The 144,179-nt window shown below is 39.1% G+C and overlaps 5 protein-coding genes, 1 long non-coding RNA gene and 1 pseudogene across 6 annotated transcripts in view; 4 read left to right on the top strand and 3 right to left on the bottom strand.

Annotated features, from left to right (window-relative positions):
- Positions 1-3,268, top strand: part of LOC140922246 (VWFA and cache domain-containing protein 1-like) — a 14,571-nt gene extending 11,303 nt beyond the window's left edge. The window contains exons 4-8 of the mRNA XM_073372237.1: positions 1-42; positions 732-867; positions 1,629-1,902; positions 2,024-2,220; positions 3,033-3,268. The exon at positions 1-42 is cut by the window's left edge and continues 236 nt beyond it. Of these exons, the coding sequence (XP_073228338.1) occupies positions 1-42; positions 732-867; positions 1,629-1,902; positions 2,024-2,220; positions 3,033-3,157 (774 nt within the window). The 3' untranslated portion in view covers positions 3,158-3,268. The remainder of the gene's footprint in view (positions 43-731; positions 868-1,628; positions 1,903-2,023; positions 2,221-3,032) is intronic.
- A 1,702-nt stretch (positions 3,269-4,970) lies between these two features.
- LOC140923485 (VWFA and cache domain-containing protein 1-like) lies at positions 4,971-15,742 on the top strand. The gene is made up of 6 exons (XM_073373571.1): positions 4,971-5,301; positions 5,967-6,155; positions 6,353-6,693; positions 6,841-6,994; positions 12,350-12,576; positions 15,327-15,742. The coding sequence occupies exons 1-6, from the start codon at positions 5,090-5,092 to the stop codon at positions 15,740-15,742; spliced, it is 1,539 nt and encodes a 512-aa protein (XP_073229672.1). The 5' UTR covers positions 4,971-5,089.
- A 14,724-nt stretch (positions 15,743-30,466) lies between these two features.
- On the top strand, positions 30,467-31,265 carry LOC140923484 (uncharacterized). The gene has a single exon (XM_073373570.1). It carries the CDS (start codon positions 30,531-30,533, stop codon positions 31,263-31,265), a length of 735 nt encoding a protein of 244 aa, XP_073229671.1. The 5' UTR covers positions 30,467-30,530.
- A 3,838-nt stretch (positions 31,266-35,103) lies between these two features.
- On the bottom strand, positions 35,104-36,728 carry LOC140922619 (uncharacterized). The gene is made up of 3 exons (XR_012164093.1): positions 36,594-36,728; positions 35,872-36,214; positions 35,104-35,245 (listed from the first exon to the last, which is right to left on the bottom strand). It is a non-coding gene; the product is annotated as an uncharacterized lncRNA (long non-coding RNA).
- Positions 36,729-39,240: 2,512 nt separating this feature from the next.
- On the top strand, positions 39,241-46,472 carry LOC140923483 (VWFA and cache domain-containing protein 1-like). The gene is made up of 6 exons (XM_073373569.1): positions 39,241-39,476; positions 40,145-40,333; positions 40,528-40,868; positions 41,018-41,171; positions 42,498-42,724; positions 46,057-46,472. The coding sequence occupies exons 1-6, from the start codon at positions 39,265-39,267 to the stop codon at positions 46,470-46,472; spliced, it is 1,539 nt and encodes a 512-aa protein (XP_073229670.1). The 5' UTR covers positions 39,241-39,264.
- A 2,188-nt stretch (positions 46,473-48,660) lies between these two features.
- Positions 48,661-71,642, bottom strand: LOC140923482 (VWFA and cache domain-containing protein 1-like). Its single transcript, XM_073373568.1, has 15 exons — positions 71,416-71,642; positions 69,329-69,916; positions 66,654-66,798; positions 64,753-65,060; positions 63,503-63,638; positions 62,167-62,440; positions 60,201-60,397; positions 58,830-58,910; positions 57,068-57,386; positions 56,186-56,389; positions 54,002-54,345; positions 52,108-52,255; positions 51,469-51,722; positions 50,409-50,569; positions 48,661-49,458 (listed from the first exon to the last, which is right to left on the bottom strand). The coding sequence occupies exons 1-15, from the start codon at positions 71,542-71,544 to the stop codon at positions 48,661-48,663; spliced, it is 4,086 nt and encodes a 1,361-aa protein (XP_073229669.1). The 5' UTR covers positions 71,545-71,642.
- Positions 71,643-77,824: 6,182 nt separating this feature from the next.
- LOC140923481 (VWFA and cache domain-containing protein 1-like) lies at positions 77,825-125,195 on the bottom strand (annotated as a pseudogene).
- Between the last annotated feature and the right edge of the window lie 18,984 nt (positions 125,196-144,179).

Genomic DNA, 144,179 nt, shown 5'->3' with positions numbered 1-144,179 from the left:
GAACAGGAAGGCCTTGGTGTCACAAAGCCATCTGATGTCACTGTAAGATAAACCTAATCATTTCAGTCCGCTTTTAGTTTTTAGTTATCGATTCTTAATCTTGGCAACAGTTCCCGACTAGTCATTTCAGGTACTTAAAGTATAGAAGTTTTTTACAGGAGCAACTTAAATAAATGGTAGATTTCTGAACGCTAAATAAAACCATGGATGTTGAGATATATAAACTTTATTACTGCATTCACAGCCCAGGGGGATGGGGTGCACTCAAGGGAAGTTTGGGTAAAGGGGTCCTGCCAAGGCCTTTAAAACCTGAAATGTTCATTTCACTACACTCCATTAAGTTTCGTATACAGGATAAAGCGATTTTTTAAAGTGCGATCACAGAGATAAGTCTTTTTGGAAAAAAAGTTGCCTTCGAGCAAACTCTCTCTCAGTGTTTTATATTGGATCTGATTGTCCCCCAGGGAAAGCCCAGAAATCGCTAATACCGTTTGCTGACAGACACCGTAGAAACAGCGATTCAGTTGTTAAGTTTTCAATTACTTATCCCTTGAAGAAGAATAGGAGAGATGCTGAAGTAATATTTGCTTAATATTTGCTTTCTTTGTAGTCTGGTATCCATATAATGGCAAAAAAGTATGAGCCTCTAGCTAGGTTGCAATCAACTTTTGAGATACATGTAATGGTATATACCTTTTCCACTGCAACAACTGATGTTATTTTTCTTTAAGGCTGGAAAATTTACATATGTGTCAAACACAAACACCTTGCGGAATGACATGGCAACCTATTACGACTTTTTCTCGTCAAAAACAATTCGCAATGAACCAATCATATCCATTCCTTACGTTGACGCTTTTGGCACAGGTAAGAAACGCTATGATGTAGTTTACAGGTTTACAACTTCGAACTTCTTACATACCACAGGACACTCTTAAGCTAGCTCGCGTAACTGACAATTGTTGGACAATTAAAGCTGTAAATTGGGCTAAAACGTCATAGTAGAGCTCTTGCGCCCTCAAAGTGCGGGAAACAAAGCACCATGAATGACAAAATTTAGTTATCTGTGCATCAAAGACAGGGGCGGATCCAGGTTTTTTTTTAGGAGGGGGTGCACTCGTGTCTTGCTCTACTTCAACACCAATAAACCACATAGTTTTTTTTTGCATAATGCCAGTTGTATTAGAAAACCGCAGGTCATCTCAAGGGGGAGGGGGGGGGGTACGCACATGATCCCCCTAGATCCGCCCCTGAAAGAAATATTTGGTTGTGACAAATTCGTCCGTCCATACGTCCGCCATTCATATTAGCGCATGTAAGTGTATGTGAAATGTCACACTTACTACCTTACTAACTCATTTAGTTGACGTGTTTTTTAAAGTTTTCCGCAGACCAGTTATTGGATTTCAAATGATCACAGGCTCAGGTCGATTTTTTCAGAAGGAATTCAGTTTCGTCTTTTTAGGGCGAAAGTTCAGAAAAAAATTTCCTCAACGATCCCACCAGAGTCTCGCTTCGCCTTCCCTGAATCTACAATATATATTTAGATGTCAACATATATGCACACTCGCTATTATTCTCATATTCCCTACTTTTATGGTGTCTCATTGGTTTTCCTATTCCTATAGGTCTGTTAACTTCGATAACACTGCCATGTTATCATCAAGGAAAATTCATCGGTGTTGTTGGGACAGATCTCAGCATGGCAGATCTTCTGTCTGAAGTTACATATTTTCAAAGAGGCCAGCGAAGTTATGCCTGGATGGCGGATAGTTCTGGAAGGACCATGATGCACCCTCTTCTCCCAGCCCCTTCAGACGCCTACGGTGACCCAATTTTTATGGACATTACAGCTTTGGAACCAGAACCTGGATTTAATGAGATTTTCAACTCCATCAAAGTGTGAGTGCTTTGGAGCATTTAGTGCCGAAAAACACTATTCATCCTTAGGGATACGAGAAGAATCCATTTACTTTTATATCCATTACGCTTTTTATTATGTTTTTTTTTTCGGCTTTGATAGCGGTAGATCCGGGATGAAATCATTTACGTCAAAGCGGTTTCTTGCTCGTGGTGGAAAAATCAAGGAGGGAGTTTCAGTTTTAGATATACCATCTACGTACTTCTGGAGAACAGTTGAAAAAACCAAATTCACCGTTGGAATTGTGGTGGCAGATGGCGATAAGGATGAAACACTCTCAACTCAAAGTATTCCTTCAGGTAAGTACATTACCATATTATCAACATACAATTAAAAGTTCTAAATATAACTGAAGATTGAACTTTCGTGTTCATCGATAAAAAGACGAATTTGTAGAATCGGAAAATTGAATATAGATCTTAACGACAAAGAACGCAATCGGCCATGAGTTGCTTTAGATTTCTTAATAAGTAGAGTATTAAACCGTCTTTAAGGAGTAGGTAAATACGTTTTAAATGGAAGAGACGGGGAAGGAGATGGCGGAAGAAAGGGAGGAAACCTTACCTTCGCTCTCTCTTCTCTTCCCCTTGCCTTTCCCCATTCTGTACGGAAATGCATTCTTCTGAACAAGTTCTCCTCAAATGAACTTCACGTAAGTCTGACAGTCTCCATCATCATCATAATTTAATTATCATTATCGTCGCTATTATTGTCGTCATCATATCTTATCGCGGTGAACATTCTTGGTTGCGGTAGACGAGAGGAGATCGCAAGCCTAATTTAGCGTGGTGTTTCTGTGCTAAATAAACCTTTCCCGCGTTCCTGTTAACAAAGGCACCAAATCAGGGTATGTGATTCGTATGAAATTGTCCACCATAGCCCAGACCTCATTTCTTCATGTTGTCGAGGTTTGTTCGTTACTTCTCTTTCACACCAATTTAACTGTTCACAAAAGAGGCACAGAAAAAAGTCAGCAAAGGGCTCGCATTTTTTCAGTCTTAATAGTACTTCAAGAAATTTTGTCATAAGAATCACAAGTGCTTGTTACGCTAGTTTTAACATAAACTCTTTAATTATTGTAATTTGCCTGTTCTTCCTAATTTTCAAACAGATTTCAAATTTCTCTATCATCGTTTGGATTTAGTAAGGCCGGATGAACCCTGCGCTCACTTTTCTAGATATGCAGCTATAGGTAAGTTAAACGAAATAATGAATAAACAAAAACTTGATTGCTGATAAACTAGTACGAAGTTAAAAATTCCTGAAATGCATTTTTCTAAGGAACCTTTTATGAATTTGGCGATAACGGTGTTATTCTTTTTTGGGAAAATTTTGAAGCGATTGACTACGCGAGACAAAAGACGCCTAGCTAACGACTAGTGGGGAGCGTTTACGTAGGAATATTCGAACTTTTTCATAGTTCTTGTGTTTCTGTAAATACTACTGACACAAACTTAATCCATGTGATAGCCTAGCGCTAAACATTCTTAAAAGCTAGGATACCATGATCTGTGCGACAGCAATCGACCAAAAGATGAGGCAGCAAGCTTATCCCGCCTCCATCCAGTCCAGCGTTAAGCGATCGAACTTTTCCTCCCGTAATGCTAAGGTGCCCACACATTTCTATAACTAGTGATAGTTGACACTACAGCTGCCCCAGTTCTGTATATTGTTGGTCAATAGTATTCTTGCTCGTTGTGTAGCTCTTTGAAATATACCGATTCACAATGAACATTTTTACACATATTCCATACAATAGGTGAGATAAATACAGGAAACGCAAGGTTCCATGCACAGTTTCAGCTCGATTTGCACAGCTTTGATCAAAACATTCTCAGTTTCGACAAGAGTTTATTCTAAACCATAAGAAAAGATTTAATTAGAAGCTGAATATTTCGCTATTTCTCTTTCACTTTTTACATTCAGTTCATTTTATTTGCTCGCGCATTCTAGTCTTATTTTAAACTTTATAACGGAAGGACGTCTGCAAGCAGGGAATAAGTCAGCACAGAATTTGATTGTCGGCGAATTTCTGTAATCGTCCATCGTTCTGCTAGTGATAAGCTAGCCGTTGTTCACTCGTCTTGCTTGTTTGTGGCTGAGTCTTATTCCGGTCAATTGAGAGAAAGAGTGTCTGGCAAGGTTCCAACCAAAGATTTGTGAACTCGTGTCTGGCAAATTCTCCGAGTATTTATATATACACAGTTGAACACACCTTATAACCTCATCTGCGCTTAACGTCTTTTGGTCCATAACTTTCAAAACAACTGCTCTACGTACAGAATGTCTCTGCGTAACGCAAAAGATTATCAAGGTATGATTGCATAATAAATGTCATAAAAGCTACCTGAGCGGTCCCTTCGGTTTTTTTTCTGCCTTTACGTCATCCTTACTATTTCGTACTTGCGGGCGCAAACAATAGAAACGTCATCATTACCTACCGATTCCTCGCGGCCCCTGTTCAAGTAAATCGAGATTTTTTTCTATATTGGCTGTATGACTGTATATTTCAACTGTAAGTACTTTCCTTAATATACGCGCGAGTTACTTGAGTGCTTCCTGGGGGTTTCGCCTTCTTAGCGAAATCCCTGCGGGGGCAATTACTGCTTGTAAAATGGCTGACGCCAGTTGTTAGAAAGGTGAATAACGCTATCCACCGAATGATCACTATTCACCAGATAAATCATTATCTATGCAGTGGATAAGTATTTGGGGGAAACCAGTTGCGTTATCTACTGGATAAAGATAACGTTTACTTATCCACCTTTTGAACAACTGGGGCCTGCTTTTTTTTTCGTTTTTGTTGTTGTTGGTTAATTTCCTAACAAAGGTCGCTGCAGTTATCTGTTTCTTCCAGGTCACATGATATTAAACAATAATTTTTTTTTTTTATCCGCGAAGAGTCTTTGAGCGGGCAACATTTTAAATTCTATGACTTGTGATGTCAACGTTCCACTATTCCCAGGAAATGCATGTTGTCCGCTCGTCGAGATCTAACTACTTTCTTAGTTCCGTTCAGTAAACCATGCTTTGAAACTTCTAACCTAAACCTTTTACTCATTTGAAGGAACAACTGTTGTGAAGTTTGGTGCTGAGGCTTTCACAGACCCTTACACCTACTTAGGCTTGGACGAGATAGTGTCCCGAGTGAAGTCATACAAATCGTACATGACAAGTTCAAGTGCTATTAATCCTGGGTTCAAACCAGGCGTTAGAGACACAGTGCTGGTTTCCAGCAAGGTCGATGACATTTGGTTACGCGAAAAGGCGGAATATACAAAATACTTGGTGTGGAGATATTTTGGCACAGCCAACGGTGTGTTTAGAATAACACCTGGGACATTGATTGCAAAATCATATGATCCAACGAAACGACCATGGTAATACGATTATTTTAGTCTTCCTTCTCAAAACTGGGTCTACTTCTCGAGATCTAATTGGTACTATTAACAAGTTATATTATTTTGATACAAAGAGGTGTTGTGATAGCATTTTTACTTTCATGTTATGATAAACACATGTTGGCAAACTCTAAATGACAGTCGGATATAACGCTATTTTTTAAAATGGCTTAATCTAATAAGATTTATGGCGTTATATCCGACTGTCATTTTGCGTTTGCCAAAATGTGTTTATCACAACGTAAAAAAGTTCCTAAAGAGGAGACGCCTAGATAATTCGAAGGAAGGATTAGCAAAGGTTAGTGCACTGCCTTCTGGACGGGAGGTCCCGAATTTGATTCCCAGGTTCAACCTCAAGTCCTTCCATTCTATAGTTTCCTTTCCGTGCAGCTTTAAAAAGCACTGATGGACAGAGAGGGGTGAAGTGAGCGTATCGTCGGCCTCAGGTCTGTTAGTCAGATGACTATTTCGAGCTACCGACGAAAATGAAGGACACCCGTTACTCTTTAAATAATTGCAGGCTTTCCCACCCTCTCCATCCGTTGTAGACCTTAAGGTAATAAACACACCTTTTACGCGAAATAATGTGGAGGACGATACTTTAGCTTTATGACTAACTGGATATGTTTTTATTTTTACAATAGGTACCATGCCGCACTCAGAAACACGGGACGTGTTTCTTTGTCCACTCCTTACATAGACGCATTTGGATCAGGAGTAGTTATAACCGCCTCCCACACTATATACCGCGGTGAAGCTACTCACAAACACAGCGCAAATGACCAGGTCATTGGTGTTATGGGTGCAGACTTTCCCTTGTCTTATTTTCATAAGTAAGTTATTCATCTTGCTCTTCTTTCTGTGTTCTTCATGTCGACTAGCAAAATAGTGGGGTGACTTTTTTTTACAGTGTCGTGGCAGAGCCAATAAGGCTTTTTTTTTTTTAAGAATGCCTTTTATCAAGAAGATAATGTTGCTTTTTACTACCAGACTTTCCCAAGAACTAAATTAAACACATATTTCCTGTCAGACTCTTAACGGACACTTTTCCCAGCTGCAAAGATGGCAACTACGAATGCTTTGTGTTAGACGGAGCTGGTTTTGTCGTCATGCACAAAGACTTTTTGTCGCCAGACATTCAAGCAAAAGATCTTGAGTACGTCCACATCACAGCAAAAGAAAAAGAGATAGCCGAGGACCTGTTACAGAAAGGACATTTGGTAAAGAAAAGATGTAGACACTTGGAAAAGATTCACACGGAAAATTTCTACGAGCTGAGCATCCCGTTTCAAGGCCTCAACACACTGACAACAGGACAGCGATGTAGGCAATACCAGCTTGCTAAAGTTGCTGGAAGTAATGCATTTTTAGGTAAATTATTTGGAAAATTAAGTGATCTTGGGTAAAATTGTCATTTTACTTTAGAGAGATGATATTCGAAGTAAGAAACCCTGGAAGCATGAAGGGTATTAAAATATTAAAGTATTTGCCTTCATCGTGAATGTCGTTCTCGTTTAGGTATCAAAAAGCGGGATGATTCCTGTCCATTTCGAAGTTGCATAACATGCGGAACCAACAGAGAATGCTCCAATCCACCGGTGTCAAGTTGCGAGTGTCCATGCATTTCACGGCTTGACTTTCATTACTGCAGAAATGAATTCCCAGCCAGCAAGTAAGCACATTTAAAATAATAAGACAATCACGTCTTGACGATTATTTTACACATACACTAGCTTTATTGACTTTTAATTGTCAATCTGTATACAATGCAATTAATGCTCTTAACCCATAACCCCTTAGATAAAGCAAGTAACTAGACCAGAATTATTATGGGGAAAAAAGGGGTGAGGGATGAAGTACTCCAAATATGGACAGTAGGTCACTTTTCTCTACATATTGGTGTAACAGTCCGAAATCTACAAGGGGAGAGGTGATAATCCTCTCTAGGGAGTGATAATCCCCCAGGATAGTGAGAGGTGATAATCCTCTCTTGGGGGTGATAATCCCCCAGGATAGTGAGAAGCTAGGTGATAATCCTCTCTAGGGGTTGATAATCCCCCAAGGTTGTGAGTGGAGGTGATAATCCCCCCTGGGTACTGGAGAGGTGGAAAGACCTCTCTAGATGTCTAATTCCCCGGTTTAAGGAGTAACAAGAGTCTATGGGGCAAAGTGTGACCTGTATGGGAGCACTTCATCCCCACAAATACCCCAAAGGGGTATTCCCCATAGACGAACAACAGGAATTGTAGGGCTATTTCCAGAGTCAAATGTCACTTGAAACAATGGTCACATGGTACTTGAACATTGCGTGTAAGATTAGACTGGGCAAATGTCCCATCGACTAGGTATCAGCTGAGGACTTGACCAGGAACAGCAGGAAGTTGGTCAGCGGGCTAAGACTTCCTCCACAGCAGATGGGGAGATATGCAATAACAAACAACAAAACAAAGGATCAGTCTGTGAATTAACCACAATTAGTTGACTAATTACACAAACTGGATGCAACTGGTGTATCTATCAAGTCAGGGCCAGATACTAAGATGTGAGAACCCAATATATATTGACAAAATTTTTTAAACAATGCTTTATCGATAAATCGGAATACACATGCTCATGGTTGTTGTTTGTAAGCTACTAAAAGTAACTGTATAATTTATGGTTTCAACCCAATTATTAAAACAATGACAATAGTACATTCCGAGGCCCCCTTGGGGACAACGACAAGAAGAAAGGTTAGCTCCAAAAGAGAGGACTCACCCAATGAGACCATTATCACGCAACAACAACACAACAACCAGGCTAAAGAGAGGTCCTAATCCTCTCTCTGGGGTCCTGATCCTGGTCCTGATTTTTTTTTTTTTTTTGTATTTTGTATTTGTGTATTTTTTTTGTTGTTGTTTTTTTTTTTGTATTTATTTATTTTATTTATTTATTTATTTTTTTGGTATTTTTTTTATTTTTTATTTATTTATTTTTATTTTGTATTTTTTTTGTATTTGTTTGTTTGTTTGTTTTGTTTGTTTTTTTGTTTGTTTGTTTTTTTGTTTGTTTGTTTTTTATTGTTATTTTTTATTACTTTGTTATTTTTATTATTTTTTTTTATATCTGCGCTTATATGTTTTCCCCCTGGGGACAACCACAACAAACCATCAAGTCCCCAGGCTACACAGAGGTCCTAATCCTCTCTCTGGGATCCTAATTCCCAGGCCCCCTGGGGACGACCACAACAGACAATCAAGTCCCCAGGCTACAGAGAGGTCCTAATCCTCTCTCTGGGATCCTAATTCCCAGGCCCCCTAGGGACAACCACAACAAGCCATCAAGTCCCCAGGCTACAGAGAGGTCCTAATCCTCTCTCTGGGATCCTAATTCCCAGGCCCCCTGGGGACGACCACAACAAGTCGTCAAGTCCCCAAGCTACAGAGAGGTCCTAATCCTCTCTCTGGGATCCTAATTCCCAGGCCCCCTGGGGACAACCACAACAAGAAAGGTGAGCTCCGAACGACAGGACTCACCCAATAAAAAACATTATCACGCAACAACAACACAACAACCAGGCTAAAGGGAGGTCCTAACCCTCTCTCTGGGGTCCGGATCCCCACGCCCTGAGAGGTGGTAATCCCTGAAAATTTTAGCTTATTGCTAGTTTTTACATGACGTCACTATCCTACCGAGATTTTAACTTTCACGATGCATTAGAGCAGCTGAAAACTAATTTTCATACAAATTTTCGCTTCAAAAGGGTTCTTGGTTTTGTGATAGAATACGCTTGAATTTCTAAGCTTTTGCGTGACGCAGAATTTACATGAGGGCCAAAAGAGCTGTCGTGTAGGATTAAAAAATGACTTATTTCAGGAAATTTTGCCACCTAAACAGTTCATGTATTAGAAAAAGTACTACTTTCATGTTTATGAGTTTCTTGAAGGATAAATTCACCCTTTTGTAGCAAAACTCGGTAACAGATGTTTCTGTTGGTTTCCGTCCGCCATGTTGCATGGCGTCTCCATACAAATCTCTATAAGTTTAGGGAAAACATTTCTACGGATATCACGTATACGAAATATTCCTCTGACCTGAGTCTTGGTGAGGGTCTTTGTATATGTACCTCCTTTCATTTCCAAGATGCTGGACTTTATCTAATGAACGGTTTTGATTTTTATTTTGATCTATTTTGAATGGCGTGACACTGAAAACTAGCAATAATTCCTCTTTATGATCCGGAGAACGAAGGAAATTTTTGATTTCCGAATACTGTAAAAAACGCGCCTTTTGAAAGGAGCAGTCTGCACGTGCGAAGCATGAAACCGACCTTGATGATTTTCTGTCATGTATCATTCTCAAGTCATAATATGTTAGATGTGAATAAAGAATTAAAACTGAAATTCAATCCATTATTTGAAAAAACCTCGAAGACCCAATCGTCACAGATTTGATTTTAACAGTCCGTATTCTTTCTTACGCCGTAGTAAGAGCATAATAAAAGCACGGACATGCATACTTGAATCCCCGGGACTTGAATAAAGTGAATTTCAGAGGCCGCGGCGCCAAGTCCTTCTTCATAAGAATAAGTGAACTCAAAAATAACTTTCCATGTCTGAAAGCGCTCAGTACAGTCACATGCACACAATATTGCAAACACAGATGTCGTTCGAGACACAATATAATAAGAATATTAAGTTAACTATCGATAGACCAGAAAAATACCGCACCTGAAGCATGAGAGAGCAACTCTGATCCCAAAGGAAGACACACTGGGCTAAGATGATTTGCTGCGGAGGAACCTTGACTGTGAAGTGCCAGCCGAGAGAGTCGAAACGGCCTAAGTGACGGCACATGCCAGAGGATATCGAAAGTTCAAGAAGAGGAGAAAGCAGCGATATTCGAGAGGAGAGTTGCACGATTGTAGATCAATGTTCCAAGGACGGAGTTTGACCAAGAGCGGCGGTGCAACATCTCTTCGATTCGTGGAAGGTCTGTCCAGAAAAACTCAAACGCGTACGGCTTATACGCAGGTAGAAGATCAAGGTAACTCTTCCTAAACGGTGATCTCGTCATTACAGCTTAGCAAAAATTCCAATTCATGAAGAAAAAATCCAGGCTATAAGTAACAAACATTTTGTTCCACGAAGAGAAGAATATGAAGTGCTATTTTGCTGAGCTAGGCGCGAAAATATAGGCATCAACTGTACATGTGATAGCTGGCATCTAATTGGCTGAGCGAAACACTTAGTGTGACAGGGGTCACATGCAGGAAGTGACCCTAAAAGGAAGTGAGCTGATTCCACTACCGGTAAGGGCGGGTTTATGGTTATCACATTAACTGCAATTTATCCTGTTGTATAAATTAGCTCCAATACAGAACTTGCCGCAGTACACTGTTTTCTAGATCGTCGCTTCAAACGTCGAGTTGTGTCAGATCAAAAAGTTCATGGGCACGACAGTTTACCTAGAAAGAATAAACCTAAACTGAAATGGCAAAGAAAATTGAAAAAGCGAACAAAACAAACTAAAAAGAAACAAACAAATTGAATAGTAGATCTTAAACTAAATTTAGCCTTTATCGTGAACATACACCTTTATTTTTTTCTGAGCTTGCGAACGGCCGGAATCCTCCAAACCATTTCACCATTTTTATTTTAAAACTTGTGCTATTATTAGCGTTAGCTAGGGAAAAGTGAATTTTGTTATTCAGACAAAACATCTGAAGGGAGAATCAAGCAAGTCAGCCAAGAAAACCACTAAAGTAAAGCAAAACAGGCGGCTCGTGATATCGCTTCACTAGCTTTATAACTTACGCTGTAGGTACTGCAATCTTGCTCTTATGCCCGATTTATTCGGCATTTTTCCTCTGTCTGTAGGTTTGTTTTCCATTTTTGCTGTATGAATCTAGATTCTGCGCCGTTTTTCATTGAGTTTTGCCTCGCTATTTTTTTTACTTTAATTTCAGAAAAGGTCGTTGTCAACGATTGCACGTAGGTGTCAATCTTGAATAAACAACACGAACAACTTTTCCAGCAGTCCGTTATCTCCGTTTTTATTTCTTTGTTTATATAATTGTTTAGTTACCCACATCGCCCTCTTTTATTCGAATTCAATTCAAAACCGTGCTGAGATTGGTATGTGTAATTAGCTCTTTTTGTAAAGCCTCTGTCCATTGAATTAATCTGAAAGTAAAAATTCAGGGGAAGAAAATCTTTGCTGTATTTTCTTTGCTGTGGCTTTTAAGTTCGTCAATTCTTTTATCCTTGTTTGACACTCAGATTATGAATTGTCTACCAAGACACAAAAACCTCTCTTTATTCTAAAGAGAGCTTAATTGTGATAATATAAATTACAAGTTAAAAATCATGCTGTAATGTCTTGTTTTGGTTTGCAATCGATCCCGCGCTTTGAGTAACATCAACACGAACGCGCCCTTCTTCAACTCACATAGGTTGAAGGCTGAAGTAAAATTTTCCTTAAACTTTTAAATCGCAGTGGAAAAAAAAAAATGTCATTTACCGGCCTAGGTCGGTCCGTATTTGGAGAAACTGTGCCCTCGGTCTGAGTACCGCCCGAGGCCGTACTCAAGACCTCGGGCACAGTTTCTCACAATACGGACCTCCCAGCCGGTGAATAACATATGTACTGGGACTAAAATAAGCTTGCGCGTAACATCTTATCAGTTGATACCATACACCTAAAATAATATAGCGGGATTCACGAATCTCTGTAAGTATGGCATGGGGTATACAGCACTGCACCTATCCAAAGATTAATTAATTATTCGTCAATAGTGGCCTATTGCAGCTATTAAATAATGGCAAGGCATATTGAGTCCAGTACCTTGATATTAGTTCATCACCTAGCTAAGTCTTATGACTTATTTCAAAGTTCGGCCAATATTTAGCTCAACCCCTGTATCAAGTAAGAGATCTTTCCATAAAGAATTTACAGAAACACTTACCCGAGTCAAAAGTCATCCCTGATATTCAAAATAATAGTTTATTTACGAAAACGATGAACTCTTTCTGTTTTTTTCTTTCAGTGTGTCCATTTGTCCAGTACCAGCGCCTGTTGTCCCTTCTGAACAAGTAAAGGATCCTTCCACAAAGGGTTTACAGAAGTGCTTTGATCCTCAGTGCGACAAAAAGTTAAATTCAGATTCTTGTGATGGAATCGTGGGATGTTACTGGTGTGTCCGCGATAAACACGACGCTCCTCTTAATAACAAATACTGCGCCGACATTAATTCATGTTACGGAGGAAAGGAAGGTAAGAGATTAACTATTATTATGAGAGAGATAATTTGCAATGGAACGAGTCATATCAATAATAATTATAACATAGCTAGAAAATTCGCCTAATCAAATTCAATAGCGCGAGCGTGCTTCATATTCGTATTGAGCACGCTGATGACGTCAATAAACTATTCGTAATTTCTCGAGTTGTTGTGAGCTTAGCAATCCTGAGTCTCCTGAGTGCATCCATAACTCACCAATAGACAATGAAGCGTTTATCATGTTTTTTATAAGGAAATTTAAGAGGAAACGTTTGAATTTGTCAACCGATAGTAAGGAAAAGAGGTGAGTGTTGTTGTTGTTATGATCTCCGCGAGCTGTGAGAGCTATGGCGTGAGATCATTCTTTGCAAAGTTGTTTTCTCTCAATAACAATTTTTCGGTAAATTAATAGTTTTCCGACACCTAAATATGGATTTTACAATCATTTTAGAGTACACTTTCTCTCAGTTTCAGGATAAAAACACAAGATTAACTGTGAGGAAAAAAATATATAGTCACGTAAACATTGACGCGTACTGCTTTGAGCGCGCCCTACAATGATAAAATTTTAAGTTAACCGCTGCATTGATCGCTTTGATAATGTTATAAAACAATTAGTTCATGCTGCAGCTGTGCGTATGTCGAGATATTGAGCACTTGGGAAGTTTGGAGAGCACTCAAGAGGCTAGAGGCTAGTGCATACGCACGCTGACGCATGAACTAATTGTTAATGAAATTATAAAATAACAAATGTGACATCATCATTAGGATCTTCATTATTTTCTTTTTCTATTTATTCAGCCTCATCAGTAGCTGCATCTAAAAACGAACCTGTAGTTCCATCTTTACCACGTTTCCACTCCTCCACTTGAATCGTTGCTGCTTCTACTCCCGCATCTGCATATTCAATATCCACTGTTTTGCTTCAACTCCTGGGCGCCCTTTTGTCAGTACTGCTTCTGATCTTACATCTGCACTCTTATCTCTCCTGTTTAAGCTTCGACACCTGCACTGCCATCTCTACTGTTTCTGCTTCCACACCTGCACTGCCATCTCTTCCTTTCTGCTTCCACCTGCACTGCCATCTTTATACTGTTTGTTTCTGCTTCCAAACCAGCACTTCCATTCTCTACTGCTTCTGCTACCCAAACCTGCACTTCCATCTTTATTATTTCTGCTCCCACACCTGTACTTCATCTCTACTGCTGCTGCTTACCCAAACTTGCACTTCCATCTCTACTGTTTCTGATCTTACACCTGCGCTTCCATCTTTTCTGTTTCTGCTCCCACTCGTACATTACCGTCTCTACTATTCTACTTCCACAGTCCTGAACTTCCATGTGTACTACTTCTGCTCCCACACCTCCAATTTTATGTCCACTACCTCTGCTCCCACACCTACACTTCCATTTTCACTGTTTCTGCATCCACACCTAACCGCAATTCCATACTGTTTCTGCTTCCAAACCTGCACTTACGTACATGTATTTAGAACTGCAGCGCCCAAACCTGAACTTCAACCTCTATTGCTGCTACCCCCGCCTTTGTACTTCCATATCCACTTTTTCTGTTCCCACAATTGAACCTCCTTCGTAATACCACTGTTGTCCCAACACCTATACGTTTTCCCTTCTGCGTTTGCTTCCACACTTACACTTCACCTCTGCTGACTCGGTGCTTTTTATCTCTTCTGTGCCCAATACCCAAACCGCAAATGCACGATAATCATCGGTGCCTACACATTCATCTTAACTGCATGCATCTGCACCTTCATCACTACTTTCCTTCATCACTACTCTACCTGCGCATTTAAATTCATTCATCTCTTTTTCATTTTCATCTGCTTACAACCTCCTACTTCCGCATCGACATTTTCTTTTCCATCTTCACCTCATAGGCTTCATTAATGTTATTATCCTGTAAGACAGTGCTTCTCATAATTTCAACCAAAATCTGTTTAAAGAGAAAGTTCTCAATAACGTTTCGGTTGTGCCTTTTTTGTGCGTCAATAACTCGCTTACATGTACTTCATGCGTATTAGTCAAGAGCAGAATTTAGAAGTTTATTTTTAAAATGACAATCTGTTGTGGAAAAAAAGAGTTATTTCAGTTTACAACGTCTGATTATAGCTTAAGAGGTACGAATGTGTTAGTCTTGCCACAACCCAAAACAACTACATATAGATATGCCGCAGCGAGAATTGGAACTCGCTTCCTGATTGTTTTAGGAGAACCACTAGTCTGAAAGAATTTAGACGTTTACTTTTTTCCCATAGTTTCTTAAATTAGGCTTTTACTTTTACTACCAGTTTGTGTTTTTTGTTAATATGTTTTTTTTAAGTGTGAGTATATGTAATTTATCGGAAATACTAGCCCTTGGCTACTCTAAAATCCCAAGTGAAATAAAGTTATGTATGTATGTATTTATGTCTGTCTGTCTGTCTGTCTGTCTGTCTGTCTGTCTGTCTGTCTGTCTGTCTGTCTGTCTGTATGTATGTATGTATGTATGTATGTATGTATGTATGTATGTATGTATGTGTGTATGTATGTTTGTAGGAAAATATAGTCGAAAATAGGAATTGAAATTTCCGACTATAATCTAGAGTAAAGTTGTAAGAATGCAAATTGGTAAGGGCTTCCCAGGGTCCGCGCTACACTAACGTAAATACAGAGTACACCCCATTATAGCAAAGCCTAGTATGGGCAAGTTGTAATAGTTTGACCTTTTTTAATTTTATTTACAGGGACAAGAGCCCCCGGAAGTACAAATATTCCGAAGGACAAAGATGGAAAAGCTCAAGTTAGTAACAAAAGTGGAATGTCTGCTGGTGCTATTGCTGGCATTGTCTTGGGGGTAATTGGTTTCATTGTTGTGATTATTCTGATTGTGGTGAAATTATTCAAGAAGGAAATTATCCCAAAGACCACTGCAAGGACTGGATGTATTGGACGAGGAGTTCCACCACCAGCACCCAGATCAGTAGTGCATAGCCCGCCACCTCAACCTTACAAGGTTCCTTACGCCTCTGAACCTGGTACCTCTATGCAGCTGGCGGGCATACCACCACGTTACGAATCGCCTCCGCCAAGTTATGGTGAAAATCAGCCTAGTGCACCACCCTACAATCCTTACTACAAACAAAGTTTTAGATACAAATAAATCAGGCATCAGGATTTTGAGTAAGCGTAAAAGTGATTAGAATCACGCCATTAAGCCCGCCAAACCTGCATCTGTATTAATGCCCTATAAGTTTGAGACCAAATTTCATTGCCTATCCTTTTTAAGTGCCTATATAATCTAAAAAAAATCATTACTATTATCTATTGCGCGTGCATTTAAGACTACAGTTATTTACTTGACAATACATGGTAGTCCAAGAGATAAATGAAAAGATCGGGAAAAAAAAGCAATTAAATTTTGTTAGGTTATGAACTCTGTTCAACTCATTCTTAACTGTCATGGTTGAGCAGAGACGGCGTAGTCTCTTGGTAGGTTGGGGTGTGGGTTCTATTGTTGAGGACCTATTAATTACATATGCAAAATGAGTTTGTAGTAAGTTCTTTTCCCTTTGTTACGTTCGATTTTGCACCTCCTGCGCTAACTTACAGTTTTAAGAGTACGCAAAGCTACATTTTTTCAATAATTTGCTTTTCATTGTTAGTTGTACTTTTTTACTGAATTATTATTTCTTTTCTTTTTTTTGCGTTAACTGGTGCTTAATGGCTTAGATCTTTGTACAGTTTTGGCTTAATAAATGAGAGCATTGTTTAATTATTTGTTGTTGTTTGCAATTCGATGTGTGCTTTTTGGTAAAATAAAAAACATGAAAAAATTTCTCGATTGTGATTGGCTAAGCGAAATGCAGTTTTTAGGTAACACGGCGCAGAAAAAAGGTAATTGAGTGAGAAGGAAAGGTAATTTAGTGCAGAAAAGAGTAACAACCGTGATATTCTGATTGGCTAACAAACAAAGGAACTCACTGGGAGCCAATCAAATGCGCCATCTAAATGGCGCAAAATTTGGATCCGCTCCGGACCAGTTTCGAGCAAAAAAACCGCAATGGTTGGCGTTGTGTAGGCATCACAAGGTATCCAAGGGCGGTTTGAGATATGGAAACTAGCGTTGACCTTGCAGCACATTTGCTTCGCGACCGAGACAACTGTAGAGGAGCTGAAAAACGAAAACACTGCTAAAAGCACTGGTTTTTGGCTCTCTGCCGGTTTGGAAGAATTGGTGCGTAGATAAGGAAATTACTGATGAAATTGGAAAATTATGAGCCGGCTGAGCTTAACACTTTGCTCGAGCATTTCTACGCCGAAATAAACAATAAAAAAGGTGAAGATTATGAACCAGAAAGCCTTAAAGTAATGATGGCATCGCTTGATAGACACTTAAAGAACAAAGGCTGCACCCTGTCCATTGTACGTGACCGAGAATTTAGTTCGTCCGAAGAGGTGTTAGAGGACAAAGCGAAACAGCTTCGCTTGGCTGGCCGTGGTAAGCGCCCAAACCATAGTTAATTGAGTGGAATGGTTATGAAACCCGTCAGACTCCTTTGTTATATGTTTTTGTGGACCTGAAAGTGCACAACGTTCAATAGAATTCCTATCATTTTGATTGTATTGACCAATAAAAACGTTGCATTAATTTATTCCGTAACAATTTGCCAACAGAAAACAAAGGATTTTGCACTTTCGGGGTGCTTCCAACATAAACTGCAGCACTGTTGTTTTTATCATTGATGTTTGCCGCTTTTCATAACCAGACTCCTCTAATAACTATGATGAGAGGACACAGAGGCTTTTTACTGGAAGTACAATCCCACGCAGGGATATTTTCTTCGCGGGCAGCTAATCCGACTTAATCGCATTTAATATGTCGCGCTCCTCGAAAGTGGGAAAATTTTCTTGTCGTGCATTAGATTTCAGATACATTTTCTTAATCTTCAGAATAAATTAGTTTACGCGCAAAAGACTTCTAAAAAAACACAAGGCTCGTCCCACTTCGAGTCCACCTTCTGGAGATACGCCGGCTTGGTAGCTGGAATACATTGCCGAGGCGAAGATCTGGCATTTTTTCCTCCTCGTCGGATTTTCTCCACGACAAATGTTTACATCCGTAGTGAGAATGCAGCGCATATCGGTGGATTTTACTTCATGCGGCTTACTACTTTTGAAAGAAGAGTGCCGGATTTCATCGTTTTGTTCATTTTTACTAGTGTTGGCGAATGTAAGGTAAAAGAGCCCACAATTTTAACTGAAGTAAGAATTGAAGTTTTAAGAGCGAATGTCTGTAAAAATCGAGCAACCGGCGGCCACCGTCAAAAATTAAATTTCGCCATATCTTGTCCATACATACTTATTAGTAAGTAACTAAACGTGGTGTAGTTTGTTTTTCAAAAGGCCGCTTGGATTTGGAGAAAATCGACAAAATCAATTTTCGTGGTCGGCGACTTGAAAACAACCAAAATTTGAGGCACAGTGAGGCGGTCTCAAAACTTCGCCCTCACGCAGAAAGGAAGAAAGCGTGGTAAAATATTCCCCGATAAATCAATTTATAAAGGGTTTTAGCCCTAGTATGGCGATTAATTCTTATCTTAACGTTAATGTGGAAGGTAAACAATTTTATTTTAGTTTTGATTCTTTTTCAACTCGACGAAGATTAAATTTAGACCCTTCCATTTGACAAATTATTTTCCCCAGAACCAATGATCTGTATCCTGCTTACGTGCAAGCACGATAACCAAACTCGCGGTGGCTTTGGTTTGGTCTCTGCAACTGGAACGTACCTTTCACTGGACACGTGGTTTTTCCGAAATTTCAAACAGGAATTTTTGTTCAATGGAAAGGGGGTAAAGTGCCTACGGAGAAACGTTGGCCCTGCTAGGAAGCTGACCCTACCACCCTTCTAGCAGCTGAGCTAACTTTTTGTAATTTAAACGGTTCGCCATGTTTTGTAAGGAAATGTGTGAAACGTTGCCTCTTCCAGGGAAGCTCGGATAGGCGGGTGACCCTTCTGCTCGAGACAAATTTTCTTCATATAAGCGGGGCCTAAATTTTAGTTCTTTACATTAATATCCATAGTCCAGCTGACGCACATTTTTTTTGTTTTTTGTTCTACAATGTGGAAAACTGAAATTAAAAAAATACAGTGGAACCCCGTTGATGCGACCAGCGTTGGGCCATAAAATCCTGGTCGTAATACCGAGGTGGTCGCATTAAAGAGGTCTTCAAAATAATAAATGACACGGAGATTTTCAATTCTGGGTGGAAAGACTATGGGAGGTGAGCTGAGACAAGAGGTGCTCGTATAAACGGGTTGGTCGCAAGGCGGGGTTCCTCTGTGTATAAACAGAACCAAGAGTTTGACGATCGAATAACTATGTTCAGATTAGAAAAATATGATTGCAGAATATTTACGAAAACTGTTATCCAAAACAATGGAACTTGCATATGCGAGAGAAAAGACAGCCGCCTGATAGGTAATAACGCGGTGAAATAGCTAGAGATTGAAGCCTGAAGTCAATCAAAGGCACATACAGCGCAACGGGAGGAAGTTGACGTGAAAAACGATATTTTTGGGCTTATTTAATATTGTATGGAAGCACACTTTAAGAAAACTCAGGAAAAAAAGAAAAAAAAAACATGATTTTAATTGTTAGTAGTATAATCTGCTACTTCTGGCAAGAATATTAAAAAAAAAGGCGTCGCTCAAATGGTTAGATTGGGAAGCCTGTGAATACTGTCACGGAACACTTTTGACCAGACTTTTATGACCAAAGAGGTATCGGCAGCCCGAAAGTTTCACTATCAAAATCGCAGTTTTGTGAGATCTAGAATTTTTAAATGGCAATGGATGTAAAAGTGTGACTGCGGAAAACAAAGGCCATGTTCTGTTCGATGTTATATTCACGCACCGCGTTTCCTCGAGTTTTTGGATCTTCGGTTGATTGGCACGGGACAAGGCGCAATGCCAGTTCACAAGAACGGGAAAACGCATTTGAGGTAACATAAATTATCGTTTCAGTACAAATGTCTTTAATACAAGTGCAATTGTGAGTTAAGTTTCTTTTGGAGAGCCCAGCCATCGTGACTTGTCGAGCAACAACCAACCGCCTTTCTTGAAAAGTCTAATATTTCAAACAAAATTTATTCAACTTCAGAAGGTTCGTGTGAAGTACAAATTTAATTACCTAGGCCAATTCTTACATATGTTTTAGCACAATGTTTAAATAACAAATGACTTGAGTTTCAGGTAAAACCAAGGTGTAGCACATGCCTAAAATATAAAACGCAACTTTGAGACTAAATTTAAATTTCGTTTAGTCGAAAAAGAACCCAAACTAAAATAACATTGTTTATCTTCCAGATTATCATTAAGATAAGAATTCATCACCAAACCAGAAGTAGAACCCTTTATAAATTGTTTTATCGGGAAATATTTTACCCCTCTATCTTCCTGTGTGCGTGCGAGCGAAGTTTTGAGACCGCCTAATTTCGCCTCAAATTTCAAGTCGCGGACCACGAAAATTGATTTTGTCGATTTTCTCCAAATCCAAGCGCCCTCTTGAAAAACAAACTATACCACATTTAGTTACTTACTTATGCCTCTTATGCCTATCTATGAACAAGATATGAGCGAAAATGATTTTTTGACTGTGGCCGCGAAATTTCGATTTTGCTCGATTTTCGTTTACAGACATTTGCTCTTAAATTTGTTACTGCAGGCGATAAATCGTGGAATTGGAATTCGTGAAACCCGTGAGTATTACCTCTGTTACCTAATGTCATGCTATGACTCCTCGCTTTTTCGATGCGTAACACGGATACAAGCGATAAATTAAAATTTCTTTCGCAAAGTTAAATATGATTTACTTATCGAGACCATTTGACGAACATTGCTCGTCGTATGCTTTATTTACTTGGCTTATTCAGGCTACATGCCAGGAGTTAGATGACAATGTTTGTGTGCAAAAATTATGCCGATAAGTTTTTGCATCTTTACAATGAAACTCATGTGAGCCAAACTTGTTAAATCTAGCAAAACACTCTTCTGATATGGAGGAACTTTGAACGTCTTTCGGGGCCCAATACGGTGTCAAATTTTTAGGAGAAACAAAGCGTGATTGTAGGAGAAACAGACTATAGCTTTTTTTTCTTTGAAGAGAGCGCGAGGCAAACGTCCGTGAGTACAGTGTAACTCGGTGATTCTTTAGGTAGAGGTAACAAACATAGGCTGCACTTTAGGTGGCACACCCATGCGCGCGTGCATAGTGTAACCCAGTGAGTATTTAGGTAGAGCTAACAAAAATAGCCTTCACTTTAGGTGGCACACCCATTAGTGTAGTGTAATCCAGTGATTCTTTAGGTAGATCTAACAAACATAGGCTGCACTTAAGGTGGCACACCCATGGGTGCAGTGTAACCCAGTCATTCTTTAGGTAGAGCTAACAAACATAAGCTGCACTTTAGGTGGCACACCCATCCAGTGATTCTTTAGGTAGAACTAACAAACACAGGCTGCACTTTAGGTGGCACACCCATGGGTGCAGTGTAACCCAGTCATTCTTTAGGTAGAGCTAACAAACATAGGCTGCACTTTAGGTGGCACACCCATGGGTGCAGTGTAACCCAATGATTCTTTAGGTAGAACTAACAAACACAGGCTGCACTTTAGGTGGCACACCCATGGCTGCAGTGTAACCCAGTCATTCTTTAGGTAGAGCTTACAAACATAGGCTGCACTTTAGGTGGCACACCCATGGGTGCAGTGTAACCCAGGCATTCTTTAGGTAGAGCTAACAAACATAGGCTGCACTTAAGGTGGCACACCCATGGGTGCAGTATAACCCAGTGATTCTTTAGGCAGAGCTTTCAAACATAGACTATATGTGGACATCAGATGCTGACAAGTTTTCCAGTTAAAACTTTGTCATAAAGTGCTACACCATGGCAATTCGACCATTTCTTTAACGCGCGCTTGATACATTGTTTTGACGCACAATTGATAGTCAGGAGAAGTTGTATTGTCTAAAACCATAGCAAAAGACACATTTACACACATTACAGAGGTAAGGTAAGGCAATACATGGTATTTCCCTCAGGTACATTTTCAAGTATAGAAAAATAACTACCTAACTAAGCTAGAAATGAATCTAAGATAAAAACTAAAATAATAATATTAAAGGTAAAACAATAAAAAACCTGCTTTACATTGAGGTCTTGTGTAAAGATACATATAACTAAATTAAGTTTTTTTAATTTTCCTTTAAAAACATTATTGCCACACCTTCAGAGACAAGCTGTTCCGCAACACTCTTCCTTTGTTAGAAAGGCTTCTTTTTTATAATTCAGTGCGGGGTTGTGGAACAGCGAGCTTGTATTCATGCATGCATTTTCTCTTAGGTTATAAGCGGTTACATCGCATGCAGCGACGAACAAAACGCGAAGCCGTCAGATATTCTAGAACCGTGTTATTTACAGTACTGTGCATTATTATGGCTTAACTAACTAACTAGTCACTGATGGACAATAAGTTTCGGCCGCTTTAATTTTGAAACAATTCACTGGTACTGTAATCATAATTGGAGCGGAAAGTTAGCTCGCGAGTTGGGCGATTCGGCTGTAGTGTCTGCAATGCGGCTCCCGAGGTCACAACTTCATGTAGCATGAAATATTCTGCGTGCAGACATCTCCTTTTACAGGTTAGGTTAAATAAACCGTACCAAATTATAAGGAATTGTATGGAGCCCTCCGGGATACTTACAGTGCAAGCCCTGTCTTCTCATGTAATCCAATGACTAACCAAATTATCCGCAATATATTTTCCAAGAATATGCCCGGATGACACCTATAGAACCTTTTAGCTTGTACGTTGTTCAGTCCCCCCAGTTCAGATCATGCGATGATACCCTAGAAAACTGCTTCTTCTGCCATGGTGTTATCTACGGCACAGGGCCAAAACTCCCTAGCGAACATCATTGACTTGACCCCCACTGTGATGTCTTTTGGGACAGTTTACAAACAATCTTAGCACGAAAACTTCAAAAGTTTCATATTCGAGCAGTGCGGTTTATAACTTACTAATAGTAAAACAGGAATGTTAGCTCAGATCTGAGAACACCCGATACAGTCTTAGTTGCATGAAACTCGTTAAAAGCCAGGTACAAAGAGCTAATGATTTAGAAAATGATGAACAACGATGCATCCAAGCAATTACCTGTAAAGTCTTTCAGTAAAACCAATTCAGAGTATCAGATCTTTGCAGTTAACCATTTGTATTTTTTCAACGCTATAATCGTTATGATGTGATACGATTTCAATAGGTTACTGGGAGGAAGGCAAAGGGTAAGTGAAACTCATTCACTCGATTGGTCAAAACATAGTCGTTCTAAGGCCTCATTTCTCAAAAGAAAAAGCATTAACCATTCTAGGTTCTCTCGCCTATTGATTTGTTTATTTATTTTCACTTTAGGTCTCTACGTGATACTTTACTCCTTAATAAATATAATCTAACAATTTAATTAGTTGTATTACCATATAACGCATGTGAGGTCAAAGCAGCCAGTTTTTTTTCGCTATACTGCTGACAGTGTCTGGCATGGCAAATGAGAAAGTCCACTTTGTCTTTGTCTTTCTCAGACCATAAATGTACTAGTGTAGTCAACATTTTGGCGAAATAAGGCTGCAAGATTTTCAGCTCAAGCAAGCTTGCAAGAGTAGCTTCGACTTGTTCTGTTCATTTATAAAGTCCATAAGCACTTGTTATCATATTCAATCACAGCTGAAAAACCGAGTAAGTAGATTGCAAGCATTATATATGGAAAAGTTCTCGCATTTTTTGCCAGATGAACTCTCGATCACACAGAGCCAATAATACCATTAGCATGTCTTGGAAAAGGTTCATTTATGTGCTGCAACTACTTCAGCGAATCAATGACTAGCTTCCGTCCATAGTACTGAATTTTGCTTGTCGCTCACTCGAGATCAAGTCTATTTTAAACAATACATTTTAAGTAACCATATTCATCAATGCAGTCACTGATAGGTCTCTGTGGTAACGTCAAGGGTGACATATACACATCAGCGTCTTTTCTTGGCTCAGGAAGAGGAGGCGGTAGATTGCCATAGTCTGAGGGTTTAAAAGTCTCCACGTACAATGGATTCTTTGTTGTCAATGTTGGATGTTCGTGAGATGACCTGTTTTTAAAAGACGAGCTTTGATTTTCAGGGACTTCAGGTGGCTCATTATCATGGAGTTGTGGTGAATAGTCATCCCATACTCGCTTTCGTCCGCATGTGGTATAACTCTCGAAGTAGGCGACTGAGGTTGGTAAGCAGCTAGAAGGTTACTCGCGCGTATTTCCTTTATCTGAGACAACTGTGCCCCTGTGATGTCAAAAGGGGGTTTCTTTGCTCTATCAGAGGAAGGCGGTAGGGTTTGGGTTGGAGGCATGACATGAGCAGGACCGTTAGATGGTTTTCTCCCGTTCATAGGAGTAATTGTTTGTTTGTTGGTCGATCGAGCCCGTATTTCATTATAAGGGTATGGCCACTCTAATGAGATGACGGAACCTTCTCGAGACCGATTTACAGAATCGAGATCTTCATAGCTATCATCTGGAGCATACTCAGGCGGAAAAGTGAGAAGTGGTGCAGGAGGGCGTGCCTTAACATTGGTAACCTTGTTTCCGCCCGTAGATGGTATTCTAGAGAAACAGAAACGCCTTCTGACCTGTAAAACGAAAAATAAAAAAAAGAGAGAGTAAGAGAGGGTACTGAGTTAACGAAATTTTTTTCAAAAGCGAATACCTTATTGGGCAATTGATTTGGGTAATTACATGAAGACGTAGTGAGGCAGCTCCCGCCAGGGCGATTCGAGCCTTTTATTTTGTTTACATGAGTAGAACTGTTGAGGCATTTTAAAAGTTTAAGAGACGGAAACGTGAAGGGAGGTTAGTTTCTACAGATCCAAAACAAGCGAATTAGTGCTTTTAGTATCAGAAACATAACAACGAGCTTTGTTATTTCTCTCATTACAATAGACTGGTTCTGGTTAATCGTTTAAGAAAGTCGTCTTACAGAAAGCTCAGTGCTACCATTGTTGCAATAAACTCAGACTTGCATTTTCGAAGAGGACTTAAGTGTCATTGTCACTAAGGACCAGGCAGGGTCCGCGGATCGAGGTCGGCCGATTACCTCCAAATTTTCAGCATTTTTTCTCTATCAGATAAGATTACGATCGGTGGTATTTTTAGTAAAATAAAATTAATTTCTTAGAATTTTGACCACCCCCCTAGTTTTTGGTGCTATTTTGCCCACGTGAGACGGAAAATTTGGGTAAACTTCCACGACACATTTTACTTACTTGGAATTAGCCTTATTCATTTATACGAACTGTACATACTTTCCAGCCTATAACCAGCTCATGTCTCCAATATAAACGAATTTGGTTAAAAATAACTTACTTTGGAGCGGTTCCAAATATCATCTCTTCGTGGCTATCGCAAGTAAGAAGAATTTTGGCAATTTTCCAATCTGGTTTTCTCTAAAGTGCGGCAGTTTATATCCAGATCAAAACTATTTTTTATTAGTCTGTCATAAAGTCTTTACAAATACGCAAACTCTTATTTGGCAAGTTAAAATACCTTCGCGTGAGCTTTCTCACAACTTTCACCTAATTTCCTAATTTGCATAATTGTCGTTTTTCCCGGAAATATTTCACGCTTGATTAATTTGCGACATATTTCCGGTGTTTGTGACTAAGAGCAACACATTACTTTTTCAGATAGGTGGCCTGCATATTATACTATACTTCACTGTCAAACCCTTTGAAATATTGAGCGGTTCTGTTATTTGGTAGAAGTACACTTCAGGGAAAGATAATTTTCCATCCCTTATCTGATTATCTGCAGACAGCTGTCCTGTTCAGCTGATTTTGCTGTTTTCAATATGGATGTTAGTTTAACTTGTTCGTTCAGTTCACCTGATTCTGCCTGTAGTTTGGAGGGCACGGGGTCGCAGGTTGTACCCCTGTTGGCGTGCAAGCTAGACATCACTGCACATCTACTAAGCCTGGGAGTCAGCTCAGGGCAACTGCGAACCGGAGACGAAAACGTTAATGAGGTTGACCTGATCCTGAATAGAGCTGGATACTTTGTTACAACCGATAACGAGAAAATGTCAATGACAATATGCCCGAGACACAGAAAAAAACTAACTACAGACTGGGCTGGCAGAAAGAGCAACACATGCTCGTATCCAAGTCATCGAGGACCGCGGAAAACTATAAAGAAACCGCGCCGCGTAAACGCCACCTTGTCGGAAGAAATTTATCAATTTCACCAAGCCACAGTTCCCATTGGCTCGGGTAAGTACAAATCGGGTGCAGCCAGACCGCAGCCTTAATACTTAGAGTTGTAGTATGGACTTCACTGGTAAATACAAACGAAACCTTTATTTCGAAGGTACTTATTTTACTTTGTGCTTATGGATATGGTTAGTACATAAATTTTATTTCTTTATCGGAATATGCTAAGGGAATGAAGCAAAACGTAATCCGATGCCATTGCTTTTTGTATTTGAATGAGCTTTTCTCTTTTAGTCGACTCGTTTAAATATACAAAGGCATTGCCTAATTCTGTTGCATTGTCTGATATCCTTCTGACTTTTTCGGAAAAGGGGAGGGAGAGGGGACGTTGGGGTAGTGTTTCGAGGTGGATTGAAGTGGTAATTTGCTAATCAAGCACCCCGCCTGCAAGATGACGCCAAATGGGAGGGGACGGGGGTAGAGGAGAACTAGGAGGGGGAGTAGAGGGAATGGGAAGTTGGGTGGGGCTGCAAGGGACGCCCAAACACTCCTTATTTCACTCACCTTCCTTTCTTTAGCTGTTAAGAAAGCAAATTACCGCACTTTAATTTGGTCTTACGTGAGTGACACAAACTACAGTCAATGGACATAAGTATTCGTCACTTTCAAAAACAACGCGCGAAATTCTTACCCGCGTTGTGCACACTATGCGGGGGAAAACTAGATGCGGAGCGCGACATCGGTCAATAAAGGCGGGAAAATTATGTAAAAATAAAAACAAACAAACATCCGACTAAGAGCAAGAAAAAAATTTCAAACTTCCCAAAAGGAAACGAACAAAAGCTGTTTGTGTTTTGACACATCGTTCAGTCATTTATTCAACAGTAACTGCATCGGGTGGTCGCAAAAAAAGAACGCAGTTATTTTGTTTTGCTTCTGATAAACAATATTCAGCACTCGTGAGTCGACAAAGTGCTTAACTGTCTGCAGAGACAAAAGAATTAATTGTTACTTTGTCAGAATCCGTGAAAAACAAAGCTGAACTGTGAAGACTGTTGAACATTCTAAGAACGACTATCACAGGTGGAACAAAAGATAAATTTGATGATCTGGGGATGTTTTTGATATGATGGTGTTGGAAGTGTGACTTCAGTTGAAGGCAACAGCAACTCTGCCAAGTACGTTGACATCCTAGAAAATAATGTATGGCCAGTAGTTGTTTAGTACTTAGAAGACAAAGACTACATGTTCATGGATGGCAATACGCCAGTTCACAGCGGAGCACACAATGTAAATAATTATAAAGATAAAGCAAAGTACCCTTAATGGGATGGCCAGCACAGTCTCCAGATTTAAATATAATAGAAAATATTTGGCTTTACATCAAGAGAGAGTTACAAAAGTCCACTGAAAATATCGCTACCAAGAATGACCTTCTTCGTGAAACCGAGAGTGTGTAGCGGAAGATCGAATTAGATTGAATAAGAAAGCTTTACCAGCCCATTCCTGATCGCCTAGACAATGTTATCAAAATGGCGGGTCATCTTACCAAATACTAAGGTGATTTTAAACTTAAATTTACCGTAAACGAAGTTAAAACAGCGCGCGTAAACGCCGCCATATTGAAAGTGACGAATATATATGTCCCTTGACTGTATATTGATGATGGGTATGATAACGATAACCATAAAGACGATGGTGACGGTATAAAGGGTCAATCACGTTGATGGTGATCGTGTTGGTTATTGTTGTCAGTATTGTTAATCTATTTATCATTATCATTTTTTATGACAGCTGTGTGTTCCAGCTGCCGTGGAGCACACTACAAATCCCGTAAGGCTCACGGTTTCATGTCTGGAGAGCAGGTAAGCTAGTACACATTGGCCATTCACAGTTTAGTGTAACTAAGCATAGTGTAACTGACCATATAATCAGAGGATGTTTTGATACCGCCAACAGGTGCACTGATATCTATAACAACTGACAACATGAATAACACGTACCTTTGTTGGTTTTCCTGTCTTTTCTTCAATGGGTAGCCATTTGGAATCGTTAAGGTGTGGTCGATTTCCAAGAGGCTTAGGACCTAGTTATAATGATAGCCATGTCTAGAGTTTTCAGATCGCGCGTCGAGAACAATTACTCGACTACATCTGAATGTTTTCTGAATGACAAATTGGTCTTGACCAGTGCTTGAAGAGACCAGCAACAACAAAGATGCGAGGGCACCCTTTGGCAGCGGCTAGGAAACACATATAGAGTTTCCACAGTTACATGTATTGGAGATCTTTGTGGAATTGTTGACGATCTTGTCCATAATTTGCTAATCTATTTTATTACGCTTCAGGATCCTTACTCAGACACCTTGGTGATTGGAGACGAGATCGAGGAGTCTGATTCTGCCACTGTCTCAGTCATTACTGTTTGTGAGGAGAGCACATTGCCAGCCACGGTGTGTGCAGCGGTCTCAAGCACTGGTGAGGGGTCAGAAACAGTCTCTTTGCAGTCCCATTCGTCCCAAGCCTCGATACCAGACGAAGAGATTAGTTTATGGGTTGACGAGATGGAGGAACAAAACAGCAAACGGCAGAAATTAAACGAAGCTGTCCACAGCATCTCAGGTGGCCGCTACAGCCCCGTAATGTCCAGCCTGAACAAGACCTGGGACGACGTCTCCGACACCCAGCAGCGATATTATATCCGCAAAGCTAAGGAGACTATAGTGACTTCATTGTCTGTCATCACTCCCGGTCAAGAGGAACTGGTTTGGAAGGCGTTACAAACGGAGGTACTTTTGGATCCAAACAGAGACAACCAAGGAAAGCGCAAGCGTTTTGATCCCAACTCTGGTCTTGTCGACATTTTAGTCAAGGCCTATGAGCAAGCAGGTCATTGGCAAACAAAGCGACAGATCCTTTCCCTCTTTGCAGACGACTTTTCAAGAGCTGAGCTTCAAGAGATGATCCCTGGGCTTTCCAAATGGCGCATCGACCAAGCTCGCCAACATGCAACAGAAGCAGGGAAAGGCCAGCCTCTCCCTGAAATTCCTAGTTTCCGTACAAGAATTGAGCATGAAAAGGTGGATCATTTCATTGAATATATCTCCAGACCAGAATTTGTCCAAGACGTGGCGTTCGGGACAAAGACTCTCAAGCATGACTCGGGGGAGAAAATTGTCATACCAGCAGTCATTAGGACCGTCATTCCTTCACGCATCATCAGACAATATTTAGACTATTGTAAAGAACAAAAGTTCGAGCCGGCGAGCCAGCGTTCTCTCTACCGAATGATTGAAGTGTGTTCGGCCTCTATGCAGAAATCCCTTCAGGGACTTGACAACACCACTGCAGAGGGTAAAGAGGCTTTTGATCAACTCTTTTCTATGTTGGAGGCCTTAGCAGATCAGGGCATCAACGTTACTGCCACTCAGAAATTTCTAAAGGATGCAAAAAGGTACTTAAAGAATGATTTCAAGAAACACATCGGACGAGGAGAACATTGCAGTGATCACTGCACGGTCCACGCACTAAGTGACAGTAGTGCATGGGAGTTCAGGGGCGAATGTGATCATGAACATTGCTACGAATGTGAGCGCTGTGAGAGTCTAGAAAAAGTACTGAAACAGGTGGCATAGATGCAAGACAAAGAGGACATGACGGAAGAGGAGAGGGTTAGGTGGAGGTTTGAGTACACTGAGAGTGTGCGCAACATACAATCGCGTAAGGCTCACTTGCTACGGTCAAGTAACCAGGACAAAGCCAAGCAGGATATTCTCGAGAAGCTAGACGACAACTCGTGTCTTGTCGTAATGGACTGGGCAATGAAGTTTCTGCCTGTGCAATACAGAGAACACATGAGTGATTTTTTTGGCAAGAGAGGAAGAAGCTGGCATATCAGTGCAGTAATCACTAGAGCAACAGTGGAGAGCAAGCATGAGGTCGAGTGTTTTGTACACATTTTCAACAACTGCACCCAAAATAGCTTTGCAGTTCTTTCAATAATAGAGGACTTGCTGCAAAAAGTCAAACTGGAGTATCCAGGGGTGACAACAGCCTACCTCCGATCGGATAACGCTGGATGTTACCACAATGGGCCTCTGTTGTTAAGTCTTAGAGAAGCAGGGGTGAGAACCGGTGTCAGGCCAGTGCGATATGATTTCTCAGAACCACAGGCTGGCAAGGACATTTGTGATAGGAAGACTGCTGCTATGAAGGCACACATAAAGCGCTGGGTCAACGAAAAGCACGACGTCGTCACTGCTGAAGATATGAAAGCAGCACTAGAATCCCATGGAGGTATCAAAGGGTGCAGAGCAGCGGTCGTTGAGGTGGACACGACCAGGGAAAGAAACAAAGATAGCAAGATACCAGGCATTAGTGTGTTGAACAATTTCCAGTATGAGGAGTGTGGCATCCGTGTGTGGAAAGCGTACAACATCGGCCCTGGACGCCTCATCCCTTATAGCGGTCTTGGAGTTACACCGCAAGGAGATACTGGAGTAAGGGTGGTAAAGCCATTTGGTCAAGCTACACACAGGGGAAGCGTGGGTGAGAGCGTCAGGCACCAGTCCGAGATCTACTCTTGCCAAGAGACTGGATGCGTCCTCACGTTCAAGACCCAAGCAGAGGCAGACAACCATATGGACACGGGCAAGCACCGTCTTGAGGTGGACTGTGAGTCCATGTATGACCGCGTTAGGAGGAAATGGGCGGGAATTGTGACAGGGGTGACGTTCGCTCCGGATGTGCCAACAACCTCATCGCAAGGTGAGAATAGTGGCAGCGCTTTCAGAGAACATGACCCTAGACCATTGGGGTGGGCTCTGAAGGTAACAAAACGACCCACTAGAATGACTGATAACGTCAAGACCTTCTTGATGAAGAAATTCGAAGAGGGTACAAGAACTGGAAACAAGGCCGATCCTGTACGGGTAGCGAGGGAGATGAAGACCCTCAGAAATGAGGACGGAGAGCCCACGTTTAAGCCTGAAGAGTGGAGGACTGCGCAGCAGATCAGTAGCCTGTTTACACGTCAGACAGCGGCGCTGCGTCATAGGGGTATTGATGCGGAGGAAATCTCGGAGGAAGACATCGAGGCTGCCGAGTCGGAAATAGCGTTTGACACCCTTAGAAGTTTGGTGATGGATGATATGGGCAAACCAAGCCATCCAATCATCGTGGGCATTAGCAATATCTGCGAACTTGTAAAAAACAAGAAGCTTGACTCACTCAAACTGGCAGCTCTGAAAGAAATCTGCAATCAGCTACACCTGACGACAAGCGGACCACTGTCAAGAAAAAAACTTTCTTTGAGGCCATTCAAAAATTCTCTGAGAGTTGCACGTGTTTTCAAAAATAACGTTACATGGTTTTAGTAGGGAGGATCTCTATGCTTCTACCCCAATCTTCTCCATTGGGGCCTTTTAGATAGGTACAGGGAGACCCTTCGATAACAGGGTTTATAAATACTTGTAAATTAAAAAAATCGTGAGCAATATAAGACTGCAAACTGAATGAATGCTATGGTAAACACAGTAAAACAAAAAACTGCAAGGATTTTTACATACTGCTAAACACCAGCTGTCCGTCGCTATGCTTGAATGCTATCATGGATGAAACCAATTCGGTTTTCTTCCTAGACAAAAGAGCAGTGCCGGAAGATTTCAGCAGCAATGCACACGGATTGATCAACTTTAGTAACGTTGTGTCAAATCTGTTACGTTATAATGCATTAAGTTTCGACTCACTAATTTGCGCATCTGTTCGAATTGCATTTCCTCTGCCACGAATTGACTGTCATTTCGGCAGCCTGTTTGCCTTCCATCACACGTGGAGAAAACATTAACTCTGTTAGTCTCCAAAACTATTCACTACTTTACAAAACACAATCTTGAGCCTGTCTGGCATATTAATTTGCATGTCCATGTTTAGTGAAATGACAGAATTGTTATGTTCGCCCCAAATTTGTGGACTGTCAACGTCTGCAAGATCGAAACAACAATTAGATTCAAAAAAAAGAACCTCATAAAAAGTAATAATTAATTACGTGCAGGGTTATCATCGCTTGTATATAATATCAACAGACAGGTGAAGTTTTCCCGGGGAAATTCGATAACATGCAAATTAGTTAAATTTGAAGAAAGCTTACGGGAGGGGATTTTGACCTACCAAATGACAAAATAGGCCGATGAACTATGGCCACTTATCTGAAAAAGTAATTTTTTTCTCTTAGTGATAGTAAAGAAGCCAATAAACGCCTGCAACAAGTCGCAAATCAAGCGTGAAATTTTTCCCGGAAAAACTACAACTATGCAAATTAGGAAATTAGGTTAAAGTTGTGAGAAAGCTCACGCGACGAGATTTTAACTTGCCAAATAAGAGTTTGCGTATTTGTAAAGACTTTATGACAGACTAATAAAAAATAGTTTTGATCTGGATATAGACTGCCGCACTTTAGAGAAAACCAGATTGGAAAATTGCCAAAATTCTTCTTACTTGCGATAGCCACGAAGAGATGATATTTGGAACGCTCCAAAGTAAGTTATTTTTAACCAAATTCGTTTATATTGGAGACATGAGCTGGTTATAGGCTGGAAAGTATGTACAGTTCGTATAAATGAATAAGGCTAATGCCAAGTAAGTAAAATGCGTCGTGGAAGTTTACCCAAATTTTTCGTCTCACGTGGGCAAAATAGCACCAAAAACTAGGAGGGTGGTCAAAATTCTAAGAAATTAATTTTATTTTACTAAAAATACCACCGATCGTAATCTTATCTGATAGAGAAAAAATGCTGAAAATTTGGAGGTAATCGGCCGACCTCGATCCGCGGACCCTGCCTGGTCCTTAGTGACAGTGACACTTAATAAATTACCAGTCTCAGAAAGTTTGAATTTAGCAAAAATTACAAGTGTATTCTACAATGCATAAAGCTCTTGTTACCAACAGAAATCTATAGAAAAATTAAGGAAGTGGCAAATGAGCTTAACTGTTTTACGGCAACGGTAGGCACTCAACTTGTGTCCGAAACCAAAGAAGTTTCGTAAAACACCGCCGTCTTTTAGCTTAAAACGCTCACATTTGTCATTTAGATGTAACAGTGGTCTATTTGACTTGTTATCTCCCAGATAATTTATAAGGCCAGAGCGATACAAGGGACTGTATTAAAAATACATTTCTATATTTTATTCTGTTGTCGCTGAATATCACGAATGACAATAGGCTATGGCCTCACAAACATCCAAAAATATATATTACCATAATTTGCACTACATCAAGTGATACAGCTAAAAAATTCTGCGATCACCAAGGCAACTTACTAAAGCTAACAAGCTAAAGGAGGACTAGGTGAGTTAAAGAATTCTCGACCCGGTCAATAGTAAGCAATAAGTGGAGTAAGAAGGGAATTTCTTTGACGGCAGAATGTGAATATAATTTTCACTTATTCAATTATTTATCCCTGCTTTTACTTGAAATCAATGCCGACACTCAAACTTTGAATTCTTACCACAACAGAAATTGCTGCTATGAGGACCACACCAGCCACACATACACTAGTGATAATTCCAGCCAGGGCACCAATAGATAGCCTGCTAAACCTGTCCCCACTTTTAGCTAAAGACTCCTTAGTTGACTTGATGGGGGCGACACAGGGTGGCAGACTTTGGGCTGTTAAAAAATACAGTCAAGTTATGAAACGTGATTATTTTTTCGAGAATGTAAAAGGACTGCTAGAGTTTGTTCATTCCTCTAGCTCACACTTGTTTATCATTTTCGTTATTATTACCTTTATCGCTACTACTATTATCATTATCATCATTATTATTTATTCAAAATTAATATTTTGCCGTTTCTGATTGGCTCCAATCCCTGGCTTATTCTTCATAACCATCCGGAGCCGACAAAATTTGGAAGATGCAAGCACTATACCATCGATTAGATGGAATTTGATTAGAAACGGGATTGATCGATGGTATATTTGATTGAAAAAGAATCTGCCGTGATGGGTAATAGGCCATCGATGAACCTCGTTTCCAGGCGCGGGCCTAGCTGTTTATTCACGTGTGAACTAAAAAAGTGGAAACGAAATAGCTGAATTTCTGACTAAAGCGGAACGGAAGGAAAACAAGAATGCGCAAAATATATTGCTCGATGGATGATATCGACTTTTTGAGGAGTATCTGAGAGAAAAAAAACCTGTATGTGAATTTATATCCTGAAACTGTGCCGAGACCAGAGTTTAGAAGAAAGTAGAAGTAAGAGGAAATAGGCCTTTTAAGAACTTAAAAATATTTTGAATAATATAAAAAAACAATTTTTAAATTCGGCTTTCATGATTGAAGGGATAATGCAGATTGAGGAGGATGTTATCAACCTCGGCCTTCAGAATCGGTAGAAAACATCCTCCTCAATCTGCATAATTGTTCACCTCCTACTCAGCCTCATTCAATAATTGCTAATAATCAATACTTGCAAATTCGGTAACTCCAAAGACTTGGAAAGACTTAATGTAGAAGCTATTTTCGATTTAGACTTCAACCAAAACGTTGATTGATAGGCAAAGAATTGTCAAACCTTCTTTTCCTCTGAAGCATCCTTCGGCAGTTGCGCAGTAAGGTTTCTTTAACGGGACGCTGTCTTTATTGTACACACACCAGTAACAGCTTACTATTCCCTCGCACGTCCGAGAGCTGTTTCTCTCACTGCAGCGAGGATCAAGCATTTCTCTAATGATGCTTTAGGATCGTGGCATTTCTTCCCGGAGTCAGGTGGGGTGGGGATGTTTGGTAACTGCAACAAAGGGGCTGGAGGCGGGCATATTGGAAGACTGAAAACCATAAGATAAAAATGGGCGGTTGTTAGTGTCATCACTAATAACGGATGCGTACGAAAATCCAAGCGTCAAACTTGGTAAGAGGGATAACGTGGAAAGACTATTTTTTTAAAAAAAGTTACTCATGCGGTCTGGGCTTTGGATAAGCCCTACATGCTTTTCCGTTCTTGGAGACCTACATGCATTTACATCTTATAGGTCATTCATTCAAAATGGTGGCCACTTTGGATTTTATTTTTTACTAAAGCTCAGATAAATGCAAAAAGTCAAGAGACCAAGCGTTTGTCATGCTTAATGTTAATGTTCTTTGAACAGCTAAAAATAATGACAGTTAATTATTGACTGATCTGAGAGCAGCACTGCTGTCAAAACTGACCTGCTGTTTGGAAACTGACTTCGGCAATAGTTAAATTATAGGTCGGAGGTACAGGGACATTCACACTTTGTGGACGAACGAAAACACTTGTTATCTGAAGAACAGGTACATGATTCAGCAGCACACAAAGAATCCCTCAAAGTAACTCCTGTGGAAAGATAAAGCAGACATATAGGTAATACCAAGGTAACACCTCAGGCGATAAGAAAAATTCTGCAAACTCTTTCCATACTAATGATTTAGATAATTTGTTTTCAAAATTTTTCTCTACTCTCGCTTCAGACAGATGAACGTCTGTTTTAGGAATGATCGTAAAACGAGAAACTTGTCTCTTTTTACTCAAAGAACACAGCTCCACAATTTTGCCATGACGTTTTTTTTGTTTTGTTTTATTAAGTGAGGTTTTTTTGGCAAATACTCCATGAATGAAATAGTTCGTGTATTCATCTGAAAAACGTTATAGTTCTGTTAATAAATACATAGTTGGTGTTCATTTTAACAAAAATAAGTGAGCCTTTTTTCAACGTGAACGAGTTAGATTATATTGACAAATGGCGTCGATAATATAGCAGCAGTTTCAGTTTCATGCACTTAGAAATTTTTAAACATTTAGTAGTAAAACAGCGTATTGGTATTGATTAAAGTTTTAATAGTGTAAGTAGCAACCTAACCTTGGAAGTACTTTGATTATCTTTTGCAAAATTCTGTGGTTCGCCCGCGATAGATTGAAGCATACGACAACTATATGCGTACACGTAAACGTCATTTACAAACCTAGATAAGCATTAGTGCCAACAATCTTGTTGAGTTGGTATTTACTGCAGCTGTCTCCACTTTTCAGGACGTCGACTCCCCCAACCGGCAAATCAACCTCATAAAAACTCTGCTTTTGGATTTCCTTAAGGTTGCGGCATTCTCGTTTTTTCAAGAAGCAATTGTAATGAGATGCTCCGCAATATTCTTTTCTTTATTAGTAATGTGAACATATTCCAAGTCTTGGGCCATTTCAGAATGTGCTAGGAAGTCTTCATGCATGATAAGGAATCCAGCGCTATACATAACGAAGCACGAATACACATTTCTTTCTCTACACTTTGGATACACTTCGGTGAGTAACCTAAAATTTTAGTTCAAATGAAAATAATCAATAGTTTGTGAATATCACTCACTTTATATATTAATGAAGACTGAAGAAGAAGGAGAAGACAAAGCACTGACAAAGCAGGAGGAGGAGGAGGAACAAGATAGAAGAGTCTTAAGGCAGTAATGAAATGAAACCATTTCTGAAGGTGGTAATTTCTACCATTTTAATAGTCCCCAAAAGCACTTTATGAGCCTAATAGCTCTTGACTGATTATTACTTTAGTTCGTTATCCTATTTTTTTAAATCCAAACATTAAATTGTCTGTCGTCCTTTTCATTCAGTTTAACAAAAACATTCCTGACAAAAGTCGGGAATGTTTGACTCAAATGCGCAAGCGTTGTTTTGAGCTAACCTGTAGAAATACGTTAATGAGAAATCAGCTCCCATAACTCCAAAAACTTCGTCATTTGTGTGATGATGGTGACTTGACTCCCCTACAGTGAGCGGGCGACAGTTATAACCACTCCAGCACCTCTACCAGTAGGTTGGCCGGCGTGCAAATATGGGGTAAGACTAGAATGGGCGAGCGTGAATTGATCAAACATCCTTTTAATTTCTAAGGCTTCCTTTTCGGCAAATAAAAGGAACTGAATGTAAAAAGTGAAAGAGAAATAGCTAAAAATTCAACTTCTTATTAAATCTTTTCTTATGGTTTAGAATAAACTATTCTCGAAACTGAGAATGTTTTGAGCAAAGCTGTGTAAATCGAGCTGAAACTGTGCATGGAACCTTGCGTTTCCTGTATTTATCACACCTATTGTATGGAATATGTGTGAAAATCTTCTCGGTATATTTCAAAGAGCTTCACAACCAGCAAGAATACTATTGACCAACAATATACAGAACGGGGGCAGCTGTAGTGTCAACTATTACTATTCAGGAAAGTACATACAGTTGAAATATACAGTCATACAGTCAATATAGAAAAAAATCTCGATTTGCTCGAACAGGGGCCGCGAGGAATCGGCAGGTAATGTTGACGTTTCTATTGTTTGCGCCCGCAAGTACGAAATGGTTAGGATGCGGTAAAGACAGAACATCCCCAATGGACCGCTTAGGTAGATTTTGTGACTTTTATTGTGAAGTCATACTTCGACACTCTTTTGCGTTACGTGTTATCAGTGGCATTCTGTGGAGCAGTTGTTTCAGTGAAAGTTATAGACCAAAACTTTGACGACACTCGTTAAGCGCAGAAGAAGTTAAAAGGCGCGTATAACTGTGTATATATAAACACTTGGAAAGTTTGCCAGACACGAGTTCACAAATCTTCCATTGGAAACCTTGCCAGACACTCTTTCTCTGTCTTTGACCGGAATAAGACTCTGGCCCAAACAAGCAAGACGAGTGAACAACGGCTAGCTTCTCACTATCACAACCATGGACGATTACAGAAATTCTCCGACAATCAAATTCTGTGCTGACTTACCCTGCTCACAGATCTCCATCCGCTATAAAGTTTAAAATAAGACTAGAATGCGCGAGTGTGAATTGATCAAACGTCCTTTTAATTTCAAAGGCTTCCTTTTCGGCAAATAAAAGGAACTGAACGTAAAAAGTGAAAGACAAATAGCGAAAAATTCAACTTCTAATTAAATCTTTTCTTATGGTTTAGAATAAACTATTCTCGAAACTGAGAATGTTTTGATCAAAGCTGCGTAAATCGAGCTGAAACTGTGCATGGAACCTTGCGTTTCCTGTATTTATCTCACCTATTGTATGGAATATGTGTGAAAATCGTCCTTATGAATCGGTATATTTCAAAGAGCTACACAACGAGTAAGTATGCTATTGACCGACATTATACAGAGAGGAGGCAGCTGTAGTGTCGACTATTACTAGTTTTAAACTTTATAACGGAAGGACATCTGTAAGCAGGGAATAAGTCAGCACAGAATTTGATTGTCGGAGAATTTCTGTAATCGTCCATCGTTCTGTTAGTGAGAAGCTAGCCGTTGTTCACTCGTCTTGCTTGTTTGGGGCTGAGTCTTATTCCGGTCAAAGAGAGAGAAAGAGTGTCTGGCAAGGTTTCCAATGTAAGATTCGTGAACTCGTGTCTGGCAAACCCTCCAAGTATTTATATATACACAGTTGAAGGCGCCTTATAACCTCATCTGCGCTTAACGAGTGTCTTTTGGTCCATAACTTTCAAAACAACTGCTCTACAGAATGTCACTGCGTAACGCAAAAGATTATCGAGATATCATTGCACAATAAATGTCACAAAAGCTACCTGAGCGGTTCCTTCGGGATTTTCTGTCTTTAAGTCATCCAAACCATTTCGTACTTGCGGGCGCAAACAACAGAAACGTGATCATTACCTATCGATTCCTTGCGGCCCCTGTTCAAGCAAATCGAGATTTTTCTATATTGACTGTATGACTGTATTTTTCAACTGTAAGTACTTTCCTTACTATACGCGCGAGTTACTGGAGTGCTTTTGCGGGGGCAATTACTGCTTGTAATGTGGCTGGCGCCAGTTGTTAGAAAGGTGAATAACGTTATCCACCGAATGATCACTATCCACCAGATAAATCATTATCTATGCAGTGGGTAAGTATTTTGGGGAAACGAGTTGGGTTATCTACTGGATACAGATAACGCGGTTTACTTCTCCACCTTTTGAACAACTGCAGGGGCTTGCTTTTTTTTTTTTCCTTTTTTGTTGTTGTTGGTTAATTTTCTAACAAAGGGCGCTGCAGTTATCTGTTTCTCCCAGGTCACATGATTATAAACAATAAAAATTTTTATCCGCCAAGAGTCTTTGAGCGTGCAACATTGTAAAATCTATGACTTGTGATGTCAACGGTCCACTATTCCCAGGAAATGCATGTTGTTCGCTGGTTGAGATCTAACTACTTTCCAAGTTCCGTTCAGTAAACCATGCTTTGAGACTTCTAACCTAAAACTTTTACTCATTTGAAGGAACAACCGTTGTGAAGTTTGGTGCTGAGGCCTTTGCAGACCCTTACACCTCCTTAGGCTTGGACGAGGCGGTGTCCCGAGTGAAGACATACAAATCGTACATGACAAGTTCAAGTGCTATTAATCCTGGGTCCAAACCAGGCATTAGAGACACAGTGCTTGTTTCCAGCAAGGTCGATGACATTTGGTTACGCGAAAAGGCGGAATATACAAAGTACTTGGTGTGGAGATATTTTGGCACAGCCAACGGTGTGTTTAGAATAACATCTGGGACATTGATTGCAAAATCATATGATCCAACGAAACGACCATGGTAATACGATTATTTTAGTCCTCCTTCCTCAAAACTGGGTCTACTTCGCGAAATCTAATTGGTACTATTAACAAGTTATATTATTTTGATACAAAGAGATGTGATGATAGCATTTTTACTTTCATGTTATGATAAACACATGTTTGCAAGCTCTAAATGACAGTCGGATATAACGCCATTTTTTAAAATGGCTTAACCTAATAAGATTTATGGCGTAATATCCGACTGTCAATTTGCGTTTGTAAAAATGTGTTTATCACAACGTAAAAAACGTTCCTAGAGAGAAGACGCCTAGATAATTCGAAGGAAGGATTTGCACGGGTTAGTGCGCGGCCTTCTGTGCGGGAGGTCCCGAATTTGATTCCCAGGTTCAACCTCAAGTCCTTCCATTCGACTTGTTTCCTTTCCGTACAGCTTTAAAAAGCACCGATGGACAGAGAGGGGTGAAGTGAGCGTATCGTGGGCCTCAGGTCTGTTAGTCAGATGACTATTTCGAGCTACCGACGAAAATGAAGGACACCCTTTACTCTTTAAATAATTACAGGTTTTCCCACCCTCCTCATCTGTTGTAGACCTTAAGGTAATAAACACACCTTTTACGCGAAATAATCTGGAGGACGATACTTTAGCTTTATGGCTAACTGGATATGTTTTTATTTTTACAATAGGTACCATGCCGCGCTCAGAAACACTGGACGTGTTTCTTTATCCACTCCTTACATAGACGCATTTGGATCAGGAGTAGTTATAACTGCTTCCCATACTATATACCGCGGTGAAGCTACTCACAAACACAGCGCAAATGACCAGGTCATTGGTGTTATGGGTGCAGACTTTCCTTTGTCTTATTTTCATAAGTAAGTTATTCATGTTGCTCTTTTTTTCTGTGTTCTTTATGTCGACTAGCAAAATAGTAGGGGTGATTTTTTTTTTACAGTGTCGTGACAGAGCCAGTAAGGCTTTTTTTAAGAATGCTTTTTATCGAGAAGATAATGTTGCTTTTACTACCAGACGTCCCCAAGAACTAAATTAACCACATATTTTCTGTCAGACTCTTAACGGACACTTTTCCCAGAAGCAAAGATGGCAACTACGAATGCTTTGTGTTAGACGGAGCTGGTTTTCTCGTCATGCACAAAGACTTTTTGTCGCCAGACATTAAAGCAAAAGATCTGGAGTACGTCCACATTACAGCAACAGAAAAAGAGACAGCCGAGGACCTTTTACAGAAAGGACATTTGGTAAAGAAAAAATGTAGACACTTGGAAAAGATTCACACGGAAAATTTCTACGAGCTGAGCATCCCGTTTCAAGGCCTCAACACACTGACAACAGGACAGCGATGTAGGCAATACCAGCTTGCTAAAGTTGCCGGAAGTAATGCATTTTTAGGTAAGTCTTCTCTGGAAAATTAAGTGATCTTGGGCAAAATTCTCATTTTACTTTAGAGAGATGATATTCGAAGTAAGAATCCCTGGAAGCATAAAGGGTATTAAAATATTAAAATATTTGCCTTCATCGTGAATGTCATTCTCGTTTAGGTATCAAAAATCGGGATGATTCCTGTCCACTTGGAAGTTGCATCACATGCGGAACCAACAGAGAATGCTCCAATCCACCGGTGTCAAGTTGCGAGTGTCCATGCATTTCACGGCTTGACTTTCATTACTGCAGAAATGAATTCCCAGCCGGCAAGTAAGCACATTTAAAATAACAAGACAATCACGTCTTGACCATTATTTTATACATACACTAGCTTTATTGACTTTTAATTGTTAATCTGTATACAATGCAACCAATACAGAGCTTACCGCTGTACACTGTTTTCTAGATCGTCGCTTCAAATGTCGGGTTGTGCCAGATCAAAAAGTTCATGGGCACGAAAGTTTACCTAGAAAGAATAAACCTAAACTAAAATGGCAAAGAAAATTAAAAAACAGAACAAAACATGCTAAAAAGAAACAAACAAATTAAATAGTAGATCTTTAACTAAATTTGGCCTTTGTGATGAATATACACCTTTATTTTTTTCTGAGCTTACAAAAGCGGCCGGAATCCTCCAAATCCTGCAATTTTATTGGTTCCGAGACCGGGCGGCTTTTTACGATCTTGCCCGCTAACCCGGGGGGAATCGTTGGCAGCTTTATTCACAAGTTGTTGTTTGTGAATGAGCAGAACCGGTGATTTTTAACCATTTTTAATTTAAAATCTTGCGCTATTATTAGCATTAGCTAGGGAAAAGTGAATTTTGTTATTCAGACAAAACATCTGAAGGGAGAATCAAGCAAGTCAGCCAGGAAAACCACTAAAGAAAAGCAAAACAGGCGGCTCGTAATGTCGTATCACTAGCTTTATAACCTAAGCTGTAAGTACTGCAATCTTGCTCTTATGCACCGTTGATTCGACATTTTTCCTCTGTTTGTAGGTTTGTTTTCCATTTTGCTGTATGAGTCTAGATTCTGCGCCGTTTTTCATTGAATTTTGCCTCGCTAGTTATTTTACTTTAATTTCAGAAATGGTTGTTGTCAACGACTGCATGTAGCTGTCAATCTTGAATAAACACGCACGAACAACAGTTTCTCCCAATACGGACCTCCCAGCCGGTGAATAACATATACGTACTGGGACTAAAATAAGCTTGTGCGTAACATCTTATCAGTTAATACAATACACCTAGAACAATATAGCGGGATTCACCCATCTCTGTAAGTATGGCATGGGGTATACAGCACTGCACATATTCAAAGATTAATTAATTGTTCGTCAATAGTGGCCTATTGCAGCTATTAAATAATAGCAAGGCCTAGTGAGTCCAGCACCTTGATATTAGTTCGTCACCTAGCTAAGTCTTGTGACTTATGTTAAAGTTAGGCCAGTATTTAGCTTAACCCCTGTATCAAGTAAGAGATCTTTCCATAAAGGATTTCCAGAAACACTTACCCCAGTCAACAGTTATCCCTAATATTCAAAATAATAGTTTATTTACGAAAACGATGAACTCTTTCTGTTTTTTTCCTGCAGTGTGTCCATTTGTACAGTACCAGCGCCTGTTGTCCCTTCTGAACAAGTCAAGGATCCTTCCATAAAGGATTTACAGAAGTGCTTTGATCCTCAGTGCGACAAAAAACTAAGTTCAGATTCTTGTGATGGAATCGTAGGATGTTACTGGTGTGTCCGCGATAAAAACGAAGCTCCTCTTAATGACAAATACTGCGTCGACATTAATTCATGTTACGGAGGAAAGGAAGGTAAGAGATTAACTATTATCATGAGAGAGATAATTAACAATTATTCTTTGAAATCGAGGTGAATAGTGGCTAAATATTTACCGAGCCCCGAGGTAAATATTCCCAAAACCACTATTCACCAAGATTGAAAAGAATAATTGTTTTAGTATATACACACGAAGTGATCTCAACAAAATCAGAGAGTAAACCGTTAAAAAGTACGATTTGATTGACAGATAGAACTAACGCTTAAGTTTAAAAATAGATCTTTGCAGAATTTCCTTACCTGAGAAGAAAAGTAGAGCTTCGTTGTTTTCTGTTGACTCGCCAAGTTTATAGCCAAAAGGGTTTGTTGTGTCGTTCCTCGCATGAAGTGCTGACAAAAATGGCTGCTTGGTTGCTCGAGGTAAGACGTCGTCTTCCCGTATCATTCTTTTTCCTGTTTACTTGAAACGTAGAATTTCCTTTTAAATTTGTTTGTCATAAATAAACTTCGATTTTTGAGCCCAAATTTTCTTGTTAGAAAACGCTGAGTTCACGAAACGGCTTCTTCTACGAGAATACACGGGAGTTGTAAACAATCCATCGAGTACAAAACTCAGCTACAGTAAATTGAAAAACGCCGTATTGAATCCTTCCAAGTCTTTTCTTGCCTTAAAAAAAGTCAGCCCTAGGATTCTGTCGACTTTTAAAAGATCGTTCTCTTAAAAAATGGGAAAAACACCGAGCTCACACATTATGCACTCGCTAGGAGGTGAATATTGTTGAATAGGCCGAGATAGCGAGCCAATCAGATTGCTTAAATCACCAAGATCACTGAGTGTGTATATACTAATCTGCAATGGAACGAGTTATATCAATAATAATGAAATAATAAAATAACAAATGTGACATCATCATTAGGATCTTCACTATTTTCTTTTTCTATTTATTCAGCCTCATCAGTAGCTGCATCTAAAAACGAACCTGTAGTTCCATCTTTACCACCTTCCCACTCCTCCACTTGAATCGTTGCTGCTTTTGCTTCCACATCTGCATATTCAATATCGACTGTTTTGCTTCAACTCCTGGGCGCCCTTTTCTCTTTACTGCTTCTGCTCTTACATCTGCACTCTTATCGCTCCTGTTTAAGCTTCGACACCCGCACTGCCATCTCTACTGTTTCTGCTTCCACACCTACACTGCCATCTCCATCTTTCTGCTTCCACCTGCACTGCCATCTTTATACTGTTTGTTTCTGCTTCCAACCAGCACTTCCATTCTCCACAGTACGGCTTCTGCTTACCGAAACCTGCCTTTCCATCTTTATTGTTTCTGCTCCCACACCTGTACTTCATCTTTACTGCTGCTGCTTACCCAAACTTGCACTTCCATCTCTACTGTTCTTGACCGCCATCTCTACTGTTTCTGATCTTACACGTGCATTACCGTCTCTGCTATTCTGCTCCCACAGTCCTGAACGTCCATGTCTACTGCTTCTGCTTCCACACCTCCAATTTTATGTCCACTGCCTCTGCTCCCACACCTACACTTCCTTCTTCACTGTTTCTGCATCCACACCTAAGTGCACTTCCATACTGTTTCTGCTTCCAAACCTGCACTCACGTATTTAGATCTGCTGCTCCTAAGCCTGACCTTCAACCTTTATTGCTGCTACTCCCGCTCCTGTACTTCTATATCCACTTTTTCTGTTCCTACAATTCAACTTCCTTCTTAATACCACTTTTCTCACAACACTTATACTTTTTGTCTCTTCTGTGTTCACTTCTACACCTGCACTTTGTCTATATTGCTTCTGTGCCCAATACCCTAACCGCTTCTGCACTGTAATCTCTACTAGTCTGCATCGGTGCCTACACATTCATCTTTACTGCATCTGCACCTTCATCGCTATTATTTGTATTGTACCTTAAATCCATTCACCTCTTTTTCATTTTCATCTGCTTACAACCTCCTACTTCCGCATCGACATTTTCATTTCCATCTTCACCTCATAGGCTTCATTAATGTTATTATCCTGTAAGACAGTGCTTCTCATAATTTCAACCAAAATCTAGGTCTCAATAACGTTTCGGTTGTCTCTTTTGTGTACGTCAATAACTCGCGTACATGTACTTCATGCATATTATTCAAGGGAAGAATTTAGAAAGTTTATTTAAAAGACAATCTGTTGTGGAAAAACGAGTTATTTCAGTTTACAACGTCTGATTACAGCTTAAGAAGTGCGAATGTGTTAGTCTTGCCACAACCCAAAACAACTACATCTAGATATGCCGCAGCGAGAATTGGAACTCGCTTCCTGATTCTTTTAGGAAAACCACTTGTCCGGTCATTTGTCCGGTGTCAAAAATATCACAAGTCATGATGAAATCGCGCCGCCTGGTTTCACATCGCGGTAGGTTTACTTTGTGGCACATCCGCCGCCGACCTACTACACACCTCGGAAGATTTACTTTGTGTGGCACAACGGCCGCCGAGCTAAAAAAAACCCGGTTTCACTGATGCATGCACCAGCGGTCAGACACATTTTCAAAAGACAACTTTGGAAGATTCAATGAACACAGATCGATAGTAGACCGTCAGGAAACTCTTGTAATATTATCTCAATGGTTTAAGCGATTTAGAGTTGCAAACCCTTTTCAGGCCGTAGTTCTGGGTTTTGCCTGATATTTCAATGTCACATAGTAGCCTGTCATCACTCTACAATGCCTTAGAGCACATGCAAAGAACATAAGGATGCTTATACGGAGAAAAGTCCATTTTTTACCAAATGAGCTCGCCGACACAGAACATGGATGTATGAGAGAATCGTGAGAGACATTTCACTGATCTTTAACGAATTTAGAGTTGCTCTGTTGTGATTTCTGTGAAATTTATGCCTGGATTTTTGAAACCGGGTTAGCAAAAATCTGACGCCGGGCAGTAAGTTTATGGTCCCCAGAAGCATTCCAACGAGTCCAAATGTAAAATGACGCAAATTTTAGAACATTTATTCAGTAATCTGACTTCGGGAAGTTTCAAACTGGTGTCATTTCAGTCTAGAAATTTTTAAGTTGAGTGAACTGCAGCGAAAGAGTGCCTGGTTAAGGCTTACATAACAACTGAAATATTTAGCACAACACAATAATGCACAGAACACACAACACAAATTAGGGATTGCGTTCTCTTACCTAGAACGCAAATAGGAATTGATATTTCGGATCATAATCTAGAGGAAAGTTGTAAGAATGCAAATTGGTAAGGGCTTCCCTGGGTCTGCGCTACACTAACGCAAATACAAAGTACACTTCATTATAGCAAAGCCTAGTATGGGCAAATGGTAATAGTTGGACCTTTTTTCATTTTTTTTACAGGGACACGAGCCCCCGGAAGCACAGATATTCCGAAGGACAAAGATGACAAAGCTAAAGGTGGTAACAAAAGTGGCATGTCTGCTGGTGCTATTGCTGGCATTGTTTTGGGGGTAATTGGTTTCATTGTTGTGATTATTATGATTGCGGTGAAATTATTCAAGAGGGAAAGAATCCCAAAGACCACTGCAAGGACTGAATGCATTGGACGCGGAGTTCTACCACCAGCACCTAGTTCAGTAGTGCATAGCCCGCCACCTCAGCCCTACAAGGCTTCTTACGCTCCTGAACATGGTACCTCTATGCAGCTGACGGGCATACCACTACGTTACGAATCGCGTCCACAAAGTTATGGTGAAATTCAGCCCAGTGCACCTCCCTACAATCCTTACTACAAAGAAATTTTTAGATTCAAATAAATCAGGCATCAGGATTTTGAGTAAGCCTAAAACTGATTAGAAGCACCCGATTAAGCCGGCCAAACCTGCATCTGTATTAATGCTCCATAATTGTGAGACCAAATTTGATTGAATATCCTTTTTAAATGCCTGCATAATCTAGGAGGCGGAAAAACCATTACTATTATTGATAACCTTTAAGACTACAGATATTTACATCTTTCAACAAGGCATGGTAGTCCAAGAGATAAATGAAAAGATCGGGAAAACAAAAGCAATAAAATTTTATGCAACATGCTCAACTCATTCTTAGCTGTGAGGGTTGAGCAGGGACGGCGTAGTTTCTTGGTTGGTTGGCCATAGCTCACCTCTCTGATCAATTCATGTGACTAAGGTGTAGGTTCTATCGTTGAGGACCCATTAATTATATATGCAAAGTGAGTTTGTAGTTAGTTCTTTTCCCTCTGTTACGTTCGATGTCGCAACTCCTGCGCTAACTTAGAGTTTTAAGAGTACGCAAACCTACATTTTTTCAACAGTTTACTTTTCATTGTTAGCTGTACTTAACTGAATTATTTGTTCCGTTTCTTTTTTTTTTTTTGCGTTAACTGATGCTTAAAGGCTTAAACCTTTGTACTGTCATGGATTCATAAATGAGAGCATTGTTTAATTATTTGTTGTTTACCATTCGATGTGTGATTTTTGGTAAAATGTAAGAGAATTTTCTGGGAATCAAAAACCATACCAAAGGTTCAGTATAGTTCTTTCGTGGTGTATATTATCCAATGACTAACCAAATTATCCGCAAATATATTTTCCAAGAATATGCGCTGATGACACCTATAAAACCTTTTAGTGTGTACGTTTGTTCAGTCCCCCCAGTTCAGATAATGCGATAATACCCCAGAAAACTGCTTCTTTCAAACTCCCTAGCGAACATCACGTGGTCTGAAAGCAGACGGGGTGGGAAGGGGGTTGAATTGGTTTGAAAATGTTTGACTTGACGTCTACTGCGACTTCGTTTGGGACAGTTTACCAACGATCTTAGCCCCAAAACTTCAAAAGTTTCATTTTCGAGCAGCGCGGTTTATATCTTAGTGAAACACTAATGTTAGCTCAGATCTGAGAACACGGATACAGTCTTAGTTGCATGAAACTCGATAAAAGCCAAGGCACAAAGAGCTGATAATTTACAAAATGATGAACAACGACGAATCCATGCAATTGCCTGTAAAGCCTTTCAGTAAAACCAACTCAGAGTACCAGATACAGTCTTCGTTGTGCTATAAATTACACCATTCTCTTTCTTTGAAGTCCTCGAGTGTTTAAATAAAGCCTTTAGATAAAATAGTGAACGCTATGGAATGACCCCCCAGATTCTTTGACAAATGCGCTAAAAGTATTTTGTTTTAAGCGAGAGCTAACTTATACAGAGTAGGGCCTGACCAGTCTTGCCCTTGTAGAATATGACTTTGCAGTTAACCATTTGTATCTTTTCAACGCTATCTTCGCTGTGATGTAGGACAATTTCAATAGGTTACTGGGAGGAAGGCCAAGGGTAAGTGAAACTCATTCACTCGATTGGTCAAAACATAGTCGTTTTAAAGTTGCTCATTTCTCAAAAGAAAAAGCATCAACCATTCTAGGTTCTCTCTCCTATTGATTTGTTTATTTATTTTCACTTTAGGTCTCTACGTGATACTTTACTCCTTAATAAATATAATCTAAAAGTTTTCGTTGTATTACCATATAACGCATGTCAGGTCAAAGCCAGTTTTTGTGCGCTATACTGCTGACAGTGTCTGGCATGGCAAATGAGAAAGCCCACTTTGTCTTTGTCAGACCATAAATATACTAATGTAGTCAACATTTCGGCGAAATAAAGAACTTTTATCATTTTTCAACGTCGTAAGGCCGCAAGATTTTCAGCTCAGGCAAGCTTGCAAGAGTAGCTTCGACTAGTTCTGTTCATTTATAAAGTGCATAAGCACTTGTTATCATATTCAATCACAGCTTAAAACCAGGTAAGTAGATTGCAAGCGTTATATATGGAACTGAAAGTTTTCGGATTTTTTGCCAGATGAACTCTCGATCACACAGAGCCAATAATACCATTAGCATGTCTTAGAAAAGGTTTATTTATGTGCTGCAACTATTTCAGCGAATCAGTGCCTGGCTTCCGTCCGTAGTACTGAATTTTCCTTGTCGCTCACCCGAAATCAAACCTATTTGAAGCAACACATTTTAAGTAACCATGTTCATCAAAGCACTCAGAGTTATCATTTTCTGGTGGTGATAGGTCAATGATAGGCCTCTGTGGTAACGTCAACGGTGACATATATACATCAGCGTCTTTTCTTGGCTCAGGAAGAGGAGGAGGTAGATTGTCATATGGTGACCAGTAGCCTATAAGCGTGTGGTCTGAGGATATAGAAGTCTCAACGTACAATGGATTCTTTGTTGTCAATGTCGGATGTTCGTGAGATGACCTGTTTGTAAAAGACGAGCTTTGATTTTCAGGGACTTCGGATTGCTCATCTTCATGGAGTTGTGGTGAATAGCCATCACATGCGTTCTCGGTCTCTGAAACTGCATCGCTTTCGAGCGCATGTGGTATAACTCTTGAAGTAGGCGACTGAGGGTGGGAAGCAGCTGGAAGGTTACTCGCGGTTATTTCCTTTATTCTATCAGAGGAAGGCGGTAGGCTTTGGGGTGGAGGCCTGACAGGAGCAAGACCGTTAGATGATTCTCTCTCCTTACTAGAAATCATTGATGGCTTGTTTCTCGATCGATCCCGTATTTCATTATAAGGTGATGGCCACTCTAATGAGATTACAGAACCTTCTCGAGACCGACCTAGAGAATCGGGATCTTCATAGTTAACATGTGGAACAAACTCAGCCGGAAAAATGGGAAGAGGTGCAGGAGGGCGTTTTTTAACATTGGGAACATTATTTGTCTCTTTGTCCATAGATGGTCTTCTAGACAAACGGAAACGCCTTCTGACCTGTAAAAAGAAAAAAGAGAGAGTGAGAGAGGGTACTGAGTTAAATAACCTTTTCTTTTTTTTCAAAAGCGAATGGACAATTAATTCGGGTAATTACATGAAGACGTAATGAGGCAGCTCGCGCCGTTGAGGCATTTTAAAAATTTAACAGACAGAACAGTGATGGAAAGTTAGTTTCTACAGATCCAAAACAAGAGAATTAGTGCTTTTAATATCAGAAACATAACAAGCTTTGTTATTTCCCTCATTACAATAGACTGGTTCTGGTTTATTGTTTAAGGAAGTCGTGATTTACAGAGAGCTTAGTGCTGCCATTGTGGTTATAAACTCAGACTTGCATTTTCGAAAAAGACTTAATAAATTACCAGTCTCAGAAAGTTTGACTTTCGCAAAAATTACAAAAGTGTATTCTACAATGCATGAAGCTCTTGTTATCAACAGAAATCTATAGAAAAACTAAGGAAGTGGCAAATGAGCTTAATTTTCTACGACAACAGTAGGCACTTAACTTATTTGCGAAACCAAAGAAGCTTTGTAAAACACCGCCGTCTTTTAGCTGAAAACGCTCACATTTGTCATTTAGAAGTCATGGTGGTCTATTTGACTGGTTATCTCCCAGATCATTTATAAGGCCAGAGCGATCCAAGGGACCGTATTAAAAATACATTTTGGTATTTTATTCTGTTGTCGCTGAATATCACGAATGACAACGGGCTAAATAATTCTGCGATCACCAAGGAAACTTACTAAAGCTAAAAAGCTAAATGAGGACTAGGTGAGTTAAAGAATTCTCGACCCGGTCAATAAGAAGCAATAAGTGGAGTAAGAAGGAAATTTCTTTGTCGGCAGAATGTGAAAAATTTCCAGTGAAATATAATTTTCACTTATTCAATTATTTATCCCTGCTTTTACTTGAAATCAATGCCGACACTCAAACTTTGAATGCTTACCATAACAGAAATTGCTGCTATGAGGACCACACCAGCCACACATACACCAGTGATTATTCCAGCCAGGGCACCAATAGATAGCCTACTAAAACTGTCCCCACTTTTAACTAAAGACTCCGCAGTTGACTTGATGGGAGCGACACAGAGTGGCAGACTTTGGGCTGTTAAAGAAAAGTTAATGAAAAGTGATTATTATTTGAGAATGTAAAAGAACTACGAGAGAATGTTCATTCATCTAGCTCACACTTGTTTATCATTTTCGTTATTATTACCTTTATGGTTGCTATTATTATCATCATTATATTATTTATTCAAAATTAACATTTCGCACTTTCTGATTGGCTCCAATCCCCGGCTTATTCTTCATAACCATCCGGAGCCGACAAAATTTGGAAGATGCGAGCACTATACCATCGATTAGATGATATTTGATTAGAAACGGGATTGATCGATGGTACATTTGATTGAAAACGAGGCTGCCGTGATGGATAATAGACCATCGATCAACCTCTTTTCCAGGTGCAGCGGCCTAGCTGTTTATTCACGAGTGGACTAAAAAATGGCTTTCCAACAATCCGAAAACGAAATAGCTGAATTTCTGACTAAAACGGAACGGAAGGAAAGCAAGAATACTCAAAATATATTGCTCTATGGATGATATCGACTTTTGAGGAGTATCTGAGAGAAAAAAAACCTGTATGTGAATTTATATCCTGAAACTGTGCCGAGACCAGATTTTTGAAGAAAGTAGAAGTAAGAGGACATAAGCCTTTTAAGAACTTAAAAATATTTAAAAAAAAAAATTGAATTTGGCTTTTGTCATAGAAGGATAATGTAGATCGAGGAAGATGTTATCAACCTCGGCCTTCAGAATCGGTAGGAAACATCCTCCTCAATTTGCATAATTGTTCACCTCCTACTCAGCCTCATTCAATAATTGCTAATAATCATCACTTGCAAATTCAGTAACTCCAAAGACTTGGAAAGACTTAATGTAGAAGCTATTTTCGATTTAGATATCAAACCAAAACGTTGATTGATAGGCAATGAATTGTCAAACCTTCTTTTCCTCTGAAGCATGCTTCAGCAGTTGCGCAGTAAGATTTCTTTAACGGGACGCTGTCTTTATTGTACACACACCAGTAACAGCTGACTATTCCCTCGCACGTCCGAGAGCTGTTTCTCTCACTGCAGCGAGGATCAAAGCATTTCTCTAATGATGCTTTAGGATCATGACATTTCTTCCCGGAGTCAGGTGGGGTGGGGATGTTTGGTAACTGCAACAAAGGGGCTGGAGGCGGGCATATTGGAAGACTGAAAACCATAAGATACAAATGGGCGGTTGTTAGTGTCATTACTAATAACGGATGTGCACGAAAATCCATGCGTCAAACGTGGTAAAAGGGATAGCGTGGGAAGACTGTATTTTTTTTGCAAAAAGTGACTCATGCGGTTTGGGCTTTGGATAAGCCCTTCATGCTTTTTCGCTCTTGGAGACCTACATGCATTTATATGTTGTAGGTCATTCATTCAAAATGGTGGCCACTTTGGATTTTATTTTTTAAAAAAGCTCAGATAAATGCAAAAAGTCAAGAGACCAAGCGTTTTTCATGCTTAATGCTAATGTTCTTTGAACAGCTAAAAATAGTGACAGTTAATTATTGACTGATCTTAGAGCAGCACTGCTGTCAAAACTGACCTGCTGTTTGGAAACTGACTTCGGCAATAGTTAAATTCTAGCTCAGAGGTACAGGGACATTCACACTTTGTGGACGAACGAAAACACTTGTTATCTGAAGAACAGGTACATGATTCAGCAGCACACAAAGAATCCTTCAAAGTAACTCCTGTGGAAAGATAAAGTAGACATATAGGTAATACCAAAGTAACACTTCAGTCGATAAGAACCATTCTGTAAACTCTTTCCTAGCCTGAGATCATGCCCTCTCCCTATTAACCCTTCATGTCTCTCATGGGAAGAGGGCATGATACATTTCTTTGTCGGATCACATGTAAAAACGCCAGAATCTGGACTTTTTTCTGATTGGATAGGAAACAATACGAATGATTTGCGCCGTTCCGATTGGCCAAAATGCCGCCATCTGTTAGTTGTTGTTGATTTCAGTCTGCATTTTTGCTTGCGTAATGAGCAGTGAATACACACGCGAGTAGAAATTTGTATAGGTAATAGCATGATTTGTAGGTGATATTTGGCATAAATACCACTAGTGATATTTCAAAATTGTTTCAAATTTCACTCGCCTAATGGCTCGCGAAATTACGTATAACAATTTCGAAATAACACTAGTGGTATTTATGCCAAATATCACTACAAATCATGCTATTACCTATACAAATTTCTGCCGGCTCATTTTTCTTGAATTTGAAGAATGCTTGAATAGAAATTTCATCCATTGAAATATTTTCCATCTCATCGTATACTAAAAATTCGCCGATCATTTGAATGCAATTTGATATCGGCTACAAGTTACAGAAGCGACATACGGATTCACTTTTCAAATAATCAATTCATGAATGGAATCTTGACCTGGTTTGACTGTAATTCCTCCTTCAGAAACCTGCGAATTATTCTGAGCGATCTTCGCTTTCACAACACCTTTCAGTTCGTGAAATATGGTGCTTCAGCCTAATTTTTTTTTCACTGCTTTCGGTACAGAACGAAGTCAACGATCTATAACCAGTAAATTCTTTACTATTTGTAGCTGTTAAATAAAGGTACGGCAGCTCCAGCTAGCAGTATTTCACAAAAACAACATGAACATGGACGTACTTAAAAATTTTCTTTTCCCTAAAATTGATTTGAAAAGAGACATTATTCGCGCCAAAATTTGATTCCCTTATGGTAAACGCTTATTGGCTAATAACATGACAGGTCAAGCAGACGTTAGATTATGTAAATTAGGGGGCGGGTGACGGCTTGTTAAATAAATGTATCAGGTGTTATTTTTTTTCCCTCTCGAGCCAAAGAAGTAAAGAAGCAAAAAATAAAAAAATAAATAAAAAATAACGCCTGTTCTCAGGTTAACTCTTTCCATGCTAATGATTTGGAAAATTTGTTTTCATAAATTTTCTCTAGTCTCGCTTCAGTACGTCTGTTTTAGGAATGATCGTAAAACGAGAAACCTGTCTCTTTTTACTCAAAGAGCATAGCTCCATCGGCGAAATTTTGCCATGACGTTTTTTTGTTGTTATTGTTGTTTTATTAAGTGAGGTTTATGGGCAAATACTTCATGAATGAAGTGGTTCGTGTATTCATCTGAAAAACATTATAGTTCTGTTAATAAATACATAGTTGTTGTTGATTTTAAACAAAAAATAAGTGAGCTTTTTTTCAACGTGAACGAGTTAGATTATATTGACAAATGGCGCCGATAGCAACAGCAGTTTCAGTTTACCTGCACTTAGAACTTTTTAAACATTAAGTCGTAAACAGCGTATTGGTAATGATTAAAGTTTTTATAGTGTAAGTAGCAACCTTGGAAGTACTTTGCTCATCTTTTGCAAAATTCTGTGGTTCACCCGCGACATATTGAAGCAGACGACAACTATATACGTAAACGTCATTTACACACCTAGGTAAGCATTAGTTCCAACAATCTTGTTGAGTTGGTATTTACTGCAGCTGTCTCCACTCTTCAGAACGTCAACTCCCCTATCCGGCAAATCAACTTCATAAAAACTCTGCTTTTGGATTTCCTTTAGGTTGCGGCATGCTCGTTTTTTCAAGTAGCCATTTGTAATGAGATGCTCTGCGATATTCTTTTCTTTATTAGTAATGTGAACATATTCCAAGTCTTGGGCCATTTCAGAATGTGCTAGGAAGTCTTCATGCATGATAAGGAATCCAGCGCTATCCATAACGAAGCACGAATACACATTTCTTTCTCTACACTTTGGATACACTTCCGTGAGTAACCTAAAATTTCATTTCAAATGAAAATAGTCAATAGAACAGTGGCGGATCCATATCTTCAGATAAGGCGGGGGGGGGGGGCGGTCATCCAGACCCTGACTAAGGGGTAGGAGGCGGTCTCAATTTTTTTTTCGGCTTTTCGGGCCGAAAAAAAAAATAACGTAGAGCACGGCCCCCATGTACCGTCCCCTGAATCCGCCATTGTACCGTAGTTCGCATTTGGTTGTGCTTCGGTCAGAGGTCACGTTTTTTCGCCCGTTTTTAGTGTAATATTTACATTTGCTTGGCTTTGTCAGCGCTCGTGATTTCATTTACCCAAAATTTTATTTCGCTAATTTGAAGAGAAAAGAATGCTCTTTCAGACTAAACAAGCCTTGGTGTTCAAAGCCATGTACCAATCCGCTTTTTTAGCTCGTGAAAAAGTGCTAAATTTTGACGGTTGATTAAGCGATTTTGAGTCAACAACTTTGAAAATTTCTTTAAAAATCTCTTGTTGACCAAATCGCGAACTAATCAGTTAAAATTATAGAGGAAAGATAGAAAAAAATACGAAGTGTCATTATATTTTAGTAGCCAACTCTATTTTAAAATTTACGGGTTACTGAATATGACTCTAATTTCGCATGATTTTTGCCTATTCTAGGCCTCGGGAGGAAAAAAATTCGTTACTCAAGCTTACCGGTCGAGATGCAGCGCGGAAACCCATCAAGTAAGGCCAGATTCGCTTAAGACTTTTCGGATAGTCCAGCAAGGCGAAGTAAGCGTACTAAGAGTAGCTTATTTTTGAAAACGATGATTCCCGATTTCTTTTTGTCGGTCGGCACATTTCTCAACCACAACCCAGTAAACAAGCCAGCAAAGAATAACAAAAGAATGTTGATAGCTGCTGTATTCCATTTTGTAGATCCAATGCAAAAAGACAGGTAAAAACATCACAAGATGACTCAAAACTCAGTCAGCTTCAGCTATCAGTGAACAAGTCGCAGATGCTGCATAAATTTTCGACTTGAATCCTCTTCGCTAGCACGCCTGTTAATTCCTACTCTATGCCTTTCTCTTCTTTCTCTTTCCCGTCGCTCTTCACTTACAAGCAAATAGTTTGAATTAAATCCGCTACTGTTTGTTGCCATAACAATTTTTCGAAACAGTTTAGTAGAAATTGAGCACTACGGTCACAAAATCCTTATGCAATGAAGTAGTTGAAGTAAACATGTTTTTGAACGCGACGACAGCCACGCCATTTCTTGCGCGATTTCCCGCCAAGAAAAAGGCGGGTTGCACAAATGCATCGCGCGATTTATAACATACTCTTCCTCCGGACGGGCTGACACCTGATTCCCTTCCCTCCCCCGCAAAGAGTGTACGGGCGTACGCTACGTCATAACCAAATTTCCGCGGACGGATGGTTTACCATATTTTCTTACCCATGGTGCTCCGCAGGCGCGCTTCGCGCGCCGGAACTCTGCTATTGATGAATTTTTAAAGACTGAAGAAGAAGGAGAAGACAAAGTACTGATAAAGCAGGAGGAAGAGGAGGAGGAGGAGGAGGAGGAGGAGGAGGAGGAGGAGGAGGAACAAGATAGAAGAATCTTAAGGCAATAACAAAAAAATCAAACCATCTCTGAAGGTAGCAATTTCTACCATTTTAATCGTCCCAAAAAGCACTTTTTGAGCCTAATTGTTCTTGACTGATTATTACTTTAGTTCGTTAAAAAGTGAAACAATTTTTTTTTTATCAAAACATGAAATTGTCCCATGACATTTTTATTCAGTTTAACAAAAACATTCCTGGCACAAATCGGGAATGTTTGAGTCAAATGCGCGAGCGTTGTTTTGGGCTTACCTATAGAAATACGTTAATGAGAAATCAGCTCCCATAACTCCAAAAACTTCGTCATTTGTGTGATGATGGTGACTTGACTCCCCACGATACAGGGAGCGGGCGACAGTTATAACCACTCCAGCACCTCTACCATTGGGTTGGCCGGCGTCCAAATATGGGGTCGTGAGAGTGACTAGACCAGTGTTACCCAAGGCCGAATAATACCTAATGTAAGTGAACCAAATAATTTTACACGTCAAGTGACTGTAGTTTGTGGAACATATGCTGTGCTTAAATTTATTTCGTTTCAAATTCATTATCATACAGACCACACACAAAAACAAACGAAAAGAAAAATTAAACTAAGGATATAATCAAGCAAAAGCGTTTAAAACAATATTCACTACATAACGACAGTTTGAGACACCCTTAAATACCTTTATAAGACTCAATGAGGTCTAAGGTCTAAGTTAAAAGAGCGATGTCGTATATAAAATCACGTGTTGCTTGATATGTTTTACATTTGTGCGGTCAGGTTTACAGTTGTACGTAGGAGGAACCAAACAATAACTAAAGAAAAATGTCGAGGAACACTAGAAATCCCTCGATCGCAAGGGTGGAATATTTCCGACTTTACTTCCCTCTTCTTTCACGTGATGCATTGAGACCACTGGCGATATACTTTGCCTCATTCAGTTGGCCCTGTTTTCTGAGACCGAGGTTATACCGTGATTTTGGCTGCAATCTCAAACAGCTTCAAACGCTGGGCCATTCCGGTTCAAGACGAAGGAAAGCCTTCGAAAATTTGAATTAGGTGTTAATATCCCACATGTTTTTGTTGTTGTTGTTTCTTTTCTTTTGTTTTTGTTTGTTTTGCCTAACTGATGCTGAGTTCTCACTTACCAGGGTCTTTGTCTGGGATCGTAACTTTTCTGAGATACAGCACCAGGCATCTGCCTGAAAACCCCATCTGCTGTTCCAATATATCTCCACACCAAATATTGTGTCAGCTCAGTCTTTTCACGCAGCCAAAGGTCTTCCACTTTCCAGGTAGCGGTCACTGTGTCCCTTATTCCCGGTTTCAGACCAGGACTTTTGATCGTCCCGGTTTCGTCAGTCATGTAAGCATTGAGTAACTCCAAATCTGCCCTGCTCTCTCTTTTACCAATGTATTCAAAAGTGTCTTTGAAAGCTCCAGGCGCAAATTTTACAACCGAGGTATCTTTAAGTGAAAAACCAGAAGTTATCAAAATATATAGTTAGTTAAGAAAAAGAACATGCAGAAATAATAAAAAAACGCCCATTACTTCCTGCAAGGATGTGTGTGTGTTAAGGTATAGCCTGCGTACGTAGCAGGCACCGGTAATTTTTTTAAAGGCCGCGCGAGGGAAACACACGAAGGGGAGGGGAGGCGCCTGCAGCGTAGGCCCTAGTTTTCCGTTTTCTACGTTATGTCACGGTGCGTAAAATGCCATTGGCCAAGTACGCCTCTTGGGAGTTAGTCTGTCACGTCAATGCATTTTTTGGAACGTCAGTCAACTGAAATCAAGTCTCGTAAACAAATCACACGGCTGTGCAAGAAGTTTTTTTTAAAGGGCTTAGCTCGAAGAGATTTTCGATGTTGGTTTTCATTGCGCCGTCTTTTTTAGGTAAAGATCTCTTGGCAGTATTACCAGCTGGATTCGGAGAGCAAATACCGAACCGTATTTTGCAAGCCTTGTCGTTATTTCCCCGTTGCAAAGCATAATTCAGGATCAGGCAGCCGAGGTAACTTTATTGGAATGTCAGTAGGTGACTTGAAAGAAAAACTGGACTGTTTAAAAGAAATACAGCAAGAAAAGCATAAAGCGGCCGCGATGAATTTCTTTAAAATCGTTATCACTTTCAACACGAATGTAGCAGCGTCTGTTATTGACGAAAGCCTGGACGGGACGACTTAGGTAAGCCTGTTCGTCGTGTAGCTTTACCCGAATTTAAAATTGAATCGTTTGCTTTATGCAGATACAACCAAAATACATACTTAGGTGTATTTTTTCCTTTGGGCCTGATGTCAGTTTCATGTCTTTAGATGATCTGCTTTCAATAAATTTTTGTCACTTGATGCAGCGCTGTGACGTTATTAACTTGGGGGTGGAAATTGAATACAAGGGTCTCCGCGGCAGGCGCCTCCTCTCCTTTTCTCCCCTAACGTGTCCACGAGATTTTCTTCCTTCGCCTAAATAGAAACCGGCGCCTGCTGCACAGGCTAGTGTGTGAGCGGCGGCCGGGGTATTCATATTTGGCAAGTTCGGGTGAATCGTCAGCAATGTAACAACAATTATTTTCTAAACATTTCATTCGCATCAAAGTCTCAACCAGCATCACGGCCAACTGTTAGAGACACAAAACTAAGCGAAAAATGACGCCCAAGAATTGATCACCTGGAAGTAAAACCATATGGACGGTTTTCCTGTTACCTGAAGAACACTTCTTTCTTTCCGAAAGTAAATGGTTGGGTTTTTGTCCTTGAAAATCCTTGGCAAGTCCTCGATGCTAGTTGAAACACCAGACGAGGGTAGAATACAATCGATCAAGACAACAGCGTGTTTTTTTTACTTAGAGTTTAGAGGTTTTATTGACGGGAGTTTAGACGTTTCTCGTGCATATTATGGCTTAAGATTAGTACCTTTTGTTCCGTTAACTCCAAAATGACTGCAAGGTTTTTCAAAGGACTGAAGATCGATCCGGTGATACTGAAACTTGTAACCTTTGGGATTAAATGATAAAAAGTGGCACGTTTAAAGCTGCCTTAACAATTGGGGGCATTGAAAGCTGACTTGTGGCACCTTTCATTATGGGACCAGACAACGTTGCATGTTAGTTGTGAAGAATTATCATCCAAACATAACTTATTTCGAAGCGTATGCGGACGGGAAATTGGAAAGTCTCAGCGTATAAGCATTTTCACAAGAGCACGTTGTAATTTTGTACTTAAAATGAAATTTCGAGATTCTCTGGCTTGAAAGGTTGACCACTTAAAAACTACACAGACCAGCTATACAAAAACACCAAAAACGACTGTCAGCAAAGGTTTCCTTAATCAAGCCAATATTTTCCCAAATTAGTCTTTGAAAAAGGCTTTTAGAGACGTCTAATCAATTTAAGACGTTGATCTTTTATCTTGAGCCACAGTCAAAGCGAAATATTTTAGGACATTTCTTTCTTGCCATGTATCTCACAAAATCAGTGAAAGTTCCAACCAATTTTCGTCTTTTCAGTTAAGAATAAAAGCCTTACATACGGTAACCGTTACACATTTGTTAGGACTACTTGGCAAATTGCCAATCAGCAACAATGTACACACTCCCCACGTTTGCATGGTTGAGGGAACGAACGTGGCGCCACAATCAAAAACTTCGTTGAAAGCTAGATATATCCTACAACTGGCGACAAAATTAGTTGAGACACTTCGCCCTAAAGGGGCTTTCTAACGTTTTACTGACTTCAAAAGGGGAAAATAAAGCTTTTCCTCCCCCATTCCCTCTATGGAATCTTGTGCCGCTGTTCGAGCTACCAATAGAAAACAATTGAATGGAGGGGAGAGTTTAGTAGTGTGGACTGTTTTGCTCTCTGAAGTTACCCTATTTGAGTACAATGTCTCAACAATTTTTCACCGACGTGCTTGTTTCGGTCATGTCACTTTGAAGTTTTACGTGTTCTGTGTATGACTTCATGATGTGTAGATGGACATTTGCTAACTGGCCCCCCAGAGTCAAAAGTATAAAAATGCGTGTAAGGATCGATCTATCGCGTAAGACAATAAAGGATACGCACTGGTCCCATGGAGTACAGTCAAATCTCTTCAAGCGGACACCACCCTACAATGAATTTTTTTTTCGTTCCCAAGATACCAAACTCCATTTCACCTCTATAATCATGGACACCTCTACAATGTGGACGGCCTCGGCTCTTTCTGTTGGTTTCCGTTGTAAGGAGTTTTGACTGCAATAGAAAATTACACAGTAATTCGTGCGCTAACTCTCTCGAACAAACTAACCTTTAGGAATTGTGGCAGCCTTGAGTTTCTCCTTCGCATAAGCTACTGGTACAACAACACCAAGGGTAAATTCGGTGCCCTCTACCTGGGTCCAACTGTACGTGGAATTTACTTTTCTCTCTTCCACTCCTTCCCTGACGTCCCCTCCTCGTGGTAAAAAGCGTTTGGCAACAAAGGTCTTGGAACCAGACCTTCCACTAAAAGAAGTTAAAGCGTACAATTAAAATATAAATGTTAGGAATCTCTATAATCCTTAATATGATACAGTGAAAGTTCTTAACGTCTCTCAGAAACGCTGATTTCTAGTATATGGGTTCAATGTTCAACAGTGTTCACTTCACCCGGCTTCCTAAGTATATTACATTATTCTGTGTCATTTTGACCGCTAGGGGGAGGGGGGCACTCCCTTATTTGACCAATACGGGAATGCGTCGCTGAACAAGGTATGGTTTTCAGGGTCTTGAGTCTTGAGTCAGAGTCTTGAGTATTTTAGAATAATCTAATTTTGCTCTTTAAGTAATCTCAAAAAAAGCTTTTTGTATGTGACTCCAAAGCAAATTAAATAAATATATTTTTCCACATTTTGTATTGTATTTTATACTATCTAAAAAGAAAATATCAGGGCATTTGGACTACAGTCTTAACCAGGGTCATCAAAAACAGTCTCTTGTCTTAAACGGGGTAGAAAAATGAACGGATCTTGTCTTAAACAGGGTCAGAGTTTGAAGGCCTTGGCGGCTCACCCACACCCAAACTTCCCTCAAGTCCCCCCTCCCCCCGGCATTTTGAAGTAATTAAGAAGGGCGCTCCAAGCTTCCCCTTTTGAAGAAAGCAAAACAACTAAGGCCTGAATAGGTTTCATTATCCATGGAGGTAAAATGGCTCCCTGAATCTTCATCTACATGTCGTGCCTGACGCTGTTGCGGCTCAGCCACGACCTAGAAAACAGCGCCGAGCATCATGGTTTTCCAAAAGGCGTTTGCGTGAATAAAAGAAAGCAAGAAAAGTATTACAAAACCAATCATTTGAAGAAACAAAGAAAAGAGCAAAGTAAAGAGCCGTGAATGAAAATTTAGTGGAAGTCCCTTTAACGGGTTCTTAATCTGATGATGCAAAATTCTCGGCTTGCACTGTCACGCAATGAAAAATAAAAATGCAAACCATTCAATACAGAAGGACTAGAATCTGGGAAATGAAAAAAGGTAAATATACAAAAACCCTTGCCAAGAATCAGGTCTGTGAAATATTTCAAATGCGAGATATTGGGAAAAACGGTTTACCTAAATTTATAAAGCTTTGTATGGAAACGCCATGTTGGTGTCCCTTTCAGAACACCAATATGGCCGCCGGATACCAACAGAAACATTTGTTTTCGAGTTTTCCTATTAATGGGTGAATTCTTCGCTTGAAGAACTCATAAAGATACAGTAATATTTATTCTGAGACAAGGAATGTTTAGATTGCAAAATCTCCCAAAATCGGTAATGTTTTTAACCCACATAAGAGCTTTCCTGCCGCCACCTAAATGCCACGTCACGCAAAAGCCTGGAAATTCAAGCGTCCTCTCTCGCAAAACGAAGAACCCTTTCGAACCAAAAATTTGTTTATGTAAAGATGTTCAGGTACTGTAATACCTCGTGAAAGTGGAAACTCAGAAGAGTCGATAGTTTCTTAGTTTGATTTTTGGTGACGTCTCGTGCAACCCAAGAATATGTGGGAGAAGGGGAAGGGAGGCTAAAGTCCCCTTAGCCCCTCTTTTTCATCTTTGGTCCCTAAGAAAGATATATTTTAACTTTCTCTGCTGGCTTTTATAACTGTTTGCAAATAAGATTGCGTCCGGCTAAATCGGTAAATGTAATCTTTTATTACCCCACACCCCTCCCCCCTTCCCCAATTCCCCTTAAAAAAGAAAAAAAAAAAAACCACAACTCTTTTTTTTAATGCTACCAAATAATAGCCCCCATACGTTTTCATTGAGATAAACACATCTTTGAACTCTGCTTCTGGCTCTAATGTACGTATATCCAAATACACAGGGTCTCCATAGACGTCGGTTGGTGCTGGGAGGAGAGGATGAACAACGGTTCTTCCTGATTTACTGGTCATAAAAGCGTACGCAATCTGTCCTTCCTTTAATAAATCGATATCAGAAACCAAGTCCTCGATGTTGATGTCAGTCCCTGCTACGCCAATGAACTTCCCTTTATGGTAACAAGGAAGGGTTATTGACATTAAGAGTCCTGTAAGAAAATAAAATTATCATAAGTGAATGAAATAGCTCAAAGTAAAAAGTTGGTTTGTTGATTTCATTAATTTTTTACCAAAATATCATAGAGTCCTTATGGCTACGACCATAATTAGAGGAGAGGACTGGTTATTAAAGGCGGCAAACATCAAAGATAAAAACGGTGCTGTAGTTTACGATGGGATCTTCCTGACGGGGTACAATCTTTGTTTTAATTTCACATAAATTGTCACTGAATAAATTGATGTTAAGTTTTTATAATGGTCAATAATGTCAAAATGTTTGGAAATTTATTGAACTTACTGCACCGTCAGAGGTCTAAAAGGTGAAAAAAAAAACAAACAAACAAACAACAACAACAACAAATTTAACAAAGAACTCTGACGGGTTTTATACCGATACTACATGCTACGACAGAAGGTGCCCATACACTCCAGTAAAAGCGTTCTGCCGAACTTAAAGTGCCATATATAGCGTTACTAACCACCATCACATGACATTACGTCATATTGCAGGTAACGTATATTTTAATTTAAGGAAGTAACAGAGAACCTCACGATCTGCCTATAAATGGGCTGTTTAATGGGCTGTTTAAGTCGTTTAAGAAAACAAACAACTTTCTAGTATTCCCAACATGCTTTGTGCGCGGGTTTCGTTTTGGACGGAAGGCTTTTAAAAGAGCGTGAAGATTCGGGCTATGAGTACACCACATGTGTAGCGGTGCCAGTATTTCGTTACATCAATGCAAATCTTGAATTCAAAGATCACCAATTATTGTTTTGCATCGAAAAACTTCGTCCTATACTAATGTATCGACGGTTGTCTTTGGACACATAATCATCCCAAAGAACCAAATAGCTGATTTTGCATTTATTAATCATGTGAGCCAGTGAATCCTGATCAAAGTTATCATTCACAACTTAAATTGGCAATAACTGAATGAGGAAATTCCCCATTTTTTCTCGAGAATCTATAGCTGTTTACTTGCCAACAAAGTGACTGAATCTGAGCGTAATGAAAAACTACCAACCAACCAAACAAACAAACAAAAGCTAACCTGTTCCAAAAGCATCGACATATGGAACCGAAACCACTGGTCGATCAAGTTCCTTTCCGGTAGCAAAGAAGTTATAATACGAGCCCATTTTGCTTCTGAGGGTTTTGATGTCTTCTACAGCTATGTATTTTCCCTTCTAAAGTGAGATAACAAGTAAGTTAAGTTGTGTTTCCTCACTTGACAATCATTCAGGCCAATTCCTAGAAAAAATGACCTCCAGGAATGTAAAGTTATATAATTATTCATTCAAAATATTTCCCCAATTCTGATTGGCTAAAAGCACACGCATAATTCACCATACCCAGTTACTAATGACTAAATTTGGAAGAATTTTGTGTTTCACGAGGAAATGACGTCAAAAATGCTGCCCGCTACAGCTTAAGGCACCGTTAACCGAGAAGACCTGGGGACGAGGTTGAGTCGTTTTGGTTGCGAAAACAAAACATGGCGGATACTTCACTCGTTTCAAGAGTAAGAACTGCAGCTGGAAGTAGGCGAAATAATAGCTAAAAACATGGCAAACAGCGGGAAGACAACTCGGAGGGCGACATCTGCTATTTGGAGAATATTTGCAGAGCTGGAAAAATCTAAACGTACACTATCGAAGATGAACTTAACATCGATGCAGGTAAGCATGTTTTAGCTATGTTTTTAAACTAGGGATTATTTTGAATGAATAATCTCCTCGATCTGCTTAATTCTTCATATCCTACGAAAGCCGAATTCATTAATTGCTAATTATTGCAGCAGTGATTCCCTTCTTTTCATTTGAAAGATTTTCCCTAGTGCACTGTAATCAAGTCCTCAGAAGGACACTGTCTTAATATTAAACTTCCTTGAAAGATAGCAGAACATAAGTGAAAAGCCATAACCACGCGCAGATATTTACTTTGATAGGCTGATATCGTGAGAGTAACTAACCGTCTTCGTTCCACATTTCATTTCTACCATCATGTTCACTAACTGATGGAAAACTATATTTCAAGGGCATCCATTAACAAAACTAAAAGTATTAGATTCCCTCGCTGCGTTCTTTCGTTGCCTGCTCCCACATGATCATTTCACGTTATATGAATATATTACTGTTTAATTGTTTGGTTTTCAGCAACTTAGCAGCGCCTACAACTTATGCTGCAAGTGATAAACATGTTTTGAAGCTTTTTAAACGTGGGAAAGATTAATGATAAATCGTGACCTCTTTATGGACACAAAAATGTGCAGAATGATACTATCAACATGGACAATCTTACCGTTACGTCTCCAAATGAAGCATTTGACGGAACCCCATACTTTGCTGTGTTTTGCAGGGCGATATCTTGAAGAATGTTAATTGTTTCCTGATCTACACCACCGAATCCAAACGTTAATATGACCACGGAGTTGTTGAGCTCCAGATTCCTGTCTCTTATGGTTTGGAATATTGCTCTTTTTTCATCGGAGGGTGCTCCGTCTGTGAGAAACAGTATAACTTTACGCACCTGTTTATTCGTATTTTCAGATGCTGTCTCCTTCAGAAGCTGAAAAGCCTTTTCAAAAGCCAACCTGTAATTGGTTTTTCCTACAAACGCAGAAGATGCCTCGGTTAAGTTTTTTTAAATGATCATAGTGAGAAAAAAAACTTTCAGTTGAAGGAATCAATGCATGTCATCCATATTGGTTTCCATAACACTGAATAACCTTATTCTAGGTTATTCTGTTTAGGACAGGAGTTAATAGAGACATGAAGCACCGAGCATTTTTTCCCGCGAGCGGAAAAGAGGGTCACGTGACATTACTTTCTACGCGTTTGCGTTTGCCAGCCGCCGTTTCAACTCAAGGACGACGTGAATACATAAAAGAGAGATTAAGATTCAGGTTTACGCCAAACGGCAAATGTGAATTTGTACCACGTGACCAAGTTTTTCCTTTAATTGCCGTTAACAGCTACTACTATTCATTGAAAATATTTTCCTGATTGTGATCGGCTAAAAGCACCCGCATAATTCACCATAACCAGCTCCTGATGACCAAATTTGGAAGAATTTTGCGTTTAATGAACCGATGACGTCAAAAATGCAGCCTTCTTGCAGGTTAAGACGAGAAGACCTGGGGACAAGGTTGAGTTGTTTTGGTTTTTGAAACAAAAAAAGGCGGAAATTTCACTCGTTTCAAGAGTAATAACTAAGCGAAATTATAGCTAAAAACATGGCAAGAACAGAAAGAACACAACTAGAAGGGCGACATCTGCTCTTTGGAGAATATTTGCGGAGCTGAACAACCCTAAACTTGAACTATCAAAGAGGAACTTAACGTTGATGGAGGTAAGCATGTTTTAGCTTTGTTTTAAACCCAGGAATTATTTTGAATGGATAACACTTCGCTTATCATCCCTCTTTTACATTTACTGTTTGCAAAGTTAAAAGAGTTTCAAATTCGAGCGAAAAAAAGATGAAAACTTTGATCCTCTGTACATTTTGTCCATTTACAGTGAAGTTAGTGAATGGCGACAGAGAAGACTTGCCTTGTATATCATACGTATTTTACTGAGTTTAAGTTTAGTTAAGAAATGTTGAAACATTCAGTTAATATCTAGTTAATTTTCAAATATTTTAGACAATTTTTGAACATATTTGTGCATAGTTTGCAGTTCTTCGGCGTGTAAACAGGCAGCTTAAACAAACACACAGCGGACGGAACGGCTAGCTAACGTTCGGGGTTCACCGTTAGCGCGGTGCTTTATCTAGCTAATATGACGTATAGGTTCGTGACAGTTTCAGAGGAAAACATTTTAGCAATTAATGAAGCAGTTTGACCAAAATAGCCAGAAAGAGACTGAGTTTGGCTCGTCAGTGTTTGCTGATTAAAATAAAATTATTTTCTTATTGAACTGGCAACAAAACTCGGGAAAATGCACCCGAAAATTTATCCGCCAAACACCGTCGATTAAAACGTAAACAAATCCTTTACTAAGTGGCGTCATTTATTACAAAAGTTACTTCCATTTTCATGTTAAACTGATTCGGTAAATACTTAAAACAACTATCTCCATCAGGGTCGGAGCATAGGGCTAGATAGATACGTGGACGCTTCACGTCTCGGGATGTAATGCACCAATATACTGGCCAGCTCGGCCATCGGGAGATAGTTGCACATACTATTCAATTAATCTTACCATAAGAAACAAGACCACCAACATAGCTTCTCAAACAGTCGATGTTTTCAGGAGTTGCAAGTGCTAACCGTTGATTATAGCACGTGGTTTTTCCACCATAGATTCCAGGGGTTGTGACTTTAGTGTTGAAGGATACAATTCCAACCTGTGATCACAAAATGTCATCAAATTAAAGGGCTGTTTTCGAAAATAATAATCTAGTTACAATGATAACATTGGTCATGATATAATACAAATAATAATGATAATGATAATAATAATAACAATAATAATAATAATGATAATATTAAGCTGTAGCTGGGGTCTCTTACAATCAAGGGCCTCTTATAAGTTGGACGTCTAGTCTTCGCTTCTGGTTGGTTTCGACTTTACAGCCTTAATTGCCGTTAGATTCTATTGCAAGTTACTAATTAAAAATAATATTGAGAATTTCAAACGAAATAAGGCCAAAATATGAAACGTAGATGGAGAACCCAAACCGAAGCTACGTCCTGCATACGTACTACAGGCCTTTCCAGTTGGCAATGGCTGTGCTTCAGACGCACCTGGCGCAGGCCAGTTGTGGTCGAAATGTCGAAAGCTTTTTTGCAAGGACCTTTTTCGCTTCAGGCTCGATAAATTGCTTTGGCCTCCAAAAAGAATTACTATGATTCGTTTTTCGAGGATAACGTTGGGAAAGCTAAAGCGACTTGGAATGGAATTAATACAGTATTATCGCGAAAGAAAAACTCTACTCCGGTGTCAAAATTGATTATTGGTGACAAGGTGATAACTGACCCTCATGAGCTAAGCAATGCTTTCAACAGGTATTTTGTCGATATTGGTCCTAACTTAGCGGCGAACATAAATCCCCCTCGAGTCAGTTTTCGTGATTTTGTAGTACCGTGTGATAGCACCTTCGAGCTCGAATTACTGACTATTGATGGACTGCGCAAACTTGTGAATGATATTCCTGTGGGTAAGGCTGATTGCCTCGACGGTATTCCAACTTGCCTCTTAAAGCTTTCATTTCCATCCATTGCGTCTTCCCTTACACATATTTTTAATTTAGCTATTTCTAAGTGAATTATTCCCAAGGACTGGAAGAGTGCTAGAGTAACTCCAATTTTCAAAGCTGACTCGAAAGTTGACCCAGCCAGTTACAGGCCAATTTCTGTGCTTTCTGTAATTGTCAAACTCTTTGAAAAAGCCATCTTTAAGCAGGTTTATTCATATTTAAATGATAATAAGTTCTTTCGAAATATCAGTCTGGCTTTAGACCTATGCACTCGACCCTTACAGCTCTTATTGACATCACTGACAACTGGTATCTCAATATCGACGATGGTTTGACAAATGCCATTCTGTTTATTGACTTAAAAAAGGATTTTGATACTATTGACCATGAGATCCTTCTGTCAAAATTGGAGCTGTATGGGTTTAAAGGTGTGAGTCTCAATCTTTTCCCAGACTACCTCTCAGATAGAACTCAGGTTACAGTTATAAACAACATAAATTCCGAAACTAGCTTCATAAGTTGTGGGGTGCCTCAAGGTTCAATCCTCGGCCCCCTACTATTTCTATCATACATTAATGATCTCCCTAACTGTAACCTCCTATCGGATGTGAGAATGTGCGCCGAGGACACTAATCTCACGTTTGCCTCCAAAGACCCTAATGAGTTGTTTTCATCCCTGACTCCTGATTTGGGCAATCTGAAGCAATGGCTCGTTTCTAACCGTCTAAGTCTTAATTTCCTCAAGACTAAATATCTGTTTACAGGCACGAGGCAAAAAATCTCTTTGCTCCCTAGCGATCCACTTATATCCCTCGACGGGCATTCAATTGAAAGAGTCAATAGTTACAAATGCGTAGGCGTTCAGGTTGATGAGACACTCTCGTTGGAGGCTCACATCTCCGAAGTCAACGGTAAAGTTGCAAAAGTACTAGCTGCCCTGAGGAGGCTAAGACCAATATGTCCCCAGAGTACCCTTGTCACTGTTTACAAGTCATTGATTCTTCCGCATCTCGATTATATGCAGCGCTGTCTGGGGCTGTATCGGTAATGGTCTCAGCCAAAAACTAGAGAAGCTTCAAAACGGGGCTGCACGCATAATTACAGGGTCTAGCTGGGATGCCAGCTCTGCCCCGATTCTTCATGCCCTGAAATGGGATAGCCTCGCTGACAGACGTGCTAAGCAACTGAAATCTTTAATGTTTAAAACTGTAAATAACCTTGTACCCGAAAACCTGTCTGATAAATTCGCCAACATTAATACCATTCACAAGCATAATCTTCGAGGTGCGCAACATAACCTGTTTATTCCGCGACCGAACACTGACGCCCTAAAGAAAAGTTTTCGTTATAGGGGCGCAGTAACATGGAACAGCCTGTCAGCTAAGGCTAAGCAGGCCACTACTTTAAATTGTTTTTATTCCGCTATTGTACATTAAGATTTTCTTAGTAAGCATTTATTATAGAACTTTTTCAATAATGTTTGTTATTTTTAAGTCTTAGTTTAACGTGCACGGCTCTTTAGAAGACCACTTTTTAGTGATAAGGATTCCGTGGTTAAATAAAGTTATTACTTACTTACTTACTTACTTGCCTTGTCGTCGTTGATGCTGGCGATGACAAAACGTTTACATTTAGGGATAGTTTCAATCTTTTCGTAATTATCTAAGTTTTTACTTACATGGTCCTTGGGATTCATTGTATCCAAAACTGTGTTTGCAGCTTCTCTGGCGATGACAAGTTTCTCTCCAATCATGGATGCACTTGTATCGATAATCAATACCACGTCCTTGGCTTCCGGAGAAGCGGTTTCTACGTAAAACGGTCTGTATCGAGGGTCGTATTTAGAACAATCGTTTTCGTTAAAGTAAACCGGAAAGGCAGTCAGCATACCCTCCTCTGAACCAAAGTACTGCCATTTGATAAAAGGATATGTTTTCGCAATAGCTTTCATTTCCAAAAGAACGCTTTCATCTAAGTGTACAGGGTTTGGTGAAGCAGTACTAGAAATCTGAGCACAAAAATTGTTCACGTCCACTAGAGAACGGAACCTCACGTCGTACTTGAGTCCAGTTTTCTCGACCTTGCAGCATTCCGTGGCTGGATTTGGATTTGCAGCTCCATTGTACGAGTCTTCAACCGCTTTCTTCAGCCTTTGTGCTACTGCAAACCTCGTTTTGAGCTTGTCTGCAAGTTTGACAGCTAGAGATGGAAGAACGTCCTGCCCAGTTATGGTCTGCCTGTTGAACTGAAGTTTGTCCAGATATATCTAAAACAATAAGAAGAAATGCTTGTTGGCCCGAGATTGTTGGGAGTTCTTGGATAGTCTTGGCAGTGCTCATAAAGGGGATTTTAGGAAATTATGCAAAAGATACGACCCATAAAATTCGTCAGTGTTATGCGCGTGCGTGTCCCCAACATTTTTGGAACAACTGTGAAAACTGATCCAATGTTGTCGCGCTACGCTTCGACGATCCCTGAACAAATAAATGACTAACAGTATAACGACATAACAAAATAACAACGCGCTACGGCATAAAACTGAGGGTATGCAAACGGACTTGTAACGCAGCCAACAATGTTGCGTCCGTTTGCACAGAGACAAGCATTTATATGAGTACGCAAATGTATTAAGTTCCTGTTTCCGATTATATGACAAAAGAGTTGCATTTTTATATTTTTATTTCACCTGGTTATCTTTTTCCGTTTTATTTAGCCTAACTGAATAAATAAAATAGTTTTATTTCCACAGAGATTCACTACTTGGAAATAGGGACGGTGAAGGGTGAAGGAAAGTCGTAAGTAAATTCGGAGCTCAATCTCATTAAAAATCCTTCCGGTGTTTAAATGATAGCTAACCTGAAAACGTAGGCTTGCATATTAAGAAAACAAATTATTTTTGGAATTTAGAGTGACTTGTCGTTTCTCTCGATAAATAAGCTTACTTTATTTTTCGTGCCATTATTGCTCTTGACATATTCTGAAGGGTTTACAACAAGAAGCCAGCATTTTAAGAACACATCCAGTATTAGAAAACTCTAAGTATACGGCGTTTCAAGCCTTATTTAATAAACACTAATGAATGGTAGAGAAACAGGGAAAAACGGGGAAACAGTTAATATTGTTTCCCGAGAATCTGAATGTTTTCCTAGGCGGAACCGAGGAAAACATTGAGATTCGAAAGAAACAAAATTAACTGATTCCCCTAGGGACCATTCTTTAAGTTATTTGTTATATAACTGGAAATTTTGAAGCTGGGAATTCATAAAATCCCTCTCTAACGTCGGTCGTCGGTCAACATTTGCGGGTAACAGGGCACCGTTACCCCCTGACGTCATAGATTTTGCAATGTTGCCCGCTCAGAGATTTTGGCAAGGAACAGTATCATTCGGTTAGATGTCATGTGACCTCGAAGTAACCAATGAGAGCGCGTGCTGCTGGGAAACATTTCCTGCTATATAACATCAAAAAATATCTGACAAATAAAGAAAGATGGTAAATTTTAAGCTCGGTGAAGAAAATAGAAATGTTTTGATTAACATGTCACATGAACTTATAACACATCAACTTATGACCTTCCATACACCGGTCGAATGCTCTCACCACAGAGCTGCGAAGGACATGTGGCGTGCTAGGCCACATACAATTTCTCAACCCACATTATTTTTCTAACAGTTCATACACTTCTTAGTTTCATGCTGTTAACACATTCGTAAAAGTTTGCGACTTGTGAACTGATTTTCTTAGAACAATATAAGGGTTTCTTACCTGCATCTCTTCCACGGCGAGCGCATCTCGGGCAAAGTTTTGAAGTTTTTTACTAATCAGACTGGGATCCAAAAGGCTAGCACTTACTTGACAAGACCATAAAACGACGAAATAATAAAGAAAGAACATCTCATGAATTGTTTTTGATGAGTTAAACGCTGGTATTCGTGATCGATGGAACTGCCGTTCGGTTTATGAACCGGTCAAAGATATTAAACACCTTTGTATGTCTTAGTCTATTGTTATATTCGGTGTGAAAGTAAAACTACTCCGTGAAAATACTACAAATACTGACCGCAAACATATGACGCACTTTATGCTCCATTTAACAGAAGTTAGAGTGTTTTCGACGGACGTGTTTAAAAATAATTTTTAAACCACTACAATCAGACAACTTTATTATTTATTTGTTGTAACCTTACTTTTAAAATATCATTTTATAAGTTAACGGTCAGCTTCTCTGTCAAATATAAGTTTCGTCATCTATGCGGTTCTAAGGGGAATCCCCGATTGTCTATTTTGCGTTTAGATTCTCCAGCAATGGTTGTTAGTGAATTTCTTCCGCCAAAGGAATTTCTTCCTCTTAAGCTTCGTTAAAAAAGGACTGATTTGAACGGTCCTGAACAATTTTTTAAAAAAGAAGAAGCTAACGTTGCTCATAAAAAAAAGCCTACAGTCATGTTAAGTTAGCCAGGCGAAAAAGTAATGTCTAATAATAGTATAGAATGCAAATTGAAATCTTTAAACTTATGTAAAATATTCAATTTAAAACTATTCAGGAAGAACGCTTAACGTTTTTAAATCTAAGTGTTAAGTCCGATGTGCCTTCATCGGTAAATACCAATCTCACATAACATTTTTTCATCATTTTGTAATCTTGGAGGCTGGGCAGTGTTTATTGGTGTTGACAGTTTGTGGGTCTCTATCAGTCTCTATATTATTCGATGATATAAAGATAAACGTACGTGTAGATTAAAGTGGTTAAGATAACTTGTCATGAACGAAATTTGTCGGCAAATAATGTTGTGACGACAACTGCATGGCTGGGTAGTTTTGAATCGCCCTTGAATGATTAAGAAGGCGTGTTAAAGCCAACATTGCTCACGAATCCCGGGGGAGAAGCTGTATAGGCATGTGTCGCTTCATAGCCTCTGGTTTCTGAGCCTTTGGTCTGAAAAAGGGTGGATTTTGCCTATGCTTTATGGTCTGGAATTGGAATATGGAACCAACTTATCGGACGTCCCCGTAAAATCACGGGCCAGAAGACCAATTAATGTTTAATCAAATTGTAAAGAAAAAACGTAGGTCCTAAAACAAAGCAAGAAAATTAAAAGAAGAAATATTTATTATATTGTCGCCAAGCTATTTAACACTATTAAAGCCTCGATCTTGAATTTTGAAGAAAACAGCTTTCTGACCTAGTAATTCCAAGGACTTTTTAAAAACGGACCCATGGATTTCAAGGGAGCCACAATGGCGCAAATCTTATCAAAACCTTTTAAATCCCATGAAACTAACACTACAACAAAACCCGAAACAAAGCTAAAGGAAAATTCTGTCGCATGGATTTTGAGGCCCTAAAAACACGTGGCATGTTTTGGTTTCAAATAGCGTCATGATTTTGAAAGCGGTCCCCATAACACTTCTCTCCCCCCAAAAAAATTCGAGAGGATCCCTCCAGGAACACTGATCAATATAAGAAAATGACTTCCTGTTTATTGAGATCATTTGAAGCCTTTGTCTCGAAAAGCAGTAGTTTGACTGCTTCTAGTCATAGAATATAAGTCCAATATGAGTGAAGTTGTATTGTCCTTAAGAAATGATATTTAGAAAGAGGTCTTTTTATTTATAAATATTCCTTTCATCAAGATCTTCGAGCAACCGGAAAATAACAGTCTTCGGTATATTGCACGTCAGCTCGGCTTTCAGTCGTTCCAGTGCAATAACGCCAGTTTTCTAGCTGTTTATTGCCATATATACAATGGCGAATAACTATTTCCGAAAAGAAAAACAGACAAATAAATAAATTAATATTAAATGATAATTCAAGGAACCAACGAAGTAAACTTGAGTAGCAGCAGATTGATACAAGAGCGGATACGCAACGTAGGGCACAGCAACGTGCTCTCCACGACGCCTTGCGTTTCTCAGTTGTCCCCACTAGCAGAAACAAACATATGTTACTAAAAATAAAAGTAGGAAACGTTAAGATTGTTTTAAGTATGCGGTGATTCCCCACTGTTTAAATTGTATTTTCTAAATCAATCGTGTTTCGATGTATGACGAGTCCACAGTCCCAAGTCCCCATAATAAAGACTTGTTTGTTAGGTGATGTTTTCCTATATAATGCGAAGCAAGGCACGTTACTGTGTGTAGTCCCAACTCATAAATCTCTCTCGCACCAATGAATAGCGCACCAATTAGCTAAAAAAGTGCTCCGTCTTAATTGATTTCATTCTAATAATAATAATAACAATAATAATAATAATAATAATAATAATTTATCTAACGCTATTCAGCCACTCTTTCATAGCGCTTTACAATGATTATGTTAACGTAGAACCAAAAAGTTAAAAAATAAAATACCGAGATAAATTTGTTAGAAAGCTAAAAAATATATATACATTGTACAAGAAATGAAAGTTAAAAATCTAAAATCTAAAAATACTAAGATAAAATTACAGATAATGAAGGATATAAAAAACGTGTATTAAACTAGAAGATAAAAATCATAGGATTCTTTTCTTTAAGAAGATAAGTCTTTAAATGTCTTTTAAAAATAGCGATTGATGGAGATTTACGAACGCTAAGAGGCAAGTCAGAATCCATTGCCTTGGCGCAGCAACGCCCGATCTCCATAAGTCTTTAGTTTAACCAGTGGCACAGTGAGTAGCTTTTGCCCACTGGAGCGTAAAGACCAAGAGCACGTACGATGGCTCAGGAGACTAGAAATATAAGATGGTGCTTTGCCATTGAGTGCTTCATAGACTATTAACAGGAGCTTAAAAATAATACGTGAATGTAGGGGGAGCCAGTGTAGCTTGAACATTATTGGGGTAATCGAATCATACTTTCTTTTTGACGTAACAATGCGAGCTGCCGTATTCTGAACACGCTGTAATGTACAAACTAAGTATTTTGGAATACCATGTAGAAGTGAGTTACAGGATCTTACAGTAGTCAATCTTAGAACTAACATGAGCATGAATCAGAATTTGAGCAGAGTCCTGGGTGAGATATAACCGAATCTTTGATATATTCCCCCTGAGATGATAATTTGCCTCACTATATACCTTTTTTACATGTTGTTCCATGCAAAATCAATTGTCTATGATGACTCCTAGGTTACGTACAGACAACTTAGGAGCAATGAACTCATCTCCAACCCGAACACATGTAAAATTTGGTCTATTTCGAAATTTGAAGCTAATGACGACAAGTTTAGTTGTTTCAATAGGTTTTTTTCCGGAGTTGCCAATCGATAAAAATCGGTATCGATAAAAATCTATAGCAATCAAGTGTTTTGTATCGATCGATAACGGAAATCGGTGAAAATCGATAACTTAAATTGCTGTGTCAAATCGATATTATCGATTTTTCATGATTTTAACGATTTATAACGGTAAGTCCGACATTGTTGTTTTTTGGCATAAGTTAAATATTACAGCTGAGAAAACACATCCACGAGTAACAACTGATCAACAAACATGAAAAGAAATGTGGAAACCATTACAGACACGAGATTCTCTCTAGAACCGTGACCCTTTGTACATAATAACAAAAAAGGTTCAATTTAGATACTTTCGCAGTTCTTGCAGGTAAGTCAGTACCACGAGAAATACAACCTTACATAAAAGATTCCCACCCGAATCTCAGACATCCTCTAAATAGTCGAAGGGATGCCTGAAATTCAGGCTAAAAGATTTCCCTAAATACCTTTTCACCGTTTTCCGTTATCGATCGATAAAATCACTTGATCGCTAACGATTTTTATCGATTTCGAATTTTATTTACCGGCTACTTCGGAAAGTAAGTACACGCGGAACTGAAGTTATTTAGAAAGGGTGGCAGATCTAAATCGTGAAAAAACTGGGCGCTTCTAGTACAAACCTGGCCAATATTGGCCATCAAAAGAAGACTTTAAAGTGGGTCTTAAAGAAAAGATGAGATTTTTTAAAGCTTTTTTTAAGTTATAATACATTGTTTGATCCTTCGACACTTAATTGCAGCTCAATTGTCAACAAATTCACTGTTTGCATGAAATCATTTTTTCTTGTGAATGAACAGAAGAACAGAATGATGTACCTTCCGATATAAATCGATGGAATCGGTAAAATCTACATAAACCGATAAACGAAACGAGTGTGTCATCGATTTCTACCGACTGATCGATACGATCGATATTGATAAAATCAGATTTACCGATTTTTCGATTTTTTTACAGATTTTTGATAAATCGATACCGAGTTTTATCGATTGACTACTCCGGGGTTTTTTAGACATCCATCCACATTCAACACATCGTTCAACACGCAACTTTGCATCAGCACAACAATCAGTATTGAAGGAAATATATAGTTGCGTGTCATCAGCGTACAGATGGTATAGCAAGTCATGTTTTTGATGATATCTGCAATCGGCGCAGTATAGACAAGGTACAGTAGTGGGCTCAGTATAGACCCCACGCAACAATTCTGTCTACTTGCTATTAATATTTGGGTACTGAATCCTATGGGGGAAAACTATAGCTGCAACTATAAACAACAACTCAAAGCGTATGCAACGATAATTCTGATTGTATCTTCATTAGAATGTAACAAGTAACATAAATTTTTAGAACAAACTTATGAACTTCGCTTGAAATTTGTTTAAAAAACTGAAAGTCCAAACTGCAAAAATTGGCAAACACAGCGGTCTCAAGCAATGCATGCTGTACAATTTAGGCCCTGTTGACACTAATGCGTTTTCGTTGTCGAACAAAAAGCGCCTCGATCGATCCGCGTCTACACCACCGTTTTGATGCGTTTTCGACTTTCCATAACACTAAAACGTTCGAAAAAGATAGAATTACACGTTGTGACATAAGTTGAACTCTATGCACATGCTATTTCGCCACCTTATTATAACAGTAATAAATTACAGGAATCAGTTGGATTATATAGCAAGAAAGCCCAAAGAACAATGAGGCTTATACAACGAGGGCTTTCCCTATTAAATTACAAATTTAAGATAAACGTAATGGTAATTTAACTGAACGGTAAACGTTTTGAGAAACAATAATACGAAGGAAAAAGGTACATTAAAAAAAAAAAAAAAAAGAGAGAAAACGCATACATTTAAAAGGTAACGACCCAGTATTATATTGAAACATTATTTTACCTATTTCTGCTAGATACATATCATTTAGCGGTAAGATACAAAGATTCTTAAATATTGGGTCTGTATGAGCACCATAACAAGATTTGCTGATGACTCTCATAGCTCGTTTTTGCAGCAGTACGGGGCGTTTCACTATGAATAATTAGTAGGATAGGTCGATCCCCACACACTTACGCAATACTGCAAATAGGGATGAATAAAGGAGAAATAGAGTGTACCTAGAATTACATACATACATACACACATACACGCATACATGACACGCGTGAAAAACGCAGTGCGCATGCGTGCCTTCCCTGCTTCCGGCGCGAATTTGCATGTGCCTCCCCCAATCGAAATTATACGCGATACCAAAACAAACTAGATTCCGGCCGCGAAATTCAAAAAAGTAAGCTCCACACACAAAAGATAAGCTTAGAATTTCACGAACACAAAGTTTATTAATTGCTTTAGTTTCTCTCTTTTGCACCACATACTTTCTTCCTTGCACTAAAGGCGAAAATAATGTTTGAAAGTCCACGCTCGCTCTGGCAGCACTTCGCTGTAGCCATTGTTGCTGTTTTGGTCATCATGTCGCTGAGCTCGGTCAATGCGAACAACGAAAACGACCAATGCATGCTAAGTGGAAAAACAAGGACGGAAAAACCTTGTACTGGACGACTTTACCAGTTAGTTATGTTAGTTTAAGTAATTTTTTGTTGTGCTTAATACTAGAACCGGCTGCAAACCATTAAACATATCAAACATTCATAAGTGTTTTTCAATTTAAATGGGGAAGATTTTGCAAATTTTAATTATTGAAAATAGGGACCTTGCGCATGCGCAGACGTTTTACACGCGTGTCCGCATACATACTTTATTGTTACCTCCCCAAAGGGGCTTTTCAGGAATAATGATTACATATATTACATTTTTTAAATAACTAATTACAAAACTTAACCTAATACCAATTACAATGTTAGCTAATTACTAATTACAATGTTTTTAAACTTAACTAAGAAGTATTTGACAAAATTATCTAAAAGCTGGCTCCTTAAGGAACGTTTAAAAAGTTTTTCAGATGGGCTTAATTTAAGAAAAGATTCTTAATTGTTCGAAAGCTTAACAGTCCTGTAAAAGGTTCTCTGTCCGGAGGCTGTTCTGAAGAGAGGGATGTTTAGCTTTTGGCTACTCCAAGTTGCTCGTTCGCTAACTTAGTCACGGGTAGTAAATTGGGATGTACGCAAAGCATATTTGTAAAGGTAAAAGATAAAAAACCTAATAATTGATTCACTTAATACATTGGGTAGATGAACAATGACCTTCGTATTGAACAAATTGTTTTCTGCTGAAAAGATAACTTTTAAACCAATCTAGAGCAGTCCCGCGGACTCCATAATGTTTGCCTTTTCCTAATAGAATTTTAGATTAATTGTATCAAAAGCCTTGGAAAGGTCAAGGAAAATGCCGACAGTATATTCTCCATTATCAATAGCTGAAGAAATTTTGTCATATAACTGGATAAGTGCTAGAGAGGCCGAGTGGTTTTTCCTAAATCCGAACTGGTTTTTAGACAAGATACCAAGTATTTAAAAAGTTTAGAGGACGGCTATATATTACACGTTCAAATAACTTGAAAAATATAGATAGAACGAACACGGGTCTATGATTACTAAAACTACTTTTATAACCAGTCTTAAATATCGGATTACACGCGCTATTTTAGGCTGGTCAGGTACAACACCTGAGCTAACAGAAAGATTGATAATGTGGCAAAAGGATCAGAAACCATTATTAAGTCAATTGTCTCCTTGACAATACCAATTGGGATGTTATCATAACCAGCTGCAATTCCGGCCCGAAGAGAATTGCTAATATTGATTATTTTATACTAATTGTGTCAATGACAAAATGCTTGAATCTGATTGGTTCTTAACAGCCCATATTTATAGCTTAATTTTAATTGTAACTCCAAACCTGTCCTATATGACCTGTCCGATTACCAGAAGCTAGTAATCGGAAAGAACCAATGAAAATCAAGTATTAAATGCCACTAGCCAATGACATTTAGCTGCATAGCACATGATAACCAATCACAATCAATGAAAAAATAGTGACCCGGTAAGCTGTTCATGATCTTCAACTGGAAACTGGATGAAACTAACTAGTCCAGTGACTTTTATTAAGATATTGTTTCTTTAGGCTTTGACTGCTTGTTAAATACAAAAAAAATACATCATGCGGTTGGGCTTCCACATTCCAATAATTTCAACCAAAGTTGTAACCGATCATTTTTTTGCCAAATGGAATCTTTCTCTTACATTAATAAATACTTCAACACTGTGGTTTTCACATTTTGTTAGTGACACAATTAATTGGTAATAGGAATTCCTCTCATACAATTCGTAGGTAATCGGGCTCGTAATTTCAAATCGGCTTACTCCCTGAATTGTACTCGCTCAGTCCAATTACACGTATCCACTAAAAGATAGTTACCAAAACATTCTGAGAGCTAATTTAAAAAGTGTCACTTTTGTCTAACGCTCGGAGAGCAGCATAGAGTAAAATGTCCCACGGACTGCAACATACTTTCAAAATGAAACATATGCTCCTTGCAACTGCGGGATCCTATTTTCCACAGGTTATGTTTATCGCTGGGAGGAATATTATTGGTACCGAAGTTTAGAGGAAGCATACCACGTAGCCATGTTCATCAGTTTTTCCAGAAGTACTATTCCTTTCTGGTACTGATCTGCTAAAGGACTGTAATGTCAATGGTGACACATATGCACCAGAATCGTTCCGTTGTTCTGGAACAGGAGGAGGTATATTACTGTATTCTGACCTGTTACTATTTAAGTACTTTGGTTCTACGTCATCAAAAGAAGTTATCAAAACAGGCTGCCCTTGGTTTCCAGGAAATTCAAACGATTCTTTGTCAGTTAATGAAATATTGTTTTGTTGCAAAGGGGTATCGTCCAACATGTTTCTTAGTGGTAAGGTTTGCAGTGGTCTTGTAACAGGTTCCTTCCTGAAACGCCGATTTGAGGCCTGACCGAAAGGCTTCTCTATTGTCTGGGCTTCCCTGGTGTCTGGCTCTACATCGTTTGAAACCTCTTGTGATGTGGCCCTTGGATGTTTACTCACATTCATATTTCGTTCTGGATGCAACTGAGCCGGAGATGCTGAACTTTCACTTGGGTCAGTTGCTGACCTGCACTCAGAGGGAAGGGGTGATCGTCCCTCCTGCGTGGAAATCATTGCGTCGTTATCACGTGATTGAACTACAGAACCTTCTTGAGACATTTCTAGAACATCGGGATCTTCATATTCCACTGACAAAGTAGGAGTTGGTGCGCGAGGACGCTGACGGAGAACTTCATTTTTAGCATCAATTATATTCTCTGTGGACAAGCTACTTTTCTTGTCGTTAGATAAACGTTTCCTGAATCTGCGTCTTCTTTGCCATATCGCCTTTAAAGCATAAAAGAATGAAAGAATAAAAAAAGATTATTAAAGAAACGAACAAACGGAAATGAGAGTGCTATGTATTATTTGATTTATTGATTTGAGCGATTCAGCTATTTAAATGTCTGGGAAATTATTGATTGTGGCAAAAGGGGTAACTGTAGGGAAGACCTGTTCAGTAAGGTTGCTAAAGTACTTGAGCAGGTTATCTTGCATATTTTCGGACTAAAACGATTCATTTTCACAAGAGGCTATACAGTTCGTGATGCGAGCTAAGGTACACGTAAAGATACGTTGCTATGCACGGTGGTTTGTTCGTGGGCGCACAGGACTGCCTAGCTGACAAGTGACAAATAAGTACGCATGCGTCTATTCAAAATCTTATATCGGCGTACCGTTGCAGCCCTAGTATACTTGGTGCTGATGATCCCTTAAAAATGTATTGAAACGGAAATATTATAGCGGAGCTCCATAGCTAAGTAAATCTACACATCCCAGAAAATTTGGTAATCACGTGACTGTACACCGCCCGCCCGCCCGTCCGTACGCACCACAGAGTGACCCATGTCCAATCTCACACTTTCTAGCTAGTTTGGGAGCACAGGAAAACTGATATTGCCCACATATTGCAAATCAATGTTGTGATCAATTGACAGCTGACAGGGTATCCGCTGACCAGTATCACGTGATCGTATCACGGGCTCAGGTGTCGTTGACCCATCAAGGTCGAGTATTTTTTGAAGTTATCTGCTGACAAGTTACTAGTCTTCAAATGATTGCAGCCTCAAGTTTATTTTCTTAAATTCATATAAAATATGTTGTGTTTATGTGCCACACAATAAAAATTTTGAATTCAAAGTGACGTCGGATACGAAAATTCAGGCAGCTATTACAGGCAGGGAAGACAGTTGCTTTTAACTTCTCGCCATGGTCACGCGTTGGTCACGCTCTACGTTCAATTTTTATGCTCTGATTCGTCAAAATTTGACAGGTGAGTTCATGCGCAAACTTTTATGCAGCATACATCTTGAAACTTGTTTACTTTGACAGCTGACGCTGAGAGAGTTTTGTGTCAACTTGTGATGTTTTTAACTGTCTTTTTCCACTGGGTGTACCAAATGAAATTCAGCTTCTATCAAGAGTCTTCTGTTATTCATGGCTAGTTTGTTAATTGGGTTTCTGGTTGAGAAATGCGTTGCTTGTCAAAGTCGGAAATCCGATTTCGGATGGCATCGTTTTCGTTTTTCGCCTTGCTTGATGCTTGAGAGGGTTGAAAAGTATGAAGCGATTCTGGCCTTACTTGATAGCTTTCAGGAGTTGCATCTCGATCGAATGGTAAGCCTGAGTAATTATTGTCTTTGATGTTTGTTTTCTATATCTAATTTAAATGAAGTCGAGCGTAGTTGATGCGGCTATTTAGTTTATGCACGTTTGTAACATTTGAGAGATCTGACCGAGCAAGGTTTATATAAGCTTACAGAACTTTAAAAAGCCGTTAGCCGTTTCTTGCCTCGAGTTCATCTTTGAAAATAGCAAATACCGGGAAGCAGGCTTAAAACATAAACTTAAGCTTTAAGCTTGAAGACGCAGGATTTTTAGAGACACTTTAATACTTAATTGTATTCGTGAATGGAAATTGTTGTTTCTGTATATGTTTTACCGAATTATATTTCTTTTATTGATTGTTAGTAGTCTCTCTTACCGTTTGTTTTCAGTCGTTCATGAACATTGCTTGCAGGAGAACTCAAAATGCCGCGCGTATCAAACGGTCTAAAACCATTAAATAAAAAACAAACATAATAAGTTCTTTATTATGTTGAAGCGTAATTCTATTAATGTTCATTCAAACACTCAGCTCTCACTGCAAATTTGGCGCTAGCCAAAAGTGAGAATCGGCTTGCCATATAAGTGATTTTGAAATTTTTTTTAAAGGCTTCGCTGAAAGTCCACGCGTGCTTTGATCTCTCTGAATGTTAAATCAGTACAATTTGTATTGCAAAACTGTGAACTACTGCATTCTGTCCGACGTCTGTACGATAAAAACAGCGCCTCATAGTACTGGTTCACCTCAGATTTGATGTATAAAAAGTATAAAAGGTTGATTTACACGCCCCCCAGATTTGTTGGCAGGATTCTGTAAAGTTTAAAACTTGTCAAACGCCAAAAATTTGGCCTGATTTTTTTCCCAAGAATTTGTTTTCCAGGCCTAGTCTACTGTGATCAAGAGCCATTAGGGTTCTTAAATGTGATCGAAGATGACCGCGATTTTTTTTGTGTGTGTACATATAAGACTATCAACTCGATGTAAGTTTTGGTTTACTCTTGGACTATTTGCAAATCACCTTTCTCTAAAATCACTTAGCCTTTCCCTCAAATTCACATGAATGTGCTCTAAAGTCAATTGATTGGTGGAATACAAATTCATTGTTTGATTTAAATGATAAATTTATTAATGGGAGCTTCGCTTTTAGCCCTGGCTAGATCCATATATTATCAATTTCATGCCATCTCAAATTATTATAATGGGATATGTAGACCCGTTGAAGCCTTGCCATAGCGTTGTAATCCCTTAGACACGAGACTTGGCACTATTCTTATGTCTCTCTCCACCCAGGTGTACAACAAGTGTACTAGGACATACTTGTTTGAGGTAACCCTGCAAGGGACTGAGATCTTATCAGCGAATGGAGTACTTATACTCCAGTGTGTTTTATGCTTAAACAAGAACGCTCTTACAGCGACCTTCAGTCTCGCTCGTTTGGAGATTGGATCGGAAAAAAGAGGAGGCGATTAATTCTACACGAAACAGGATTTACGCTCTAAAGGTTTTTTACTTCATACTTTGTCGACGTCGATACTTTTTATTTGTTTCTGAATTGATTTAGTGCGCGTGTTAGCGACGACCGGAAATACTTCTTCTGTGGCAGGCTATACGCGTGTATAAACACACGAAAATTCAAGGGCCTCGATTCCAGAAAAATTACATCTTTGCCAGAGATCAAAAAAAGTGATTTAAATGGCACGTCATTTCAATCATCGCCGAAAATAAACCGCATGCTTATCACAAGATCCACTTGCAGTCAATGAAAGTTTATAACACCAGACCAGCGCAGTTTTACTAATTAAGATTCTTGTTTTTTTTTTTTTTTTTGACCACTCAGTAGTGTCCACTTGTTCCAAAGTAAATAACGCTTTGAAGCGATAGAAATCGTGAACCCACACGTTTCGGAAAAGCTCTAAATTACCTTATTATATGAAATTTTCGCGACACGTTAATTTCGCGAATTTCGCGATTTAAAAAAAATCGCGAAATTTAAGTGACGCGAAAATTAAATGTCGCGAAAATAACATGACGTTAAGATTAAGTGACTCACATTATGTCAATAATCAAAAAAGCGACTTTATTACCACTACAGACGTTTATAACAATCATTTTGAACTATTCTGTGGTAATGTTCTGGTCCACTTCATCACTACTGCTTTCCGTCTCCACTCCAGGTAGCACTTCTTTTGCACAATCCTCCTACTGTCCACTTACTGGCTCCTTGTATTGCTGTTCCACTAGTTGCTTAAGCCTTTCAATTGCTTCAACGTTCTTCGTAGATGCCTTCATTCTTACTGTCGCCTCTACAGGAATCTCCAAGCCTCCTTTTATGAGTGGCGATTGTCGAAATTAAGCGTGCGTCCTTTACTGTCACGAAGACATCTGCGCCTCTTGAAATAAGAAATCTTGTAAAACGGCTGATCTCACGTGGGAAATGACCAAGTGCAACTTTCGATGTTGGTTGTTTCTTTCATGGATGCTGGAAAGAACGTTTCCAACCTTAGGTTTCCATATCTCTTTATACACATGAAAGCCTTCCAGGCCGCAGGGAAAGGAATATTGTCAGGGGCACCCAATGAGAATATATTTCAAAACCACTTAAACATAGCATTGTTAAACGTATTTTACTACTTAAACGGTAGATATAGGCATATTTTTATCCCCTAAAAATTTTTCATCTGTTCGGATTTCCTAGCTGAAAGTCTAATGATGCGAAAATTATAGAGATCAAAACTTACCTTTTCGAAAATTTCAGCCAGAAAAAAGGCTTCCGAAAATTCTAGGTGACCTTTTTAGGGTAAAAATCCGTTAAAAATAGGCAAATATACCATTTTTTGGATGTTCGAAAATCCTAGGAGAGGCAGGCAAGCAAGAAATTTTACAACAAATGTTTCGAAAATTCTAGATCTCACATCGTCTTCCGAACAGATATTCTTCCCAAAGTTGTCGTTGGGTGCCCCTGTATTGTTACTGTTTCCATAATCAGTTGCGTTTCTGTTTATTTGGACATTGTTGATTAAGTTGTTTGATAAAATTCAGGGACATGTTAAATAACATTGACAAAGAAATAAAGTGTGTCTCACTCAAAAACGCGAAATAAAAGTGAGTCAAAATACTCAGGCAAGTGCAAAGTTTCGACGAGGGGAACCAACTTTGAGATTCCCTGAATTAAGATAATATATAGCTTTAGCCACTGCTAAAAGCGAAGCTCCCATTGATAAATTTATAACTTAAATCAAACAATAGTTTTGTATTCCAAGAATCAGTTAACTTAAGGGCACATTCAGGTGACTTTTGAGGGAAAAGCTAAGTGATTTTGGAGTGAAACAAATCTTGTATCGAGTTGATATAACCTTATATGTACACCCAAAAAATAGTCTTCGGTCGCATTTAAGAGCAATGATGGCTCTTGATCACAGTAGATAAGGCGTGCAAAACAAATTCTTGGAAAACAAATCAGACCGAATTTTTTGCGTTCGACAACTTTACAAATTCTTGCCAATAAATCTGGGTGCGTGCAAACCAATCTTCTATTTTTTATACACCACATCTGAGAAGAAAGAGTACTATGAGGCGCTGTTTTTATCATACAGACCTCGTACAAAATTCAGTATTTCACAATTTTTCAAGACAAATTGCATTCATTCAATATTCAGGACCATCGAGGCACGCGTGGACTTTTAATTAGCGAAACCGTTCAAAAAATTTCCAAAATCACCTATACGGCCAGCCGGTTCTAACTTTTGACAAGCGCCAAATTTGCGAAGAAATTTTAAAAGAGTTACGCTTCAACGTGATAAAGAATTTATTGAGTCTATTTTTTATTAACGGTTTTATAACGATGTGTAATCTTAAAAAGCGTTTGATACGCTTGGCATTTTGAGTACTCCTGCGAGCGATGTTATGAACGCCTGAAAACAAACGGCAAAGCGATGATAATTACACTTGAGACTACCAAAAATCAATAAAGAAAAATAATTCGATAGAACATTTACAGAGACAACAATTTTCATTCACGAAAACAAATGAGTATTTAAGTGTGTCTAAGAATCATCAAGTCTTTACCAGTAAGCTTAAAGTTTATGTTTTAAGCCGCCGGTTTCCCGGTATTGGCTGTTTTCAAAGATGAACTCACGAAAAGAAAATCGTTCAAAGCTTTCTTTCTACCCCCAAAATTATAACTAAATATTCTTCGGAAAGTTTTTTCTTTCTGTTTAAGGTGAATTAATATCGACTAAAGGCTTTTTAAAGTTCTGTAAGCTTAAGATTATATCAAACCTCATACTAGGTCAGATCAGTGTCTCAGTCAAATCTTAATACAAACGTGCATAAACTAGCTTCATTAACTGCGCAGCTGGACTTCATGAAATTAGATTTAAATACAATATTTATTCAGGCTTACCATATTTCGTGATGCAGCTCCTGAAAGCTATCAAGTAAGGCAAGGATCGCTTGAGCCTTTATAATTCTCGTACGCATCCAGCAAGGTGAAAAACAAAAACGATGCCATCCGAAATCGGATTATCGGCTTTGACAAGCGACGCATTTTTCAACCAAAAACCCAATAAACAAACCAGCCATGAATAAGAGAACACTCTTGATAGCAGCTGTATTTCATTTTGTACATCCAGTGGAAAAAAACATCACAAGTTGACTCAAAACCCTGTCAGCTTCAGCTGTCAAAGTAAACAACTTTCAAGATGCTGCATAAATTTTACGCATGAACTCACCTGTCAAATTTTAACCAATCAGAGCATAAAAATTGGACGTGGAGCGTGACCAACACGTGACCATGGTAAGAAAAGGTCTTCCCCGCCTGTATTTTAAAAAAACTGGCTGAATTTTTGCGTCTGAGGTCAGTTTGAAATCAAAATCGTAATAGTGCGGGGCGATACTGACATAAACACAACATATTTGATATGAATTTAAAACAAAAGTAAACGTGAGCCTGCGATCATTTGAAAACGAGTAAATTGTCAGCGGATAACTTCAAAAAAATACTCGACCTCGATGGGTCGACACCTGAGCCCGCGATTCGGTCAGGTGATAGTGGTCAGCGGATACCCTGTTTTGACAGCTGTCAGTTGATGACAAGATTGATATGCAATCAGCTTTCTCCTGGGCTCCCAAAGTAGCTAGAAAGTGTGAGAGTAAACATTGGTATTCCTGTGGTGCGGACGGACGGTCGGTCGGTCGGTCGGTCGGTCGGTCGGTCACGTGATTACCAAATTTTCTGGGATGGGTAGATTTCCTTAGCTATGGGGCTCCGCCCACGCGCGCGCTTCACGCGCGCGTGGAGCTCCGCTATGAATCAATACACAGAATGGAAGGGACTGTAAATGCTTACCAAAAGAGAAAGTGCTACTATGATGACAACACCAACAACAGTTATCCCGGCCAACGCACCAGCATAATTTTTGCCAAACCAATTCCCGCTTGGAACTAAATTTTCCTTTTTTGACTTGGTAGGAACGACACAGAGTGGCATCAGTTGGGCTGTTGTAAAATAGAAGAAAGTTAATAAGGTCAATTAAGATTATATCTACAACAGACAGAATAATAGGAGGTGGTCGTGGCGATGTTCATTCTTATTTTTAATTTTATGCCTGCACCTGCGAGCGGGCAAGATGAAGCACACAATGCTTTTCTGATTAATTCATAATTGCCCATTAGTCTCCAGCATGGCTTGCCTCTATCATCCAAGACATTAATATTATGAATAAAAGTATTGAATTCTTTAACTGCGTTGAGCCGTCCGTTGTTGTCTTTCAATGATTCAGGTAAAACAGATAAGGTAGACATTTGGTGCGAAGGCGATTCCTATTTTTTTCTAAGATTTCAATCACGTAGTTAATTGGTTATTCTTTAAGTGTTAAAAGCATCGGAAAAGGACTTAGTGTCCTCTAACCTTCTTTTCCTCTAAAGCAGACATCGGCACTTGCACAATACGGCTTCTTTAAGGGGACGTTGTCTTTATTGTACACACACCAGTAACAGCTGACTATTCCCTCGCACGTCTGAGAGCTGTTTCTTTCACTGCAGTGAGGATCAAAGCACTTGTCTAACGATAGTTTAGGGTCATGACACGTCTTTCCAGAGTGGAGTAGGCTGGGATTGCTTGTTTGTTGTGACTTAGGAGCTAGAGCTGGGCAGATCAGAAGACTGAAAGACAATAAGATGGCATCAAAGGCAAATGAACAGACGTAAAAACAAATCTATGCTACACAAAGTTTTTTTTAAGTGGCCCCTGTTAAAGTGATTGTACTGTTAGAAGAATTAATTGTAACTTTTACAAAATAATACGGTTGAGTCCATTTTGCATGCAATGTATGTATGTTGTTGTGTGTAATTTTTTGTTATATTTGAACTTAAATTATGTACTAATGCATTAGTGGCCTGCTGGGGAGTCAAAACTCACCTGCTGTTTGGGAACTGACTTTGGCAATATTCAAATTTGAGTGGAGAGGTACACGGACATTCACACTTTGTGGGTGGACGGAAACACTCGTTATTTGAAGAACAGGTACATGATTCAGCAGCACAAATTGAATCCCGCAAAGCGACTCCTGGGGAAAAATACGTCTCTGTAAGTGGGTAACACTTTCCAATCCTTTGGTACTTAGAACAGTACAATTTGATTTGATCACTTTTTCCCTCGCTACCTCTGTCGCTTTACGGAGTCATGTTAAGATGGGAAACTACAAAAGACTCTTGCTGCCCTCCTTAAGGGCAAGTCTAAAAAAAAATAGCAATAGTCCTAGCTTCTGACTAGTTCTTCATCGCAGTTGGAAAAATACAAAAGTCCCAGTTGTAGGAGTCATTGCCCTCAAAGCCAATGTGTGTAGCAGACGAGATGGGGGTGTTGGTTCTAGTCCACATCATCATGGAATTTCTGGTACCAAAAATCGTGTTTTTTTTTTAAGTGGTTTTCCATACAAACCCTTGTAAATTTGGACATTTTCAAACTGTTGTAAAATATTTCTTTGAGCATTATGGGGCTCAAATCTCTTTTTTATTCATTGGAAGCAATTTGAGCCCTTAAATGCGTAAGAGAAAGATTTAACGACAGTTAAAAAATGTCGGAATTTACAAGGATTTGTATAGGACACCACTCAGGCGTGACTGGGTGGCAAAAGCATGATTTTTCTCATACAAATCCTCCTTTTGAGATATATGACTGAAGATTCACAGGTTATTTACTTTTAATATGCTCTTTCACTTACTGCTAACAAAATTTTCCAAAAGCGATCTGTTTTCATGTTTACAGAAAATTCATCACGTGACTAACTATCGCAAAAGGCCTGTTCAAGTATATCTGGTAATTAGTTGACAGGTAGCCCAAGCTCGAAATATGAGCATCGGCGAACATCGGCATTGTTGCGTAACATTCAAAATATAAAGATTTGTAAAGGAAAAAAACCTATCGTTTCTGTAACCTACGGAAATGAAACAATTTCAATAAAAACATATTACCTTACTTAAAATGTGTGTTAGTTACATCTCTCCTGTGTGGTCCAGGGGCCGATTTATGGCCAATTTATGGGGTTTTATGTAAAAAGGTTGGGGACTCTAGCGAAGCGGCCCGACGGATCCACCGAAGGAAAACGGCCATAAATTCGCTCCAACGGCTCCAGTCGCTTCCAAATTCCGCCTAGGTAACACACGATAGTTCTCCTTTCTATTCGTTATCTTGCTTCAAGACGCCTTTGCGCCGAGAGGGAATCAAAGGTCGTCTACCTCTGTAACCTTTCCCGTTTGAGGCCATCGACAGAACCTTGGTTCGAACTCCGCGTTACCGTTGAAAGATAGCGACACGGCCTGAGACTCAAATTACCCACACTCGGGGTGGGAGACAGTCCCTTGCTTCCGTTGACATCAATACCCAAGAAAGAAAACAACGGGAGTAAGAGACTGTCTCCCACCCCGAGTGTGTAGACTGCGAGCAGTCTCTCGTTTTCTTCAGATTTAGTGAGAGCAATGCACGCGCGCGGGAGCGGCGAAGCCGCGAGACGCGCGAAACGAGGGCGGCAGCCTCTCCCGTCTCGCGCCATCAGTCACGCGCGTGGCCATTTGCGTGTCTCGCGTTTTGCTCGACGGACTACAGAAAAAAGAGAGACTGCTCGTAGTCTACCGAGTGTGAGTAATTTGAGTCTCAGGCTGTGTCGTTATCTTTCAACGGTAACGCGAAGTTCAAACCAAGGTTCTGTCGATGGCTTCAGACAGGAAAGGTTGCAAAGATAGACGACCTTTGATTCGCTCTCGGTGCAAAGGCATCTTCAAGAAAAATAACGAATGGAAAGCAGAACTATCGCGTGTTATCTAGTCGGAATTGGGAGGCGACTGAAGCCGTTAGAGCGAATTTACGGCCGTTCTCCTTCGGTGGATCCGTCGGGCCGCTTCGCTGGAGTCTCCAACCTTAATCTGCCCGTGGACCACATAGGAGAGACGTAACACACATTTTAAGTAAGGTAAGCTGTTTTTTTATTGAAATCCTTTCAAATTCGTAGGTTACAGAAACGATAGGTTTTTTTCCCATACAAATCCTTATATTTTGAATGTTACGCAACAATGCCGATGTTCGCCGATGCTCATATTTCGAGCTTGGGCTACTTGTGATTAGCTCTGAAAAAACGTGTAGTACCTTATCTCCTAGACTTGCCACAAGTCGATCTCTCATATGGTTTTTAGCGAGCAAAGCGAGCTTCAACGAGGTCAAGCAGCAACCGAACGTGCGACGAGGTCGCAAGGACGAACAGAAAAAAAAAATTAAGGACTTTTAAGAAAGTCTACTTGTCCCCTTGGGATTTGCTATTTTTCTGACTGGTTTGAAAGCTAGACCGAGATATGCCAGTCACCGTCTGAGTGCAAGCACCACTGTCATACACAGACTACAAAATCACTTACAAACCTAAGTAAGCATTAGTTCCAACAATTTTGTTGAGTTGGTATTTACTGCAGCTGTCTCCATTCTTTAGAACGTCAACTCCTCCATATGGCAAATCAACCTCATAAAAACTCTGCTTCTGGATTTCTTTAAGATTGCGGCATTCCCGTTTTTTCAAGTAGCCATTTGTAATGAGATGTTCCGCAATATTCTTTTCTTTATTAGTAATATGAACATATTCCAAGTCTTGGGCAATTTCGGAATGATCAAGGAAGTCCTCGTGCATGATAAGGAATCCAGCGCTGTCCATAACGAAGCAAGAATAGAATTTTCGTTCTCTGCACTTTGGATATACTTTAGTGAGCAATCTAAAAAGGCAAATGTTTAGTTGATAGCAGCGGAAAATCACAAACATCCAAAATGCTGAGGCAAATAATAATTAACTAAACCATTAAACTGCCTGAAGATTTCATAAAAATTGATACATATAAATATTTATCTAATAACGACCAAATAATAGGACGTCTAATTTTTTATTTTTTTTGTCGTGTCCAGCCAAACAAATTAAGACCAAGAAATGTGTCATAAGAATGTAATATTATTTCGCTTTCAGTTTTTAGTGAAATAAAACATTTTTTAAATTATTTCATTATTTGTAATTAGTTTTTGGTCCAACAGCATGACAAAAATGGACATTCCCTAAATCCAATGAGCTTGTGTAAGCTTGGACTAACCTGTAGAAATAGGCCAATGAAAAATCAGCTCCCATAACTCCAAGAACCTCGTCATTTGTGTGATGATGGTGACTTGACTCCCCGCGCTATAGGGAGCGGGCGACAGTTATAATCACTCCAGCGCCTCTGCCATTAGGTTGGCCAGCGTCCAAATATGGGGTCGTGAGAGTGAGAAGGCCAGTGTTACCCAAAGCCGAATAATACCTAAGTGAACCAAATCATGAATAACAAAAATTTTAATCTTGGTTTAAATTTAATTTTTACCATTACCACATCCAAAAACTAAAGAAAATAACAATTAGGCCAAGGATAGACGGCATATACACCTAAAATATTTTTTGTTAATCATCAGCACCCATAAAATAGTTTGGGACAGAATCAGCATTGCAACTTCCATAGGGTGTGGTGACGTACATGTATAACTGACAGCACATGCCTCTCATCAAAATAGCCTGGCTTCGAATCTCAAAGGTTGTTGAGTTTGTTGCTGGTTCTCGCTTTCGTCCTTGCCCCTTCGACGTCTTTCGTTTCCCTCTGTATTCCTCTCTCCTTCCTCTAAACTAACGTATTGCATGTATCGTTATTTATTTATTATTATTGTCCTTGCGTCTTGTTCAATCACGTGGATTCTCGTTAGTCTGAAATGGAATGCCTGGAAGATTGACCGATGATTTCGCAATTAAAGTGAACTTTATGTGAGATGCTTTTTTCTTTTTCTTTCTTTCTCTGCACTATTATGAAAACTCAGTAGCAGTGAAATAAAAGTCCTTTCGAAAGGTTTAAACTTCGTGATCGCTGCCAACAATATCCCGACAGATTGTCGATTGTAAGTGCCATAAAAGCCCTGCGTCAAAACATAGAGCAGTTAGGATGCGATATCTTTGAGACCAGGTCCTTTTTTTCCAATTCTTAGCACTCTAAGTTCAGTTTTAGTAGAGATGAAATACCCAAGCGCCCAATTAAGGACATTTCATTCCTTCTTCTGACAAATTGAAAGCCTTTGTTGTTTTGGCCAAGCGTGAGTGTGTCTCAGAACGCCAGAAACTGCCAACTCCACATAAGAACACTTGCACTCCTACAGTTCCGAGCAATCTCAACCTGAAAGGTCACCTGCACGAGAGGAGACTGAAAGCCACATTAAATGAAGGACAACATAATCCAGGGATATCTGCCAAGAATAAAGAGATTCCCTACTTTAGACGCCACCGGCGGTTCTACAGAACTCCTAAAACCATGAAGATGCTTGCCGTCGTCTCCGGGGAGACGATTTAAATAGAGATCTATTAGCTCTCCCTAGGATCACCCACCGTTTCTGAACCTGTGGGTGGGGCAAGGTGACCAAAAAAATAAACACCTCCAACACTGAACCTCGTGGACATGACTAGAAAGAGTACACTCGATAATGGCGATATCTAGACGTCATATGATATCGCCGCCCAGTTAACCAGTGACACCCAAGCAAAAAAATTACCCTTTTTGATCACTTACAGGACAGAGAATGACTCCCATTTGGTCAGAACGCTCACCAATGACCCCTGATTATATGGTATTGTTGATTATATGGTATTGTTGATATGGCTGATCGTGGATGTATGAAACTGTAAAGTCAAGTGATAGTTGTTATCCAATGGAGTGCCAGGTTTTACACTTGCTCGCGATCTTGTATAGGAGTTTTCAGTCAAGTGACTTAATTGGATTAAACTATCGTTTGTTTATGTTTAAAAGAACCGTTTTGCTGCTATACAAAGCCACAACGTTACTGTTACAAGCAGTGCAATCGAGTCAATGAACAAACCTAAAGTATGGCTAGGGTTTCCCCGCAGTACCCAATATTAGTGGAAATCTTCATTGGAAAAGTCTTAAAGCAAGGATAGATAAACCGGAGTTGTGAACAAGACAAGTAAAAGATGATTTTCTATCACATCAATGAAAAGCATGCCAGCATCAGCTTCACCATCGAGCAGGGAAAAAAAAAAAAAAACAACCACTGGAAGTCGTAATGAATCCCGCACGATCAACAACTGTTGTCAAGAGAACTGTGCACACTCAGGTACTACTAATCAGTTTTCCTCACGCCAACCTGGGCAAGAAAACTGGATATCGTTAAAACACTAAACCATCAGCTTCGAAAAAGAGAAGCACTTGCACTCTTTGATTGCCCAGAATGGACAAGAATGGGTTCTTAAAAAGATTAAAATTGACACAGGAAAGAAAAACTAGAAGTCACGGGTCCAACTCAGGATCCCAGAAAAAACCTTCCAAAGGTGCTGCGGTGTTTCCCGAACTTAAGAGGATGATAAAAAGGTTGAAAAGGACACCTGCAAAACGCAGTGTTAGCGTCGTCTGCCCTAAACTAGTCCTGGTTCAGATCGGGGCGACTTAATAACAGCCTGGGCTGAGTCAACATAAGCTGCAGTGAGGACTGCGGTCACACAAATTGGCCTATTATAGACAACATCAACAATTTTCCAACTGTACCTCGAAAAATAAACGAAAAAAGCAAGCTTCATAAAGTACAACTGAACCGCAAGGGTGGAATATCTCCGACGTTACCTCCCTCCGCGGGAGGCAGGCAGATTACTGACTATTATATGATGAGTCTTATTGAGATCTTGGCCCCGTGATTCTGTCTATTCTAACTGGAGACGGAATGATAGCCTTTCGAAAATTTGGATGATAAAACAGTATCAAACGGCCTATCTGATGTTACATATAGAGCCTGATTCAAGAGGTGAAGAGGAGAGTTCTCACTTACCAGGGTCTTTGTCTGGGATCGTAACTTTTCTGAAATACAGCACCAGGAATCTGTCTGAAAACCCCATCTGCTGTTCCAATATATCTCCACACCAAATATTGTGTCAGCTCAGTCTTTTCGCGCGACCAAATCTCTTCCACTTTCCAGGTAGCGGTCACTGTGTCCCGTATTCCCGGTTTTAAACCAGGACTTTTGATCGTCCCCGTAACGTCAGTCAAGTAAGCATTGAGCAATTCCAAATCTGCCCTACTCTCTTTTTTACCTATATATTCGTAAGTGTCTTCGAAAGCTCCAGGTGCAAATTTTACAACCGTTGTACCTATTAGTAAAAAACACAGAATTCATCTGCCTATATAGTTAGGTGAAATTATCATTCTTTAGTCAGTGTAAAGGATATGCGGAAATTATAAAGGCTTAAGACTTTCTGAAAGGGTGTTTATGGGTGAGTAGTTTGTTAAGTTTCCGGTGAGTCTTCAGTAATGATATTACTCCAGAGGGCTTACTCTTCCAGTGATTTCCTGTTGCCTGAAAAACTCTTTGCCTCTCAAAAAAAAAATTCAAGGTATCCCTTTCTTTCCGAAAAGTAAAATGGTCGTGTTTTCTTGCCCCTAAAAAACCTTGGAAATTCCTCGAATTTTTGGCTCGTTGAAACACCAGACGAGGGTAGGGCCAAATTATTTCCTTTTTTTTTACAATCGATTATCGCAGTCTTTTTTTCTTCACTTTCATGATACAGGTTTTATTAACAGCGGGAATTTGGAAGTTTTTAGCGTATGTTATGACTTGAAATTAGTACCTTTTGTTGCGTTTACTCCGAAATGACTGCACGGCTTTTCTAAGGACTGGAGATCGATCCGGTGATACTGAAACTTGTAACCTTTGGGATTTAATGATAACAAATCTCAGGTGGTTTTAGTCTTAACAATTGCGGCTGTCGGCTCTTAAAGGTAGTGAAAGCTCACATGCTACACCTTTTATTGTGGGGCTGGACTACGTTGGCAGTTGCGAAGCAATGTTGGCGCTTAATCGTCCAAACATTACCAAATTCGAAGCGTATCCGGAATTAAATTGGACAGTCTCAGCGTACTGGAGTTACGAAAATGCGCTTTCACTGATTCGGTCAAACCTCCCCATACGGAGAGACCTCTCTATTGCGGAGATTTTTCTTGATTGCAAAGACAGCAAGGTCGATTCACCTACATAATCATAAGCACCTCTGATTTCCGGTATATGTCCATAATAAGCAGGTTTGATCATTAGGAAAATTACACAGCAATACTCTCCAGCTAACTAACCTTCTGGAATTGTGACAGCCTTAAGTTTCTCCTTCGCGTAGGCTACTGGTACAACTACACCGAGTGTAAATTCGGTGCCATCTACCTGAGTCCAACTGTACGTTGAATTTACTTCTCTGGCTTCCACTCCTTCCTTGACGTCCCCCCCTCGTGGTAAAAATCGTTTTGCATGAAAGGTCTTTGAACCAGACCTGCCACTAAGAGAAAAATGTAAAGCTATAATATAACTGATGGAAACCTCTAAAATACCTAATGCAGTGAAAATTTCTGTCATTTGTATCAGAATAATCCGCGGATCCAGAGAAGGATTGAGAGTGGTGGCGTTAATCCGAATCAAGAGAGAATCGAATCTATGAGAGTAAGCATGTTAAGGGAGTCCAGCGATATTTTTCTTTGGGGAAACTTTAAATTTATGCGTCCTAAAGTGGCTAGAAATGCTTCTAAATCTATCATCCTTTAAACAGATCTGCATTTAAATTTGTACTTCTCCATTTAAATCTGTACTTTCAAATTTTATCATGTTTTTTTGGAATAGTGGGTTTATTGAAAGGGTCTTAAAGTAACATGATACGGGTCTGCAGCGGAACGTTCCGCGCATTAACCAATGAGAGTGGTTATATTGATCGATATCACTTCACACTTGTAAACAACGTGGTGACGTCACCCAGATTTTGGGTTATATGATACATGGAAATATAAAAAAATAAGACAAAACGAACATGCTGTATTCTTAAGAATATATGCCCTTTTTTCATTACTATTTTTTTATTTTTAAAATCATAAGGTTATTTCGCGTTCATGGAGGATTTCAAAGTCAAACCTGTGATAAAACTCGAAATGTTCCTCCTTTCAACCACTAAATTTTACTCACAAACAATACTTGTGTTATCAAGTGAGTAGAACTAAGAGCTTAACCGCCAATGGACTGGTTTAACTCAAATGCATCATATCATGTTTATTTTTCTTCCGTGCCGTGCGGTGTTATTTCTAGCGCCCTGTCGCAGACGGTACTAAAACAACATAAAGCATGAATTTATTTAAAGCATCACGTTATAAGAAAAAGAAAAACACTCTTCTCCTTCGTTTACCCGACATAAGTGCACTTTCGGCTATACGCAAAGAATACCATATTGTTAGCCGCTTTCAAAAATAAGTCAAACACTTGTTTTTTTTGTCACATGTTTCAACACTCGATTTCTTAATGTCGCTTTGCTTCGGAATATTCTGCCCGTCCTCCAATGAGACGGAAGAGCATGTGAAAAATAATAATTGGTCATGAGAGAAGAGATAACATCTTGTTCAGGGCTGACTTATTCCAAAGTCTGCACTTTTTTAACCTTGTACTTGTTGTACTACGGTGCCGTTGTGGATCACAATTAGTCTAGCTTACCTTGGAAAAGGAAAAGCTTAGGTAAATCCTAAGAAAGAAGGACACACCGGCCGGGAGAATCGCAAGCTAAAGTGCGCAATAGTTTTCAATGACCACGCACGACCTCTAAGTGTAATTTGATAGATATTTTTTTACTATCGTCTTATAGATTTATTACAGATTCACTCCACTGCATGACAAGCAAATAATGAAATGAAATAAGCTAACACTACTTTAACAAAAAAAAAAACAAAAAAAACAAAAAAAAAGTTGTGGAGAAGGAGACAACCAAAAGCACCAATGCGCCATACTAGGGATGCCCCCACTAATTAACATATAAGAAAAATATATACAAATAGACATATAAATGTTCTAGTTATCCTTAATAAAGCTTAACTCATTTCTTTTAAAACTTGCAATACTGTCTGATTCTCTAATATGATTTGGTAAACCATTCCATTCATCTACAACACGGTTAAAAAAAACTATATTTAAAACCATTAGTTCTACTAAAATTTGGAACAAGGTCCTGTGTGTCATTTTTCCTCAAGTTATAACCTGTATTTCTGTCCTTACAAAATATGAGCTTATTTGAAATGTCAATATCATAATGTCCATTAATTACATTTAAAAAAAAACGTAACATCTCTAGTGAACCTCCTATTAGATAATGACAACAATTTTAGCTTAGATAGTCTGGTATCATAATCATCATCAGACCTAGTGATCCATCTGGTAGCTCTTCGCTGAACAGCCTCCAGTTTATCAATGTTACGTTTAGTATGAGGGTTCAAGTTTCGCATGAATATTCTAATAAAGGTCTCACAAGACTACAATAAAGTGTGTTGATGGTATCAATATCCTTTAAGTCCCTACAAGTCCTCTTAACCAACCCTAAAACCCTATTAGCCTTAGCAGTTATTTTATATACGTGTTGGTTCCATGAAAGATTACTAGTAGTAAATAATCCTAAATCTTTATACACATCAACACTTTCCAAACGTTGACCTTCAATATTATACTCCCCAACTAATGGTGACTTTTTCCTGGTTATTCGCATGATCTTAGATTTCTTGGTATTAATTCTCATCTTATTCATCTTACACCAATCTGAAATTTTGTCGATGTCACTTTGAAAAGTAGACAGATCTTCTTGAGTACTAATAACCCTATACATTTTACTCTCATCAGCATACAGAGCAATTGAACTGTCCTTACTAATTACCCCCTGGTAAATCGTTGATGTACACTATGAAGAATAATGGTCCCAACAAAGAACCTTGTGGGACACCAGAGTTTACGGTTAACCAGTCGGAAGCCTCTCCTTTCACTACAACACGCTGTTGACGTTCTGTTAAATAATCTCTACACCAATTTAGCAAGTCTCCATGGACACCATATTTGTAAAGTTTGGTTAATAGAATATTATGACAGACAAGGTCAAATGCCTTTGAAAAGTCTATAAATACTACATCAGCGTATTATGCTTAATAAAAATATCATATCATTATACTTCAGCGTAACAAACGTATTTTGCGTGTATAAATCATAGGGCTATGTATTTCGCGTGCATGGGGATTTGAATATCAAACCTGTGATAAAACTCGAAATGTTGTTCTTTCAACCACTAAATCAAATTGTGGTAAATCGTAAAATTAATGATAATATCCTGTTGCATTTACCTTCTTTCTGATACAGCTGCGAGGAAGGTTAGAAATTTACTCACAAACAAGACTTGTTATATAGGCTGAGTAGAACTAACAGCTTAGCGCCAATGGACTGTTAATACGACAGAATATTTCGCAAATAAACCAATGGCAAGATGACACTTGTAGTTTCCTTCCGTGACGTTTGCGCGTAATAACCAGTTCAACAGACACATGTAAGTTTTATTTGTTTTCGAGTCTCCCTTTTTTTCACTTTGGGATTTAATGCTTCCATTATCACGGGAGGTAAGCAAATGGTAAGAAAAAAATACCCAAACTGTTACGCTAGTTTATATCTCAAGGAAAATTTTTAAACATGTTGAAGAATTAAACAATAATAAAAATATCATATCAAATTACACTTAGAGGTCGTTAGGCTTTTGTACATTATGCTTTTGCTTCCCTACTAAAATGCTCCACCTTAATGCTCCATTTTTCCCACTAAAATCCTCGGTCTCCCCAAAAAAGTCACTAAAATGCTAGGATAATGCCCATTATACAAACGTTTTTTTAATTTAATTTCAGACTTTACACTTACAAAAACGTGCAAGTGTTGCAAGTAACAACGAAAACGTGTACAAGTTCATAAATACAGCCCAAAAAAAAAAACAGCTGTATTAGGTTTTTTGTGAATTTTGAGTTTTAGTCTTCATTTTGTTTTAAAAAGTAGGAGCTCATGGGGCATGGGCTCCTGAAAAAAGTTAATTTCTATTTATTTTCTCAGAAAAATAATTTTCCGGGGAAAATGCCACTAAAATGCTCGAATAATGCTCAATGCTTTTGCCTCACTAAAATGCTCGAAAAAATGTTAGCATAATGTACAAAAGCCTAGAGGTCGTGCTTGGTCACTGAAAACCAATGGCGCGCTTAATGGCATGCGAGTCTTTCGGTGAGTCCTTAGTTCTTAGGATTTACCGGAACTTCTCCTTTTCGAAGGAAAACAAGTCTAATTGTGATCCACAAAAATATTTTGAATGGCATTTTTTTGATAACCTCGGAGTTCTACGGCCATTCACCTCCAGCCGTGGAAAGAGCCAAAGTCAGAACGTGAGCCCGGGAAACTGGAAAAGTGGCGGCAAAGATTTCACGAATGTGGGCATTACGTGAACTGAGACGGTAAGCATTTTGTAACAAAGCTGGTCGAAGGAAATTCAGTTGAGAGGTTGCCGATGGATCGATCAGATCAATGGTAGGAGAAACAGGTTAGATTATCTTGATATATGTTTATGATATAGGTTATAATGGAAAATATGTTTTAAAATTCATTTATGAGTGCTATATATCTAGGTTATTATATTTAATTCTGCTTAAAATGTATTTTAAAATTAAAAAAAAAATAGAGATTGCCTGTTTTACAGGCAACATGGTACCGCAAGTACAAGTTTTGAGCAAAAGGTCAAAAAAGTGTAGATTGCAAGCCTGCGATGCATGCTAAAGCCACGTTGATGTATTTCCGGTTGTCCCTTCTCTTCAGCCGTGAACAAAGATGTTATCGCATGTTCTTCCGTCTCATTGGAGGACGGCGGAATATTCCGAAGCAAAGGGACTTATCGAATGTTGAAACATATGACCAAAAACAAGTGTTTGACTCATTTTTTGAAAGGGGTATTCTTTGCTCAAAACCAGAAAGTGCACTTACGTCGGGTAAACGAAGAAGTTTTGTTCTTTTTGTTGTGACGTGTGTTTGAAATAAATTTATGCTTCATGCTGTGGTGGTGACATTTGAAAGTGGTTTAACTCAAATGTGTCAAATCATCTGTAACAAGCTGAGGAGGAGAGACATTCGAGGCTGTGGGAGAAGAGGTCACCTAAACTGTTTCAAAGAAGGTTCTGCTTTACACTGAGGGTAACGGAAGGCCACGAAGAACAATTATAAAAAAATTTCTTATCAAATTTATTAAGTCACTCAATTGACCCTCAATTGCATCCTCTGTGAAGTGTTGCTCTGTTTCTTTCCATTCCCAGTTCTTTGTTTCTAGTGCTTCCCTTCATTTTCAATTACTTTTTTTTTTTTTTTTTGCTGTTCTCCGCTTCAAGAGCCATAATAGGACAGACAAAGACTCTCCCAGTCACGCCTTTGGGATATCTCAATTTCAAAAAAGTTATTTTTACAGCTATGCGGACCATGCGGAAAGAGTTTCCGGTAAACTGGTTGACTTCCGGAAGATTCAGTGCGCCAAAGCGAGGCGGGGTCAATAAATGAAAAAAATGACTGCCTAAGTGGAGGGACGATGTGGAGGGTGAGTACTTGATAAATTGTCCTTCTTCAACGAAGAACCTACCATAGAAATGGGTTAAAACTTCTACACAAACGGATCCTTTACAACAAACGGTAGAAATACAGTTAAAGCGACCGCGTAGACCATCGTTTTTGTTGGAACAGCTGGAAAGAGGACAAGTAGCAATGCGGTCCGGATAAGCGTTGAACACAAAATGCGGGTCCTACAAAGACGACCGTACAAGCGACCGTGTGGACGTATTTTCCGTTGAAAAAGGAAGGAAAAAACGTATAAAGGTTTCTAGTATTTTTCTCAAGGACATGACCAGGAATCATGTCAGGGGCACCCAACGAGAATATAGTTCAAAAAGGCTTAAACATAGCATTGTTAAACGTGTTTTAGTATTTAAACGGTGGATTTGGGCATATTTTTATCCCCTATAAATTTTTCATCTGTTCGGATTTCTTAGCTTGAAGTCTAGTGATCCGAAAATTATAGGAATAAAAACTTACCTGTTCGAAAATTTCAGCAAGAAAAAAGGTTCCCGAAAATTCTAGGTGACCTTTTTAGGGTAAAAATCCGTTGAAAATGGGCATTTTTACCTTTTTTTAGATGTTCGAAAATCCTAGGAGTGGCAGGCAGGCAAGAAATTTCACAACAATTGTTCCGAAAATTCTAGATCTCAAATCGTCTTCCGAACAGATATTTTTCCGAAAATTGTCGTTGGGTGCCCCTGTCATGTGGAAAACACCTTTTCCTGCTTTGACTGATATTTTGTACCGTGCTTCACATTGGACAATTAACAATTAAGCACTTTAATATTCTTGAACACGAGGTGAATAGAAGCGGAATATTCGCGGCGAGGTTAATATTCCTAAAGCCACATATTCACCAAGATTGAAAACCAGTAAGGAGACCATTCAAGTTCAATTTGATTGACGGTTTTGACGGATCAACTCATGTGTGAAAATCGGGATGTGCAAAAGTTTGATCTTTACAGAATTGTCAAACATTGCAAATCAAATCGCAGTTAAAAAATCCTGTCGCAAACAATGGCCTAATGGGTTATATGGAATCGCCAGAACTTTAAATTCTGTTTCCCAGCCTGTGAAGAAAAGAAGAGCTTTGTTTTCATCTGTCGACTCGCCTAGTTAGGGAAAAAGGTTTTTTGTGCAGCTTGTGTTGTTCTTTAATAAGTGCAGACAATGGTGGCCCGGTTGCTCGAGGTAAGGAGCCGTTTCAGTCTGTAGTTTTCGTGACATTGAAATCTTGAAATTTCGTAAAGATTCGCTTTTATTTTTGGGGGGCATAAGTTGAATTTGATTTCTGGGGAAAATTCGCCTTTAAAGGAAATGTTGAGTTTACAAAACCACCTCTTCTATTTTTAAACTGTAATTGTCAACATTCCAGCGAGCGAAAAATATTGCTCAGTAAAGTTAATCGGAAAACGCTCTTTTGAATGCTTTGAAGTCTTTTCTTACCTTCAAAAAAATGGACCCTAGGATTTTGCAGAATTCTGAAAGGTTCTTCCTCTAAAAAGATTGGCAAAACACCGAGCCAACGCATTATTTACTCGCGAGGCTAAAATACTACAAAGATCACTAAGTGTGTATCCTGAAAACGGTTTTTGCTTGTAAAAGCTTTATTTGTGTAAGGTTATTTGTGTTTTTTCATGTTGCAAACGGTGTTGAAATAAATACGACAGTATGATAATCTCATCTGGAGTTTATTTACTTTATGTGGTTTTACCAAGCCTCATATTTTCCTCATACACCTGTAATAATTAACCTTTACAGATCCTGCACCACAATGTGTAGGTAACAACAACCCCAAACATTTGTTATGTGTGTTAAATAATATAAGTTTGCTGCATGTATAATTAATGTAGGGGGTTTGAATGCAAATTGTACCACAGCGTAATTCAAGCTTCAGGCATTCAAGGATGCATAGTACCTTTTGCTGTTGTGTTTGCCCCTATTTTATTCCCTATTTTAGTAATTAGCCACTCATCAGGTTTTAGGTGTCGGCTGCTGAATGTAGTCTTTTCTTTTTTTCGTTATAGAAAGTGCTCAAAGTATTAAGAATAAAAACTATTGCAATAAGTTCGAGCTTTGTATAGCTTCTTACTGAGTTGTGTCTTATATTTCATACTCCCCTCCCACATAGAAAAAAATACAAACCTACTTTCTCATTTTCTATAGTGAACGTCAAAACCTGTATATTTAAGCAGACTCCATATTAAAGGTTGCATCCTATGTTAAGCAGATGAATAGCTCAGTATGTTTGAAAAGTTTCTAACTATATTTTGAGAAAAACAAAAAAATGTTTTCAAAAATAAATGTATCCATACCCATTTTAAGGGGTATTTTCTTTGTTTTAAAAGGTTTCAACCAGTCATAAGAGCTGCAAACAATAGCCAACTGAAGAAAACTTTACATTAATTTTTTTTTTCCTGGCATGCCTGTTTTATTCAGACTCATAAGAATTTGTTATAAGGATTCATATACATGCTGCGTTGCAAAGTTTTCTTGATTTTACTACCTAAAGCAATCAGAAGTATAGTATAGACAACAGTAAAGTGAGCGCCTTTTTGCATTTCAACATGTTTAAACATTGACTTTATTGATATTAATGTTTCATTCTAATGCTCTTAAAGCCGAGTCTGCAGGCAGAGCAAGTTTGTGTAATCTTTTGCTTTTAAGGCATCCTGCACCATGACACCCCAATCTTTCCCTTTAAATATACTAATAAACTCACATGTTGGTCTGCACATTATGATTGATCAGGCCTCATGCAACCACTAAGACATCGTAGGAAATTGAGGCTGTTATTATCAGTTAAGCTGATCAGTTTTTGAGCATATGACCTTCATATCACATTAAAATAAAAATCAATAAGAACTTCCTTTGGTCACACTTTGACCTCTTAATTTGGTCAAGTTTCTTTCATTGGTGAGTTAATCAATTTATGCACCTGCATAGGTTGCATTGAGAGAGACATTCTGGAGCAATAAAACATAGTGTGTGACTGAATCAGTGTATCTATTCATGCAATGGCTTGAAAGAGGCAATGTCAAGGAAAACATCTAGAAGGAGACAAATTAATATTAATTTAGTGTGTAGGATAACTGTGTGTCACTCAGTTGGTCACACTCTTCCCAGTATTCCTCAAATTTCAAATCCCAAATGCATTGGCAGCCAGATAGTTTAACAAAAGTATAAAAAATAATAAATAAATAAATAAATAAATAAGTGCTCCCTTGCCCCAAAATATAGAACTTGCACTGTTTGTCAGACTTGTACATTATTTTTTCCCACTATCAATTCCGTGGCAAGGTCATACAGACATCTTAAAAGAGAATTCATGATTGCTAGTAGTATTGTTCCTTCAATTCAACCTGTCAGAAAACAACAGAAAAGTTTGCAGACACTGAAAGACATATAGACTGCGAGCAGTCTCTCTTTTGCTTGAAAATCTGTAAGCAAGAGTATTTGAGCAGCGTATTCGAATTTGCGCCCTCACAACTCGTGCGACTTCGCTGCTCAAATAACCTCGCTTACAGATTTTCGAGCTGAAGAGAGACTGCTCACAGTCTAAGAGACACACAACATAAAAATGATGTACCAGTTTTATGAAGCCTTTATATGTTGTATTTTATATTATATCCTCAGGGAGGGAGCCAGGATGGCATAAGGACTCAGTTCTCTCTTTACACCCTCACTCATCCTTCTTTTTACCAAACGATTTTTATGCATTAAAGGTTGTTACAATTTTACATTTTACATTTTACGTTTTTTACATTTTACATTTTTATACATTAAAGGTTGTTATAGAATTGGGCGGGCATTCACACAAGCTTTGCTGCTTTCTGCTGATTAGAGATATCCACTAAGTACAGGTTTGTTTTTCTTAAATTATGGAAAGAAACGTTTTGCCACATTTTGAGTTATTCGACTGCTGAATACAAAGTGTCTGCTTAATATGAGGTCTGCATAATACAGGTTTCACCATACAAGTATAAATGAGTTAATTAGGCTTTCACTGAGGAGGGGAGGTACAAGAAATAAGACATAAATATATAGATTTAGCCAGGGCTAAAAGCGAGGCTCCCATTATATATTTATAATTTAAATCAAACAATAAACTTGTATTCCACAATTCAGTTAACTTTAGAGCACATAGCACATTCATGTGACTTTTGAGGGAAAGGCTAAGTGATTTTAGAGAAAAATAATTTGCAAACAGCCCAAGAGTGAACAAAATCTTACATCGAGTTGATAACCTCATATGTACACCCAAAAAATAGCAATCATCTTCGATCACATTTAAGAGCCATAATGGCTCTTGATCACCGTAAGATTAATTAGGCCTGGAAAAAAAATCAGGTTGAATTTTTTTGCGTTCGACAAGTTTACCTTACAAAATCTGGCCAACAAATCTGGTTGCGTGTAAACCAACCTTTTATACCATTTATACACCACATCTGAGTTGAAACAGTATTATGAGGTACTGTTTTTATCATACAGACCTCGGACAGAATTCAGTATTTCACAATTTTGCAACAGAAATTGCACTCATTCAATATTCAGGACGATCGAAGCACGCGTGGGCTTTTAGCTAAACCGTTAAAAAATGTCCAAAATCACATATACAGCCAGCCGGTTCTCACTTTTGCAGAGCGAGCTGTAGCGAATGTTTGAACATACTAGAGTTAAGCTCCAACATAATAAAGAAATTATTATGTTTATTTTTTATTTAATGGGTTTATCGATCTGTAATCTTTAAAAGCGTTTGATACGCGCGGCATTTTGAGTACTCCTGCAAGCGATGTTCACTGAACGACTGAAAACAAACGGCACAGCGATTAAAATTACAAGAGAGACTACCAACAATCAATAAAGGAAATATAATTCGGCGAAACATATACAGAGACAACATTTTTCATTCACGAAGACAAATATTAAAGTGTCTCTAAAAATCCTGAGTCTTCAAGCTTAAAGCTTAAGTTTGTGTTTTAAGCCGGCTTCCCGGTATTTACTGTTTTCACAGATGAACTCGAGGCAAGAAAATCGCTCAAAGCTTTCTTTTACTGCCAGAATTATAACTAAATGTTCTTTGGAACGTTTTCTTTCTAACTGCGGTGAGAAAATGTCTCAGGGGCGGATCTAGGGGGAGGGTGCAGGGGTTCCCCCCCCCCCCCCCCCCTGAGATGACCTGCGGTTTTCTATACAACTGGTATTCTGCAAAAAAAAACTATGTGGTTTATTGGTGTTGAATTAGAGCAAGAGACGAGTGCACCCCCTCCTAAAAAAAATCCTGGATCCGCCCCTGTGTCTAAAGACTTTTTAAAGTTGTTTAAGCTTATATCAAGTTTACCTGGTTCTTGGTCAGATCAAATTGTCTCAAATCTTACAAACGTGCATAAACTACGCTCGACTTCTTTAAATTAGATATAAAAAACAAACATCAAACACAATAATTACTGAGGCTTAACATTCGAGATGCAGCTCCTGAAAGGTATCAAGTAAGGCCAGTATCGCTTCAGAGTTTTCAACCTTTACGCATCAAGCAAGGTGAAAAACAAAAACGTTGACATCCGAAATCGGATTCCCGACTTTGACAAGTGATGTATTAATTTCTCAACCAAAAACCAACTAGCCATGAATAACAGAAGGCTCCTGGTAGCAGCTAAATTTCATTTTGTGCATCCAGTGGAAAAAGACAGTTAAAAACATCACAAGTTGACACAAAACTCTCTCAGCTTCAGCTGTCAAAGTAAACAAGATTCAAGATGCTGCATAAATTTTCCGCATGAGCTCGCCTGTCAAATTTTGACCAATCAGAGCATAAAAAATGGACGTAGAGCGTGACCAACGCGTGACCATGGTGAGCAACAGGGCGGATAAAGGTTGGGCGGTGAAACGAGCGCGTCCGAGCAAAAAGGTGTGATGCAGTGGACTGGGACTCTGCTTAAGAAATGTCGCTTGTTTTCGACCTCGGTCAGGGCTTGCGATGTAGTTTGTCCATTAGACACTGCCGTTGTCACTGAATTATGGCGACTTGATTTGTTTTCTTGCACTTCCTCCTCGTTCCTTTGTGCTGGTACGCTGTCTCCGAGAGGCAAATGTTGCTATTTTTTGCGGGAGGTTTAATCGGAGTAGACAAACGTCTCTTTAAAAGGGTTTCTCTTATTACTTCCATGACTATACCACTGAATTATATTTTCGTTCTACTACTCGCCAATGTTGATGTTATTCCAAAACAAAAACAACTAAGTATTGTCTAAAACACGAAGGAAAATCTCATGCATGTCATCCAATGCAAAACTAAAAGTCGTTTTTCATAACTAGATGACGTGTATTTAATAAATGCGTGCAGCTCGTGCAAGGTGAAATTATGCTAATTTCAATTACCATCATCCTTCTTTTTAATTTTGGAAAAAACATCTCATATGTCTTTCTGTTTGTTCGAAACTTCAAAATTAGTTTCCCCTCCGTTTTTACTGTTTACTTGTTTTGTTTTAGAGAGAAAAACGGAGAAAAAACCTTACAACTAACCTCAATAAATTTTGTTTACATGCGGTTGCTGGATTTGCGACGCATTGCGCAAATCGCCATGGCGCGTTGCACCCGAGAAGCAAAGTTTGAAGCAGTACAACGCCACTATATCAAAATATATCAATCTAATTTTTTGTTATGTTATATAAAGTTTATCCCCCTTAAACATATGTAAAAATTGAGGTTAAGAAGTGTTAAGCTTTTGCAAACGAAACGGCGAAAGACGATTAGGTGATATTTAGTGGAAGGAGGAGGTATTCAACACTTTCAAATTAAACTCAAATTTTGGCATTATACGACCAACCAGTTTTACTTATAGGCATACAGACACAAACATATGAAACTGTTTATTGATATTGTCATGAAACGAATTTACCTATTTAACACTGTAGCCTGAAATTACAGAAAGAAAATAGGATTTCCGGTTTGCAAAAAGGAAAATTTCGCCGGCCTTTAAGCGCACCGGAAGCGCGGAAAGAGCGCTCGTGCCAGTCCTGCTCCGCATCACACATTAAATGAAGAGCGGAGTGCTCGTTTCACCGCCCAACATTTATCCGCTCTGGTGAGCAAAGTCGAAAGCAACTGTCTTGCCTGTAATAACTGGCTGAATTTTCGGGTCCGAGGTCAGTTTTAAATCAAAATTTTAATTGTGCGGCCCAAAAACAAAACATATTTCATATGAATGAAAAAAAATCAAACTTGAGCCTGCGATCATTTGAAAACTAGTAACTTGTCAGCGGATAACTTCAAAAAAATACCTGACCTCGATGGGCCAACACCTGAGCCCGCGATACCTTCAAGTGATACTGGTCAGCGGATACCCTGTTTTGACAGCTGTCAATTGATCAAAATATTGATTTCTAATGCATGTGTGCATTATCAGTTTTCCTGTGCTCTCAAACTAGCTAGAAAGTATGAGATTGAACATTGATCGCGATCTAGTAAAACAACTGGTCAGCGGACAGATTCCAAATAACTCACGTCACCTTGATGAGTTGACACATGAGCCCCCGATATGGCAATGTGATACTGGTCAGTGGCTATCCTGTTTTGACAGCTGTCAATTGACCATATCGTGAATGGTCAATGTAAAAGGATGTGGATTTGCTAAGACACGCCTGAGACACCCCTCCCTTCCTTTTGATAGTCTCCCCTACCCTACCCGTACAATCTGTAGACGCGTACGTACGTACGTACGTACGCTCGGTCAGTCACGTGACAACCAAAAGAAAAGAGGTTGACCATATTCCATGAGTATGGGGCTCTGTCCCACGCGCGCTTCGCGCGCGAGGGAGCCCCGCTATTATAAACAAGAAGCTATACACAGCTTGAACTTATGGCCGTAGTTTATATTCTTAACCGGGGGCGGATCCAGGATTTTTTTTAGGAGGGGGTGCACTCGTCTCTTGCTCTACTTCAACACCAATAAACCACATAGTTTTTTTTTTTTTGCAGAATACCAGTTGTATTAGATAACCGCAGGTCATCTGAGGGGGGGGGGGGGGGGGGTGCGCACCCCCTGCACCCTCCCCCTAGATCCGCCCCTGTTAACACTTTTGAGTGCTTTCTATAGAGAAAAAAAGAAAAGACTACACTCAGCAGCCGACACCTAAAACCATGAGTGCTTACTAAAGTAAACAAAACTTGCTGGATCAATAAGTGGCAAACACAACATCAAAAGGTTCTATGCATCCAAACCCCTATATTTATTATGCATGCAGCAAGCTTATATTATTTAACACACATAACAAATGTTTGGGGTTGTTGTTACCTACACATTGTGGTGCAGGATCTGTAAAGGTTAATTTTTACCAGTTTATGAGCAAAATATGAGGCTTGGTAAGACCACATAAAGTAAATAAACTCCAGATGAGATTATCATACTGTAGTATTTATTTCAACACCGTTTGCAACATGAAAAAACACAAATAACCTTACACAAATAAAGCTTGTACAAGCAAAAATCGTTTTCAGGATACACACGCAATGATCTTTGTAGTGTTTTAGCCTCGCGAGTAAATAATGCGTTAGCTCAGTGTTTTGCCAATCTTTTTTAGAGCAAGATCCTTTCAGAATTCTGCAAAATCCTAGGGTCCATTTTTTTGAAGGTATGAAAAGACTTCAAAGCATTCAAAAGAGCGTTTTCCGATTTTTTGCTCGATGGAATGTTGACAATTACAGTTTAATCGAGTAGAAGAGGTGTGTGAACTCAACACTTTCTTTAAAGACAAATTTTCCCCCGAAATCAAATTCAACTTACTTATGAGAAAAAAAAATGAAAGCAAATCTTAACGAAAGCTCAAGATTTCAATTAAACAGGACAGAGAAAACTACAGACTGAAACGGCTCCTTACCTCGAGCAACCGGGCCACCATTGTCTGTCCTTACGAAGAACAACACAAATTAGCCGCACAAAAAACCTTTTTCCCTAACTTGGCGAGTTGACAGATTAAAACAAAGCTCTACTTTTCTTCTTAGGCTTGCAAGTACAATTTAAACTCCTGGCGATTCCATTTAACCCATTAGGCTATTGTTTCCGATTCATGCCGATTTGATTTGCAATGTTTGAAAATTCTGTAAGATCAAACCTATTGTTTACCGATTTCCACGCATGATTTGATCCGTCAATCAAATTGAGCTTTTTGGTTTCTTTACTGATTTAGGAATATTAACCTCCGCTTCTATTAACCTCGTGTTCAATAAAGAATTGCTAATTGTCCAATGTGAAGTGCGGAACAAAATATGAGTTAAGCAGGAAAAGGTGTGTTCCACAAGATTCCCTGTCATGTCCTTGACAAAAATACAGGAAACCTTTATACGTTCTTTTCCTTCCTCTTTCAATAGAAAATACGTCCACACGGTTGCTTGTACGGTCGTCTTTGTAGGACCCGCGCTTCTTGTCTTCAACGCTTATCCGGGCCGCAAATTGCAATGCTACTTGTCCTCTTTCCAGCTGTTCAAACAGAAACGATGGTCACGTGGTCGCTTTAACCGATTTCTACCGTTGCTTGTAAAGGACCCTTTTGTGTAGAAGTTTTAAGCAGTTTCTACTGTAGGTTCTTTGTTGAAGAAGGCCAGTTTATCAACTCCACATTATCCCTCCACTTCAGCCGCGATCTTTTAAAATTTGTTAACGCCGCCTCGCTTTGGCGCGCTGAAATCGTGAAAGCGAGTTTTCCGGAAGTCAACCAGGTTACCGGAAACTGTTTCCGCGTGGTCCGCATAGTTCTAAAAATAACTTTTTTGAAATTAAGATATCCCAGCCAACGCCCTTAGTTTCCCTCTCTGTCCTATTATGGCTCTTGTCCGCTTTTAACTTCCCTTATTAATTCACCTGAAATGAATCGTGTGAAACGCCATCATTACGTATGCGTTACAGGTCTAATCATAAATTCCCTCTTAATTTCATCTTTCATGATCCTCCTCATGGTGTTGAGATAGTGATTAGCGGAGAAAGAGCGAGGAACACCAAAGAAAAAACACAAAAAAAGTTGAGAAGCAGTAGAAAGCAGAGGATAGCGTTCACTTGCGATCCCCTCCCATCCCCTCACTGTTTTCTCATGCTGTTTATTCTTTTCCCCATTCTCATATAGATCTCAAACTCTGCAGCAGGCGCTGACAATTAAGCTCACTCATTGCCTAATTTCATGCCGCGCGGGAGCCTGGCACTACCGGATTTTCCCGGACTTTTTAAATTCTGGATTGAAAATGGCTTGCAAAATAGAAGGTAAAACAAAGGTAAGTTAGTTAAAACGATATTAAGGGCCATAATACTCCAGAAAGTTAATATTCTATTAAAAGCTAAGAACAGGTGTTTTACTGCTATAAAGAGCCTCGATTAAAAATTTCGAGAAAAGAAAGATCTAATCGGAGACTTTCGCTACTTGGAAGTATTGGAAGGATTCCCGAATTGTTCGACAAAAAATTTGAACAAAGAACAGACGAGTTTAGCTCTTTTTACGGCGCTGGATCCGACCGAATATTGGGGAATGATAAGGGGTTTGATGTACCTGTTTTTACAGACCGTAAATAAAAACTACCAAAAAGCGAAACACGCCAGAGTGACCCTGAGTGAAAGGGCAACATTGTATATTAGGTCGGCAAGGCTTACAGTAGATTTTGTCCCTGTCGCTGTGTACGGTCTCAGTAGAAATTCTAAAGATCAGACCGGAAACAATTCTCACTGAACATGGATAAAAGCAAGTATACTTCAGTCTTACTTGAGAGGCATTTCTCGTCCGGTAACACTGCAGTTCCTGTCATTTGGGCAATCAGCTTGTAATCACAATCAAGAATGTCACGTACATCTACCTTTTGGCTAGCATGCCCTGAGTATAGACTAGTCCCTTATCTCCCTTCATGTGAACAACACTAGGTTTAACATACATAAACGCCACAAAGTTCACTACACTCAGTACCTTTCACGGACATTACTCTTTTCCGCGACGGGAATAATCCAGGTAAGTCCTTCTGTACTGCCCTTTTAAGTCCTGCTCCAGCATACTTAGGCTATGATCGGTACGTGCACAATCACATCTGTGTTCTTTCCTGTAATGATCCTCTACTTTTTATATGCGGGTAGAATTAAACAGAGGATCCTTTGCTGTAGAAAATTTGTAATCATGTTTGGTTCGAGCGACCTGTTCATCGAACAATTGCTTGCAGTTGCTGAGTGCCGGCTCCTTAAGTTTAGCTTCAGGGCATGGCAAAAATACTGCATCCTTTCGTTACTAAGTTTAGACAGATTCTCCGAGGGAATATTGATCAATATTTCTTCAAAAAAGAATGCCTTCGCTCGAGTTTTTACTCCGACTATCCGCCATTTTGAAACTGGACTTTTTAAAAAGTCCGAGAAAATCCGGTAGTGCCAGGCCCCCGCGAGGTATGAAATTAGGCAACAGCGAATCATTTGGGCCGGAGAATATCTGTTTCGCCTTTCGGTAGTTCCAGATAAATGTAAGAAAAAAGGTACAATAGAGGCTTCTAGGTTATTTTCAAGAGAATTATTTGGTAAACGTCTTTAAAGAAAAAAACCATTGTACTCAACGTAAAGGATTTGAAACCTTAAAAAAAGTACGAAGCAAGTGAATGAAACCTTGTCATTAATATGTTTGCATTGTTCAGCATTGTTCAAACGCTACCTGTGACAATATTATATACAATGTCTGATACAATGTATTCGTACCAAAAATTGCAGTTTTCTACAACCAAAAGATCTTCTTATGCTCTGAGAATATTCAGAGTGGAGAACGTTAGCTTTTCAATGCTCTGTTAACGAATTTTTTTACGAATTAATGATTCCTAAACCTTCTAAGAGGTACACTGTGATCTCATTTTTTGCGCGGTTAGCGGGTGTAAGTAGTACCATATACAGTTGGTATACGGAGTACTCATAACGCTTAATGATACATATGCTGGTTCAGTCATTGGTTCAGTCATTGTTAGTAGCACAAATTTTTCCTCTCGCGCACGTAGAATGTAATTAATAAGGATGAAAGTTTTAAGTTGAACGGCATTTGAGTTTTAAAGTCTTACGAGACAACGTGCAAAAGGACAGGCGATTACGTAAATGGACTAAAATGGCAACATCACTTATCGACAGCGCGTTTCCGTTTTTGTAAAAAATGGTCTAGTTTTTATTATTTCAAAGGAGATCCCACAAGTTCTGGAGTAAAGGAGCCAAGGGAAAATTCTCCCATGTCATTTAGTTTACTTCATTCAGTTCAAACAGTCATTTTCGCGGGGTTTAAGATTTGAAACCTAATCTTTCAAGCTGACACGTGTGCCTTCTCAAAATCAACTGCACAAGCGTTTGTAATTTAGCGACCGTAGAATGTATTGAAGACCCTTTACTCTGAGTTAGTTCGGAGGAATGTCAACAGTTGCACCGTACATTATGTCTGAATAATACATGATTTATTCAAACATGTGCAGTTTTAAAGGAACATGGTAAAGGAAGTTTGTCACGCTGAAGTATTAGAAAAAAGTATATCATATCAAATTACACTTGGAGGTCGTGCGTGGCCACTGAAAACCTATGGCGCGCCGTTAGCACGCGAGTCTTCCGGTGAGTCCTTCTTTCTTAGGATTTTATACCGAAGCTTCTCCTTTTCCAAGGTAAGCAAGTCTTCCACAACGGCAACGAAGTACACCAAGTACAAGATTAAAAAAGTGCAGACTCTGGAATCGATCAGCCGTGAACAAGATGTTATCTTTCTCTCGTGACCTATTATTATATTTCACATGCTCTTCCGTTTTATTGGAGGGCGGGCAGAATATTCCGAAGCAAAGCGACATTAAGAAATCGAGTGTTAAAACGTATGACAGAAAACAAGTGTTTGATTTATTTTTGAAAGCGGCTAACAATATGGTATTCTTTGCATACAACCGAAAGTGAAGTTGCGTCGGGTAAACGAAGAAGAGGAGCGTTTTTCGTTTTTCATGTAGAGTGATGTTTTAAATAAATTTATGCTGTATGTCGTTGTGGTACGGTCTGCGAAAAGGAAAGACACTGAACGCGCTAGAAGTTTCTCGTCATGCATACGTATCTTTTTCTAGAGATGAATAATATATATTTCCATGTATCATATAATCCAAAACCTGGGTAACGTCACCACGTTGTTTACAAGTGTAAAGTGATATCGATCAATATAACCACTCTCATTGGTTAATGCGCGGAAAGTTCCGCTGCAGACCCGTATCATGTTACTTTAAGACCACTCAATAAACCCACTATTCTGATTGGACAATATGCAGAATATTCCAAAACAACATGATAACATTTAAAAGTACAGATTTAAATGGAGAAGTACAAATTTAAATGGAGATCTGTTTTTTGATAATACTAATGTACCTAGGCTCAGCCACCAGCAGTACAACAACACAGCGCAGAGGTTAAAAAAACTGTTACAGGTTAATACACCTACATACTTTGTCATTGAGGTAAAAACATCGTTGAAGTCTGCTTCTGGCTCTAATGTACGAATATCCAAATACACTGGGTCTCCATACGCGTCGGTTGGAGCTGGGAGGAGAGGGTGAACAATAGTTCTCCCTGATTTGCTGGTCATATAAGCGTAAGCAATCTGTCCTTCGTTTAATAAATTGATGTCAGATACCAAATCCTCCATGCTAATGTCAGTGTCTACGACACCAATAAACACTCCTTTATGATAACAAGGAAGGGTTATTGATATTACAAGTCCTAAAATTAGGAAAAAAGAAATCAAAATAAGACTGAGACAAATGAAGCAATTTTTTCTACCATGTGAAGGCTGTGGACGCATAGGAACCAAACGAGTTTCAAGGCTTGTCTTTAAGCCCTGTTTCTTGATACAGATTCGTTTATAATTGAATGCCAATGAAAAGTTCGTATATTTTTTGCTTTGAAGTCATTTAATAATTTCTATCGCTTTTCCACGTGTGGACAAGGCGTTCTCGCAGGTCACATCATTTTCCGTTTTTGTATTTCTCGCTATTTCTTTTTCTGGAGCGCCATATCTCATTAACCTTGCCTCTCCCTTTTTCCTAAGGTCAATTTTTCTCTCAATTTTTCATACTCATGCCTTCTTTGAACTCTCCGTGGAGCTTGATGGAATATCTAAGGGCGTCTTTCAAGCGAATTTTTTATTGAGCACAGTAAACAGAAAAACACCAACCTAGTCCACCAGCATCAACATATGGGACAGAAGCCACTGGTCGATCAAGCTGCTTTCCGGCTGCAAAGAAGTTATAGTACAAACCTATTTTGCTTCTAAGGGTTTTGATGTCTTCTACAGCTATGTATTTTCCCTTCTAATTAAAGAGAAAGGAAACAATAACTACTCTGTTTAAATGTATTCTGGTGGTGATGCTGACTTCAAGTTAGTATTTCAAAGTTATTGTTTTTATTCCACATAAAAAAGCTCAGAATTATTTAATCAGAACACTTGAAAGTTTTACCGTTATGTCTCCAAGTGAAGCGTTAGAGAAGACTCCATACTTGGCTGTGTTTTGCAGGGCAATATCTTGAAGAATGTTGATTGTTTCCTGATCTACACCACCGAAGCCAAATGTCAAAATGACAACCGAGTTGTTAAGCTCCAGATTCCTGTCTCTTATAGTCTGGAAAATTGCTTTTTTATCATCGGAGGGTGCTCCGTCTGTGAGAAATAAGATAACTTTCCGCTTTGGTTTGCCTGCGTCTTCAGATGTTGTGCCCTTTAGAAGATTAAAAGCCTTTTCAAAAGCCAATCGGTATTGCGTTTCACCTAAAGACAAGGGAAAAAAAAAGGTTTCGATGATCATGAATCATTTTACAGCTGCCTGGTTAGGTCAGTAATTGATATATGCTGGTCTGTTGAGCGGGAGGCCGCTAGTTCAAACCCCGGTCGGACCAAAATTCAGGATCTTTTTCAAAATAACTTAGGAGAAAGTGCTTCCTTTATAAGACATCTGCAAACGGTTAGACTTCCTAGTCTTCTCAGATAAGGACGATAAATCGTAGGCCCCGTATCACAACCCTTATATAGATCAATTCTGTGAGACATTAAATAGGCACACACTGTTTGTAAAGAGCGGAGGACGTGGTCCCCGTTGTGGTGGTCTCTCATAGGGGAAGGGACTGTTACGGGCCCGCAGTAATTGGGTCATGAAGTTGCAGAGACCCTGCCAAGAATTGGCGAATCTAATAAAATAAAATGAAATAAAATAATGACTGTGATGATAATGGAACGATTTTTTTGTCCTTTTCTTCTTGCGCGCGAGTTTCCGAGAAACTTCAGTGGACATGGAGTCAGGCTTGAGAAAAGAAAGAGCCAACATTTCAAACGGCAGCATTGGTTTCTCCCGCGAGAGAGACCCATAATAATAATAATAATGATAATAATAATAATAATAATAATAATAATAATAATAATAATAATAATGGTTTATTGACAGTGTATCCACCTAGTGGCTCTTCACCTGTTAAAAACTACAATATAAAAAAAGAAAAACTTTAATATACTACAAAAAAAAATTGAATTGAAATCTACAATATAACAAGAACGCTCTTAGTAGCGTTGAGTCTCGCTTGCTTGGAGATGAGTTTTGTTGTCAAAGGCCCCGGTGCCGTTATACTACTTTTTCGTTTGGAATACAAAACGAGTGTTGTATGTCATAATGTATATACTCAAAAAGTAAAAATTGCAAGGGGAGACAGGCCGCATATCTTAGCCTCAAACCGGTGTGAAACCTTTGAAAACCTTCTACATATTGATATGGCTCCATTGAGGAGTACTCTTTCAGGGATTCTACACTCGAAAAATTGAACGATGATTTTTATCGGTATCAGGGGCCCATGACTCTGTCAGTATAAATATACATAGTTTCTTTGTACCGGACCAAGATACGGCTCGGTACAGTATATGTTCAGCACAGGAAAAAATGTGTAAGTTGAACAGAACCTTATACAACACACAGTTAATTCAGTTCGCGCGTATTCCTGTTGAATTTGTTGTCTGTTTTATAAGATATCAACATCGCATGAAAGTAATGACATTTTCCATAGCTGCTTAGTATCTACTTTTAATATCTCCGTACAGTCTCACAGTACAATGTTTAGAGTTGTACACAGCATGCATTTTAGATAGATAGATAGATAGATAGATAGATAGATAGATAGATAGATAGATAGATAGGCAGGTAGACAGACAGACAGACAGACAGATAGATAGATAGAGAGAGAGAGAGAGAGAGAGAGAGAGAGAGAGAAAGAGAGAGAGAGAGAGAGAGAGAGAGAGAGAGATAGATAGATAGATAGATAGTCTAGATAGATAGATAGATAGATAGATAGATAGATAGATAGATAGATAGATAAATAGATAGGTAGGTAGGTGGGTAGGTAAGAACCTTAGTTTATGGCACGACTAAAAGATCAGCATTGCTGGTGGGGTCGTGCATACAATAATTACAAGAAAAATAAGGAGCACTGAAAGCAAATGTACACTTAAAAATTAAAAACTGTTAAAATTTTTTTCTTGTCTTACAGTATCACCAGGATAAAGCGTTTCATTTTCCCGGAAAATTTCACATTCTCGTCAAAGCAATCACTGACTCAGACAGACTCGGATTAGTTTACTTGAATTTAGCGTTCAGTACAGCGAACGGGGTTATATTCTGTGAAATTTATCTACAGTTTGCGGCCCACATCATCACTGATCCACGTTTTATTTATTTATTTTATCTTCAAGTTCTTTTTAACCGATCCTTGATTCCTGATTTCTCGATCCTCGATCCTCGATCCTGATTTTCCAGTAGACCTTGAAGTTTTGCTCATTAAGATTATTCTTTTTTTTTTTTCGACCACTGAAGTGATCAGTTGTTCCAAAATAATCAACGCTTTCAAGTCATAGAATTCTTGGACCAACCCGTTCCGGAAAAGCTCGATATGGCATTTCTATTAACTATGGACATGAAGTGCTGCAAGTAGAGTGTGCGGTTAGTCAAGTTCAAAGCTACCCGTATAAACACATCCGTGACACGTTAGGGTGGATTTCCACTGATGCGTCTTTGGCTCCGCACGTTAACGCACGTAAATTTTAATCACGTAAATCAAATAGAGGTAAGATATAAAGTATTCAGATTAAACGTCAAATTAAGCGAGTTTCTACTTTTACGCTAACATAATTGTACGTGCAGCCTTTCATACATTGCCTTTATTTTATTTGCAAACACAAAATTTTACCCACGTGCGCACGTAAAAATTACGTGACAGTGGATACTTCATATCTCTAGTATTTATGAAGTGCAACACGACTTCACATCATAACAACTGCGAAAATCTATCAATTAAATACATAAAACAAAGTGAATCTATTTAACCGTACATTTCCTGTAATTGCGACAATATTCTGAGAAACGTAACCCCTTAAAAAGCCACAAAATCCTGAGGATTTCCCCGCTATAATATTTCATATTTCATCCTGCTTGGGGATGTACCTGCATGTCGTGCATAATTACACGAAAATCAAGGGCCTTCATTCGAAGAAAATTACGTCATTGCCAAACTTACACGCGTCATTTCAGTCATCGCCGAAATAAACTGCATTCTCATCACGAGACTCATTTCCATACAATGAAAGTCGTCACGATTCTTATCCCCAGTTTCCACGGTCTTCGCTAAGAACGCGGGGCCTACAAACTAGGTCCGACTAATAATTTTGTTTGAGTTTGCAAAGTAATTCTTTCTTATTAGTAGGATTCATTTTTGAGTACCTTTTCTGCTTTTTTTCAGCTGTTCTTTTTTTCGCAGCAGGTTCAAAGTTGTCATATATATGTTTTTTTCTGCGTTTTCTTATAATTCTTTTCCTTTCATTTTCCGTAATTTCAGAAGAACAGTGAATAAATTGTATATCATACTCTAAGTCTGACATTGTTCATTTTGAACAATATTTAGAATTGCCTCCATTAGTTTATTTATACCACTAATGTGTTTTATGTGTTTCATTGTAGATGAAATACTATCTTCATAAGCCAGAAGTGAAAACAATTGCTTCTCTTTAGTATTTTGTTGGTAAATGCAAGCGATACAGTAACTTGAAATGCACATTAAAAATCCTGTTTTCCCATAGTTTTTCAAGATCAATGCCTTTAAAGATATCATGTTTTTAGGTAAACTAGTTAATTTCCCATGACTTACTTTACTAACATCTACTTTTATTTTCATACCAAAAATTGTAACATTCTCAGCCATATTAATAGATTTTGAATGATAGTCATTTTTGATTACATTGTTAAGCTCAGAGCCATTTTGAATGATTGCATCTAAAGTTTTTGAGTTCCAATAACTGCATGATGAAATAATTGAGTAACAGATGGAATAAAAAGCTACTGCAAAACAGTTGTTTTTCAAACACTTCTTGTGTTGATCTAATGATGTATTATTTAATATATCTTTTACATTGTTGCTTGTTGTTATGTCATATTTTGTTATTTGTAAACCTTTAAGTTCATACATTTGGTATATTCCATATAAACTTTGAAAGTATTCTATTAAGTTATCTTTAGATGGTATATCTAACAGTACACAAGTCCCTTGACGATGACTCTTACCATAAATATCTCGGGCATGAGAGTCAAACACTTTAAAATGGCCATTATAAACACAGTAAACAATACTGACAGTAATACAACCAACTGTCAAAATAAATGATCTGTATTGTTGTGATATCAATGACTCAAAAGCTCTTTTTAGGCCTAAACAGTATTCGTATCCTTCAATGGTAGCCTCACCATGGACATTGCCACTATAGCTTGCACTGTATTCCAGCCGGAAATTTTCTTCTGCTACTGTAAGCATTGCTGGTAATTCAGATAGCAGTAAATAAGAGCATCTTGCTAGTTGTGATAAACTACTGTAAAGTTGATTGCCAATATGCATTATTTGTTTTAAGTCACCAGAGTTACTTATTCCTTTTGTATTATGGTATATTAAAGCACATAAACTCATTGCAACACATTGCTGCCCTGGATTTTGCCCAAATACATGAGCATCTCCTTGACTATATGGTGCTTGTATTGTTTTAGTAGGATCAACACCGTGCATAAGAGGACCAGGGTTTTTCTCTATATCATTTATCACCGTATAATCCATTAATCTTTGCAAAACATAACATTCGCACAATGGTACGTTGTTTTTCGAAGCGTTCACAGAGATTGAGAGCATCGTGTCGATATTCATCCCCAGATTCTGCGCTACCATGACCCGGAACACGTGTTTACAAAACTATTCTTTCCGTCACGTTTAGCTGTATTTACTTTTTCGCACGTGAAGGTCAGAACCAAATTACCATAAGATCAGAGGGAGCACGTGTTTACAGTTTTACTTTTTGTTATGTCTGTTTTGCATTTACGATTTTATCGGCTTACTATGTCATATAAGCATGAAACGTAACCTGTTTTAACGAAAAAGATAAAGACTGATTTTTTTACATGGAAGAAAAGCACTTAAACGTGAAAAACATTGCGCGTTATTCCAGTCATCCCCCAAAATAAACCACATGCTCATCACGAGACTCATTTCCATACAATGAAAGTCGTCACGATTCTTATCCCCAGTTTCCACGGTCATCGCTAGGAACCCGTGGCCTACAAACTAGGTCCCACCGACGAAAAAAAAACTACTGCATTTTAAGAGTCTCGCTTTGCTCAAGAGCAAGCTCGACTAAAAAGCAAAAGTATCAGACTATAAAAGGATATTGTATAAAAAATAAAAAATGTTATAAAGATTAGTAATAGTAATACAACCATATGTACAATTTACAAACTATTTACAAGTGATTTTAATAGATAGGCATTAACTTCCCTACAATATACTTTGAAATCGCTGCAGTTTCTAATATTTGCCGGAAGGACATTAAATAACTTAGCAGCAGAGTCTTGAAAAGTGCCCCTCTCCATTGGTATAGTTAATCTTGTTGCTGCTCCTGACCGCAAAGATCGCATATGTTTAACAGTATCTAGTGGTACGTAAGACAGCCAGCTGGGGGAGTACAAAGCCTGGTGAAAGAGGTTGAGAACGTGGAAATCTCTTCGCTGTCTTACTGGTAACCATCCTATCTTAATAATATCGTTAATGTCATTTACATACCTATTCAGGACAAAATTAGCAGCTACTAGCTGGACACGTTGTAAACGTTTAGTTGAAATTCCGGCAAAGGGTAATAGACAGTGTCACAATAGTCAAGTTTTGACAGCACCAGTGACTCCACTAAGTGCTTTCTGAGCCTATAACCAGCAAAGTTCTTGAGTTTTTTTTTTAAGTTTTCTTAGTATTTGTATTGTTCCGTAACAGCTCTTGCACGTTGCTTTCACGTGCTCATCCCAGTTAAGATGCTGGTGGAAATGGACACCAAGAAGCTTACTTACATTTCCATATTCTAATGTACTATCTGAAATTGTAATAGCTGGTAGGTCCTTATCTAAACTATGTACATGTGACATCTGGCTTGTGGATAGCAACATCGTCTTTGTCTTCTTCGAATTAAGTGCTAGATGGGAGTCGTTAGACCAGGAGCTCACAGTGTTTAGTGTGGAGTTCAGTTCTTGCGCACATGTTTGTAGCTCAGGAGCTAGACAGCTGGAGTAGATTGTAGTATCGTCAGCGTATTGAAATGAACCAATCGAGGAAGGGAGATGATCTTGCAAATCGGAAACATAGAGATTAAATGACATTGGGCCGACGATCGACCCTTGTTGCACACCAAAACGTACGTTCACTGATTCCAGATGTACGATCATCCATCTGTACGAAATGTGACCGGTCTTTCAAGTAGCTATTCAGGCAGCGCAGAAACGGCTTCGAGAAACCAGGCGTTGATAACTTAGTTATTAGAACATTATATAATATAAAAATCACTTTTTTGTTTATAGATTATGATATCAACATTTTTTGATGACGTCAACTCTAGGAAATTCTGACGTCACTTGCTCCTTGCCATCTAGAAATAAACTATGACATCATCCTATCTCAATGGAGTCCATGACGTCATCAGAATTAATTTAAAGTATGACATCATCCTATCTTAATGAGATGCATGACGTCATCTGCGGTAATTTATACCGCTCAAAAAGTTAATTAAATCCGCAAAAAACCGGCGTAAAACATCCCTCCTCCACTACTGTTGACACTACAGCTGCCCCCCGCTCTGTATATTGTCGGTTATTCTTGCTCGTTGTGTAGGTCCGTTGAAATAATACCGATTCACAATGAAGATTTTCACGCATATTCCATACAATAGGCGAGATAAATACAGGAAACGCAAGGTTCCACGCACTGTTTCAGTTCGATTTACACAGCTTTGATCAAAACATTCTCAGTTTCGAGAATAGTTTATTCTAAACCAATGAATTAGAAGTTGAATTTTTCGCTATTTCTTTTTCACTGTTGACATTCAGTTCATTTTATTTGCCGGAAAGTAAGCCTTAGAAATTAAAAGGACGTTTTTGATCAACTTACGCTCGCGCGTTGCAGTCGTATTTTAAACTTTACAGCGGAAGGACATCGTGGGCAGGGAATAAGTCAGCACGGAAATTGATTGTCGGTGAATTTCTGTAACGTCCATCGTTCTGCTAGTGATAAGTTACCCGTTGATTCACTCGACTTGTTTGTTTGGGGCTGAGTCTTATTCCGGTCAAAGAAAGAGTAAAAGTGTCTGGCAAGGTTTCCAATCAAAGATTTGTGAACTCGTGTCTCCCAAACTCTTATACACAGTTATACACACCCTATAACTTCATCTGCGCTTAACGAGTGTCTTTTGGACCATAACTGTAGGCAAAACAACTGCTCCACAAAATGTCACTGATAACACCGCGTAACGCAAAAGAGTATCGAAGTATGACTGCACACTAAATGTCACAAAATTTACCTAAGCGGTCCCTTCGGCATTTTCTGTCTTTACATCATCCTAACCATTTCTTACTTGCGGGCGCAAACAATAGAAACGTCATCATTACCTACCGATTCCTCGCGGCCCCTGTTCACGCAAATCGAGGTTTTTTCTGGCATACGGACTGTATATTTCAACTGTAAGTACTTTCCTTAATATACGCGCGAGTTAGTAGAGTGCCTCCTCGGGATTTCTTCTCCTGGGCGAAATCCCTGCGGGGGCAATAAAAAGTAACTGAAAAAAAAAATGAAAACAAGCTCCACTACAAGACTCGGTCAGAAGGTATATTAGAAAGATTTCTATAGCCATGTTTTTGCAAATCCAGTCAGATATATAAAATATATGAGGCGCCTAGCTCTTACCGTGGGAAACAAGTCCTCCAACATAGCTTTTTAAACTATTGATGTTTTCAGGAGTTGCTCTTGCTAACCGTTCATCGTAACATAACCTTTTCCCACCAAAGATTCCAGGGGTTGCGACCCTAGTGTTAAAGGATACAATTCCAACCTAAAATTAAAAAAGAAAAGAAAAGAAAAAGTTTACTTTCGAAGCCAGTTAAAATTTCATGTGAAGAAAATTATTCGGCACGATGCATTGAAATGTTAGCGCGGGTAACATGGGTTTCCGCGATTGAGGCATTTCGCGAAAGTCGAAGCGAAGGCAAGGCGAACTCGCCCGGAAACGCTTTCTAGTCGAAACGTCGATTGGCTATTGTATTCAAGCTAATATATATCCTCTCTCATCTGCAACCCTATTGATAAGCACGTAGCACAGATGTTTTCTGTTCCTTATTTAGTTAATATTCACTTACATGATCTTTTGGATTCATGGTTTCTAGCACTGTGTTTGCAGCTTCTTTGGCGATGACAAGTTTCTCTCCAATCATGGATGCACTTGTATCGATCACCAAAACCACGTCTTTAGCTTCCGGAGTGGCGGTTTCCACGTAAAACGGTCTGTATCGAGGGTCGTATTTAGAACAATCCTTTTCGTTAAAGTGAACCGGAAAGACAGTCAACATGCCTTCCTCTGAAGCAAAGTACTGCCAAGTGAAGAAAGAATACGTTTTAAAAATAGTTTGCATTTCCAAAAGAACGCTTTCATCTAAGTGGACTGGGCTGGGTGAAGCAGTACTAGAAATCTGAGCACAAAAATTGTTTACGTCCACTAGAGATCGGAACCTCGTGTTGTATTGAAGTTTAGATTTCTCGGCCTTACAGCATTCCTTGGCTGGCTTTGTATTCGCAGCTCGATTGTACGAGTCTTCAACTGCTTTCTTCAGTCGCCTTACCACTGCAAACCTGGTTTTGAACTTGTCTGCAAGTTTGGCAGCTAGAGCTGGAAGAGTATCTTTTGCAGTCATGGTCTGCTTGTGGTACTGAAGTTTCTCCAAATGTATCTAAACGAGAACGAAAATAAAGGCTCTGGCTGAGCTCAAGATTTCTTTTGCGTTTTCAGAAAAAAAATTATCTCAAAATACCTGCATTTAAATTTCTTCCTTGTCGTATAGAGAGAGCAGTATCCAGTTTTAAATGTCTTATTTTATTTGAAAACTTACTTCCCGGATGTTTTACATGTAATTATAGCTCTCCTGTTCTAAAACAAATATATTCCAAGTCAAGCAAAGAAAGAACGTAAACTGCGCTCGTTCTCTTCCCCGATTGCTAACTCAGGGTAAGGTTTCGCAGATGCTAAATTTCTACGCTCACGTCTACCGTATAGATTTTGGTGCTGACACGAAAAGCGATCCGGTATAGTATAGACGGCAAGGGCACCGAACTGGAACAAGCAGTTCACACACATCGAACATCGTGCCGCAGCGGTTGGCCGAGAGGGTTTAATTGGAGAACTAAATCCTACTCCTAAATCCTACATATCTGTTACCTCCGTCTCAGTGGATTCTAGTCCTCACTCCTACTTATTATGTTCCGCTACGGTCCGCATTACTATGCTCATTACACAAGAATGTGCCACAGAACCTAGCCAATAAGTGACGCACAACTTTCGAGATCGGCCGTCCGCAGCTTCGTTCCGCTACAGAAATCGAGCAGAAATCCGCCTGTTCTTATGTGTGAAAAGAAGCCCTATCCAATAACATTTTCTTGCCGGCGCAAAAGCTATCCTGTGTAGTGTGATATAGCTTCAGTTTTCATCTAATTTTGCTTAACTCATTACGCCATCAGCTCTTTATTTTCTTTGTTAGGCCCGAGAGAGTTTGCAGGCAAGGGGGGACCCTGGGCATCTTTGGGGCAAAAAACTCACTTCAATTTTTATCTCCACCCTTGGAAATTTTTATTGTTTTGGGCTACGGCAATACTCCGTGCTCTATAGAGCCGCAAAATGTAATTTCTAACGATTGAGAGACATGGAAACGAATTAGTCAGAAATGAATATTCTGACGGCACGGTTTAGAGCTCGAGGCGCGCGGTGGTTTGTGGCATATTTTCGGACTATTTATGGTTTTCAGTGGCGCGGGATTTGTGGCATTATACGTCAGCTCAGTTGCAGTGTTCGTTTTCGTTTTGTTTTGCATAATTTCTTTTCCAATGGCTTATATCCTTACGTGTTCAGATCTGTATTTTTTTGTTGGAATAAGTTTTTTGGACCTGCCTTCTTTGAAATTAATTAGTCGCTTTGGACGACTGTGTGACAAGGTATTCACTGTTCTTAGTTATTCGCTTAAACTCATTACCTGCCACGCCATTTGTAGGGGAATACGTTTCCACACATTTTTTGGCCACTTCTCAAGGGTGGAGTTTAGTGGTTTTTCGTATAATATTTTGCTAGAAGTGTAAGGTCGAATGGGTGTAACTTAACTACAGTAGGATACATCTACATCAGATGACTGACTGACGCATCTTAAACAAACTTTTAGCATTGAATGTCTCGTGTCAGTGGAGTCAGAATAAGTTCTGCCTGTACATGGGTGACCATTTAGTTCTGAACTCGGAAGTAAAAATGTTTCTGGCTGGTCAAGTCCAAAAGGCTTCAAGAACTGTTTTCGAAATGCCCCAATAAACCATCGACAAACTATGCCAGATGATAGATTTAATTAAGTGAAAATGAACAAGAAGTCGGAATCATGATTACAACACTACTGACAAAATTAGTTTAAAACGCATGTCCTGGATTTTTTAAACTCTTGGTATTTTTCCACTCCATCAATTGATACGTCTAGGCCGTCTAAAGATCCATATCGATCTTCTCAAATCCCAACCCGTCGATGTCAGAATCCTCCCTCAGGGTTATTGTGTTTCCATCCTTAGTATATTGACAGGATGAAAATAAAAAAACTCAAACCCCCAGTCAATCAAGCAATAAAGTGAATTAGGGGGCGTTTATTAGAGGGGGTGTCTAATACAATTTTAACAGCGTTAAGGAGGCGTTCTCAAGAACAGAGGTGTTGGAAGTAGGCGCATAAGGGAGACACGCGTATCTATCCACTCACGCGTGTCTCCCTTACGCGCGCCTGTTCTTTCCTGCACCCAAATACTTTCAAGCGCCTGCTACGCTGGCTATGTTCAATACGGACTATTCAAAAGAGACGATGTTGTCGACAACAATCGACAGCAATCGATAATGTCGTTTTTCTTCAGTTTTCTACTGTCAATGTCATATGCACCAAAAGCTTTGATAAAAACTTTTGTGAAGTAAAAAGATTTTGAGTTCATTGACACTGTGTGTGGATCTTCGCTGCTTGGCTGACAGCGGTTACTTTTGTGTTTGCAACCATACATGAGCCTGCCAGGAAGCTCTCCATTTATCGCTACCGAAAGGATCCACGAGCCGCGAACGCAGAATGAAGTAGCAAAAGGCCCTAGGGGTAGAGAGAAGGAAGGGCTTGTATCGATCGAAATATCATAGGCAGAGGAATAACGCACACAATTAATTAAAATCGATGACACTCGAGCTCCTGGCTGACCCGTCATAAATTTTTGCTGCACCTTTAGAACCACGGGGCTAAAAGAAATTGGGAAGACCTATACTGTGCGAGGAAGAAAATTCTTCCTCTCTTTCCCCGCCCCTTATACTTGCTTCTTCTTTTGCGTGCCGCTCTCGGGTGGCTTCTCGCAACTTCCCCAAAGGGAGAACTTGCTCGCAGGCTGCATCCATACAAGCTAAGCGCACAAAACCGCAATTTCTCAAGGTGAAACTAGAGCGCTGGTAATTTAGTGGCATTTTTAACAACATGGCCTTTATTGATGAAACTGCGAACGTGAGTTTTAAATGTGGGTCCAAGGCAATCTGCAATTAGCTCCCTAACCAACCTGTGGGCCACTGAATCAATGCGCATGATTTTAACTTCCATAAACAGCAAACGTACGAGGAATCAAGAATTGTTGCAAAGCTGATAGCATCCAGCGTTGTGCTGTAGAAAATATGCCTTTGTGTTATGTCTGAATACTAGGCTTTGATTGAACAAAACACATTCTGCATGATTGCTATCGTAGACTTGGTCTTGACTATACATGACGGGATTGCGTGAATATATCCTTGCCACTGTAGGCGACTGTCAGATTTTCGAAGGAGCACGGAAATACGCCATGAAATACCATACTTTTCGAACCAGGCCAGTTCAAGCCACTTACGCTCTAACTAGCTGTAAAAATAGCAATGAGTGTAATCTGATGATTCAAATCTACTCAAGCAGTTTAAGCGTCATTTATAAAATGAAGCAGTGCGTATCCCACCACTCAAGAATTTGCTAAGTCGAGTACAAGAACCACCGGATCCAATTAGCCGAGTGCAGGTCTGGGCTTGGACGTTGAGGGGCACGTGCCGAGCCCCTCCCTAGTTTCTCTTAACAAGATATTTTCAGCTATTTCCCAGTTCAATTCTAGCGATCTTGTCATTCAATGTAACTAATAACAAAGTATAAATTAAACCAACTGTCATTTACCAGCGCGAGATTAGTTATTTTTCATTTGTCTAACGGTAGATTTTCACTGATGCGGTTATGCCATGTACTTCCAGGACATTCAGACGCCTCGTTCGCAATTTAAATGGGGGGATAAATTCCGACTGACAAGACACAAGGATTCCCCATTAACACCGAAGGTAAAAATTGCCATCAACAAGAGTCTAAAAACTACACAACATTTTTTCCACACGCCTTCAGAGCTAAGGGTGATAGCATGTGTCAAGAGTGCATCTGTGTAAGATTGCGTGAAGGGACTTCACGGTAATTTACATGAGGAACCGCAAGGAGGTTTTTTTTTCCCTGACGCAGGGTGCCTCCCTTGCTGTGGACGCTTTACAGAAGGAGATTATCACACCATTTCCTACTATGCAAAGTAATTACTTTTCTCGCCTTCGTGATCCAATCAGAAATACAAAGAAATATGATAAGTATCATTTCCTTCAACGCCTTAGGTAAGCACGCGAAAGGAGAAGATGTGTTTTCCGCCGTCGCGAGAGGGCCACCTTGAAGTCTGAGCACTCGCGCAAAAATGTATGTCCTTTAACGAGACCCGACACCCGCACTGCAACGCAAACTTAACAACCAACTGCTTACACTGAAGGAAACCGACAAGATCGACTTTCGACGCTACAACAGACTGAGATGTAGTGTTCCGTAGCCACCCAAGCTGTATGGACTACCAAAACTACACAAACCCAACATACCTATGCGGCCCATAGTTTCTTTCTGTGGGTCCCCGACCTACCAACTGTCTAAATACTTAACTAACGTACTGATACCGCTCAAAATGTAAAGCGCTTGGGGATTTCTTGATATCATTTCTTGAAATAGTTCACCTAAAGGGTTGCTTGGGTGGTATTAGCCAAAATTCGAAATTGAGATTCTCAATATTTTCCGACATTGGCTCTTAAGAGCAGTTGTCTGTAAGATTCGAACTATATTGAAAAGTCGCTGCCACACTATCTCACCGAATTAGCTAAAACTTGCCATGTAGACTTGATTTGGGGTCTTTAATAAGGAAAAGGTAACTTTAGGTTCGAATTCCTCCCATTTCGGAAATTACCGACATGGCCGGTTTTTGGGTGCTTCGGACCGGCGCCATATTGGTTAATAGAAGCTGTTTTTGAGCCTTCGACTACAACCCTGTCTTCAAAGCTAATCTTCCTTTGCCGACAGACATTGAGAGAACTATCCCTCTTCATTGTATTTTTAGAAACTACTTGGAAATTGATAACGTTTTCGCAACGATCGATTAAACTTTTGGTTGGTATACTTTTTTTAATTTTTTACACCCGCAAAATTAACAGAAATTCAAAGGCATATATCTCTCTTGCCACATCGCATTGAAGCTTGCCACTCAGCTCCACTCTGCCTGAATACTCATCGTTTGTAGTTAAATCGAGCGCGTTAATAAAAAAATTGGGCAAAACGGAGCAGAAACAAAAGTAATGAATGGAAGAGTGTTCTAGCGACTTTGTCAATAAGCTTTGCACCGAAGACTCGCTAGGTGTTGCCAACATTACAATCGATAATAGAGTTTCTGTCACTTAATCTGAGTGATCTGTATAATAAAATTAGCCCTGTAATATTAGCGATAGCTCTGCTGCTAAAAACGGTATAAAAAGGCAGATTGTCTAAGGAAAAGGAAAATGAATTTGTTGTATTTATGCTACGACGCGTAAACAAAATGCAACCATTCGAACTGGAATTTTCCTGATTTTCCTGCACTTCCTTTATCGACCGAGAGCTTTTAAAATTAACCATAATAATGGAAATTGAAATGCATTACCTTACTCGACGACAAAGATGCCAATTTCCATCTTGATCGAAAAAAAAAAGCAATCTTTTTCCACGCATACCGCGGGTCGTCACGTTCCTTGCATGGCGTTACAACTCAGTGAAACCGCCCCTGAATTGAAGAATCCGTGAAAATCTTAGCCAGGCAATAAATAATGGAAGTTGATATAAGTCACCATTATTAATGAGCGAGGATGCCATGATAGCTCCAGAGCGATTGAGGATTCGCTTAAAACTAATGAGACATGAGCCCTTGAAATAAACATCCTTACTTCCGGTTTTACAAATTGGGCGTCGGCAAAATAATAAATAGACTCAGTCTATCTTGTACACCATTTTCAAATTTTCAGGTATTTTGTTCCAATCAAGAAGCTCGTTTTGAGGAGATTCTTGGTCTCTCTATAAAATATTTTGTGATAAACAGGAAAATTGGTTTGGATGGGGTTGAGAAGAATGAGGGATGAGCACAGGAGATACATAAACTCCAGTCACCCCACCGAGGGGCTTCAAAACCGTGCGCAAATGCCCCACCCTAGGGACAATTCCAGATTTTCATTTTCTTGAAAAAGCTCAAAATCGCTAGTCCATGCATGGATAACTCAAAAGAGTCCTAATTCTAAGTAAAGGAAACAGTAAAGAAAATTCAGTTAGCGACCAGAGTGTTTATCCGATATCGCGAACAATAAGGATGTTCTTTCACGGAGTGATTGAAGATGTGTCTGCACTTTAATGTAAAATCATTCACCATGCTTACGGTCCTTTCGACAACAGAAGTGTACCGATTGACGTAATATCAGTGGTAAAAAAACGAACGCTCTTTACCATATGACAGTGACGTCATCATGCAAAAGGCGTCTTCACTTTGTCATCCTGAATTTCAAACCGTCAAAACCTAATTTTCTCTGCTCGTCAACTCAAAAATGCCTCTAAGGACAAGTAGAGGTAATGTGCTTGTTATTAAGACGTCTAACATAAGGAGAAACATTCATAATCAATTTGGTCAATGCATTATTAAAGGGATACATTCCCTTTTACCCTTAGGGACAGCGTTAAAAAGCCCAAAAGATATTTATTTCAGCTCTAGCATGTGTTGTCTAGCGATTTGCCTTGAGCTGCTCTGAATTTTCGAGATCAAACAGGCTGTGTCCATCGTACATAATCTTGCCTGGTCTCACTTGAAAAATTGCACTTGATCAGAAGCCTTCAAGTTCATCATCCGCCGAGACAAATTCATGATCTATTTTAATGGGTGGTTTTCTTGAACTATCGTATGGCTTGTCCTTTCTGGTCGTCACTATATTAGCGAGCAAATTTCAATTTCTCTCCAGCAAAAGTGTCCATCAGGAGTGTAGCCAGGATTTTCCAGGTGTGCTCACAATTTTCAAAACTCACCCTCACTTCTTACTCAGTTCTCCCGTAACGTTTCCCCTTTACGTTTGCTAATTCTTTTAACTAGGTGAGGTTATGCGTGGATGAAATGACAATTGCAATCGGTGAGAAAATTAGGTTAGACACTTTGCCCTCAAGGACGGCTCTCACATTTTGCTGACAATTTCTACCTTAGAAGGGAAAAGTGGAGCTTTGCCTTCCCCACTCCCAGTAAACAATGTCGTTCGGCTGTTCAAACTAAAACTACCCAACTTTAATTTGTAATAAAGGTATAAGAGTAGGAATCCAAATTGTTTTCAAATGTTCTTTAAAATGTACGCCATGCAAATGGCGTGTTTCACTAATTTTAACACGAAGATTGTGAAGCAGTGTCTAGTGAGTACGGAGGCTAATGCTCCATGGTAAAAATGTGAAATTGAAAAGAAAAATCTTTTATAATAGGAGAACACATTTTTAGTTATTTTATCTAGTGGTGAAAAAACACAAATTTGTTTCTACTTGAATTTGTTATAGTCTCATCCCATTTGAGTGTTTTCAGTCTTTCCGATAAGCCCGTCGGGTATCGGAAATTACCGTAATTGATCGATTAAGGGCCGCGGCGCTTATTTCATTTTCCATGTTAAAGGTGCTGCGCCTATTAGGGAGCGGCGCTTATTTCAACTACACGTAAAACAGAAAGGGGAATGTAGAGAGAACTCAGAGTTGGGCAAGAAAAAGGACAAATATGCACACCTCGAACTGTTACAATGGTTTCGAAAGTTTCCGTATATTAAATTCTTTAGAACTCACTAGTGAGTGTGGGTCTTGTTTGTCATGCGATATGGTTTTGATATCTTTTTATATCAAGCACCGTAACAAAGGTGGGGCGTTTATTTGTAAATCAAATTAGCGCTGCGGCGATTATTCGAGAGCGGCGTTTATTCGAGAAGCGGCGCTTAGTCGATCGTTTACGGTAACTTCCCTTTTCTTTGAAATAAAGGAGAAAATGAAAGATTTCCCTCTAGTCCCCGTCTTAGATGCTTTCATGTGCATTGCTTAAATGTTCTTTTCATAACCTTCTACGCTCATAATCGCGCATTCTGACGTCATTTATCCTTAAAAAATTAGTTTGTTGAAGAACGACTGAAGTAAAGGTCTCATGAGGCGTTTGTGATTTTAAAACTATTTGACGCAGTCCTTTTTTTACGGCTTATGTCCGCTGGGAAAATTACCACTTGGGTTTTCTTGGATTGAAAAGGGCGGGCTCTTTCTAAACGTGGCGTTGTTTATGGGACCTCAGTATACAGAATCAGTTGATGGCAAACAACGAAAAGGCTTTTATGTGGTAAGTTACAGTGATGAACCTTGCCTCGAGATGGTCATATTTTTGTACGTATCTTCACAGTGTTAGTCTGAAAATTTTTTGGTCGGGGAGGGGGGGGGGGGGTAGAGATCAGAATATGTAACACATGCTGTTTACGAGACATTAAAGCAATGGAAACTGTTATAACAGTCTTCACAATCAAAATAGTTGCAAATGCTTACGGGAGGGCCTAACTATATAATGATAAGAAGGGCAATATTTGGAAAGGTGCATGGTCATGGAGTTAAGGAGATTTGACTTATCAGCCAATTTCCCGCCAAACATACTGGTGTGGCTTGTTGGGATGCGGTAATGGAGTTATAAACAATGAGCTCATTATCTGCTTTTCAGAGACCCATCAGTTACTTTTCGACCCTCTCGAATCAGAATTTATGTCCGTGATCCAGAGAGAATGCCGTGATGTAATACTGGTGGTAAGGTCAGTGTACAAGCAGAGTCGTGAAAAACACCGACACTTAAGCTTTACGTTCAAAACATTTCTGGCTATCGGTAAAAAAAGAAGTAACTTAAAATACCAAAGTTAAATGGCCTTTCAAATTTCATTTTGTCACCCCTCGAGAATTATCGTGAATAAGAACGAATGATAGTTTACTCGAATGGGAAGGGAGGGGGGGGGATTCTTAACAGTGCCAGTTTGCTAGAAAATTAAAAGTTACGAGAAAATACTGGGCGAACTGCAGAATACATGCAAGAATGATAAAGAAAATAAAAACCAACTTGCTGTTCAAAGTCGGATGAAACGTCTATTTCTTGCGTCAAGGAGACTGAACTTGATTGAGGTTGGTCATTTCACTTCCGTTCCAGCATGCAGTTCTGTGTCCTTCTAAAAACAGCTTTGTCTCCCACCGATCATTCCATGTCATATTTTTCGGACTTTTATGGAGTAATGACGGTACGATCAAGTAATTTGACTTGATGAGTTCTTTATTTTCATTTTCATGTACTAGTTTTATACCTTACGCTGGAAAGATCTGCCAAATGTACATAGAAGCAAAGGTAGGTTTCTGTTTACACATCTAATATCGAATACCATATAATTTGCATAGAGTCGCAGTGCACGGTTTGTTTTTCTATCCTTTTGATAAAAATGAACAAAGTTTGCATTATCTTTGCCTAAGAAAATATGTTATTTGTAGCTGTATACAGAGAAAATTGTAAGTGTGCACACGAGCGGTTCCCGATTGGTCTGGCATTAATCGAAGAGCGAACTTAATCTAGTACTGTGTGTAACAAATTTATAGCATTTTAGCGCATATTTCAAACTCTACGCAAGATCAGAAACAAAAGATCATCTTTTTACATTACAAGTGAGGGTTTTTTAAGCGATAGATAGGTTTTGAGAGGCACGATCAATTTTTAAGAATTTTCTTTTCAAATATTCACCGAATTTTGTTTGGTAGTTTTAGCGGTCAAGTGGGTGAACTATTGCGCATTCATTCAGTTATAGTTCTGCTCAATTAGGCTTGCCCAATTATTTTATTCAAAAATCTTACTTATCTATAAACAAACTATGTTTAGTTCAAATGGCTTAGTCTAAATCGACGTGGTATGGGTGATACTTTTAAGTACCGAAAAAGTGCTGTGAGAAGTTATAGCCGTTCATTTTCAGATATAAGAGTAGGTGAAAGAAAGGAGGAAGGACAGTTCTTTGCAAATGTATGAGTCACGATTAAGTTATTTTAATGATAAGGCTAGAATTAATAATTGTAAACCTCCTTCAGTTTACGAACATGGTGGCCCCTCGAGGCCTCGTCAGAACTGTCATTCCTGTATCTTTGAAACCAAAGAGAATTCAAACCTTAGAATATCCATTCAGAATTTAGGACACCATTCTAAGACTACATGCCAAAAACCAGCCATTCGATAAGGTACCATGTCAGGCCGAAGTTTGAATTTTACAGAAAATCACTCTTAACAGATCTGTGTTACCTCCATTTCTTCCACGCCAAGAAAAACGGCCATCCGGGGGAGGGAAGACACGAGGGTCTGGTACCGAGAAACGATGTTCTCACAAATTGTTTTTTCTCGCTTTTTTCTCGCGTGGGGTGATTTTCACGCGCGCTCGCGTTTCGCTCGCTCTATTATCCCTGAGGAAAAATGGGAGACTACTCGTAGTCTATTCACCAGTTGACGACACTATGGCTGAAGACTTGATTGTAAGCTGTCATAGTCAGTGAAACGAACAAATCAGTTGCCGATGAATGTCAGATGAATCCTGATGTTACGTACGTCCATGAGCGAGGGACGTGACAACTTTGCCATGTTAGAAGACTGGCTTTTCCTTTAAACATTTCCTTCTATTTAATTTGGAGGTCTTAATTTCGGATACTGAGGATAAAGAAGACACGGACAAAAATAGGAAATCTGAGAATTTCGCACACAAGTTCAAGGCTTGACTTGAGGAAAATAGGAGCTATTACTGACAAGGTTTGGTGACTGAGTAGAGCATACAACTGTAGCCCACGTCGAGGTTTCAGGGGGTTTGCTTTTGTTTGTATCTGTCTCTTGCTAAGCTTTTATCATTAAATTTGTACATGATCTTGTGATCACAACTCTGTGTTTTCGCCCATTCAGCAAGCACGCTATATTAATGTCAGCATTAGCGAGTTCCATAAACATGCCTTTGAAAATTTTCAGCTCTCGTGATGTTTCTTGATATTTCTTCTACCATTTTATGGAGATGTAAACTGAAGTCACCGCAAAATGGAAACTTAAAAAAGCGTATAATCCATTTTCTCGAAACATAATACACATGACTTATATGACCTTTATTTTCCTTAAGGTGTTTTGAATACGAACGAACACAGTCAATGTGAGGGGCAAAAACAGCATTAATATACTCAGTAAATGAACCATAGGGTTTTAACTAATATAAGGGTCAATTATTGTTCATTGAGATGAATCGCTTTAAAAGAGAGACTTCGCTTGAAGATGTGATCAGAAATAAACAAAGTCAAAATAGTGCGTCACGTTCAGTCTTTTTAATATCCAAGGACTGTGAATAGTGATTCCATATTGTTTAGCTGACACAAAAACTTCGGAGGAGTTATAAAGCGGCATAGTTATCGTCCATGAAGAAAAGTTAGTCATGGGTGAGACAAACAATGAACTCGAGCGAATTTTCAACTCATATCGATATCAGGTAAAGAATATGTTATCGATCGTTTCATCTATTTACATTGTTTGAAGTGCGTGCTGATGAAAGCAACATGCGAGCGAGAAATCTTTAAACTTTTTTAGGTCACAAAATGCAAAGGATTTTTATTCCTTTAAGTTAGAGAAAAATACCAAGAGGAAAATCTTAAAACTGAATATTTTTTATCTTGTGGAAAAAATAGTGCGTTTTCATGTAGACTGTAGACCGCAAATTAGGATCGTCTATTCACTGCACTTTTCACAAACATGCGAATTCTGAAGTTTAGAAGGCAACCGACGATTGCGTTTTTCGCTGCTGTCAATCATCTTATCTTAACGGACCTCTTAGGAAACAAAAGTTTACTTCACGGGTTCAAAAGGTCATGGTTTGTGAATCGTGGATTTCGAACCGTTTCGTATTTCTCTGTTTCAAGGTTCGTCGCTTGTGATCGTAATTATTATTGACGGCAGCGAAAAACACAATTGTGAAGGTGTCTTTTGAAGTTTAGAGTTCGCATGTTCGTGAAAAGCGCAGCAAAATCTCAGTGCAGTCAGAGGCCCCTGGATCAGGCGGGATCAATGGGCAGTTGGTTGTCTGTTTTAGTATACTTCTGGCCCAGTTGTTTAAACGTTGGATAGCGTTATCCAGCGGATAAGTATTAGGGAAACCAATTACGCTATCCGCTGGATAGTGATTTATCCAGTGGATAGCACTATCTAGCGTTTGAACAACCGGGGCCAGGTTTTCATACAATACAATATTTCTGTCTAGTGTAAATCAGCTCCGTCCGTCGCACTTTATGCTCGTAGAACGACAAAAATTTTTGGAATTTCCGGTTACGTCAAATTGGTCACGTTATACTGTCACGCTATATTTTGGGGCACAGATGGATTGGGGGAGGGGTGCGTGAAAATAATGCAAATCGTTTCCTGCTTAGAATTAAGGGCTAACATGTTTATTTTTATTCATTATGTCGGAATTAAAAAGTTATTATACAGCCCTCACTTAAAAATAGTACTCTTTTTTTGGTTACGAAAGGCTTTCAAAAGGGTACAATGTTCTGAATGAGTTTATGTTTCCGTCTCACATGAGATTCTGTCGCATGCAATGGTCGGCGACAAGGTTTTGTAGTAGCCTGAGTGTGTATAGCCGCCCCCTCCCCTCAGAAAATATAGCCCCTTTGCAGCCCAGTTAAAAATCGCCTTTCGGCGATTCTTGTTTATTATATTGTCTGTTCTTCTGTCTAACGAGCAAATTTTATTCGCTGGAGACTTTAACATCCACGTCGATAATCCGCGTGACTCTGATGCAATAAAATTTGCAGATCTGCTCGAATCATTCGGGCTTCAACAGCACGTGAAGGGCAGCACCTACAACGAGGGCCACACCCTCGACCTTATAATCACCAGTTGCTCTGAGATTGTTCTAGCAGCTCCACCTAAAGTTGATCGGTTTATTTCAGATCATGCCTCAGTCTGCTGCAGGTTTATTCCAGAGAAACCTCCAGCAGTGGAAAAGCTGGTTACTTACAGAAAATATCGATCAATAAACATGGAGTTGTTTAAGAATGACTTGGTGACATCTTCTTTATGTCAACCACCTTTGACAACGGAAACACCTGTATATGGTTTTGACAAACTTGCAAAGGACTATGATTCCACTTTGCACTTGCTGATCGACTGTCATGCTCCACTGAAATCCAAGACTGTGAAGGCATACTCTTCTGTTCCCTGGTACACCGCTAAAATAGGGGCTGCTAAACGTCTTCGGAGAAAAGCGGAAAGGCTGTGGCGGAAAACTAGCAGGAAGACCAAGAAGACCTTCATGCTTTTAAAGTACAAAGAAATCGTGTAACTTACATGATGAATGTTGCAAAAAAGAATTTTTATACTAATTTTATTGCGGAGAATAGCATGGATCAAGGGAAGTTATTTAGGACAGCTAAGAAGCTGCTGGCTAAGAAGAAAGTGCCGTCTTTTCCTGGCTATCTGGATAAATCTGTTCTTGCGAATGACATGGGAACATTTTTTATCCGCAAAATAGAATCCATCCGCTCGGATATTGACAAGGTCGTCAACTCTCGTCCAAACATGGTCTTACAAGAGGATCTAGAGGTTGGCCTACAAAAAGCACTGCTTGCTTTCCATCCTCTCAGTGAGGACGAAATCCTGAAGCTTGTTCGACAATCTGCAAAAAAATCTTGTCCACTTGATCCAGCTCCAACGTGGCTTGTGGTCTCCTGTCTCGATGTTCTACTTCCGGTCATTGCGCGCACAATTAACTGTTCCCTTACATCTGGGGAATTTCCTGATTGCTGGAGGGAGGCGTTAGTTTCCTCTGCTCAAAAAGTATGGCGTGCTCTAAGAGTTTACTAACTTAAGACCTGTGTCTAATTTGCAGTGCGTTTTAAAATTAACGGAACTTGCCGTCTTCGATCAAACGCATGCGCATTTGACATCACATGGCTTATACCCTCAATTCCAGCCAGCGCACCGTAAGTGTCATAGCAATGAGACTGCACTTTTAAAAGTGCAAAATGACATCCTAATGAGCTTGGATTCGCAACGTGTTACCCTTCTTGTGTTACTGGGTTTGAGTGCTGCGTTTGACACAGTTGACCATGGAGTGTTAGTGAATCGCCTCAGTACGAGCTTTGGAGTAAGGGGATCGGCATTGCAGTGGTTTACATCCTACCTTCTCAACAGATCTCAACGCGTGTCTTTCGACTAAAATTTATCGGAGAAGTTCAATTTGCAATGCGGCGTTCCTCAAGGATCATGCCTAGGTCCATTGTTGTTCACCATATATGCGAGTAAGCTTTTTGAGGTTATTAAGAACTATCTACCACAATCGCACGCATACGCAGACGATACTCAGCTGTATCTATCATTCAATGCTGACTCGGCTTGTTCGCAAAAAGATGCAGTTGAGGCAATGGAGCAATGCATACAGGCTATACGATCGTAGATGATCAAGGATAAAATACGCATGAATGATCATAAGACGGAGTTCATGATTATAGGCACCAGAAAGCAACCGGCTAGAGTAAACATTGATGGTTTCAGTGTCGGTGAGAGCATTATAGCTCCCGTAACTTCAGTTAGGAACTTGGGATCATGGTTTTACAGGAACCTGAGTATGATACCATACATTAATAAGATATGTAGAGCGGTGTCTTTTCATATTTACAATATAAGTCGGATCAGAAAGTACCTCAAGAATGATGCCACACAAACGCTTGTTCACTCCATTGTTATAGGCCGCTTAGATTACTATAATAGTCTTCTTTATAAAGTTCCCGCGTACACATTAGTAAGTTACAACGCATTCAAGATAGTGCTGCCCGGATCGTATGCTCAACTCCGAGGTTTAATCATATTACACCCGTCTTATTTTCTTTGCATTGGCTACCCGTTACCTACCGTATCGAGTTTAAAATCTTAGTTTTAGCGTTTAAAGCAATATATCAACTGGCGCCGTCCTATATCTGCAATCTAGTTCGATTAAGGTATCAGCCACCCTTCAGGACCGTCCGCGCGCGGATCGCTGTAGCGTTAGTTGTTTTTATAAAAACCCCTATAAACCATATATTTTTTAAAAGCTTAATAATTCCAGATTATGGATTTGAACTAACAAAAACGATTTACTTAAATGTGTTTCGAAATTGGAACGCTTTGTGTAAAAGAACATGTCTCTATAAATCATGTTCCACTCCCGCCGGAAATAAACGGAAGAAAACAATTAACAACGCATTCGCTTCTTAACACGTTCCACTAAAAAACCGTGTCTCAGATTTTTGACAAGTGCGTTTGTTTTTCTTTTATTAGCAAATGAAGTTGGGGAAGGCAATTAGTCAACACTCCCTGTGGAAAAAAAGCTCTAGCTTTAAAATGAAAAGGAGTATTAAAATTCGCAGACACAGTTTTGTAGAAGAGATATATAGCATCACTCTGGCCAAATTTTAGCCAAATTGATTGAAAGGCTGCCGAGTTGGAGTTCAAAACGTACGAGTCGATCGGCAAAATTTGCGTTCGGAGATAAAATAGAAAATACATTTTTGGCAGCATCCTACCTGGAATGAGATTATAACACCTAAATGTTTATTCTGATTGATATCAGAGAGGGATCAATTTTCTCTAACAATAGGACTTTGACAGGTAACATGTAACAGGAACAAACTTTCGCGGCAAGCAAGTGAACAGTTTAATTCTCCGTTGGAAAACTTCCACTCTTTTACACCACGAGAAGCACGGTTTAATTTTTTGTATGATCCGCCCAGGCGTTTTTGTTGATCGGCGCCAGGCCAAGGAAACTAAGAAACTTTGAAGCCGCCGAATGTCCACCACCGATTGCTCGAAGGCCAAGAACTGAGGCCCGGTTTATTTCAAATGCTCTGCTCTTCTCGGAAGAATTAAAAACAGAATTTGTCTTGTGCGACAGACAGCTTTCATTCTCGCACTGGATTCTCCAGGTAGAACCAAGTCCATGCTTAGTCGCTACATTTTCGATGACTTGGACTCTTCCCTGGCAACATCGACAAGATACAGACTCGTCCAGTTTTTCAAGCAGCTTTTCGCTCGATACGATAGCTCGACCGCTTATTGTTTTCCACGTTCCATCAGCAGATGGGGTCGATGAGCTTAATTGGCTTTCTTCATCTGGTTCTTCAAGCTGGATTTTGGAGCAGCTTGCACTCTCAGTAACTGCAGCATTTTTGCTTTTCTGAATATCCAACTCCTCGAGCTACTTCTCTTGCTGATAAAATGAGCCCTTATCGCTCTCTGCCAATTTTGCGGCCCATTCTTTGTCAAACTCGCTCTTCGATTTCTTTTTCGCTCTCGGCTTCGATGACGAAAACGGACACGACCTTTTCTTTTTTTTTTTTGGCGGCATTTTTACCGAAGCAAACGCTAAATATCCACGGAGAATAATACTAACAACCCGAGGACAATTTGCACGTGTTGTGTCGAAGCACGAACTCAGTATTACGTTACTAGTTCACAGGCAAGTTAATTGATATATGACACGGGTATGACAGATCTTGTCAACGATCAATAAAGATAATTAACGAGAAAAAATCTTTTACCCCCGATATCTTTCGAGCGAAATAATATTTTCTTCTGATTTTTTTTTAAAGAAAGCTCTCAAGCATACCTATTTGAAAACGTTGAAACCTCAAATATGGAAAAATGGCAATTTTAAGGGTGGCTGATACCTATAAGGAGAAATGTAAATACCAGCTTCGTTCTTCTGAAGAACTACTATTGCAGTTGACAGATCATTCCAAATAGCTGCCCCTGCACTGTAGAACAGTCTGCCTGCAAGTGTCAGAGACATCGATAACTTTTTGGTTTTTAAAGGAACAATAAGGACTTACTTATTTAGGAAGGCTTTTGCCTGTGATAGTTAGATTGATAAATTTTAGATTATAAATTTTAGGTATTCTTAAGTATACTTTATTGTAATTATTACAGGTAGTTATAGTTGTAAGACGCATTTGATCATATTAAGATGTTAATTTGCATACTAATAAGAAATAAATTATTATTATTATTATTATTATTATTAATATTGTCACCAAACTATTTAACACTATTGAAGCCTCGATCTTGAATTTTGAAGAAAACAGCTTTCCAACCCGGTAATTATCAGGACTTTTTAAAAACGGACTCATGAATTTCAAGGGAGCCACAAGGGTGCAAACATTATCTAGCCCTTTTAACTCCCATGAAACTAGCTCTGCAACAAAACCCGAAACAAAGCCAAAGGAAAATTTTGTCATATGGATTTAGAGGCCCTAAAAACATGTGGCATGTTTTGGTTTGAAATAGCGTCATGATTTTGGAAGCGGTTTCCGCAACACTTCTCTCCCCCTCCCCAAAAAAATCCGAGAAGACCCCTCCAGGCCAGGAATTTAGAAAACACTGGTCAATATAAGAAAATGACTACCTGTTTATTGTTATCATTATTTTGAAGCTTTTGTCTCGAAAAGCAGTAGTTTGACCGCTTCTAGTCGTAGAATATAAGTCCAATATGAATGAAGTTGTGTTGTCCTTTTAAGGAAAAAAAGAAAGAAATATTTAGAAAGAGCGTCTTTTATAAATACTTCTTTCATCAAGATCTCTGAAGAACCGGAAAATAACAGTCTTCTGTATATTACATGTGAGCTCGGCTTTCAGTAGTTCCAGACAATAACGCCAGTTTTCTAGGTGTTTATTGCAAAATACAATGGCGAATAACTATTTCCGAAAAGAACAACAAAAGAAAAAATAAATAAATATTAAATGATAATGCAAGGAACCAACGAAGTAAACTTAAGCAGCAGCAGATCGATACAAGCGTGGATACGCAACGTGGGGCACAGGAACGTGCTCCCCACGACGCCTTGCGTTTCTCAGTTGTCCCCTCTAACAGAAACAAACATGTTGCTAAAAATAAAAGTAGGAAACGTCAAGATTGTTTTAAGTATGCGGTGATTCCCCACTGTTTAAATTGTATTTTCTAAATCAATCGTGTTTCGATGTATGACGAGTCCACAGTCCCAAGTCCCCATAATAAAGACTTGTTTGTTAGGTGGTGTTTTCCCATATAATGCGAAGCAAGGCACGTTACTGTGTGTAGTCTTAACTCATAAATCTCTCTCGCACCAATAAATAGCGCACCAATTAGCTAAAAAAGCGCTCGGCCGTCTTAATTGTAAAACTCTTTTGATTTCATTCTAATAATAATAATAATAATTCCAATAATAACAATTTATCTAGCGCTATTCAGCCACTCTTTCATAGCGTCTTACAATGATTATGTTAACGTAGAACCTAAAAGCTAAAAAATAAAATACCGAGATAATTGTTAGAAAGCTAAAAAATATATATACATTGTACAAGAAATGAAAGCTAAAATGACAGCTAAAAATCTAAAAACTAAAAATACTAAGATAAAATTGCAGATAATGAAGGATACAAAAAACGTGTATTAAAACTAGAAGTTAAAAATCATAGGATTCTTTAAGAAGATAACTCTTTAAATGTCTTTTAAAAATAGCGATTGATGGAGATTTACGAACGCTAAGAGGCAAGTTAATCCATTGCCTTGGCGCAGCAACGCCCGATCTCCATAAGTCTTTAGTTTAACCAGTGGCATAGTGAGTAGTTCTTGCCCACTGGAGCGTAAAGACCGAGAGCACGTACGATGGCGCAGGATACTAGAAATATAAGAGGGTGCTTTGCCATTGAGTGCTTCATAGACTATTAACAGGAGCTTAAAAATAATACTTGAATGTACGGGAAGCCAGTAATCGAATCATACTTCCTTGTTGCCGTAATAATGCGAGCTGCCGTATTCTGAACACGCTGTAATGAGTAATGTACAAACTAAGTATTTTGGAATACCATGAAGAAGTGAGTTACAGGACTTTCTTACAGTAGTCAATCTTAGAACTAACATAAGCATGAATGAGAATTTGAGCAGAGTCCTGGGTGAGATATAACCGAATCTTTGATATATTCCTCCTGAGATGATAATTTGCCTCACTACATACCTTTTTTCACATATTGTTCCATGCAAAAGCAATTGTCTATGATGACTCCTAGGTTACGTACAGACAACTTAGGAGCAATGAACTCATCTCTCACCCGAACATATGTAAGATTTGTTCTATTTCGAAATTTGGAGCTGATGACGACAAGTTCAGTTGTTTCAATAGGTTTTTACCCGGAGTAGTCAATCGATAAAAATCGGTATCGATAAAAATCTATTGCAATCAAGTGTTTTGTATCGATCGATAGCGGAAATCGGTGAAAATCGATAACTTAAATTGCTGTGTCAAATCGATATTATCGATTTTTCATGATTTTAACGATTTATAACGGTAAGTCCGACATTGTTGTTTTTTGGCATAAGTTAAATATTACAGCTGAGAAAACACATCCACGAGTAACAACTGATCAACAAACATGAAAAGAAGTGTGGAAACCATTACAGACACGAGATTCTCCCTAGAACCGTGACCCTTTTGTACATAATAACAAAAAAGGTTCAATTTAGATACTTTCGCAGTTCTTGCAGGTAAGTCAGTACCACGAGAAATACAACCTTACATAAAAGATTCCCACCCGAATTTCAGACATCCTCTAAAGAGTCGAAGGGATGCCTGAAATTCAGGCTAAAATATTTCCCTAAATACCTTTTCACCGTTTTCCGTTATCGATCGATAAAATCACTTGATCGCTAACGATTTTTATCGATTTCGAATTTTATTTAGCGGCTACTTCGGAAAGTAAGTACACGCGGAACTGAAGTTATTTTGAAAGGGTGGCAGATCTAAATCGTGAAAAAACTGGGCGCTTCTAGTACAAACCTGGCCAATATCGGCTATCAAAAGAAGACTTTAAAGTGGGTTTTAAAGAAAAGATAAGATTTTTTTAATCTTTTTTTGTTAAGTTATAATACATTGTTTGATCCTTCGACACTTAATTGCAGCTCAATGGTCAAAAAATTCACTGTTTGCATGAAATCAGTTTTCATTTTTGAATGAACAGAAGAACAGAATGATGTACCTTCCGATATAAATCGATGGAATCGGTAAAATCTAGATAAATCGATAAACGAAACGAGTGTGTCATCGATTTCTACCGATTGATCGATACAATCGATATTAATAAAATCAGATTTACGGATTTTTCGATTATTTTTACAGATTTATCGATTTATCGATTGATAAATCGATACCGATTCTTATCGATTGACAACTCCGGGGTTTTTTAGACATCCATCCACATTCAACACAGCGTTCAACACGCAACTTTGCATCAGCACAACAATCAGTATTGAAGGAAATATATAGTTGCGTGTCATCAGCGCACAGATGGTATAGTAAGTCATGTTTTTGATGATATCAGTAATCGGCGCAGTATTGACAATGTACAGCAGTGGGCCCAGTATAGACCCCACGCAACAATTCTGTCTACTTGCTATTAATATTTGGGTACTGAAACCTATGAGGGAAAACTACAGCTTCAACTATAAACACCAACTCAAAGAGTATGCAACGATAATTCTGATTGTATCTTCATTAGAATGTAAC

The sequence above is a fragment of the Porites lutea genome, chromosome 13, assembly GCF_958299795.1.
Source record: "Porites lutea chromosome 13, jaPorLute2.1, whole genome shotgun sequence".
NCBI lineage: Eukaryota > Metazoa > Cnidaria > Anthozoa > Scleractinia > Poritidae > Porites > Porites lutea.
This window is presented reverse-complemented; position numbering and strand designations above follow the sequence as displayed.

Coding starts and splice junctions, on each gene's coding strand:
- LOC140923485 (XM_073373571.1), top strand. CDS start 5,090: ATGACAAGTTCAAGTGCTATTAATCCTGGGTTCAAACCAGGCGTTAGA. Junction 6,694..6,840: donor TGGAAGTAATGCATTTTTAG/GTAAATTATTTG, acceptor GTTCTCGTTTAG/GTATCAAAAAGCGGGATGAT. Junction 12,577..15,326: donor ATGTTACGGAGGAAAGGAAG/GTAAGAGATTAA, acceptor TTTTATTTACAG/GGACAAGAGCCCCCGGAAGT.
- LOC140923484 (XM_073373570.1), top strand. CDS start 30,531: ATGGACACGGGCAAGCACCGTCTTGAGGTGGACTGTGAGTCCATGTAT.
- LOC140923483 (XM_073373569.1), top strand. CDS start 39,265: ATGACAAGTTCAAGTGCTATTAATCCTGGGTCCAAACCAGGCATTAGA. Junction 40,334..40,527: donor CCTTTGTCTTATTTTCATAA/GTAAGTTATTCA, acceptor ATTTTCTGTCAG/ACTCTTAACGGACACTTTTC. Junction 40,869..41,017: donor CGGAAGTAATGCATTTTTAG/GTAAGTCTTCTC, acceptor ATTCTCGTTTAG/GTATCAAAAATCGGGATGAT.
- LOC140923482 (XM_073373568.1), bottom strand. CDS start 71,544: ATGTTCTTTCTTTATTATTTCGTCGTTTTATGGTCTTGTCAAGTAAGT. Junction 69,917..71,415: donor TCGCCGTGGAAGAGATGCAG/GTAAGAAACCCT, acceptor TTATTGTTTTAG/ATATATCTGGACAAACTTCA. Junction 63,639..64,752: donor CTTCATTTGGAGACGTAACG/GTAAGATTGTCC, acceptor ATCTCACTTTAG/AAGGGAAAATACATAGCTGT.